The sequence below is a fragment of the Tursiops truncatus genome, chromosome 15, assembly GCF_011762595.2.
Source record: "Tursiops truncatus isolate mTurTru1 chromosome 15, mTurTru1.mat.Y, whole genome shotgun sequence".
In the NCBI taxonomy this organism is placed as follows: Eukaryota; Metazoa; Chordata; class Mammalia; order Artiodactyla; family Delphinidae; genus Tursiops; species Tursiops truncatus.
Genome location: NC_047048.1, coordinates 81587594 through 81731772, shown reverse-complemented (window position 1 = coordinate 81731772; position 144179 = coordinate 81587594). Strand labels below are relative to the sequence as shown.

General features: G+C 44.3%; 2 protein-coding genes across 4 annotated transcripts; both read right to left on the bottom strand.

Moving 5' to 3' along the window:
* Positions 1–7048: 7048 nt before the first annotated feature.
* On the bottom strand, positions 7049–52578 carry VAPB (VAMP associated protein B and C). 3 transcript variants are annotated; one of them, XM_019943984.3, is made up of 6 exons: positions 52286–52578; positions 29357–29446; positions 16499–16602; positions 12864–12944; positions 10738–10914; positions 7049–8509 (listed from the first exon to the last, which is right to left on the bottom strand). In XM_019943984.3, exons 1-6 carry the CDS (start codon positions 52341–52343, stop codon positions 8351–8353), a joined length of 669 nt encoding a protein of 222 aa, XP_019799543.1. In that variant the 5' UTR covers positions 52344–52578; the 3' UTR covers positions 7049–8350. The 3 variants fall into 3 exon arrangements, with proteins under 3 accessions (XP_019799543.1, XP_004319706.2, XP_019799542.1); XM_004319658.3 differs by having other exon boundaries at positions 29294–29446; positions 52286–52575; XM_019943983.2 differs by lacking the exon at positions 52286–52578 and adding an exon at positions 32986–33049 and having other exon boundaries at positions 29294–29446.
* A 21928-nt stretch (positions 52579–74506) lies between these two features.
* On the bottom strand, positions 74507–127262 carry RAB22A (RAB22A, member RAS oncogene family). The gene is made up of 7 exons (XM_033840417.2): positions 126991–127262; positions 125900–125979; positions 95860–95941; positions 87205–87276; positions 87007–87113; positions 86262–86371; positions 74507–81627 (listed from the first exon to the last, which is right to left on the bottom strand). Exons 1-7 carry the CDS (start codon positions 127024–127026, stop codon positions 81530–81532), a joined length of 585 nt encoding a protein of 194 aa, XP_033696308.1. The 5' UTR covers positions 127027–127262; the 3' UTR covers positions 74507–81529.
* Positions 127263–144179: the final 16917 nt, after the last annotated feature.

Genomic DNA, 144179 nt, shown 5'->3' with positions numbered 1-144179 from the left:
TTCATAAATGTGTGTCCTCAGAATCTTCATCTTTGCTCTCCGTCATCAGCCCTTTGTGTGGCCTTTTAATGTCCCTGCAGATCCTTTACCGTATGAAAAGCTTCTCAACCTCATGTAAAGGAACCCCAAATTAAAGCTGGGAAATCAAATGCGCTTTTCAGATGAGCAAAGATCAAAAAGGTGGACGATGCAACATGCTGGTGAAGGAACAGGGAAGGAGGCAGTGCTGGGACCATGTGCGGCCACGTCCTCTGGAAGACGATGTGGAGTCACATGACCAATTTTACATGCAGGCGCCCTTTCCTGTTTCTCTTCCAGGAACTGTCTCATTTACAGGGGAGTCTGCTGTGGCTGTGTTTGCAGCAGCGAGACCAGAAATGACTTAGGTGCACCTCACAGAGGGCTGGTTAAGGAAGTGATGGGCACATCACCCAGAGGAGAACTACAGAACCATTCAGATGTGTTGTGGCCATGAAACGATCTCCAAGATGCATCACAAAGTCCACACGCAGCACTCAGGATGGGGCAGGGCGTGTGGGCTGCCGCTTGTGCGCAAGGACACACGAGGGCTCTGCGTACACAGGTGCAGAGAGAGTCCAACAAGAATGGGGCACAGGAGCCCCTGGAGAGGGGAGCGGGCCTGGGCCTGGGGGGGCACTGACCTGGAGCTGTCTATCCTTTGGTCTTGTATGAAGTCTTACTGTTGGCATGTGTAACTTTCCCCAAAGAGGTTAAAATGTTTTCAGGAATGTTTTAAAAAGATAACATCAGAAGATGGAGCCTATCAGCCACCGCTTAAAGACCATCACCACCCCACCTTGCAGGCTTGGAGGCAACTGGACACCAGTGAGCAATCAGTAAATCAATGACAAACGCCTCCCCCAGTAGGAAAACACGGGGATGCAGGTCTGGCCCCCATGCTGAAGCTCTCTGGGCAAAAGGTTCCCCATCAGTAAAATGAGAAGGTTGACCTAAGTCATCCCATAAGTCTGTCTTGGGGCACAAAATATCTGATTGTTCTCTTAAACCAATTTCATGTTCCTAAGAAGTGGTGAGAGAGGGCTGCACCATCTTCTCTGAAGCACAGCTAAACTGCTCATAGGCCATCTGTTCAAAATAATCGTACACTGAAGCATCCTTTAAACACATTCAGAGCACAGAATTTATTGAACATAATATGGAGATGGCTAGTACAGAAGTTCATGCCTCAGCAGGGCAGGTTTCATCAGGCTGACACGGAACATGTGAGAACATGCTGTGAACGGCTCTCTCGAGCTGGCCGCTGCAGGAATACACCTCCTTCCCTCCGGAGAACAGAAAATCAGCCATAAAACCGTGAATTCATTACACATCAGATAACCAACACGTACGATGGTAAAGAGTCCTTTCCTACACCAGCTTTTTAAAGGAATTCCATGTCAAAACAGGGCATACAACTTAAAATATGTAAAAGAAAAATTATGAAAACGAAAGCATTCTAAGACATCTCTTAAAATACTCAATCGCAAAACGTTAACATATACTGAAGGCAGAATAAAAACCCTGACCACAAACCACAGAGATCTCTTTCCAGGACAGGGAGTGACAGGGGGTGAGACACAAAGCATGGAAAGAACAGCACGTGTGACTGAAACTACTTCTTTACTCAAAACTGTTGAGAGGAGGTGAAGGGAGCATTTAAATAAAAATAGATCGTTTTGAGTTTCCTAAAGAAGTTCCAAATGGCAGCAGTTTACAAACTGTCTTTAAAAAAAACACGAAACACTAGCAAGAGAAAGGAGAACCAAATGTATTTTGCGTTTTTCTAGGTAGGAGCGTGAGGCACCTTACTGAGGCTGCTTACGAATGAAAAACACAAAAACACACTCTTTCCCACTGAGTAATTTCCCAGCATCTCATTCGGGATCAGACACAGAGAAGGTAAATTGATCAACGTTTGCTGAATGAGGGAGTGGTGAAAAGCAAGCAGCAGTTCTTGTACATACACATGGTCTCAGTAGGACAGACAGTAAACTCTGACCTTTGAATCCAAAGAAAATTATCAAGGGGAAAAAAGTATTTTTAAATGAATGCTGCACTAGAGGTTAACAGCTGAATTTAAGTTACTTCTAAAATACAAAAGACAGGGCTTCCCTGGTGGCGCAGTGGTTGAGAGTCCGCCTGCCGATGCAGGGCACACGGGTTCGTGCCCCGGTCCGGGAAGATCCCACATGCCGCGGAGCGGCTGGGCCCGTGAGCCATGGCCGCTGAGCCTGCGCGTCCGGAGCCTGTGCTCCGCAACGGGAGCGGCCACAACAGTGAGAGGCCCGCGTACCGCAAAAAAAATAATAAAAATTAAAAAATAAATAAAATACAAAAGACAGATGGGAATGCAGGCAGCCAGTTCATAAAAAGAACCAGACCTCTTCGTATTACATGGAAAACCGTCGAGCTGATGTGAGAAACATGCATGCTAATTTATCATCCTAGATCACAAAAAGCTATGCATTCTTGTTAGCACTAAGCCTTAATGAAATCGGGTTAAGGTATCTGATTTGTCTCCCCTAGTTGGCAGTTGCTGAAGGAAACAAACAAACAAAAAGTAACCTGTTCTGTTTCGGCCAGACTCGGCGCTGGCTATCAGTGAGACGAAACCCTCCGGGGCCGCAGCTGCACCTGCGGGAGCCGGGCGGAGCTCCTGCCGTTCAGGATGCAGAGGTGAGCAGGACGGGGGAGCGAGCATCAGCCCTGCACCCACCCACCCCGAGCCAGATGATTAAATACACATCAACCCTGCGGTATAAGAAAGTAACTGTAATACGGTATTGTCACAGGATCAATGTTTCCTGGTTTAAAAACAAACATTAGCATTTACTTAGCAGCAGAAAACTATTATCCCACGGTACTGTTTTATTCAACTGACATCTTTCAATCAAAGCAATCCATATTGTGGCAACATTCCAAGGTATCATAATTGCAAATATATATGGCATGTTAGATAACAGCTGTATCCTTGTTGCTAGTTCTTTTTTCCTTCCCTACTGATTGGATGCAGGCATTTTCTGATGATTATTTGCACTAAGAAGAAAACCTGAAGTAATTATACTGAGACAACTTCTCATCCACCTCTACTGGTTTCACTTTTAACTCTTACACACAACTGTTTGTGTGTGCTCACGTCTTCTAAATGTTTCAGAATACCTCTGTGATGACAATGAGAAGGACACCTCGCTTTTCAGTGGCGGGGCCGTAGCTAACAAGAGTGGGGTCTGTGTCGTCGGCACGGGGGTGTAGGGCCTTGTGTACCCCAACTCCTGGTCCTGGAGGCCAAGCCTTGCGTGCTAAGTACGCGGCTGGTGAGATTCAGACGCAGGAGGAAAAGGGTCTGTGAATCTCGCTGGAGATCCACGTTCACAGCCTGTCCAGTCTGCCTGTCCGCCGATGTGCCTCATCGGGGTCTGCTATTACTGGCTCCCCCCGGTGATTTCCCGGAGAAGCACAGCGCTAACTCGGGGGAGAGGTCTGAGACCAGCGGCTCGGCTGCTGTGAACCTCAGCAGGCCACTTCTGTGACACCAATTTTAATGAACTGCCTTCGCTTCCCATTTAATTCACAAGTTTCGTAAAGCCTCCCTGGAAAGCCTTCTCATTATCACCTCGCTGAGACAAGCTAGTAATTTTCTTTCTCAAGCCCCCAAACTCATTCCCCAGGAGCATCATGCAGAGATCTTCAGGCAGTGAGAAAATGGAAAACACACATTTCTTCACTGCCTGAAGTGTGCTTAGTTTCAAAAAGCAAAATACAAAGCATCTGAAGGAGAGTCCTGATTCTGTCTACTTTATCTTTAAAATCACTGCAGAAGGGACGAAGGCAAACACCTGGAAGGTGGACGAAGATCAGTGCTGCTGAGATCAGCCCCTGTGAATTCACCGAGGCCTTTCTCGCCGCTCCTCTGACTGGTTTTTGTGGTTGAAACAGCGTCCTGGCGATTTAGGCCCTCGCAGCAGGCTTGCCAGAGACTGACTTCATTCCAAATGAGAGGTACTAACAAGCCGCCCCGTTTAACCTCCCGGAGGCTGCATTTCCTCACGTGCAAAACTAGAGCCCTCACGCCCCCATCCCCATCACAGTCGTCGTGAGCATTAAGCCAGTGAGTGAACCTATCGGATGCTCTGCACGGGGTGGGAGGGCGTCCTAACAACAGCGACTCTCTCTAAGAGGTTACTGTCAAAGCAGCTCTGGCTGAGGAAGGCTTTTAAAAAGACTAATAAGTTTTCTCCAAACCCAATCGGGCCAGGAACCCTGAGGGACCCCGCTTCTCGTGGGGCACACGTGGTCCCAAGCCGCCCTTTCGGGTCTTATCGGATCTGCGTGCCCTGAGCTGGAGTCTTCCGTCTACCGTGCAGGGGACTTTCTAAATACAACCCCATTCCCGCTCATCTCTCGGCAGCAGCAACCTCGGCCCAAGCTTCACTGAGCCAGGCCTCCTCAGAGTGGGAACTCTGATAATTCCATGTATTACTTAAAGCTCCTCCTGCTCTAGCCCGACTGTCTCAACAGGAAGAGGCCGCTCCCGCCCCAGGGCCCCAGCGAGACGCGAGTCAGTGAACGGCCATCACCAGCAGGGGGAGCAGCGGCCTCTCCACCTGCCAAGGTCTCGGAGGTTAAACGTTGCTCAAGTGTTCAAGGTGACTTCCGAGCCCAAGTCCCACCTTGCTCGTTTTTCTTTTCTTGTTTTCTTTTAATCAAGAATTTCACAAACAACCCACAACCAGAAACTTGTAATTGGGCCAGTTCTTTGAAGAAGGAGCTGAAGATGACAAAAGGCATTCTATTGTGGTGTGGATTCTGAGTTGGCAAATACAAAGATTTTTGTGTGCAAAAAATATAGGCACCGTTTGAAAAACGTTAAGCTACTTACATGTGGTACATATGCTACATATACACACACAGCTTGCTTTCAAATTAATCTGAACGGCCATTTAGCTCTGGGCTATCACCTCATTCAGTTGTATCTGACTCAACACAGCCTGCAAGTCCAGTACTGGTATCTTCCAATAGCAATTCTGTTCCTGGGGTTTCTTTGAAAGCTTTTAGGTTTTCACGGATCACTGGAGGTTCTTCATTTTTCCCCCTTCTGTGTTATGTAGGTATAAGCCGTCTCTCTAGACATAAACTGTCCACTGGTAAAAATCAATTTTGATTTTATCAGTATTTATTAGCACTGGTGCCAGCAGTTTAGAAGACTAGAGAAGGAAAACATGCAAACTAGGAGGAGAAAAAAAATGAAAGCCGGGTCCTCATACCTACAAATAACACAGCCTGCTGGTCTTTCAGGTATTTTGTAAGGTGCCGAGGGAGCTTAAATTACCAATTTTTAAATTCAATCAATAAAAATTTACAGGACTCTGTTACTGCTTGCATCTCTCCCGTATCTGCGAGCCCGGTGGCGGGTATTTCTAAAACAAGGGCACCACTCTCAGAGGTGCCGTGAGCCAGTAACCAGGGCAGCAGGCACCGGAGCAGGCACCTGACTGCACCCGCCCAGGCTCCCTTCCCGGCCAGCACCCTAACCAGCTTCAGCCTGGCTCGCTCTAAGCCAGTTTATTCCAGTGACTTGACTCTCACCCTCTCAGGACAGAACAGACCACGGGGCAGGACCGCACATCCAATCTACCTGCTTTACTCTCATTTTCCAGAAAAGACACCCAAAATGTGCATGCTTGGGACTTCCCTGGTGACGCAGTGATTAAGAATCCGCCTGCCAATGCAGGGGACACAGGTTCGAGCCCTGGTCCGGGAAGATCCCACATGCCACGGAGCAACTAAACCCCTGCGCCACAACTACGGAGCCCACGAGCCATTAACTACTGAAGCCCGCGTGCCTAAACCCATGCTCTGCAACTAGAGAAGCCACAGCAATGAGAAGCAGCACACACACCACAACGAAGAGTAGCCCCTGCTCGCCGCAACTAAAAACAGCCCGCGCGCAGCAACGAAAACCCAAAACGTTCAAAAATAAATAAAATTAAAAAAAAAAAAAGTGCGTGCTTCTCCAGGTTCGAGATCTTGAGTGTCTGTGGCTCTTAAAATGGTCCCTGAACCAGAGCAGTGCCTGCTCCACACACGTTCTCCTCCCTGACACACACTTCACTGACCAGGGTCACTGGCATGGTGTCCGCTCTGCCCATCACCACTCTCCTCCTCTCCCTGGGGCGGGGGGGAGATGTTCCCTTTTTCCACTCAGTCAAAAAGCTCAACAGGTGCTCACCAAGTCCTAGCCCCGAAAACAGAAAGAGGTTTCACAGGATGATTAGTTTTAAGAGACAACTTTGGATTTTAGATTTTGATTTTTAGCTACACACAAAATGCCACCATCCTCGGAGAAGCTGAATTCCTTCTAGATGCACACGAAACACTTAGTCACTTCCAAAGACCTAAGACACAAGTGTCCCAGGTACGCTTTTTGAGAACCTGGTCACTCGACCACGGGCGCCAGCAAACTCCAGCCTCACGGGCCAAATCCCAGCAGCTGTTCTTGTGAATAAAGTTTCAATGGTACACACGGCAACATCCTTTAAGAAAACGTCTACCAACTCCTGCTCTAGAGGAATGGGACTGTACTGCACCCCCAGGCACTATTTGAGGCACCCCCCCATCACTCTCCTTTCAAGGTCATGAGGTGTTAGAAGCCACATGAAGAGCAATTCGTTGCAACTCCTACACTCAGATAGGTTTCACTCCACTTGGAGAAAACAGCAGGAAGCACAGGCTTCCCAGCTCAGTCTTCTCACTCCTTTTCCTAAGTACCTGGGTCCACACGGAATACAGACTGGAGAGTAAGTTATAACCGGGCAGCCGGCCTTCCATAGCTTCACGCCATGGGTGTGTGGTCGAGAACGAGGTCTAGTCAACGTTTACCGCGAGTTCTCAGGATGTACAGTAAACATGTTATATTTCTCATCGATAGGGTTCATTTTTAAATCAACCTTCCAATGACAAAATAATAATGATAAAAATAATGTCTCCCTCCCCCCGCCATTTAGCACAAGTGACAAAATGACAAAAGAACTCTTAATTTGGGGGCTTTATTTTAATTTTTTTTTCTTTTAAAGATGCTACATAGTCGAACAGAATTGGATTGGTCTTTTATGGCATAAAATTAATTCACAAACTCTCGATCACTACTTGACGGATTATCTGACGTTTCTCTCCCACCCCCTCCCAACCCCACCGAGCCGGTTTCCTCTCTGCTCACGCCTCTGCTGCCTGACTCACATGCCCTGATCCCCAGCTAGGGCCACACGGGGAAGGTCAGGGCCACGCTGGGGCACGTGTGCTGAAGCGTGAGTGGTGGCTGAGGAGTGGAGAAAGAAAGAACAGCACAGAGATCGGCTGCCCTTCCCCAGAGAGCGTGGCCTAGAGCCGACCGCCACTGCTAAGCACTCCCCTCCCTACGAGAGTCGTTACTTATTTGCACAGAAAAGCACTTCCCGGCAGCCGTTTTCCAGCGTTCCAACGAGCCGCACCTCCATCTGTGTGTACAGCCCAGAACCTCCAGCAGCAATGCCAGCTTCACCCAGCAGAGTTAGGTAGCACAGGTGATTTTAGGCCACAGAGTTAATTATAATCTTGTGACAAGAAAACATGAGATGAAATACATTAAATAAGTTAAATATGCATTAAACATCTCTGAATAACAATTCAATCTCATGACATGAACCAATGGTTATCTAGCTTGGTCCCTTTAAGAGAACAAAGCCTTCACTGACTTCTATTTCCAGAGTATTGGGTCACTCGGGCAACATACACCTCCCAGCATAGCCGATGCTGCCACGCGCCGTTCTTCTCGGCCTCAGACTCTCTCCATCAGTCCCAGGGAACTGATGGCCGGGGCAGACATGGAGGAGCAGCCCGGAGGGAGCGAGCAGTGCGGGGAGGACGCCTTGGGGGGGATGCACTCTCCACCGCGCTGGGCTCCAGCTCCCCGAGGGCCAGCACCAACAGGCAAGGAAGAGTGTCGTGTTGGAAGAGAGGTGATTAGCAACATGGACCAAGGCTACAAGTGTTTAAAATGACATGTACAACATGCCAGTCTCGTTTACATGGTTTCCCTTGTCATTAATAAGGATCATTCTTTTCCCCCGATCATTTACTATACGTGTTAAACTTTCTAAAAGATTGTTATTTTATGTTCTATGTGTGTGTGCACGCGTGCGGCAGCACACACGCGCAGGGAGGGGTCATTTAAAGGCAAGACCTGTGAGATGTCATCATACGTTAACTTCTTTTTACACGCGGTTATGATACACTTAAATCCCATGACATGGCGGAGCCATCAATCCAATTTACCATCCTTTGCCTGCTGCCTCTACAAGGCGATCTTCCCTATGATTACACCGACGATAAAGAACAAAACCACCAGCGCGAGTAGCCGGGTGCTGAGGCCCTCCTCCTTCCCAGCCGCAGCTAACACGGGAACGGGGCTGTTGCTCTGCGCTGCCTTCCTCATCCGAAGTCCATCTTCTTCCTACGGGAGCAAACACACGTTTCAAAGACAGTCCAAGGCACCAGAGCAGCAGTCAACTGTACAGCTTGGGGGACGCGGCGGGGAGGTGGTGATGCCCAGACTCGATCACATGATGAGGTCCAACCTCCTCGTTTTGCAAATGGAGAAACAAGCCTACACAGAAGAAGAGACTGGCTTGAGGCCACCACAAAAATACTGCCGGGAGCCCCTCTTTTCTCCCATCCATCCTACACAGTGCTGCTGGGTACCTTTTTATACCACACATCTAAGCAGGGGACTCCCTGGTTCCCCATGATTTACAGAAAAAAACTCTTCAGAGAAAAGAATCACAAGAAACGACCAAGTGGGGGACCTGGAAGTTTTCAAAGGTAGAGCTCTGTATACAGTTGATATCTGATGAGTTACAGGTAGACTGCTGGATCAAAACTGTGATGTGTGTAATATTAAAATGAGCTTGATACATGCATCTCAAATATTTTCTACTTAACGCATGGAATTCCCACCAAGGAAATGACTCTCTTTCTCATACGCGTGAAGATAACTTGGCCATTTTCCCCCGCACACACAGACCTGTACGAACAGAAACTTTTGCTTTCTCCACGTCCCCAAACGGGGCGCACACCAAGGCTTTCCTACCCCGGCTAGTTACCCCTCGACTCATCCCTGACGCCCACACAGCAGCTGCACCTTCTCTTCTTCTGCTTCAGTCCATTCACATTCAGCAAGTGCCTAGCGGGTCTTGAAGACAAGAGGCATCAACCCACCGAGCAGACTTTCCGTGACACTCATGGCCACCTCGGTGGAACCGCTCATCACACTCGGTATCAGTATTCGTGTCGGGGCCTCCCCGGCTACCCTGGTTAACAAGGGAGCTTATCTTAAGGGCAGGGACTGCCCGTGTCTGTATCCACAGAGCGGGGTACAAGGTAGGGCCTTAGGAAATGTGCTGGCCAAGTGACAGGAGGAAACAACACAAAACAAGAAATCAGTGTTTGGCAAGATAAAGAATCTTCTAATGTCAAGATTCGCCCGATAATATTTTAAAAGACGCTCTGCTCACGGGGCACGGCCAATACGACTGCGCAGTGATAAATGACTGGTGCTATTCGATTAACTTTAAAAAAAAATGGGCACAGCAATACAGCATTTATTTTATTGGGTTTATACAGAAGCTATTTCTACCTATTTATCACTTTAAATGGCACAGAAGTCTGTTTCTGAAGAGCAATACATTCAAGGAGAACCTCTAGGCGTATCTTAGATTTTTAGCCAAAAGGTAGCGTGTCAGCTTCATAATTTACTCCTTACTAAAGGAAGTCAAATCAAGATTACTGCCAAGAAAGAAGATGATGCCATTTCCCAAACTCTGTCAGCCCTCCTGTATCTACTACCTTGCTAGAATAAGAGAAGGAAAGTCAACTGCCACGAATTTATGACGTGCACCTGGCGCTACGCAGTGAAAAAAGCCTATCATGTGGTTGGGGGACATGATCACGATGCAGAGAACAGATCGGCCTCGAGATTTAAGCTGCAACGAAAGACCCTACGATCAGACGTTCAGAAATGCTCTCTTTAATACTGCGTATGAAACAGACATACTTTTAACACTGGAGGGGGCCTTAAAGGGGTTTTGCGAACAGAGGCCTGGGAGCCGCCGTGACTAAAAAAGATTCACAGCGAGCCCAGGTTTGGCTGGTCATTTCCACAACACTGCAGGCCTCCAAGACCAAGCGAAATGCACCTGCTTCCCTCCAATGCCAACCGCCGGGTCAATGGCCACAAGCTGGAGACTCTGGTTCCCTGTAATTTCCACCCATGTACGGCGACAGCTTCCCACCTCCAGTCTCCTCACCGCGTTAACAGCAGGATGAGACCCTACTGCCTAGACCTATTTAGGATCCTCATGAAACAGAATTATGCTGTGTTAAAACAGAATACAGGTCAGTATTTACCCACTTAAAAAAGATTCTCATCCAGTGGGGATGGAGTGGGGTTTGAACACGTGAATTCAAGACAGCCATTGCTGTTTCATTTTTAGTCTCAGAACTGAATTTCAGTTTACGCTAATGGATTGTTTGTTTGTTGCTTTTATAGGAGGTGACAAGGGTTTATATTGTGCGAATATAAGACAACTCTACAGATGCTGGGGTCCATCAACCTCCCCACCCAAGATCACGGCGAAAAAGCCCCTGTTCCCTGCAGATGATCAGAAAATGAAACGCTGTTACCTTGAACTGCTTGTTCTCTTCCCGCAGCCTCTGAACTTCACTCTGCAGCCGCTTACATTCTTCCATCACCTTCTTAACTTCAGTGTCATCCAAAGAAGAACTCAGAGCTTTAGACACTGTTGGTGTTTCTGTCTTTGATGCAGTTGTGGATATAATTTTATTTATTTCTACATCATGCTGTTCAGAAATAAATGAAAGCCCAAGTGTCACCAACTATGTAGTAATGGACTTTTTAATGCAAAGTAAAAAGTAGTTCTCAGCAAACACCACACGTGGTAGCGTTTCATCCACACTGTAAAATGTCACATTTACTTTTAATATGGATTACTTTATCTAGTATCTTAATAATCTAAAGCAACTGCGCTCCAGAAATCATGGATAAGGGCAAATGATGAAGTTCGGCTGAGACTAACACGTCAAAGCAAGAGAGGAGGGGCCGTGCATACTGCACTATCAAAGTCCTGCCATGCAGAAATTAGCACACTGTAACTGCAAGCTCAGGAATTACCATCCACAAATTACTGTCACCACGAAGGTCTGAACACCCCCAGGGCTGGCTGAGTGGGGGTCTCGGAAGGCGGCCAGAGGGGACGTAACACAGAGGGCGATTTATTTCATGAAGATGGAAGGAAGGTGCAGTAAACTCAGTGTCTACAATATTTCAGTCTGGGGAAGCACCACATTCCTCCATTTCCTCGGCCAAGACTGTGCTGTGACACACTCTGGAGACCGGCGGGGGATGAATCAGTAAGTGGGGAGAGGGCATGGAAGCACTCAGGTGTGTCGGGAAAATAAAATAACTGGGGATCGTTGCCCTGGGGGTTCCATGCAGCAAACTGAAAACTAGGAGCTCTACCCTTCGTCTCTCCCAAGTGAGAAGAGTGAGGCCCTGAAAGGCAAGGCCCCACCTTACAGAGCTAATCACCTAGCACAGAGCTAGGGCCAGAACACAGATCTCACAGCGTCCACAACTGACCTTCCCAGGACTGGAATGGGAATGGGAAGGAAAAAAAGAAAAAAAGACCAGTGCCATTCAAACCAACAGGATAACGATAGTGGTCAATTACTGAGCAGAAAAAAAATGCTACGTGGTTTCGACACGAAGCATCAGCATTCCTGGAGACGGCTATGGACAATGTTGAGGAGGTGAGCATTTCTATCTCCCACCTCCAGCTGTTAACAGCCAGGGTGGCTGAATGTTCTACATGTGTTTTAAACTGTGTTTTTAATACAATTTATTATAAGTTTTTTGACTAGGTTGAAGGGAGGTCCACATTAGCATTACTGATACAATCTTCTCTCTCCAACTGTTCACGAGCCAGGGCCACGACAGGCTTATCCCTTGGGTTTCACACAGAGAAGAGAGAGCTGACAGCTTGGAGGAAGTCGCTCCTTGCCCTCACCCGCTCGAAAAGCAAAGGGGGTGATTCTCAACAGGGAATCATTCTGCCCCAGCAAGGGCACATTTGGCAATATCCGGAGACATTTTTGGTTGTCACAACTAGGGGGTGCTACCGGTATCTAGTGGGCAGAGGTCAAGGATACCGCTACACATCCTACAAGGCACAGGACTGCCCCCACGGCAAAGAATTATCCAGCCCAAGTGTTAATAGTGCTGAGGTTGAGAAATCCTAATCTAAAAGCATATTTTGACTGAAGAGGTGGGTGGGGTTCAAGGGGTAGAGAGGTGGTGCTGAGGGAAAGTGTAGACGGGGAAGCCTACAGGCGGCACTCTGTAGAACAACAGAACCTTAGAGCTCACCACCACCTGTCCACCAAGCACCACGATAAGCGGCAAATTATTCCGTTTTGGTCTTACCCACCGTTAAATAGCAACCTATAACTTTGCCAAGTCACAGAAGCTCTTTGGAATTTATGACATTTCAACAGCCAACAGGTTGCACTTTTCAAAGGGAAAAAATGTTTCAATTAGCTGTCTTTCTGCAAGTCTCTCAAAGGTAGATTTCATGAAGGCCCACTTACTTGTTAACTTCAGCTTATTTTTTTCTTCATACATCAGAAGAAGGAAAATAATTTGCCAACTTAAATCTTGGTTTTGCGGGAGACGGTATGCAAATAAGCATCAGCTTGCAACATCAATTACTGTTAACTAGAAACATACTTACTGGTTTATCATTTTCTGCTGGCAATTCAAACACACATCTAAGTTTTGAATCCATAAGGTCTTCCGGTTTTGCCTCCTTCCACTAAAACAATTTAAATTTAATAATCAGGATATTATAAAGCTGCTGGAAGAATAATTTTCTTCCTATAACTGACAATTTCAGAAAAATACTCTTAATGAGAAAGGCCTGATGTATATCAAATAAAGAACTTAAGTCTGCTGAGATTTCAATACTTTTAACATGACAAGATTAAACGCACTAGCTCTCCTGAATATATACTCTTCTTCACAGACCCCAGTCTTGCTGCCGGACCCCTCAGAGCCCACCAGCGCTCCTCCTGTCGCCAGTCTGCGGGAAGCACACGGGACAGAGAAGACCACCGCTGACCCAAGAGGAATCTTCTAAACTACAACTGGATGGCCTAAGGACATCTGGGCTCTCCTTAAGAAAACACAACTTACTTCACAGGGCACGTCCTTCTTAAGAGAGAGTAGCATGTGCTATCCGGGAGTGGTTTTAGAACACTGCCAACTACCAACAGGGCACAAGAACTGGCAGGCCACTCCCTGTGATCGCCACTGTCTGGGCTGCCCCCCACTGCCTCAGTGTGCTGGTAGTAATATCTCCCTGACTAAATCCATGTCCTGGGACGATGCACTTCTGGCTTACTCCTCCTCCTCTGGGCAGTGGAGGACAGGAATCCCAGGTGTTCTGATCATTACAGACCAGCATAGCAGGAAGGCTGCAATACAGAAAAAGGAACGAACTCCCCCACCCTCACCCCAGAACCATGCAGGAGGCAGCGAGAGCAACACAGTACCAAGAGCCAAAAATGGGAAATAATCTTTGTGTTGAACAATAGGGAACCACCAAATAAACCATGGCAGGTACAGTCAATGGAATAGCATGCCATTCAAGGGATACTGAGGAGTGTTTAATTGCATGGGGGAAATTCGCAGGATGTTAAGTGAAGAAACTACAAGCAATATCTTAAGTCTGTTCCTCTGCACGCGCGCGCGCACACACACACAGTGTACGTGTGCCTGCGTGCGTGTGTCAAAAGAACATCAGGCAAGGATCATCTCTGGGTGCCAAAAATCACCAAGTGAAAGACTGCTCGCCGGCAAGCAGGATGTTCATGTGGTCTCCAAGTATCTGATCACTCTGAGTATCACAGATTACCTATTAACCACAAGGGGAAAATGTGCTTTGACACTGGGGAGAGTTGGCATTCACCATCTTAACCAAGTAATCAAACTTAGTGTCACCAAAAGAGGGACAACACGGCATTAAACGCCTTCTAATATGGTGCATCATACATGACACCACCTAGGGAATATTCTTGCCAAAATAAAAAAAAAAGAAAGCAAAAACATTTAACCTGAATTTAATCATGAGGAAATAATTGGACAAATCCAGAATGTGGGACATTCTGCAAGTCAACTGGCCTGGACTGTAAAAAGGGTGAGGGTGCTCCAGGAGAAGAAAACCTAAAGGCCATTTCTGGACCAACTGGAAAATGGTGACCATGGGTATGGGTTTCTCTATCAAACATTACTGAATTAATGTTAAGCTTCTTAGCTGTGACAATGGGACTGTGGCTATGTACGAGGCTGTCCTTGTCTGAAGCAGTTACAGGTGGCGAAGGGTCATGAAGTCTGTGTCTTACAGCCAAGTAGTTCAGCAAAAAAGGAAGTTTATGACAGCAACGAAGCAAACGTGGCAAAATGTTAAACGGTGCATCTTAGTAAAGGTTAGATGAGTAGGCACTACTATTTTTTCAACTTTCTGTATATCACAATATAAAGAAAAATATTTTAAAGTAAAGAAAAAGCACAAGGCTCTCATTAACAGTGGTTGGGTTTAGTATAAACAAATTACAGGTCACTTAGTTTTATTTTTGCTCATTTGTATATTTCCAAAATTTCCAACAATGTACATTTCATATAAAAAATTTTTAACTGTTATAAAAGTTATCATGGAAGCAAAATTCACCTTTATTGTATATAGAGTGCCTGGCCTATAACAGTGCTCAGATAAAACAGCTGCCAGATGCCAGACACTACGCCAAGTTCTACATACACAGCACAGTTAATCCCACCACAGCCACGTGAACTAGGTGTTCATCCCCATTTTACACGTGACCAAACCCTCAAGAGAGTTAATGAACATCGCCCCAGGCCACAATGTTAGTAAGAGGCAGAACTCAGCTTCACACCCAAGGCACCCAAGCCCATGCTCTTCTCACCAAGCCATGCAGCAGAAGCCAAACAGATTATATTCCTGGATATTCCACATTCTGCATTTGCCATACATTTCCTTGGTCACACAAAGTAACATGAAGTGACACATCATGTTCCAGGAAATAAAAGTAGCGAATGTCTCAACAGTCATTCCTCTTCGAAGGAATCTTAAAGGAAGCCTACTCTCCCTGATCTCTCTGAAACCCCCAAATATCTAGCTTACCCTTCATTTCCTACCCAGAAGTTAAACATGCGTGAAGGTGGTCGGTTATGCTTTTCCGAGATGAAAAGCAGCAGCTGTGTGGTGGCACGGGGACACGAAGGTAGGCTGTGCATGAAAACAGCACCTAGTATACAACTGTGAAAGAGAAGCAGCGGTACAGTGTGCATCCCAGCTAACTCAAATTTGCAGCCATTCCTCGGATGACTTCAGTCTCTTAGTTTCAGCTGGCGAACTGCAAAGCAGTGAAAACCTTGCGGCAGTCCTGCCCTTCTTTCCCAAACTGTGAGGGCTACACAGTCTGTCCTCACTGGTGCTGTGGATTTTTTTAAGGTTTATCCGTATATTGTGATACACACTCACAGCACCAGGATGCCTGCTGATTTATTCAAGTGAAACCTTGGGGAAGAACTGCCATTATAATCTTCTTCTAGAAAAATCAATACGAGGGATTGATTGCAGGGCCCCGCCCCCACGGCTACCAAAATCTCAAGTCCCTCACATAAAATGCTAGGACCGCTGGCCCACATCCACAGATGCAGAACCCACAGAAATGAAGGGCCAACTGTAATATATCAATTATTTATTTTATGAAAATGAAGTCATCTTATTTTTACCAAAATTAAGAGACAGAGTTAAACATGTATTTAAGCAGGGGAAAAAAAAAATGAAGGAAACTTGGGGAAAACAACAACAACAACAAAAAACCCAGAATCATGCTTACCAGAACCAAGCATGAAAAAAAAAATGCCTAAAGGGTTGAAGGATATTTAGTATTCAACTCTCTCCCATCCCTCTGGGTTCTGGAAGATGGGGAAGATGTGGTAGGAAGGTTCTCTATAGTGAAAACTGTCCTTTTCTGTGGGGGGAATGGGAGGGGGGTGAAGGGAGAGAATCCTCAGACCATTCAAGACACAATCCACCAGAAGAAGGAACTGCTGAAGGCAACCAGATATAAAAGTCAGAAAAGAAGAGTGTTCTAAAAAGTTACATGAAACGTTAAAATCAAAGTTTTAGAAAAACCATGAAGGCAGTCAAAGCACAAACCTCCCTGAAGGCACCATTCCCCTTTAAAATCAATTTTGACACATTTTGAAATGCATGCACCCACAATTCTGCACCTAATCATTTCTTTTAATTACTGAAAAAAATAAGAAGCATTCAGTACTTACTACTGCTTCCATATCAGAAGTGTCAGTTGGAGCAAACATAGACTGAACCATAAACTTGTGTTTACTTTTCTCATTGGGATCATAATCGAAAGGCTGTAACATCACTGAGAAAGAAAATATTTCATTAGGAGGGTCAGAGCTCGGTTACCAGCAGCCATTTGTTACGTTAATTACTTGTAGTTTGGTTGTAAAGCAGTTTACCAGGACTCTGTCTGAGCCTTCAGAAGCCCCAGGCCTTCAGGATGACCAGGTCTCAAACCTGAGGTCCAGGAAACTGAAGGGACTTCCCCAAGGTCCACCTGCAGGTAGTGGCAGAGCCAGGACTGGGGCTCAGGACCCAGGTCTTCTGATTCCCAGCCCACTGATCTGCCGCTAGGGCACACCTGACCAAACATCTGCTACGGGCCTTACATCCAGGTCAACCAGGTAGAATCACCTGTGCCTGTTTTGCTCAAGAAGACACGTGCAAGTGATCTCTTCAGGAACTAAAACAGAGTAATCCAAGACATCTGAGGAACTGTTTTAGCTTCTCTCTGTCCTATTTCCCACGTCAAGGTCATCAAAGTAATGCTTCAAATGCAATTTTGCCAAGAATGTTAGGGAATTTTCAGAACCAGCACCCTCAGGGCATGGAGAAGACACCACCAGCTTACACCCTTTTTCTCCCTAAGCACCTAGGGGAGTCTCACATAAGGGCTCCCTGACTGAGCACAGCCACTGCGCTGAGCGAGGTGTCGTCCCGTTCTGACCGGCTGCCCTAGGACTTACCACCCTACCCCATTAAATGACAGCTGCTTTCAAATACAGGTTTTGCTACAAGCCTTTGACTAAACCACACATCTCACTAAGTTCCCTGAGAACTAACTTTTCCATACCCAGGAAAAGCCCGCTGTAGCCCTGACCTTGGTAAGAGCTCCCTGGGACTGAGCGTCTCCCTTGGGCCAGAAGCTCGGCTCTGCACTTCAGCTTTATCATTACCTCAAAGGCAGGTAATGTTGTGGAAGTTATTTTGATGGCTGTTTTCCGATGAAAAAACTGAAGCGCAGAAAGGTTGACTAACCTGCCCAAGGTCACACCGCGGAGGAGTGGACACTCCAACGCAGGGGGTCTGACTGGAAAGCCAATGCTCGTGGCCACCATGAGGGGCTGGCTCTCTGTCCTCTGACAGTGCAGGTCCTGTCCTTCTCCACCAGCACCTCTGCTGCTGGGCACTCGTCAGTGTTCTCTTGCCCTTGAACACCACTTAGAACTTCCCAGGTGCTTAAAGCCTCACAATCAACCACCCCCTGCAGCAGATGCAGGGCACCTACCCTAAGCCCTAGCTCATAAAGGAATCGTGAAGGGACTCGACAAAGTGAAGGGACCTGCTCAAGGTCACTGTGCTGGGAAGCAGCAAAACTTCGACCAGGAGCCACGTGCAGTCAGCACCCCTTCAGCCACAATGGACACTCCAATTCGCGACGGGGTCACATCCTGCACGCACCGCAGACCCACCATCACGTATCTTACAGAACCACCCATGATGAGGAAGAGAAATACAAACACCCCCCTCCGTCTTATCTGTAACGAGCCCAATGCCCAGGAGATGAGAGCAATCGGAAGACACGGTTAATTTTCAGAGAAGTTGGCTCTTCAGCTCCAGTGACACTGGATCACACACAGAGAATGGATGGGTCCAGAGACCCTAAGACAACCCCACATAAAGAGCCCCAGGAAGACCTGCTGTTCCCTTTCCACTCTTCTCCCCCTTCCTCCAGGGGGTGTGAGCCAGAAAGAAGGGCTTGGGTTGCAGGCACGTTCTAAAGCAAACTGACCCTTCCTTTTTCTCTCTACCTCGCCCCACACTCCCATCCCCAATGCCTTCGCAATGTCCCAAAAAAGGAAAGTAACTTTTACTAGGGCCTAGTACGGACTAGGCACCAAAGAAGGAATATTTTCCTTAGTTCTCCCATCAGTTCTCACAACAATCATAAAGATGGCCATGTCTTTATGTTCTAGATGAGAAGACAGGGCTTGGTAGCCTCCCTCGAGTCCCATGGACAGCGTATTAACTGACGGAACCAGAGCTCCACATGGGCTTTGTGTCCACAGTCCGACTTCCACACCACAGGTTCTCGAAGTGTTACTCCCAGACCCCGAGACCCACCCCTCAGGCGGTCCATAAAATCAAAACTGCTCATAATACCAAGACGTTACATGTTACATGCTTTTTCCACTGCACTGACATTCGAAGTGATGATCGGCACAAAAGCAAAGGTGGGTGAAACTGCTAGTGCCTGAGTGCAGACTTTACTAAATTCCAACCCCTGACAATGCATCTTAGCACTCTGTACAATGAAATGACAAGTACACATCAAGCATTTCTGCTGCCTTGGGAAAAGCACCTGTGCAACTGTTTGGGTTGTGAGCTCAACTGGACGCTTTCTCATGGAACCATGTACTTGAAAGAACAACCGACAGAAAAACTATGGTTATTCACACCTGGGTATACAGCAGATATTTTCCTGAAAAATGAATGAAGTGAGCCTGTCACTTTAAGGAAAACAACTTATAGTTGTTGCCGGTGACAAAAACCAGGCATTCAAACAAAAGTTAGAATATTGGAAAACCTCTTTCTGCCACCAAGAGCTTCACAGTTTCCTGAAGATTTAAGGACTTTTCCAATGAGATCAGTGGGAACAGTAACGAATGTACTTTTCTGATACTGTATAATGAGATGTCAACAGCTGGAAGATCTGTATAACTCAGCTAGCATAATATTACCAAAGCCATCAAGTGTAAGAGAAACCAATGCATTTTAGTGAAACAAAGTTCAAACGGTTCACTGACAGGGTGTCAGATTCTACACTGTATTAAACTTTAAGAAAGTGTCACTTGTCAAGTTTTGGTATAGTGTCAAAGAATAATGTCTATAATTATCTGAAAAGGCTATTAAAAATACCCTTTCCCTTTCCAATACATATCTGTGGTAAAGGTGGTTTTACTTCATATATATTCACCAAAACAACACATTATAACAGACTGAAATGCAAAAGCAATTGAGAGAATCCAGCCTGTCTTCTATTTAGCCAGAAATCAAGGAGATTTGCAAAACATATTGAATAAAGCCATAATTTTTTTGAAAAGTTATTTTCCACTACAAATGTTACTGTTTGCATATAACTGTATTTATTAAAGTTGTTATTAAAGGAATACTTTTTAAATTTCTCAGTTTAATTTGCAATACGATAAATATTGATACAACCCACAAATCAAAAAAAGCTCTTTTGGTCTTTGATTTCTAAGAGTGTAAAGGGGCCCCGAGACCAAAAGGTCTGACCACCGTTATTCTACATCAAGCTGCCTCGCAGGCCCCTCCAGGAGGAAAATGCTCGTGTTAATAATTCAAGTGAAGGCACTGGTGGCTCTGTGTGGTCCCCTTCGTGGGAGAATGTGCAGTGTGAAACAGAAAGCAACCTCACACAAACCAAGTCTTGAGTCCCGTATGTACCCAGGCCTCGGGTGGAGACAGAAGCACACGTGCACGCGCATGTGTCCCTTACAGGGAGGGGACTGGGGTTCCCTGTGCTCTGCTAACCAAACCACCCTGCAACCTCTTGCTCCACCTCTGGAGAAGGGCGCTGTCTGAGACCCCCTGCCACCCTTGGACCTTGAAGGTGGCATCAGTCCAACTCCAGGCCTAGAGCAGGCTGCCTGCCAAGTCGCCACAGTGCAGAGCTAGACGACCCTCAAGAGGATGTAACTGACATTTAGACCTCGAGGCTCAACAAGAATGTAAGCACACAAAGAAGTGGGTACTGGTGGTAACAAATCACCTTACAGGAGCACTGGAGACAGCAGAGGCGGCGGGTCAAATACCCCTCTGCAAAGGCTGGGACTCATGAAACAGAAACGCAGATGCCCGATGCACTGGTGAGACTGGCAAGGTGAAAACTTTAAGCTGAGTGAAAATGGTGGCCGCTGGTGAACTTCTGCAGCAACTCTCCTTCCACCTAGAGCAGTAGGTGGAAAAGAAGGCGTTTGCCTTCATGGGCCTTCATGGTCATAAAACACTGGATCAATAAGATCAGACTTTCTTCAGAAGAAATGCAGAATATATGCCGCTTAACACACACACACACACACACACACACACACACACACACACACACACCCCTCAGAGAAATGACTTGATTAAATGCAGCATAAAAGCTTCTTATGAGAACCTGAGCAGGTCACAGATCATGTTCATCTGCATCATAATAATGGCAACAGAGCAAATGAATAAAAGTCTAACAAGCACCTCGACACACGCTTTATTATTTTTTTAATCTCAGAATTTTATCTTTAAAATGTCCCTCTCCTTGTTCACATGACCACAATCTCAGCTCAGCTCCTTTCTTGTGGGCTCCCCAATCAGCGTGCGAGAGGGAGGATGTCAAGTGGCACCCAGGCTTTGTGAAATTTCATAAACCCTCGCTGGGCCTCAGCATCTGCACCCTGCTGAACTAACACAGCCCCCAACTCATGTCCAAAAGTTTGTATTTCTCAGCTACGATCATCTCATGTTGAATTCAATTTGTTATACTCTATTAGCTGGAACTTTACGAGAACATGACAGAATAAATGTTGTTAAACGTTTGTTCTTTCGGCTGCATACATGCAAATTGTGACAGAAATTATGTACTTTTTTCCATGACAGGCTATAAAAGAGCTTCCCATTAACTTATTTCACTTGAATACCAGAGACACTGATGATAAAATCCTCTTAAATGAACCATCTATCCTACTTTTAAAATGTATTGCTGATACTACACTAAAAAGAAGCCTGTTACCAGGAGACGGCCGGGAGACCAGGTCACCCACCACTCACCAGCATTAATGCTTTGTCATACAATTTCTGCTATACTGCAGACTGCGAAAGCGTGATCCTGTTAGGAAAGGGGCTTCATGGTCATAAAACACTGGATCAATAAGATCAGACTTTCTTCAGAAGAAATGCAGAATATATGCCGCTTAACACACACACACACACACACACACACACACACACACACACACACACCCCCTCAGAGAGATGACTTGATTAAATGCAGCATAAAAGCTTCTTATGAGAACCTGGTCACAGATCATTTTCATCTGCATCATAATAATGGCAACAGAGCACATGAATAAAAGTCTAACAAGCAACTCGACACACGCTTTATTATTTTTTTAATCTCAGAATTTTATCTTTAAAATGTCCCTCTCCTTGTTCACATGACCACAATCTCAGCTCACCCCACCCCCCAACACCTAAGCCTCTCCAGCTAGATCTCCCCGCCTCCTCCCGGCCTCTCTCTCAGACAAGCTGCCCTGCAGAGCCCTAAAACGCTACAAATTTAATCTCCCCCTAAACACCCTACTCACCATCACGATATTCCTCGGACCAAAAACCTGCTACAAAAAAAAAAGCCTATTTCCCAAGTAAAAAACAATCAATTCAAGTCCACAGCCTGGTTCTCTCAGTTTACTGATATGATCCAACAACAGGCTTCCCTGCTGGTCCAACAGGTGTGCACATGGTTCTGGCCACACCCCCGCACGCAGGTATTCTCCTGTCGTTACCCAAGTCTCCTCTTACCATGTTGGGCCTAGGAGGCTGCCACATCCCTCTCGGTCCCCCTGCCCTACTCACATCTCAGTATGTCACACCTCCCCGGGCTTCATCTGACTCTGAACCTGCCACTAGTCTGACTCTCATGAGGGGGTCTCCAGCTTCAGCGTGCATCAGACCCACCTGGAGTGCTTGTCAAAACACAGGTGGCAGGGTCCCACCTCCAGTTTCTGATTCAACAGGTGGGGCTGAGAACACGTATTTCTAACCTGTTCCCAGCTGCTGCCGCCGGTCCAGGCACCCTACCTGGAGAACACGTGCTGCACGACACCTCCTCACGCCGCAGCTCCTACTAGAATGCTATTTCACACTCTCATCTTACTGGGGATCTTATTCTATCAGCGGACACTACTGATACAGAGTTCTCCCCACATGTTCGCCTTTTCTACCCAATTAAGCTGAGACCAGGACTTCATGCTTTGCTACCTCACATTCTGGGAACTAATCTGCAGCTTTCCACTGGTTGAGGAGTATGCCCCCTCTTCCCTTCCAACATTCAAAGCCCTCTGGAATCATGCTCCCCCCAGAAATCTCCCTGGGCAGCACAGAGAGAGGAAACCCTCTTTAATCCTCAACCCGCTGTCTTCTCTTCTGCCCCACTTCCCAGAGCCACTCACTCTTCATCTCGTGGTTTAAGACAGTGGTTTCCAATCCTCTCATCACCACTGTGCTCTCGCATTCTCTGGCTTTGCTTTCATGCCTCTGTCAAAAGACTGTTCTCTACTAAACTGCATTTACAATGTCATAATGAAGTCACTGCTCCACTTTTTTGAAACTAATCAGAGACACACCAGCACTCTGTCATCAGCTTATGATAACCAGTATTCCACAATGAGGGGACAGAGTTCTAGCCTAAAGCAAAGCGGACATTTTAGTGAGACTGGGTGCCCTTATCGTGAGTAAATTTGTTACTTCCTTCAGGATGCTCAAAATGTTGGAAACATGACTACTTTCCTGGACGTCTGTCTATTCAGGGGCCCATGGATGGAACTAAGAGTCTAGAGGGTAAATAATTAATTTTATCTATTTATAAATTGGTTGACACTGAATTGTCTTTGTGCTCTCTACAGGAGTTTCCAGTTCAGTACAGCCCATCTTAGACAACAAATCCCTCAGAGTCTTACTGATTTATCTGTGCAGAGTTTACAGTGCAAACGTACCCCAGTATCACTGGAAAATGAGGTGTGCAATATACAATCGCTGGCCAAAGAGCATGGCTGACTCACTCTTTTTTACAAATATCTTTTCAAATGCACATCTTTTTTCAAAGCTCCGACACACTTTCCTATCTCCACTAACACTTCATACTGGAATACCACACAGCCTTTCCTGAGTACTCTGGTGTTCTGATTATCAACATCCATTACATGCCACCTTAATATGACCCACAAGCAAGGTCTCTCGGGACTGACCCACTGCACAGGGAGAACGGTGTGCCCTGAGGTTCGGGCAATCCCAGATCCCTGCTGTTACCTTCCCGTACTTGTTCTCTGCGGTGTTCCTGTCCAGGCCTTCACTGTGGCCACCGCTCGCAGCCCTTGCCCTTCACTCTGGCCTGTGATGGGCTGGACATCAGAACAGGGTTAACAGAGAGTCTAAGGTAAGAGTATAAACAGGACAGTCAAGACTAGGGAGCCTAAGTGTAGAATGTGCAAAAGGTGCTGTAACCAGTGAAAGGAACATGACTTTTGGCTGCTCCTCGGCCACGCTGTAGTGAGCTGTACTGAATGTACTTCAGCTAAGTGAGGTGTACTGAATGTACTTGGATAAAGTCCTCTTGATCATGATCTTTGAAAAATGTAAAAACTAAGGAAATTGTGTTACACTCATAAAAAGTGAAACCTAGGATTCTCCTTAAGAAACTTCAATATTACAGTAACCTTTTTTTTTAATAAATTTATTTACTTATTTAGTTTTGGCTGTGTTGGGTCTTCGTTGCTGCACGCGGGCCCCCTCAAGTTGTGGCGAGCGGGGGGTACCCCCCATTGTGGGGCGTGGGCCTCCCACCGCAGTGGCCTCCCCTGCCGCGGAGCATGGGCTCCAGGTGCGCGGGCCTCAGTAGTTACGGCACACGGGCTTCAGTAGCTGTGGTGCACGGGCCCAGCGGCTCCGCGGCATGTGGGATCCCCCCGGACCAGGGCTCGAAACCGGGTCCCCCGCACTGGCAGGCAGGCTCCCAACCACTGCGCCACCAAGGGAAGTCCCTACAGTAAACTTCAAAAAAATCTTTAGAAGCACGATTAAGCTTAATTACTGTTGGCACTTTCCCCCTTTTTTTAAAAACCAGAATCTCATCTGGTGAAAAAGATTAAAGACATCTTTTAAGTATGAATGTGAGTTGTTCTTATCTGAGAGTCATAAAGCTGGTTCGTGAAAACCACTTAGGAAAAGGTTCTGTTTATCAGAGACTTCCCAAGCAAACGATCAATCGAAGAAGAATGTGGCTGTTAAGATGCCCAAACCTCCAAATTTAGCTCCCACTATCAGCACTTGACGGATGAATCCCTGACTTCTTTCTCTAAGGGCAGGGCACTTATACTCCGGACGCTAATCACCTAAAAGCTGCAACCCAAGGTTGGCTGGTCCAGGGCAAGCAAGTACCTCCTTTAAACTGAGTCAGCAAAATCTTAAAAGGATTAATTATCAATTGTAGTACTACCCAATTACGTTACCTGACCGATGTTTCCATCCAAGAAGAGCTGCTGATATGCATTCTCTGTCCTCGGGATTTTATTGGAAGAACTTTACGCTTTAAATGTGACTGAAATAAGTGCTGAAAAGGGCTATATGTCAGGAATAAACACTGCTCCTTAATTCTCTGGATTTTAATTTAAAACACAGATTCAGACACTAGAAGATTTGTGTTGGTTTGTCTTTAATTCATTTTCAATTCCCAGGGTACACTTAGTAAAGTGTATCTGTACCTAAATATTGGTATCTTTAATGACTGTTTCCGATGCCCCCCCCACCAAACAGATATTTTGCATTTCTAATTTCCTTGGTACAAAGGCAACCAATATGCATAATTGAACTGCAAATGGAAGCGTGCTTGCTACTTTAGTGAAATTAGAATTCAGTGAAGGCTATAAAAATATTCAACTTAATATCATATTACAGGAAGCCTAAGCATTTTTGATGGGCCCATAATTTTACCACTTCACCTGCTGTATCCGCTGGCAAACATGGTTTGGAATATTAATGGAAAACCCCCTCATTATGAAACTGCAGTATTAAAACAAAAAAATCCACAACACTAACAGCTTACCACAGACATTTTCAGAAATTGTCTACCTTAAAAATATTTTCCCACCAGACAGTTCAGAAAACAGATTTAATTCTGTAAAGCTAGAACAAATGGAGAGACCCCCCACTGCTTCAAACAATTCATTAATTCAAAAAGTTCTATTTTCCTTGCATTTAAAATCTCTAGAGGAGAAAATCCAATCTCCTCTCCTCCAATCTCCATTTAAGTGTGCCTATTTTGCTGAGGTCCAGATTTGAATAATTCAAAACCGTCTCTAGCAGATGGTGCGTATCAAGGGGCAAGGGGCCAAAACCATGGCATTCTGGGCCAATTAATGCAAACACAAAGCACCCAGCACCCTCCCACCTACTGCCTGCCTCATCCAACAGGCACAGATCCCAGAAGGGGCTGTCAGAGGGAGATGCAAGGAGCACCTATCTAAAGGACAAAGAAAAGGAGTCAGAGACCCGAGTGACCGGATCCCCAAACACTCCTTTGCAAAGTCCACATGTTTTCACCTACCGACACAAGAAGTTTAGGTTATACCTGTTTCCAACTGTAACTTTACCACCTGAGTTTATACAAGAGTTGTTGTGTTTTTTTTAAGGGCCCAATGAGTGATGTGCCGTCTTCTGAAGAAGAGACATGACAGGTCAGCGTCTGGACTTTCGATGCATAATGTAAGGTCCTGCGAATATCAGATTAAGCTGACAGCTGAGAAGAGTTTCACAGGGTGTGTCTGAAAGACATCTGACAGCTGGAAAGTCTCAATCCCCCATCAAAACCCTGATCTGTGTGCCCTCAGACCTCAGTCTGTGTTGCCAGCTCCATGGGTGGATACCATCCCCCTCCTCCTCTTTCCCCTCCTCCTTGCCCCCCTCTCTCAAAGAATGATTTATAACCTTTCCTGTCAGCTAGCACATCCCAAGGGTTTTCAGAGATGGGAAAAAAATAATGTACTAGTCATGTCCTTTTCAGGTATGCTGTGACATTCTGTGTGGTAGGCAGGGCAATGCTGGTAGTATTTTCAGTTGATTTGATGACCTCCTTTTCATAGACTGTATTTGAAAATTTACTAGTGACTTTTCACTATAAAACAAATGCATATTATAGAAAGAAGAAAAACAAAAATTTCTTCTTAAATTAGAAAAATTTCATAAATTAGTAAAATGTATAGGATTGATTTATTTCTAAAAAGGCAATTCAAATATGTACGATCCACCTAGATCCAACAGAAACTAGCCAGTTTTTGTCAAAGCTAGTGGAAGAAAAATGCAATCCCACTCTCGTACCACGCTTCCCGTTAAAATCCTTCAGCACTGGTAAATACTCTGTGAGGCGGATACCACTCCCTCCACCTCACAAATGAGAAAACTGGAACCTAGGGTGGTTAAGAGTATTGGCACAGGTCAGCCGACAGGCTAAACAGCAGGGTTGGGCTTCCCGGTTCAGGTCTCCGAAGCCCAGCTCTAACGCCCTCTGAGTAGAGCGGGTGCAGCCCAGCTCAGCCCAGCTCAGCCGCGCGCTCGTGCGCGCGGGAAGGGAAGGCCGGCCTCCGAGCCCTCTGTGCTGCCCGGCCGCCGGGCGCCTCCTTCTCCTGAGGACAGTCTCTCTCACCCGCAGGAACCCGGGAACCCCACGTCCTCACCCAGATGCCATCACGTGGCTGCATTTTAACAAGACCCTTGGAAAAGTGCAGTGCTTTCACCCCAAGACATGAACGTCTAGTAAATGATACAGCGGCCCCTCAGCACGGAAAACTACAGCAAGTGGAGGCTGGTCTCCTCTGCCGACTGATGAGGCTGTCCCGAAAATGCAACAAAATCTGGCTTTACCCAGGTGCACCCCAAGCACTGAGACCGATACACACCAAATAAAAACAAAGGAGGCCTTTCTCATGTGTAAACATAATCTTGTCTCATTAGGAGGAAGGTCTGCAGACCCATGGACATTTTGTTATTCAGTGGCTTTTTCCCCCAAGTACATGACATTTTGAGAGCCAAGGTATTTTGCTTTACATTCATTTGTAAGTGGGGCCATCCCCTAACACTGTTGAGGCAGTTCAGTGTCACCAAAGAGCCACTAGATCAGGACAGACACCTGGCTTCAAATACTAGCTCGGCCACTAATCACCCATGTGCCTGTAGGTATTCACGCCCACTCTCTGAACCTTACCTTCTTATCTGCAAAAGGAAGGCCACAACCACAAAATCTTGGTCTTCCTTAAGGAGGCAGACATAAATCAAAACAAATGCCCAGGGTTCGTTATTACTTTAAAAAACACTCCTCTGATGGGGGAGGGGTGAATCTTTCTGAAAGAGATACACATATACTCACACACGTTTATACTTCATATTGGAAAGCACACCTACACTGTACAACTGCCCGTTGAGACTATTCAGAAAACGATGTTGCTGCCCCATGTCTACTGTGAAAACATCTAAGTCTCATCTACTGACAACCTTACTCAAATTTGACATGGGCAAGGAAATCAAGAGGTAAAGAAGAAGTCAATTTAAAAAGGGAATTAAAGATACCAGCTGCCCTTGATTTCAATGGAAAAACTGAAACCCTCTGGATCCAAGGAACACCGAAATGCCAACACCCTGGGCCCCTTCCTTTACCAGCATGCTGTAGTTCAGAGCGTCTGGGCATCAGAGTCAAACAGGATGGTCCACACCTTCGCTCTGTCACTGGCCCCCTTCTTAGTACAATGGGGGTAACAGTGCATTCTGCACAGGGCAGATAACAGAAATTACATGATGACATGTATGCAGGCCCAGCACAGAGGAGACCCTCAGTAAATGCTGGCTGCCACCCTCCTGATTCCTCCTGGATAATAACCCGATGCAAGAGTCCAAATCAGGTCTTGCAGCCTCAGGGACAAACACACAAGGGGACAGCTGGTGTGAGCGCACCATAATGAGAGAGACCAATGGATGTAGGGAACAAGAGTTTGCAGAAATGATCAGATAATGAAACACCTTGTATCTTTCCCAAGAGGTGAGTCATTTTCTTTTAGGTGTCAAATGAATAGCCCAATGTATCACAATCAAAATCTGTCATGAAAAAAGCCAGCCAGGTACCCATTTCAAATGAGTAGTAGTTTCTAATGATGCCGAACCTTCTGTGACAGTCTCCTGATACTTAAAGGATTAACACACACTCCCCCACAGCTCCTCCACAAATACAAAAAGCACTGTTGGATCCAGAAGTTCTAATGAGCTAAAAGTTTATTCCATTTCTAAAAATACATTTAAACTCAAACCCATCACTTACATCTCCTTAATTCTGAAATCCAATTCTCAATTTGGGTACTCTACCAGCATCTTTTCAAAATTTGGACTTTGGAAAATATATGCCCTCTCATACAGGAGGGGAAAAAACCCATCAGACATGCACAGAACTTGCCCCCTTGAGTATATTCCAATTTCCTCAGCCTTCATCTCCCTTACCCTTTCACAATCAGTAAAGTGCAGTTACCAATCACTGGAAATGACATGAGCTTAATGTCAGAAATCATTTAGCTTAAATAAGAAAATAACTCCATTTAGCTTTCTCCCACAAAGTAAAATTAAGTTTGTTTAGCCCTTTTTTATTTACTGCCAAAGGGCAGATTTAATTTCAAGGGAGCGAAAACCAAACTCATTCTGAAGCAAAGTCTGAAGTTACCACTTTAATTTTGCTCTAACTATTGAGGCACGAAGGCTGTAAGCATTAAACTAAAGAGACTTTAATTATGGAAGAACAACAGGTGAGTGGGACCCACAGAGCTTTTTAATCAGAGGGTGGGGGCTTGTGGGGGAGAAAACGACCATATTATTTTGCTATACTGCACACACAAGCTTTAAGAGATCCCACTACTTCTAGGGGGCCTTTTTAGCCCACCCTGTTGGCCTTCATTCTCAGAACTTACCAGATACATTAATAGAGGCCCCTGCATCAATGATCCCACTGTTGGGCCTCACGCAGTACCTACGTGGTGCCGTGGTCTTCACTTTAAAACACACATTTCGGTCTGTCGGGTTGCCAAGCTTTAGGTTGGTGGTGACAACGTCGGTGAAGGGACCTGTGGAATGAGACAGAGATTAATTGGGGATCTCAGGAGGATCGTTTAGAAGAAAGACTGATTTATGGTCTGGGGTCAGGAGGGATGTGCAAAGATGGTTAATCCAAAACCATCTCATTATGATGGATGGGAGAGACCAGCCGAGGCTGACGCACTAACAGTAACAGCTAACATTCACCAGGTTCTCACCACGCCACCAGGCACCTGGCCTAGTGAGTGTCCTAGCATACGGTGTCTCCGTGACACCTCACAAATCCATGGTTACTGCCGGAGGAGAAAACGGAGGCTCGGGATGACGCACCGCCTGTCTGAAGTTTTCATGCTAGTTAGCGGTAGTCAGGATCTGGAACCAGGCAGCCTGAATCCAAGGCCAGTTCTTAACCTATGCTGAACACTGATTTCCGCAATAACAAGATGAAATCTAACAGGGAGAATGTAAAGGACTGGACCTGGGTCCAAAATGATTATCAAAGGCAGAGTGTGCCCACAGTAGTAGAGAGGCAAGAATGACACTGAGGTGTTAATGGTCTATACACACAAACTGCCCCCACAGCAACACAGTGTCGCTGCAGAAAAGGCAACATCATCTCAGGCTGTGGCAAGTTCAGAGTCCTGCTGGGCAGCCCACCCCTGAAACATCACGTTCAGTTTTAACTACCCAGGGTACTGGGAAGATTGAAACAAAGTGCCCTGAGGGTATTTTTTATCATTATTATTTATTCATTTTCTACTTTATTAGATTTTTTAATTAAAAAAGTAAAACATGCTTCTTAAAACAAGCCAAATAATAAAGGATGTATAAAGAGGAAGTTAATCAGCTTTCCCTTGTCCCCTGAGGTAACTAATATTCACAATATGGGAGATGTTTCCACATCACGTATGCTTACACAAGCAGTACACACATACATGAGTGAGGAGGGGGGATTAACAAAAATGGGATCATACCATTTACATTACTCTGAGACTTCTCCAACACCTGACCACTAGGGTTCATCAAGAAATCGGGTGGGGGACGGGGTGGGGGGGGGGTGAACTACAAGGTCTCTTAGGACCTCTTCAACCTCTTTTCAAATTCACATCTTTTCACTATGTAAATCAATGATGTCTTTGTGTTTCCTCCAGGCAAGCTCTTTACCCCATCTTTACATTCACAGGAAGTAAGAGATGGGGTGGGGAGGTATGTGTGCTCCTGTGTTCACAAACTAAGAAACACATGAAGTTGGTTCATCTGCTCCCTACGGAGATCCACAACCAAGACGTTTAAATCTGCGCCTTGAAAATTTTTCAATGAGACTCTGAGCTCCTGAGGACAAGAATGATACCAGTTTCTGTATCTCCAGCACTGTGCCTGGCATGTGGTAAAGGGGTGTGTGTGGAGAGAGGGGGCAGGGAGAGAGACAGACAGAGACAGAGACTGACTGAGAGTCACTCACCAAGGAGGAAAAGTACCTCGTGGATTACCACTAGCAAAATTAAAATCTCAGGCTGCGTTCTCGCCTCTGGAGGTGCTCTGGGCATGAAAAATCAATCTGATATGGGCTTAACAAATATAAATTAAGAAATCAATAACGGTGAAAAGAAAGAAAGGAAAAGGGACTCAATTCCAATAAAATAAACTGCAGCCAGTTCCGCTAGAAAGCTTATTTTGAAAACGTGAATCTGTTTCAATGTGATTGATGTGCATATTATGGGGACAATCTGAGCATAAAATGGATTTCACATTTGCTTATGTGTGATTTTGTCTGCAAGAAACGCTAAGTGATCACAGAAAACTGCACCCAGCTGCACTGAGTGGCATAGAAATACACAAAATACACAACTACACACACCTCAATCACCCACCAGCACCTCCGTTCACCGTGTGGGACAGGGGCCACACCCATCCTCACCTGGTGTCACCTTCCCTGTGATTTCGGGTAACCCTCCTTCCTCCACTTCAGTACCTCACAAACTGCAACTCTCTTCCAACGCCCACTTCCACAGGCAAACTTCAGGTCTTTTTCAAGGTAAAATGCCATATTTATTGTAGTATGTATATATTTCCGAGCCATTTAATGTGCGCAAAACTGTGCTTCTGCTTGTATCAGGTTCCTGTCTTTGTGTGTGTGTGACCAGCAAAGGTTTTGAGTGCTGTGCACCTAACCTCGTTTCCTCCTCCTAAGTCCTATGGTTTTTACTGTGCTATTTTGTATAGGATGGCGATTTTTAGGAACGCATGTGCCGCGTTGTAGCAGGACTGATTATACTACTAGATTATCTATTGTTTTGTAGTTACTTATACTAAAAGCTATTCCCATTCTTTGAGCAACGACACCTTCAGGAACGAAATGCCTAGGGAATTCCCCAGTGGTCCAGCGGTTAGGACTCCACGCTTTCACTGCCAAGGGCAAGGGTTCAATCCCAGGTCGGGGAACTAAGACCCCACAAGCCACGTGGCAGGGCGCCCCCCCCCCAAAAAAAGAATGAAATGCCTAGACAGAATTTCTCCATTTGCTTACCTTTCCAATAAGCCCTGCCCTTGGCCCCGTGGCAGTCAAGCTGGACGCCACAAGAGGGAGGCACTTTGTAGGTCCGGCTGTGGCCAGGCATGGGGAAAGGCAAGGCCTCTGCTATCTGATCCCGCCTACTGACTCCATCACACATAACCCTCTCTTGACATGCTAAGTCATCTCCTTACTGAGAACTAAAAGCTGACACAGGAGGGTGGGTACCCTGTGGCCCAACAGGATTTTCAGCCACGGTGAGCGACAGCCAGACGCTGACCACGCTCCATCCTCGTATCAAATTCTTGGCCTCTCGGGAGAAAAAAGACACGTGGTGCTGAGGCAGTCTTTTCAGGATTATGGAGGCAGCAGCTCTCCACGACTCTACCCTTTTCCGCTCTCCAACACATGCAGTCTGGCTCAGAATGAAGATGGAGAAAGTCTGATCTCCCGTTAAGCCTCTTTGCTTGAAGTGGATATCACTTCAGCAATGGTAAAAGAAAAAAAGAACAACTAAACACAACTCAAGTTTTCTGGAGTCAAAGAAAGCAATTAAACAAACACACAAACACAAGCTCAGACAGACCTACACGGGCACAATCACGATGTACATATATTCCTTGGCCCTCATGTAAAAGGTGCCAATCACAAGGACTTACATGCCAATCATATAAGCAGAGCTCCAGCTCGAATGACCCCACAATGCTGGGGGGGAAAGGAGAAGAAAACAGACAAAAACTGTGAGACACCTGAAAAGGGGTGCGCTTTCAAATATAAGGCCTACGGGGGAAAACAGTACTCTCACCGACAACCTGAAGGTGCTTCATAAACTAACAGGCCTTAAAGCTTTCCAGATAGAAGCTTAAAGTTATTTGTTTCAACAAAATTCTGCCTCAAGAACATGGAAACATCTTCAGTTCAGAATGCCAAGAATTCATAAGGCCCCACAAACACATCCAAAAAAAATAGAGGATTTTCTAAGGTGGTTTGAAGTTTACTAAGCAGAAAATAGGGATGCTGGCAAGATTCCACGGTGATGAAATTAAGAGCACTTACTTGTTTCCAGCTCAGTTTCTCCCGTCTCTTCCTCCTCACCCTGCCTCATCAGAGGGGGGAGTTTAAGTGTCTTTATCCTTTACAATGACCTTTTCTTCTAGGTATTCCACAAAAATAAAGCAAATTTAACTGTAAACACTAATCTGCTTTTGGAAATTCCACCAGTTAACCCATTACATAGCAATCTAAATAATATTTCAGCCTGTAAGATTCACCTAAAAAGTAGTCTAAATTATTGAAAGACAAACGATATTTGTGTAATAAGCAGAATAAAATAAATATCCCAGATTTCTCCCTCAACACTCAATCCTGAGCCATTAAGTGTTAGAGATTTCGGGCTTCTCTGGTGGCGCAGTGGTTGAGAGTCCGCCTGCTGATGCAGGGGACACGGGTTCGTGCCCCGGTCTGGGAAGATCCCACATGCCGCGGAGCGACTGGGCCCGTGAGCCATGGCCGCTGAGCCTGCGCGTCCGGAGCCTGTGCTCCTCAACGGGAGAGGCCGCAGCGGTGAGAGGCCCGCGTACCGCAAAAAAAAAAAAAAAAAAAAAGTGTTAGAGATTTCTTGGGCTTACATAGGTTTTATTTTTAAAAATCTGGAATAAACTATACTAAAAATATATGCAAGTGAACAACATCATTGATAAAATAGCAAAGTCTCATGTGTAAAAATCATGACATTTTGTAGAAACAGGCCAACCCTTCTCTCCTCTCCCTGGGCAATTGACTCTAAGAATTTTATTGAAAACAAATTCTATTCGATTTGAGTAATTATAGGAAATAAATCATGTTACTGTTCTCCTTTTCCCCTCTATTAATGAATCAGAATACACAAAAACCTCAATAAAAATGATGTAATAAGGGCTTATGAGAATCATTCATATTTTTACTAGTCATTTTCATTTCATAGAACTGCCATTTCCATTAAAGCATTATGTAAAAAATGGGATTTTCCTATACCAACATGCATATTTATCACCAATGAACAGAGTCAATTTACAAATGAAATCTTCAAAAATTAGACTTTTTTATTTTAAAAGATGAAAAAAATGATTTGGTATCTCTAGCACTGCAGCACCTCCTTTTAAGCATTTTTCTTTCTAATCTTCCTTATTTCATATAGTTATACAGATATTTAAGAATTAACATCTAACATGTGAAAAAGGAGGTCCAAAAACATGAAGCAACATGAATCTGGGAGAAATTAGGAATATTCCTTAAAGTTTTAATTTTTCTCCTTTTTAACAATTTGAATAATGTTCTTCATGCCCTATATTATGCATATTCATCTGTGAAAATTCTTGTGAGTCTGATAGATGCTCATGAATAGCATTAACTAACGCGAATATGAATTCCATGACATGCTCTAAAACATACTAAGATAAAACTAAGCACAGTATAAACTATTTCTTCCACCAGGTTTGGCTTATTGTCATTTTAAAGTGTGTATTTTAAAACAGTAAGAAGATCTAGAATTGGCCTTAGAAAGTAAATAATACAATTTCAGCAGAAATATGCATAGCATTAAAAGTAAAAGCAGGAACAGTTAATTTTTCAGTCTTACTTACAAAAATGGAGTCTCAGCATTATAAAGCGCTGGTTTTAAAGGTCAAGGAAAGAAGGTCATAATCCAGCAAACGAGAGTCTCAACAGTAAGACATCAGGTTTCAGGTATTGACAATTTCATCAAAAATGGCTAGATAAACTTATCAATCAAGAAACACAAGAGCATTCTGTGGAAAAAGTATTCCATTAAATTTTTAAACATTTTAGCAATCTATGCACGGTTTAAGAGTACTTCCTTCCTGTAATCGTTCATTCCAAGATCCATGGAAGAAAAGACTATAACAAAACTCTTCCTTTCAGAAAATGCAAATAACCATTTTCACAAAAGAATAACTTAAGCATTCAGGTCCCAATGACTGTAAAAGGTGACAGTGAAACTCCAAGTGAACTCAAAACTCAATCTTGACCTTACTTATCTGTGTAACCTTAAGCATATCGTATCACCCCATATGTAAAGAGCAGGACAGAAATTAAGGGGTAATATTTTTCCTTAGCAATTCAACTAGAAAACAAAGATAGATATATACACACACACACACGAAACTATAAAACTCCCAGATGATAACATAAGAAAATCTAGATAACCTTGGGTTTGGCGATGACTTTTCAGATACAATACGGAAGGCACAAACCATGAAAGAAATAATTGATAAGCTAGACTTCATTAAAATTAAAAATGTTTGTTCTGCAGTGGATACTGTTAAGGAGAATGCGAAGACAAGCAAGCCACAGACTGGGAGAAAATATGTGCAAAATATTTAAAGTATTTAATAAAGGACTGTCACCCAAAATATATAAAGAACTCTTAAAACTCAACAATAAGAAAATGAACAACTGAACTTAAAAAAAATGGGCAAAAGATCTGAACAGACACCTCAGTAAAGAAGATATACAGGTGGAAAAAATATACAAGTGAAAAGATGTTCAACATATGTCATTAGGAAATTGCAAATTAAAACAACAAATGAGATACCAATACACACTTATTAGAATGGCCAAAATTTAAAACACTGACAGCATAAAAGGCTGGCAAGGATGTGGAGCAACAGTTCTCATTCCTCGCTGCTGCGAATTCAGAATGGTATGGAACTTTGGCAGACAGTGCGGCTGTTTCTTAAAAAACCCAACATACTCTCTTGCCACACAATCCAGCAATCGCACTCCCTGGTATTTACCCAAAGGAGCTGGAAACTCACGTCCACACAAAAATGTGCACACAGATGTTTACAGCAACTTTATTCATACTGCCAAAACTTGAAAGCAACCAAGATGTCCTTCAGTAGGTAAATAAACAGTGGTATATATAGACAATGGAATATCATTCCATACTAAGATGAGCCATCACACCATGAAAATTCAGACACAGACGAATCTTAAATGCATATTACTCAGTAAAAGAAGCCAATCTGAAAAGTCTATAACCTGTATAATTCCAACTATATAACATTAAGGAAAAGGCAAAACTATGAAGATAGTGGTTGCCAGGGGTTAAGATAGAAGGGAGGGATACAGAGACTGAGTACAGAGGGTTATTAGGACAGTGAAACTATTCTGTATGATACTATATTGGTGGATACATGTTATTATACATTTATCAAAACTCACAGGATGTACTACACCAAGACAGAACCCTGACGCAGACTACGGACTTTGGGTGACAATGACGTGTCAATGCAGCTTTATCAATTGTAACGCACGTACTACTCTAGTGCTGGACGTTGATGGTGGAGGAGACTGTGCATGTGTGCAGCCGGGGCAACTCTCTGTACTTTCTGCTCAATTTTGCTGTGAACCTAAAACTGCTCTAAAAAAAATAAAGCTTTTTCTTTTCCCCCCAAAAAAGAAGGAAAAAAAAAGTATTTGGTCTTCATATTAATCCACTTTTGGTGGCACCCCCGCAGTTTCAGATAGTAAATATGACTGATTTTAATATACTGTGTATGTATAATTGAATAAATAAATAAAGATGCTTTGTTTTGCTTTTCTTCCATTTTCTGGAGTTCATGAAATTCTGGTGTTGCAAATACATATCCTTCCTTTGTAATATGTGTCCTGAGGTAGCCACAATACTTTGAAACTCAAACTATGTGTTACCAAGTAAGTTATATGCCAATTTGATATATAATTTATCAGCTCTCAGCTTTCCAGATATAAATTTAAAGTTATTAGCTCCATAAGTTTTTTTCCACTCTGCATAAAAAGAGCTATATTATTTTATACTCTTTTATAAACACAATTTAGGTACAATATCTCTTGTTTCTTCAACACTTCCAAAAAACAAGTTACCATATGTCATTTCAACTCTGAAAAGATTACCTTCTGGAAAGGCAATAATCTGTCTCCAGAAGCCTAGGACTGATGATGGATTTTGTTAAGACAATGAAATTATGCTTGAGGTTTCAATACAATAGACCCTGATACACAGAGTCTATTGTAAAAGTATATTAAGATGGGGGAAATGGACACTGTCAAGTAAAAATCTGTTGGATATCTTATAGACGTCTTTAAAATTTATCCTTTGACAGTGTATTTTCATTAAAGGTATCCTATTGCTTCCTACTTTCCCTAACCATCTGCAATGCACCAATCCTCACATTATTTTTCTTGTTTATGTAAGGCTTCCACTTTCAGAATGTAAACTCCAAAAACAGAGACTTTTCTGTCCCTCTTGTGTTCACCGCTGATCATCAGTTTGCAGAACACTTCCAGACATAGCACAGATGCGCAATAAATATGCTGAACAAATGAGTAAAACGGCCGTGCCACACTTCTCTCTACTTTAAACAATGCTTCCAGTCTTCCTGCACCCTCCCTCCTGGATGCACCACCAGGCTCGGGGCGAACCGACACTGATCTGGCTGCTGACTGCTCCCTCCGCAGCACTATCCCCCTTTTCATCTTCTACCTAAGACTTACCACTGACTGATAGTTCATGTGTTCCTTTCCTGCCTGTTTCCCACCTAGAGTGAATCTCCACATGATTCAGCACTGGAAGGTCTGAGTCTAGAAGAGCGCAACACACTGTTGCACTAAAGGGCTCAGTAAGTGTGTGCAGCACAAATGAACACCAGACTTCCTCAGAGGCGATTCAACTCTGATTCTGACACGTTTCCTATAAACGAATGCCTAGTCCATAACTTTGATCCGAAATCATGATATATTTTTGTTCATACACAGGTTGAAGGTACTAAAAATGTTCACTTGTGTCAATGATGCCTTCGTCATTATTATTCTATGATAATTTTGTTTAACGTTGCCCCTTCAAAAAAAATGAAAAACAGATTTCATAGTAACAGCTATTCAAAGACGGTAAGTTCTTAAATAACCATGAATTCAAGAGTAAGGACACTGGGAGATAATTTTTTAAAATCTATTTTCTTGATTTAATTATTAGCTCACACGTTAATTCAAAGCTTCAGAAACAAAAATAAAGGTTTGCAACCAATGTGCCTTTAATGGCAGACAGTGGATTCCAATATTTCAGCAGAAAGCCTAATTATGTACCTCTTATTCTGAAAGAACCACACATAAAGAACCCTACACATACACATAACTTTCCCAAAGAAATCTTAGAATGCAAAGTGTTCTAAATTAATAAAGTAACCTACCTGATATCCTCGGAGAAGGCCAGCTACTGAGAAACATCACACCCATCATTATAGCAAGAGAAATCAAAAACCAAGAATACTCCCTAATGATGCCATCAAAAGCACACTAGACGCCAGCTTGACTGAGATAGACTATACCAACCTTTAAGGCTGCTTATTCAACTCACTAGTTTCCTAGCTCCTTTGGAGCAAAAAGAAGTAAAACTCAGTCTCCCATCAACTCCATGGGTGGGAAAAACTAGACCACAAGGCACCCTACTGTAGTGTAAGAATCCAATGGATAAAGTACTATGGAAGTGTAAGATCAAACTCAGGAAAGCTACCTGCAAAAGACATAAAGCTGGACAGCAAGGAACACCTTAGGAAACTGAAGGATATTTGGAGCTTATGTTAACAGATAAGCAATTACTATTAGAATATATAAAGAACTCTTATTAAGAATAAATGTGTTGGGACTTCCCCGGTGGCACAGTGGTTAAGAATCTGCCTACCAATGCAGGGGACACGAGTTCGAGCCCTGGTCCAGGAAGATCCCACATACTGCGGAGCAACTAAGCGCATGTGCCACAACTACTGAGCCTGTGCTCTAGAGCCCGTGTGCCACAACTACTGAAGCCCGTGGGCCTAGAGCCTACGTACCTCAACAAAGAGTAGCCCCCGCTCGTCGCAACTAGAGAAAGCCTGCACACAGCAACAAAGACCCAACGCAGACCGAAAAAAAAAAAAAAAAAATTCTTATGAAGGAATACTATACAGCAATTAAAAAGAATGAGCTACATCTGTATTTCAACAATAGATGGGTCTCAAAAAACATGTTACGTGATACATACACCACAATAGCACATTAGGTAATACAGAAAAAAATGGAAATAGTTCACACTAGATTCCTCTGGAAAGTGAAGAAGAGATCTGGAGCATGAACGGGCAGATGTGGAGGACAAACATGTCTTCAAATTCTTGGTGAAGGTTTATTTATTAAAGAAAAACTTTACAAGTCTAACAAATTATTAACATTTAGTTATTCTGTATTTGGGTGTTTATTAAATTATATGTATTTTTGTGTATTTACATTTTTTCCCACAGGAAAAAAGCAATAGTTTAAGATCCAGACAATGTTCTGAGAGAATTTTCTTCTTGTCCAGAATGCTTTGTATACATGAAAATACTAGAATCCTGAATTGTGGAGCTGTTGAAAACCAATATACACACATCAATAGCCATTCCTGTGTAATTTTTATAAAAATCAAGGTTATTATTTAAAACACGTTTAGAGTAGAAGTGGTCTCACTAATTCAAGACAAAGACCCAAACTCAAAATTTTGACAAAATCTATTACAAAAACTTTGAAGACTAGAAGCCTTTACCCATCTAGAGATAAATTCCTTTTTTTTTCCCCGAAATTTATTTATTTTATTTATTTATTTTTGGCTGTGTTGGGTCTTCGTTGCTGCGCCTGGGCTTTCTCTAGTTGCGGTGAGCGGGGCTACTCTTCATTGCAGTGTGCGGGCTTCTCATTGCAGTGGCTTCTCTCATTGCAGAGCACGGGCTCTTGGCGCGTGGGCTTCAGTAGTTGCGGCACACAGGCTCAGTAGTTGTGGCGCACGGGCTTAGCTGCTCCATGGCATGTGGGATCTTCCCGGACCAGGGCTCGAACCTGTGTCCCCTGCATTGGCAGGCGGATTCTCAACCACTGTGCCACCAGGGAAGCCCTAGAAATAAATTCTATGACTACTTTCGTTAATGCAACATTTCTTTTCTAAATAGAAAAATGGCTAAAAGTATTATATAAGAGCTGAAGTTTCGTACATTCTACCTATACCCAGCACTAAAACAGATTATTTTAAGGTAATGGCACACCTATCTAGTGTGAATTTTATATCAGTTCTAAAAGTATCTTAGACTCAGTTTTTTTTCAATGCATAATCTTTGACCCATTGACTAACAAACATCTAGTAATTTTTCTTTATTTAGGAGACCAAATTTGTGATTAGGGTGATCATGAAATTAAACAAAAAGATAAGCAATATTCTACTCCAATTAAAATTCTACCTGTAAAGGAGAGTGGCAAAACATGACATTTTTTTTCACACAAAGCAGGAAGAATCAAGACAGATATTATGCCCAAAGGAGTTATATGCATGATTAGAGAGCAAGGGGTCCCAATTTCTCATGGTCATTGTGGCTGGAACTTGACTGAGTTATAAATTAACAGGTCAAGTCAAGTGCCTAGAGTCAGTAACAGCAGAAGTAAAAACTTCCCCAAAATGTTCAACCTTCAGTGGAGATGACAACACATGAAAAACCTCCACACCAAAATCAACACGTCCCAATTCACAGCAAACACAGAGGAGTGAAGCAAAAACACACTTAGCATTCTGCACCTCTATGGTCCAAGTCGAATTTTCAATTTGTGAACAATGAGAAATAGCAGAATGTGGTTTATCAGTCAGTATGTAATCTGCTCTGGTTTCCTTTTCAATAGAGAACCTAAGTGGCTATACAAGTGAAAAGAGATTATCAACCAGGTCAGCAGCTTCTTAAACAAATTCAACAAGAGGCCAGGGAAAAAGGCTGTGAGACTTGGGTGAAAAATATTTTCCATTTTCCCCTTTCTTGACTTTGGAAATCATACTCATTCTTCAAAGTTTTGCTCAAATGTCCTCTCTTTTGGAAAGGCTTACGTCACCTCTCAGTTGGAAAAAATTATTCCTCCCTATACTGTGTTCTAACGATAAACTGAGAATTGCCAAATTTATATCCACAGCCTGACCCTCTCCCCTGATGTCCACTTACAGCTGTACTAAGCATCTCAAGTTTATCATGGCCAAAGAGCAGAGTACCATTCCCCTCCCCCAAACCCAGTGTTTCCCATCTCAGGAAAAGAAACCACCATTCACCAAAATGCTTGAGCCAAAAGCAGTTACCTTAGTTTCCTCTCTTCCTCTCCTGCTCCACATTTGACCTTTCAGCCAGCTCTACCTTCAAAAGAGATTTGGAATCTGAGCACTTCTCATCCCATTCTCTCCACTGCCACCGCCCTGGTCCAAGCCACAGTCTCTTGGCCTGGGTTACGGATAACTGTATGGATTACGGATGGATGGATGGATTATGGACAACTGTGTGCATGATGGATGGGTAGATGGATGATGGATAACTGTATGGATGACGGATGGGTGGACGAGTTAGGGGTAACTGTAGCAGCCTCATGGCTTCCACACATCTCCCACAGCCTACTTTCCCCACACCGACCATGGTCTTTTAAAAAGACTCCTGGTCAGAATCCTCCATGCCTTCCCACATCACAACAAAATCCAAAGTCCTTCCCGTGGCCTGTCTACCAAGAGCTCCTCCTTCCTCCCTGAGCCCATCTCCTACTGCACCACTCCATCGTTCAAGACTGTGCTGCTCCTTGAACACACCAAGCCCATCACCATCCGAGGGCCGTGCACTTGCCGTCCCCTCTCTCTCTAATGCTCTTCCCCCAGCTTGCACGCTCATTTTACACAGGTCTCAGTTCAAACATCACCTTCTCGGAAACTCAGCCTTCCCCAGTTACCCTCTTTAAAACAGAACCCACTCCCAACCAAACCCCTTTATCCTGCGTCCACCCCCACTCCCCATTCAGCACCTACCATTATCTGATACCATATTACACGTCTTTCCCATCCTTTTATATACTGCCCATCTTCCCCACTAGGAGGTTTTGTCAGTTTTTTCGTCTGGCGTCTCAAGTACCCGGGACAGTATTTAGCACACTGCAGGCATCCAGTAAGTAGCTGACGACTGCACAGCCCAGGTGCTGCACTAGGCTCTCAAGCTAGCCCCTGCCCAGAAGCCTGAAAAGACCCATCCAGAGCTAATGAGTAAGAGTCTCCAGGGCTGCCCTGGTGGCGCAGTGGTTGGGAGTCCGCCTGCCAATGCGGGGGACGCGGGTTCACGCCCCGGTCCGGGAAGATCCCACATGCCGTGGAGCAGCTGGGCCCGTGAACCATGGCCGCTAGGCCTGCGCGTCCGGAGCCTGTGCTCCGCAACGGGAGAGGCCACGGCAGTGCGAGGCCCACGTACAACAAAAAAAAAAAAAAGAAGGTGAAGGGAAGAGTGTCAAGTAGCACAATGGCAACAGGTGTCAAATGCTACAGAGGGTACACAGGTGATAAAGAATAAAAATACAACAACAGATGCAGTAATGAAGCAATAAGGTTCCCAGGCAATGACTTTAGGAGTGAATGGGTGGTGAGAGAATGGTGATTAAGACTATTTGCAGAGGCTTGCTAGGATAAGCTACTTCCAGAAGGGAATAGCTAGGGAGAGCAAACGAGACTGAGAAAGCAGTTACTCTTTTTTAAAGGTAGACAGGACAACACTCACACATTTACTGAAGAGGACTAACTGCCAAAGCACTGTGCTCAAAGTCAGGCATGTAGAGAAAAAAAAAGAAACAACCTTACTAGGAAGGGCAAAGGCAACGAAGGCATCCATTTAAAAATTTTTTGAAAGAATAAAATAAAGAGACCCAAATAAACTGACCAAGTTTTCTCTGGACTTCACCAGATGACCTCTCATGTTTCTTCCCCCTCTGCCACTCTCTGAACCAGAGGTCAACTAGGCACCCACAGTAAACTGTGGTCCTCCTGTCCCCAAATTACATGAGAAGTTTTGAATGAGGAGTGTATCTGCAGATTCTCCAAGGAGTGATTCATGGCTTTTCTTCATCCAATTAGTAAAGCAGTGTCTGACTTCGAAAAGGTCAAAAAGCACGGATTTAGATCTTCAGAGCAGTCCATCAGGACACACTTATACGCCAACAAATCAATTCAACCAACAGAATGAGAATCCAAATAAGTCTCCACAAGGACAAACCTTTGGTTTTTCAGCAAATCCCTCTTTTTATTCTTGTGTATATGCTTCTATTTCAAATGGTCAAACCACACACTGAAAAGATGACCAAGTCCAACTTCTTTGGGGTTACTAGCAGAAGAAAAGAATATATTCTATCAGTTACCACTGGGGAAAACAAAAGAAACAAAACCTATAGGAGCTTGCATTCTATAGCATGGAAGACAAAGCAATCAGTAAATAAAGCACAGGGAGAGGATAACATAAACAAAACATGCAGGGCTTCCCTGGTGGCGCAGTGGTTGAGAGTCCGCCTGCCGATGCAGGGGACGCGGGTTCGTGCCCCGGTCCGGGAAGATCCCACATGCCGCGGAGCGGCTGGGCCCGTGAGCCATGGCCGCTGAGCCTGCGCGTCCGGAGCCCGTGCTCCGCAACGGGAGAGGCCACAACAATGAGAGGCCCGTGTACCGCAAAAAAAAAAAAAAAAAAAGATAAAAAAAACAAAACATGCAGTGATACACAATTTGTACAGTTTGAGGTGATGCAGAAAACACTGGAACTGGATAAGAATATCCAAGAATACTCAAGAAAGGTTACTAGGATATAGTGAGCTTTGCAACAGGAACAAGAAGGCTCATTAACTAAAAATCTGAGAGCCCACTAGTGCAAAGCAATGGTAGGTTCTAAGAGAAACACAAACTCCACTTTCTGCCCTCATGGGCTTTCCATCTTTCTTCTTCAGCGAAAATAAATTTTCATCACATGTTTTCAAGACTAGAGCTGGAAGGAACACAAAGTGGCATTGAGTTCAAGCTTCCTCATCCAACAGAAGAGGAAATCAAAGCTGGGTGGGGAGGTGAGCTGAGTGTCTAAGTGACAGCAAGAGTAAGAACAGAAGCCTCCCTTTGTAATACAAAGCACACGAGCTCTAGAGGCTTGAAAGCCCGAGGTGCAAATTATGCATTCCACCAAGTGCTGGGCCCAGTTTCTCTGATTTTTAAAATAGAGATGATGATACTACTGGCTGTTTACCTAGATATGAACTGCTTGTGATGTGGCTTGGAACACTTAGTTCCTTGGGTTCTCTCAAGGCTGGAGGGTGCTCCGAGAATGGAGAGAAAGAGAAAACTGACCTAGGTACCATTCCTTTCCTTCCCTTTTTGCTACTACACTGTAAATGTTGCTGAGTGATGTAATTAAAAGGCAAAATAGGACCCAATCGACCTGCACTGTTTGTGATGACAGACACTGAGGTAATAAAGGCCTTGGAGTGGGGAGTGGGTGGCAGAAGGAAAGATGTGGTGATAACATTAGCACATAATTTTCAACATTCATACATGAATGACACAATCAGAAGTGATCAAGTTAGAACAAAAGTTCTTAGGGGAAAACAGAATTAGTACAAAGATTTTTTTAATCAGTCGCTTTAGCGTTCCAGAACAACTCTGCACTGCGTGGAAGCAGTGACAAAGAAGCCATTACTAGATCACAATGACAACTAAGCACCTTTCCTTCCTTTTTATATCTCGTTTCTCTTTCACTCCTTCTTCTCAATTCCCACTGTCCTATTTCCAGTCCTCCTTTCATCTTCCTAACAACATAATAAATAAGAAAATCCCGGGCCTTCCTAGTGAGCCACACTCCCACTCACTTTTTAAGGGGAGCAATACAGCCAATGTAATGATAAACAACATGGGCTTTGCGGTCAGACAGATCTTGGTTCAAATCCCAGTTCTACCTCTAATTCAGGTCATGAACCTGAGGATGGTAACCATCTACTTCCTAGACCTGTTTTAAGAATAAATGAGCACTTACAGAAAAATGCCTAGCACAAGTCACAGATCTCAAATCCCACCTTTCCTGTAAGGTTCAAACCCCAAAGCTGAATTAACAGTTTTTTCTAAGCTCCCAGTGAGGGACAGCCCGTAAGTGTCCCGTTTCCACATTCTCCTCCATCCTCCCACCACCTGGAGGCTGGAAACTCTAAGGACCGGGACTCCTCTCCAGTCCCCACTCCGGTGCCTGGCCCACAGGAAGCTTTCAGGATGCGGTGACCAAACCAACCCGGAGTCACAGTTACGCTATGCTCCGTCAGACAAGAGGGGGGTCATCTGTTCATGAAGTAAACCTCAAAGGATGAGCTGTGGAAAAGGAAGAAACCCCAAATGCTCTCAATCGGACAATCATCATACCCATGCATGTCTCCAAAGCCTCTCCAATCTGGTTCACATGCATGGCCGTCATCATCTGGGGGATGACGACTTCCCAGAGTATACCTCCTACAGAATAAAACAGCACTTTCTGATAGTCACCTTGAGTTTTTCTCTTTCAACATTCGAGAAATCTCTAGTTATATGTTAATTCACACTTATTTGTTTCTCTGCCTTTGTAGCCCCACCTGTGAGGTTTAAGGTAGCACCTATGAAGGTCACTTATTTCAGACCTTCGTATCTTAATAAGCACCCTTTTGAACTCTAAATTCCCACTTTACAAATGTGCAAACCTGTGAAAATCTCTACCTATAAGTTTCACCCTACCTTCCGAAGACTCCAGAGCAGATGTGCAAATTACTCGAAAGTTAAATGTGTTCTAAATATACAGAATCATGACACACCAATGATACCTGCTATAAGAACTGAATATTCACAAGGTGAATCAAAGAATGCTTTGGAGTCACCAGCATGAACTTTTTAAAAAGTATGCTGAGAAATCCCTCCTAAAAATTCCACAAATAATAATTCTTAATTAATTAATGTTCTTAAGAAATTATCCTGACAGCTCCTAACACTTCCTTAATGGTTAAAAATTCTCTGCCTCCCTCCCTCCAAAATGAAACCCTTTATGAGTTCATTCTAGAGTCGATGTGAAAGAAAAGGGCTTTGACGCCAGACAAACCTGTGTTGACTCCTTGCACCACTGTGTGCCACAGTGGCCTCCTCCAGGAGCAGGCTCCCTAACCACCGAGTAACTCCACCACAGGACTGTGCTGCAGATTAAATAGTAAGATGAAGAACATAAAGCATCTACCACAGTCCCTCGACTTTGTGGTCTACCTTCTGGAAATTAAGCATTTCTCTTCTAGAAACGTTCATTCTTCCCTCACCTTTTCTTTCCTCTCATGTTGCAAAACGAATGTCAGCTCCACTACGGCCACTGCTTTTAACTCCCACCCTACTGCGGGGTCTACTAAGTGGTGGACCTCTACCACTTAGCCCCTTACAAATATGCCCTCTGCTCCCAGCTCCCTTGGTGCGGGGTTCTGTTCCTCTCCAGTCTTTGAGCACCCTCCAGCCTTTAAAGACAGCCCAAGGAACTTAGAGTCATAAAGGTTACAAGCCACATCGCAAGCAATTCAAATCTAGGTAAACGGTCCAGGGGGCCATAACATTGTCTTCAAGTACAAGCCAAAAGACAAAAGTCTCCATCTCTTTCTCCCCGCAAATATCTATTTCCCTAACACCCCTCCCAAATAGGCTAAGGTTGTAAGACCCTACTGAAATGCCAACTGGATACTAACTCAAACACATCATGGGTACCTGTGAGAATGTGTGCACACCAGCAACACTTTAGGTGCCCACATGGGCGTGCACACACAAACACAGCCAAAAGCCTGATAGAAGACACTACTTGACACAGATGAAAAGAAAGAAGATGAAAAGAAAAGAAGACACAGATGAAAAGAAAAGAAGACACAGATGAAAAGAAGATGATGAAAAGAAGATGAAAAGAAAAGAAGACACAGATGAAAAGAAAAGAAGACAACACTTGACACAGATGAAAAGAAATAGTAACCTGCTAGTCAAAAACTGATAATAACCCCTCTGAAAGGATGAAGGAAAACTCTCGGAAGGTATTTCTGCACCTTTACCGTTTTGTGCCATTAATGCTAAATTATTAAATGAAAGCACTTCAAGATTCTTCCCTTGGGACTGTGGCATTTTCTCAACGATGTTTTTTCCATGCACGGGGGAAAATCCAAAAGCACATTAAGGCATGGTTTCTAGACATCAACAGCTTTTGTTAAAACAGCATATTTAACATTTTGAAAAACAGATATTCTAGAGATACTATTTTGCCACACTGGCATTTTTAAAAATCGTCTTAAAATGATTGTCAAGTTCAGTAATTTTGTTCCCATAATGAAGCTGTTTAAACAACTGTTGTTTTTGTAAAGCTAGCAGCCTAGGTCTGTCAGGTAAAAACTTCAAAGAATGTGCACATCCACCGAACAAGGGCCAAAGCAATCCTGGATATGCTACGCTGATGACAGCCTAGAGAGGGGGGCCTAGAATGATAGAAAAGGAGGAGGCAAGCCTGGAAGCCATAATGCAACTTTGTTTTTAACACAATCCCCAGTGCAAAATAACTGCTCAGAAGGCTTTTATTTTATTTTATTAAAGACACTCAATGGCAACCCTGTCTTGACTAATGGAACTCAGCGCTCTTTGTGTTGGTCTTTCTTGTCATCTTGCTGAAAGCTATGCTCATTTGTTCCAGACCATGGTCATCCTTCAGACGGCAAATTTTTCAGATACAAGTGGGAGATATATGAAGCAATCTTGGAGATAATTCCTTATGTAAAAGTTCAAGTTTCAGGTTCTAAAAATCAAGCCTAAGGGTAGTATATGAGTAGAACCAGTGTAGTTTACTCCCTGATTCCTCCCCTCATTTTCAGCAACTTAGTGGTAATATGACAGGGTCAAAGTTCTCAGTATTTTGCCTTCAGCACTGGAAGGAAAGATGCTATAGAATTTTAATAAATAAAAGACAGTGTTAGTAATGTTTAAGAGTTCACCTCTTTAATAAGCATCAATTCAGACGAATTATTTTAATAAATCCACACTTGGATGCAAAGCTACCAGGTTTATCATGAAGAAAACTGTGTTCATGTTACAACCACACACAAGGAACTATCACCATGTAAGCACATAGCCGAGAACTATCCATTTCTTCCTTAAGGAGTTAATTGTGAAGAAGAGAAGTAAATAAGTGGGTAGAAGTAAGTTAACTTCTACTTCACAATCTATGAAGATTTAAGTTTGACTAAAGGTTGGTAAGTTTAGTGCCACTTGCTTCTTATAAGCAAGCTGGTTAATAATTAAATAAATGAAGATGATCTATTCAGGATGGATTTAAACCACTACCATAAAGAATCTTAAGCACACTGCTGACATTTTGTTGTGCTGTAAAACACAGTCCGCTCTATGTGATCATGAAATGTTAAGGAAATCAGTGCTATGCTAAAACTAGAGAATTAATGCTGTAATTAGCATCTGAAAGATAATTACTGCATTGAACAGACTATATCTACAAGGTGTTATATTTTTTAGCTTCCTAAATACTAAACTACACGTTAACTTAAGAGGGTGAACTAATGATTCTAAGCACGCTTTCCTTATACAAAAGAGACTGTCCCTGACCTATCTACCCAAGTTCCTATTTCCACCCCAAAGTGGTGATCAACCACACCAATCCAGTGGCGCTACCCCACCTGTGACCCACACTGACCAACAGCAGGACTACCTGAGACTTCTAGAAGGCCACTGGTTTAGTCACACAATAAAGCAAAAGTAATGGGTCCACAGCAGGTTTAAATCTTAACTAATCAGCTCATGAGGACGGTTAACTGACCATTCTCAGGTGACAGTATCACGAGATGCGGGAGAATGCTAGAATGTGAAGAAGGATTAAGAGTCCTGGGCAATGACCAAGAAAATACAAGACATACTGCTCACCATGGATGGAATCAATGGAAGGGGGAGAGGAGGAGAAAAGAAAAGAGATACAAAATGCCCTGAAGTGACTCATTGAAAAAGTTCTCATTGAGCTGGGCAACAAGTGGGACCTCAGAGTGAAAAAGAAAATGATCTGGCCTCGGAAGAGGTAAGAGCAACAGAAAGAGCAACGATGCAAAGCACACACCTCACAGGTTCTAGAAGCGCTTAACTCGTTCAGAAAGGTGTCCCCAATCCAAACAGATCCTACTGTGTCACCAAGGCAAATGTCACAGCGTCATGCTTCTTTCAGGAGGCCAGGAATCCTTCTCCTTTTGACACTTAACACAGTGCAGCGGGGCACTTTCTATAAGACTGAACGAGGGCTTCCCTGGTGGCGCAGTGGTTGAGAGTCCGCCTGCCGATGCAGGGGACGCGGGTTTGTGCCCCGGTCCGGGAAGATCCCACATGCCGCGGAGCGGCTGGGCCCGTGAGCCATGGTCGCTGAGCCTGCGCGTCCGGAGCCTGTGCTCCGCAACGGGAGAGGCCACAACAGTGGGAGGCCCGCGTACCGGAAAAAAAAAAAAAAGTAAGACTGAACGAGGTCCTGTAACTCTGTGTCCTCTTTTCTTCTGCAACATGCTTAACTTCAAAAGAATCACACAAAATGCCCAAGACGAAAATATATCCAACATATACAACCCCATATCATTTTAGGCTGCACTTAAAAGATGACTAATTTTTTTCCTCTGGATGACAAGCATTTTAATTATTATCTTCTTACGCAAAGTTAGCTTACGAGTTTGATTCATCTAAGTGAACCGTATGAAGTCAGCATCATCACCCCAAGCCATCTGGAAGACACCAGTGAAATGTGCCAGTTCGCATCCTGAAACGAATGCTGTCTATACAGCAAAACAGGGTACTGAGCCTCTTCTGATTTCACAATCTTAGTCCTCAGTTTAACACTAACCAACAAACAAATCATAAGGTGGTTTCCATACATATGCCTGCAGATGCCTCTTCTGAAGCCACAAGCCAACAGCCTTCAACAATCTGACACCGTAACTTTCCTGGATCACTTCCCTAGCAAAAATATCCAGTGACTTTGGCCATCATTACTTTGGCCAACCCTGGGCCAGAGACAGATCACTCTTCTTTGCCGTACCTTTCAGGCAGAGAAGCTGAAATGATGAAGCCAGTAGCGTAAATACAACCTATCTCTGCATAATGCTGCACATCTGCAAAGCAGCTGAACAGCCACAACACCAACAAAACCTTCTGCACGAGGCAAGGGAGATATGAGCGCCATTCCCACGGAGTAAAGAGTAATCCCAGGCTTCGGGGAGCAAAGCGGCCAGCCCAAGGTCAAACATCACTAAGCAAAAGAACTGGGACAAAAACTTTAATTTTCTCCAATTAGTGCCTCTTTCTATGACATCACATTAGAGGAGTGTATGTACTAGGGGTGGGGTTAAGGTTGCAGGGGATCAATCAAGGAAGAACTAGCCGAGGAGACACAACACAATATGAACTTGGACACTGGCTGTGCCTGTGCACGGAGGCCTTAGACGAACTGGCTCCTGTCTACTAGACAGCCTCATCTCCTCCTTTGCCTCGTGACCCCAACAAATGCTCTGTCACTGTCATTCCGAAACACTACTGGCATCCCAAAGGAGCCCAATCATCTCAGTCTTCGTGCCTCTGTACATGCAATTTCCTCCACCCGACAGGCTCCCCAACCATTTCTCCTTTTCACCTGCTTCCATTCGACCTTTAAACTCTGCTCAAATGACACCTCCTTCCGGAGCTGACCTCCTCAGTGCTCTCAAGAGTACTCTGGACTACCTTGTATCACTGCACTGCTCTGGCTGATTCTGTCATCTGCTCTCTTCCCTACACCTAAGTTCTGGGGTGGGGGGTTGAGGGACAGCAGGGGCCTACATGTGATGTGCCTCATCTTCTCCTGGTACCTGACACATGGAGCAGGCACTGAAATGTCTGTGGACTAAATGAATGAACGCGCCAATTCCCCGGAGTAGCTAAGCCACGCTTCCAGGGTTGAGAACTTCAGACAACTCAAGTGGAAACCATCACCCTCCATGTTCAATTGAGTTACCTGGATTCCTTTCTCCGGCGGGTGATGAGAACATCACATAAGCTATAGCACGGTTGTGGAATTATAATCCACGTTAGGTTTTTGGGGTGTTTGTTTGTTTTAACTGGAAAGCCTTCAGTTGTTTGTACATTTGGAGTCACTTCCAAATGTGACAATCTGGAGACTGTTCACCTGGGAGGCTGAGTGACAGCCACAGCACTGGAGTATTTCCCAGGGGTCGGATAGCATGACCGTTCAAGTGTGAACTCTGAAATCTGGGTTCAAGTGTGCCATCTGCCAACTGAGTAACTTTGGGTCAGTTACCGGACACTACCTCCTGCCGGTACATTTAAAGTGGGGTGCCTTGTGGCCAGCAGGCATTCCAATGCCACAAACATCTATCGAGCAGCTACCCTAGGCCAAGTGCTGGCGACACAGCGGTGACCTGGCCGTCCAATGCAAGCATACTCTCATCATGCCAGCCTGTCTTACTTCCTTCACAGCACTTACCACTACCTGAAACACTCTCATGTGCTGGCTTGTCGCCCCTCCCTACAAGGTAAGCTTCATGAGAGCAGAGGTCCTGTCTGTCTGGTCCATTCATATCTCTCAAGGGCCAAGCAACGTCTGCTACACAGTTACTCAGTCCCTTTGGAAAGAAGGAATGACCAAGTCAGAAGAAATCCCCCGGCTCTAATATTTTGCTGGAGAAGGTAGGGGAAAAAGATTAAAAATAAAGGTACACATTTCAAGGGGCTCTGGCTCACCACAAACGCATGTGGCCCCCTGGGCTTCCTCGGGCTCCAGTCCCAGGCGCCTCCGGGGACAAAAAAGATCTCGCCGTCCTGACAGCCCCGCACGGCTGCAGAGACACGAGCAACGGGCACGAGAAAGGCAGGAGAAGGAAAGCTGGGCCACGCACCCCGCGGGAACTTCTGCGGACGTCCCTTTCGTTCATTTGCTCAACAGGTACTTATTAGGCTCCTAAGGCATGCGGGGCGTAAAGCAGAGACGTGACAAAGTCCTGTCCTCATGGAGCTTCCCTCCTAACATACAGACATGGTACACAAGTGCGTAAAGTGGTCCTTTCAGGGAGTGGTAAGTGCCGAGCTGCCACGAGCAGTTCGCGACAGGGGACGGCCGCAGGGGTCCACGGCGGGGTGGCCGGCCAGCGAGAGGCGACCTCTGACCCAGGACCTGAGCCTTCTCGGCACAGGCGGCCGCCGGGGCCCACACTCAGTGAGGAGGCCGCATTCGGGACAGGAACGGCCACAGCGGCAACGAGGCGACTGTCCTGAGGGCGAGGCGCGGGAGGCTGCGGAGGAGCAGGCCCTGGACTCCCGCGCCGGACGCCCGGCCCTCGGGGCCCGGGAAGCGCGGGCGGGCGCCGCGGCCGGGGGGCCGACGTCACCACCGCGCCGCCGGGCCCTCCGGAGCGCGGGCCGGAGCGGGGGCGCGGGGCGGCGGGCCTCCGGGCTTACCTCGGAATTTGAGCTCGTGTTGCGGCTCGAGGCTCAGGACCTGCTCCACCTTCGCCATGTTCCTCGGCGGCGGAACACCTCGGGCGGGGAGACCCCTGAGAGGTCACCTGGGCCGGAAGGCGTGAATGCTGCGCCCCCTTTAAATTTGGAATGGGGGGGCCAGCCGGGGCGCGGGCGGGGGTCGCCTAAGGGGTGCGCGCCGGGGGACGGCCTACGCGGTGCAGGCGCAGGGGCGGAGGGCGAGGGCGAGGCCGCGGTGCCCAGCGAGCGCACGGCACGCACGCACGCACGCAGAGACGCACGCACGCACGCAGCAAGCCGGCCGCCACGGCCCGGCGCGCGCTCGGGCGGTGGAGAGCTGAGCGCGCCGAGCCCCTATCGGGCAATGCGCAGGCGCGGCGCTTGCCGCGGGGGCGGGGCTGCCGGACGGCAGGGGGTGGGGCGTTGCGCAGGCCCGGGGGAGGGGCGGGTGGGGGACGCCCAGAATTGAGGACCGTCCCCCTGAAGATTATTTTTTCAGGGCCCGTGGGGGCCAGGCTTTGTGTTAAGTGCTTTACTCAATAATAATAATTAATAAGAATGAACTTCCACTTTCCCCTGCTAATGTGGTGCCAGGCACTTAGAGATTTTGAATAATGAAAGTACTATTTATTCTTATTATAAACATGATGTTTATGGGTGAATGATATGTGCTAGGCACGATGACGTATGGTAAACAATAAATATAAATTTAGTAAGCTACCAATTATTGCTTGCTTATTTTGTGCCACTTTGCTGAACGCTTTGGATAACAACAGCATCAATTATAATAAATAAAAGCTACTCTACATTAAATGTTTACTATGTAAACAAGCACTGTGCTGAATCCTGTGCTACTAAATGCAACAAATATTTAGAAATACAATGATCAGAAATACTGACTGGTTCCCACCCTCTCACTAGAGCCCATAGGAGAGGCAGCCTTTGAATAAATAACTGCACAAAAAAAGTACATGATTAAAAATTACTGAGACCCCTGGACTTCCCTGATGGTACAGTGGTTAAGAATTCGCCCACCGGGCTTCCCTAGTGGCGCAGTGGTTGAGAATCTGCCTGCCAATGCAGGGGACACGGGTTCGAGCCCTGGTCTAGGAAGATCCCACATGCCGCAGAGCAGCTAGGCCCGTGAGCCACAACTACTGAGCCTGCGTGTCTGGAGCTTGTGCTCCGCAACAAGACAGGCTGCAATAGTGAGAGGCCCGCGCGCCGCGATGAAGAGTGGCCCCCGCTTGCCACAACTAGAGAAAGCCCTCGTACAGAAACGAAGACCCAACACAGCCATAAATACATAAATAAATAAATAAATAAATAAATAATAAAAATAAAGGAATTCCCTTTAAAAAAAAAAACTCTAAGTCCAATGGTGTCATGCCCCTGCTTAAACCCCCAATGTCACTCATCTCACTTAGAATAAATTCCAAAGCCTTCCATGGCCTTGAGGCTCTGTGAGACCTGGTTTCTGCCAGTTTCTCTGACCTCATCCCCCCGCCCCACCTCTAAAAAAGAGAGAAAAAAAAAAAAAAGAATCCGCCTGCCAATGCAGGGTACACGGGTTGGAGCCCTGGGCCGGGAAGATCCCACATGCCACAGAGCAACTAAGCCGGTGAGCCACAGCTACTGAGCCAGTGCTCTAGAGCCCACGAGCCAGAACTACTGATCCTGTGTGCCTAGAGACCATGCTCTGCAACAAGAGAAGCCACTGCGATGAGAAGCCCACGCACTGCAATGAAGAGTAGCCCCTGCTCGCCGCAAGCAACAAAGACCTGACAGCCAAAAATAATAAATAATTAATTTAAAAAAAAAAGTTACTGAGATCCCATATCTGCTTGGCCTCAAAAGTGAACACTTCACCTCATTATTGACATTTAAATTTTACTTCGTTATGTAATGTTTACTACATAAAATATGTATTAATATTCTCCTTTTCACATATAGATGAAACACAGCAAATAGCTAACACGGACCCTACATGGCAGGCATATGGGGATTCTTTGTACTATTTTTCCCACTTTTCAGTATGCTTGGAATTCTTCATAAGAAAAAGGGTTTTTTAAAGAAAATCTTTGTCTTTTAACTACAGCATTTGGTCGATTTATACTTATTATATTTATGATATATATGGATTTATTTCTACAGTCTTATTTTGCGCCTTCTATTTGTCATGACTGTTTTTTCTTTCCTTTTTGCTTCTTTAGGGCTTTTTTTTTCCTCATTCCACTCTTCTTCCTCTTATACACTCTATTTATGTTGTTTTAGTGATCACTCTTTACTTTGCTCCCTGAAAATAAAAGCACTTAGGCATACTTTAATCACCCATCCCATAAATTATATGCCTTAATTATAGTATATTTTAATCTTTTCCTTTTTCACCAGTGAGTCATTACTAAATTGTTTATATAGTCAATGTTGGTTTACACTCAACCACACAGTTACCAGTTTCTTTACTCATCTTTTCTTCTTGCGTCTCAGAACTTACAACCAGGATCACTTTCCTCGTACCTGAAATAGAGCCTCTAAACTCTATTTCAGTGAGTTCATTGCAGCAAATGCTATCGGTTTTTGTTCATCTGAAAATTACTTTATTTTTCCCTTGTTCTTGCAAGGTATTTTGGCTGGTTCACTAGAGGGATAATTGTTCTCTCTCAGGGCTGTGAGGATGCCGCCACTGACTTCCAGCTTTCGTTGTTACTGCTGAGGTTTCAGATGACAATCTCCTCATTATTCCTTCAAAAATAATCCGTTTTGGGCTTCCCTGGTGGCTCAGTGGTTAAGAATCCACCTGCCAATGCAGGGGACACGGGTTCAAGCCCCAGTCTGGGAAGGTTCCACGTGCCGTGGAGCAACTAAGCCCATGCGCCACAACTACTGAGCCTGTGCTCTAGAGCCCATGAGCCACAACTACTGAAGCCTGAGCGCCTAGAGAGCCCATGCTCCGCAACAAGAGAAGCCATGACAATGAGAAGCCCGTGTACCGCAACTAAGAGTAGCCCTCACTCGCCACAACTAGAGAAAGCCCGCGTGCAGCAACGAAGACCCAATGCAGCCAATAAATAAATTAATTAAATAAATAATTTTTTTAAAATATAAAAAATAAAAAGTTTTTTCCTGTTGTTCTGGGATTCTGCAGTTTTATCACGATGTATCTTTTAATTTATTGTCTTAGCCCATTCAGGCTGCTTTAACAAAATACCATATAGACTGGATGGCTTAAATAACAACATTTATTTCTCACAGTTCTGGAGCCTGGGAAATTCAAGATCAAATCACCAGCAAATTCTGTGCCAGGTAAGAGCCCACTTTCGGTTCATAGTCAGCTATTTTCTTGCTCTCTGGGGTCTCTTTTATAAGGGCACAAATCCTATTCATGAGGTCTCCCCGGTCATGACCTTATCACCCCAAAGACCACAGGTCCTTAATACCATCATTCAGGAATTGGGTTTCAGCATATGAATTTTGGGGAGGATACAAATGTTCGGTCTATAGCATTTATCCTGCTTGAATTCCCGAGGGTTTCTGAATTTGTTGACTTGTATCTTTCATCGTTCTGGAAAATTCTCAAACAATATTTTTTAAAATTTTTTAAATTGTTGTAAATACACATAGCATATAATTTACTATCTTAGTCATTTTAACTGTACAGTTCAATGATATTGAATACATTCGCATTATCGTGCAACCATGACTGCCATCCACCTCCAGAACTCTTTTCATCTTGCAGCTAGAACTCCATACCCAGAAAACAACAGGTCCCTATTCCCCCTCCCCACAGCCCCTGGTAATCACCATTCTACTTTCAGTCTCTATGAATGTGACTACTCTAAGTAAGTGGAATTGTACAGTATTTGTCCTTTTGTGTCTGGCTTATTTCACTTAGCATAATGTCTTCAAGATTCACCCATGTTGGAGCATGTGTGACAATATCTCTTTTAAATGTTACTTTAGTCCATCCTCTCACTCTTTTCTCCCAAAAGTCTGACTAGTAGTTTATTCAACCAGTATTCTTCAAACTGCAGGTTGTTTCCCAAAGGCGACATAAAATCACTGTTCTCCGTGTCTCTTTGCCTCTCTGTCACAGCTTCATCTCTCATCTCTGTGTCCCGTATTGTGGATATTTCTTCAGATGTCTCTTCCACTCAGTAATTTTCCCTTAGACTGCCGATAAACCTATTTCAGGAGTTTTTCATTTCAGTTATTTTTTTTTAAGCCTCTAAGTTCTATTTTGCGCAGACCTCCTAGAGAACAGACTTGAGGTTATGGGGAGGGGGAAGGGTGAGCTGTGACAGGGCGAGAGAGAGTCATGGGCATATACACACTAACAAACGTAGTAAGGTAGATAGCTAGTGGGAAGCAGCCGCATGGCACAGGGATATTGGCTCGGTGCTTTGTGACAGCCTGGAGGGGTGGGATAGGGAGGGTGGGAGGGAGGGAGACGTAAGAGGGAAGACATATGGGAACATATGTTTATGTATGACTGATTCACTTTGTTATAAAGCAGAAACTAACATACCATTGTAAAGCAATTATACCCCAATAAAGATGTTAAAAAAATAAAATAAAATAAAATAAAAATAAGTTCTATTTTGTGCCTTTATACAACTAAGGATCCCATCGGCAGGTCTCTAACATTGGTTCCAGGCCCCCCTCCACACAGGGAATGGTGCCGTATTGGGGTTTTAGTGTTGGTCTCCACTGTTGTCACTTTAGGCAGTGGCAGTGGCCAGATCAGCTTGATGAGGGGAAGTCCATGTTCTTGGGCCCATGCAGAGCTTCCACACCTGCTGCCATGAACACTTTGAAGTAAACTCAGTGTACAAGCAATGGCAGGGCTGGCCCAGAATTTGTCACCCTGTCCAGTGGATTATTACTGAGTCACTGATGCCCTTGGGTGGGCATTCACATGGAACACTGGAAATATCTTCACACTGAGCTTATCCTGGGAGTCATCCACATCACCCCTCCCCACACCTCCTTCTCACGAAATCCGGTTCTGCTGTATCTGTTCCTGGCCACCCACTCCTCAGGGGTCAGTGTACATCTGTGCTTCTGGTCATCTCTCAGCCAGACAAAGTAAACATCTAAATGTACTGCCTGAGATTCTGGAAAATCTATGGATTCCATTTATGTTGTAATTCTGCAACCTGACCAATTAAATCTGGGCTATGATTTTCAGCAAGGTCGAAAACATATAGCTGCAAGAAATAAAGGATTATTTTAGGGCTCTGTAGAATCTCTCTGGCTTTCCAACCGTGACTTAAGCTGAGAGGTTAAAGAGCTTATCATTTACTTTCCATAACAGTTCCAGGAGGGAGTTCCCTGGCCACAGTGGTTAGGACTCCTCACCCTCACTGCCAAGGGCCCAGGTTCAATCCCTGGCCAGGGAACTAAGATCCCACAAGTCATGTGGCCAAAAAAAAAAAAAGAAAAGCTCCAGGAACTCAAATGCAGCCACCCACCCCCACACACACAGTCCCGTGGTCATCACTGCCATGTCAGGGGTAGCAGTCACTCGGCTCTCCCGGGCCCTTGCTGCTGTGGGCACCACATCACAGTCAGATGCAGATGTGAAGGCAAGTAGTAGTGATGCCACTGCATATTACTTGTAACCCACGCTGGATGCTAAACTGACTCTCTGGGATAATAATAACTGATTTGTAGTTTGGGCAGATTTCCGTGGTGCAAACACTCCCATCAGGACCGATTTTAAGCCACCTATGGAACATCGCGGAACACGGAGTTAAAAGAGATGCACCATTGGCTTCTGCAAGCTGGTCTGAGCCTAGCACACCCTTGCCTCTGTTCCACACCCCATGGGCACCACAGTCAAGCATGAGGATGTGGCTAAGTCAGCCCCAGAATCCCCTCTTCGAGGGTCTGTTTCCTGGGACCACTCTTGGTACAAAGTACTGTATCAGTCAAGGTCCAGCCAGGAAAGAAGAAACTACACCAGTTATTTTGACAAAGATAATTTAGTATGAGGAAATGGTTAATCAGGTAAGGGGGAACCGTAAAAACCAGAAGAGGAAGACGCCGAGGTATCGCGAGGGTAGTGGGGCTGGGGGCAGGGGAACATAGGCAAGGTGTTGGGTCATTAGACCCCAGGAGCTCAGAGGAGAGGCTTGTGCAAGTGGGAGCAGACTGGCCAGTGCCGGGGCCTCTGAGGGGATGCAGTGAGGATGCTTCTGGGATCACCCCCCAGAAAGGAGCAGGCTGCTGCCAGGTGGAGGGTGGCTGCTGAGGTGACAGTGACAGGAGCACGCAGCAGACAGGAGGAGCAAGACCCCCTTCTCAGCCCTCCTGCCTTTGGGTCTTCCTCAAGCGCCTGTACTGAGGGAACCTGTCAGGAAAGCAGCTGCCTGAGGAGAAATGAGTGGACAGGGCTCCAGCTCCAGCACCTCAGAGCAGAGAGCAGAGGGTTGGTTTAGAGCCGAGGGGAAATGGCTTCCTAATCCCCACACCCTCTTTGATTTCTTTAAACACTGAAGACTGTTTACAACTTTCTCAGTAGCTGAAGTGTGTGCAGTTTCAACGCTGTTGTTAACTGCTGGCTTAGGGCATCCTGTTCCCTTGTGTGTTTTATGATCTTTCACCTTATTTATGGGAATCTTTTGAGGTCTGGTGTTGCCATCACCCATCACCACGTAGCTAATCACTCCAAAGCCCAGTGGCTTCAGACGTCACACACTGTCAGTCTCCCTCGCACGCATGGGGGCGGGGGGGTGCCTGGCCTCTCATGGGGCGACAGCAAGAGAAGGGCTGAGGCTGTGCAGGGAGTTTAGAACCAGCTGCATAGTTAGAGGGCATGGCCCCTGAGACGGCCCTCATTTCAGACACCAATGGCCAGTGTCAGGGGAGGCGGTGCTCCTAAAATCACCCTCAGGTGTGACAATTCAATAGCGGGACTCACAGAACTCATGAAAGCTGGTGTGCTCATGGTTATGGTTTATTACAGGAAAAGGACTCATGGTTATGGTTGATTACAGGAAAAGGACACAGATTCGCATCGGCCAAGTGAGGAAGCGCATGTGGCAGAGGATTCTAAACGTGGAGCTCCCGTTGCCCTCTCCCTGCAGGGTTGGGAAGTGTTACTCTTCAGGGTCCATGTGTGACAATGTGTACAGAGCATCAGCAGCCAGGGAAGCTCACCTGAGCTTCTGTGTCCAGAGTTCCAGAGTTTTTATTGGGGCTCCATTACATAGGCACAATTGGTCCACCAATTGCCCATAGGGCTGTTTCAGTCTCCAGGTTCAACTGATATCATGTGACCCTAAGTCACACTGTTGCTCTTTCTGGCATGGCCAGTCCCCTTTCTCAGGCTATCTGCATATGCACCTCCCCACTCCGGTGCCCTATATCACATTGTGAAGACTATCCAGTATGACCCTCAGGCAAACAGATACTCCTATCAGTCACAAAATCCCAAGGGTCCAGAGATCACCCCCCAGAAGGCTGGACAAAGGCCAGACCTTGATTTGGCCAAGTCCAAATTCCCCATTCTACAGGCTGGAATCACAGGAAGGCTCACATGCTCACACGTCTGGCACCTGGCCAGGAGGTCTCAGCAGCTGGAACACCTGGGGCTCCATGGCCACTGCCCTCTGACTTCACATTTGCCCACATAGTCCCTCCACATGGAGGCTGCAGGGGACAGGACTTTCTACATGGCAGCTCAGGGCTTGAAAGCCAGTGTCCTGATGTTACTGAGCCCAATTTGGGTCCACTTGCCTGCACGCAGTAAAGCCCACCTACTGACACTGGGTCGTGGTGAAGGAAAGTGCGACATTTAATACAGGGCGCCAACAAGGAGTCCAGGCAGACAGCGCTTAGAAGACCCAAACTCCCCAAGGGCTTTCAGGGAAAGGTTTTAAAGACGGGGTGAGGGAGAGGGGTTGTGGGGTGTGTGATCAGCTCGTGGACTTTCTTCTGATTGGCTGGTGGTGAGGTAATCGGGAGTCAACATCATCAACCTTCTGGGTCTAACTGGTCTGGGGTCTCCATGCTTGTGGGCAGCATACAGTTAACTTCTTCCGCCTGGTGGGGGTTTCAGAATCTACAAAACAGCTCACAGGACGTGGCTCAGAATATTACCTCTAGCCCTTGAGGAGGAACCAAAGGTCCTTGACTTTGTTTAACAGCTAAACGTTATTATTTTGTCTTGATTGACTGTTTTCCTTTCTTTCTGCATTTCCTCACTTCTCTGATTAAATTTATTCTTTTTCTAAAGTTTTTCTACAGACAAAAGGCAGGTGGAGGGCATGGCAGGGAGCAGAGGGTCAGGTCCTGGTCTGGGAAGGCCCCATAGGGTCCTGCTCAGTTACACTGAGAGAGGGAGAGAGAAACAGAGAACAGGTGAGCCAGGTAGAGGCTGTGTCACCTTTTGTAAACTGGTGTCAGAAGTCACCCAGGGCCACTTATGCACTGCATTCTATCCTTCGAGGCAGTCAAGAGGCCTGTCCAGGTTCAAAGGGAGGGGACAGAGACTCTACTTCCGGATGGGAGTGTGGCAAGGTCCTAGTAGAGCACATGGGGCAGGAAACATCGTTGTGCCGTTTGTGGAATATCCAGGCTTCTGCCAGGTAGGAGGCAGGGATGGGCACCAGCCAGGGTAACCTCAAACCTTTGGAAAGTTGCCCTGTTTTCACGAATCTCGGAGGAAATGGCCTTTTCCCTTCCCTTTGGAGCTGGGGGCAGTATTTTCAGCTGACTGTACATTGAAGGCCCCTGCTAGACTCCCTACCTGGGGTGGGCCCTGAACTTTGTCTTTCATCCTATGATACCCAAAAGACTGAGAAAATCACGCTCACAACTTCAGTTTTCCAGGACAGAACCCAGCTCCAGGACTCGGCTTCTCAACGAGGGTTTCATTCTCCCTTTCTTTTTTGGCATCAGAGCACCCCTGGTTCCAGCTGCTCGTTGCTCTTAGAACGCGAGTTGTTTTGATTGGGAGGGTCACGCAGAATATCCGATCCCCCTCCATACTGCCAGAAATAGGAGTCTCATGAAGAGAGTTTTCATGTTAAAATACTTTCTTATCTTGTTTTTCCAAAACAAACAACTTTTTGTTGAAGTATAGTTGATTTACAGTGTTGTGTTAGTTTCTGGTGTATGGCAAAGTGATTCAGTTTTATATATATAATATATATATAAATATATATATTATATATATATAAATATATATTATATATATACATATATATATACACACACACACATATATATTTACCTGTGCCATACAGTAGGTCCTTGTCGTTTATCTATTTTATCATGTTAAAATATTTTCATTGCACCCAGCTCTCAGATCTCAGTTTCTAATATCATTCCCAATAAATGGAACCAGGATGCCACAGAAAAATGGCTGATTCTAAGAAGGGAGCATGGAACATATGAAATGGACCTGGAGCATCTTAGAGTGCCTGGAAATAAGGAAGTGCTCAAAAGACAAAACTAGGTGGTATGTCAAAGGGACACAGGAGCCAGTGAAAGAGTTCCCAATGGAACAGTTTAAGCAACAGCGATCAATAGCATAGTATTGGATTATAACCTGAAGAGTAAAATAAATATCCATGAGTCCATACTGATATGAATCATTCATTGAGTAAATAGAGTAGAAAAGACAGAAGAATTCCAAATAATCTATGTTAGCTATTCCTCCCTCAGAGAGGTGGGAAATAACCCCCCACCCCCTGAGTGACAGCTATGTTTAGTGACTTCTTTCCAAAGAGTACAAGATGGAAAGTAGGGAAATAGTAGCTCTATGAAGAGAGACCTGGCGAATGGTACCCCAGCCAGGTGATCAATGATGAGTCATGGTGGGAGCATGGACCCTTGATACGATGTGATGAGAAGGGCAATTCACCTCTGTGGTATTCCCCCCCCGCAGAAGCCCACAGTTCCAGTCTAATCACAAGGAAAACATTGGAAAAACCCAAACTGAGGGACGTCCTACAAAATACCTGAGCAGCACTCCTGAAACTGTCAAGGTCATCAAAAACAAGGAAAGTCTTAGAAACTGTCACAGCCCAGAGAAGCCTCAGGAGATGTGATGATTAAATGTCACGTGGTGTCTTAGGTGGGGTCTTGGAACAGAAAAGGGGCATCAGGGAAAGCCAAGGAAATCTGTATAAAATATGGACTTCAGTTAACAGTAACATGGTCATCACATGAATAGTGGTTCATTAGTTGTGACAAACCGTATCACATGGAAGACGTTAGAGATAGAGGAGACTGGGTGCTGGGCACATAGACACTCTCTTTACTATCCTTGCAACTTTTCTTTTTAAAAGAATTTTTATTGAAATATAGTTGATTTACAATGTTGTGTTAGTTTCAGGTATATGGCAAAGTGATTCAGTTATACATATACATATTCTTTTTTAGATTCTTTTCCCTTATAGGTTATTTTAAGATATTGAGTATAGTTCCCTGTGCTCTACAGCAGGTCCTTGTTGTTTATCTATTTTATATACAGAAGTGTGTATATGTTAATCCCAAATCCCTATTTTATCCCTCCCCCCGGGCTTTGCAAATTTTTTGTAACTCCAAATCTATTCTAAATTTAAAAGTTTATTTAAAATATTATTATTGGATTTTCAAACACCTAAATTGGCATTCTCTATAGTGCAATCAGTTACTGTTGCTCTCTGACCCTCAAATTCTTTGATAACCAGAATGCATAAGGTTGAAGCACATTGAAGAAATGGGTGGCTTTGTTGAACTGGTATCTCACCCCCTTTCCTGCTTCGGAAATGCCGCCACCCATGGCTGTCCAAATCCCACCCATCCTTCCTGGCTTCAGTCAGTCACTCACTCGTTCTCTCTTTCATTCATTCACTCATCCAAGCAGCATTTCCCAGGATCCACTGCATCAGCATCCTGCAGTGGATAGATTTAACCTTGGCTACAAAGGACCTTACTGTCTAGTGAGGGGAGTCAAGAAGAAAGAGACCAAGAGACAATGAACTTTACTCTGAGGACTGGGAGAAAACTTAAAAGCTCATAGGGTATTAGAGAATAATCTTGGGAAAACAGTAGGAAAGATCTTGCCAGACAGAAAAGAGAAGGAAGAGTTCTCCAAGTAGAGGAATAGCAAATGCAAAGGCCCTGGGGTACACGGCCTGCCAGGGCCTCTCTGGGGAAAGGCAAGGAGTAATAAAACTTTCTCAAATTTATTTAGCTCCTGCTCTGTGTCAGGCAGTAGGTTAGCATACGTATTTGTTTCCTATCGTGCTGTAACAAATGACCACAAAAGTGTGGCTTAAAACAGCACATGGGACTTCCCTGGTTGTCCAGTGGGTAAGACTCTGTGCTTCCAATGAAGGGGGCCTGGGTTCGATCCCTGGTTGGGGAACTAGATCCCACATGCATGCCGCAACTAAGAGTCTGCCTGCCGCAACTAAGAAGTCTGCATGCCACAACTAAAGATCCCACATGCCACAACTAAACATGCTACAGTGAAGACCTGGCGCAGCCAAAATAGATAGATAGATAGATAGATAAAAAAAAAAAATTTTTAAAAAGCACACATTTATTATCTTACAGTTCTGGAGGTCAGCAGTTTGAAATGGGTCTTGCAAGGCTAAAATCCATCTGTGCTCCATTTGCAGGCTCCTTGCCTTTTCCAGCTCCTGGAGGTTGGCCACAGACCTTGGCTTCTTGCCCCTTCCTCCATCTTCAAAGCCAGCAACATAGCACCTTTGACCTTCATCTCCCATGGACCTCTACTTCCCATGTATTGAGTGTGTATGTGTGGGCCAGATACTGCCCCAAGTGCTTTGTTTATATTAACTTGTTTAATCATCACCATGTCAAGAGGGTGATCTAGCCCCACTTTACAGACGAGGAGACCAAAGCACTGAGAAGCGTACCAGCAAGGGCCAGGGTGATGGGCCTTCCGTTGTGCTATAGAGTCTAGGTGTCACCCTTGGCTATCCTAGAGGATGTCCTATCCAGATGAGTAACATGACCAAATGCATTGGTTCTTTGTTTTGTTGGTTTGTTTCATTTTGTTAAATTTTTTTTCATTTTTGTTTTTTAAATGTATTGTTTTACTTATTTATTTTTAATTGAAATATAGTGGATTTACAGTGCTTCAGGTGTACAGCAAAGTGATTCAGTTATACATATAAAATGCATTGTTTTTCAGAAAGAGACCCACAGACATAGAAAACAAACTTATGGTTACCAAAGGAGAAGAGGGGGAGGGATAACTTAGGAGTTTGGGATTAACATATACACACTACTATACCTAAAATAGATAACAACAAGGACCTACTGTATAGCACAACTATACTTTAATAAAATACATAAATAAAACCATTCCAATAGTTAGAAAGCCTTAAAAATAAATAAAATGCTCAAAGCAAAAACAAAAAGGAAAATGTATTGTTTTTAAGTACACTTTTAACTTTGCAACAATTTTAGACTTACTGAGAAGTTGCAAAAAGTGGTACAAAGAGATTTACCTACTCCTTACCCAGTTTTCCCAATGTTATCATTTTACATCATTTTACACAACTGTGGTGGCAACATTGGGACGTTTATCATGGTAAACTCCAGGCTGTTTTTGGACATCACCAGTGTTTCCACAAATGTCCTTTTACCGGATCCAGTCCAGGATACCACACTGCATTTAGCCAGTTTATTTTTCACAGAGATGCTCTGGAAGCTGACTGGGGGTTGGAGTGATGTCACCATCAACTGTAGCCTCCGAGGACCAAGTGCCACATGACTGGCACCATCCTGAGAGGCACGGGTTTCTCCTACATTCTCAAAACGATGAGTGATAACATCACTTTCTCCAGTTTGAAGCTGAGGGAACCAAGGCACAGGGAGGTTTAAACACTCTCCCAAGAGGAGTGAGAAACTGGAGCTGGAGGACGCGGACGTGGATGAAAGGAACCACCGGGGTGAGGGTGGGGTGCGTTTCTCAGAAGTGGAGACCACAGTGAGGGACTGGGGGACGACCACAGAATCCCGTGGCCCTGCCCGAGGCCCTTCCCACTGGCTGTTCCCTCTCCTGCGGGGGCCTTCCCAGGGCCACCTGACACTGTCACCGTCATTCGACCACTTCCTGACCGCCTGCTGCGCATGGAGCACCGGGCTAGGTCCCGGTCACATGTGGAGACACGTGCGCACAGGCGAAAACGAACCTCGGGAGGGGAGTGGTGGGCGCCGGAGGTCCAAAGGCGGGTGGGTGTGAGCTGGACGGGACACCCGCCTGAGAAGCCTGCTCTGTGAGGCTTCCCTGACACCAGCTTCTAAGCCAGGCTGTTCCTTCCCAGCGCTTGTCAACGTGGAATTACTGATCTATTTATATGCGGCCCCTCTCCCCACTAGGACACAAGCTTCATAAGGATCCCGCTGGATGTGAGCTCCTAGCGAAGCCTCCAAGCACAGCAATCAGTAGAGGAGGGAGGGAGGGAGGGAAGAGGATCCAGGGTCACCAGGTATTGAAATTTCAGGACCAGTTCACACATACGCTGTGTTAAAACCCACGTGGACTCCGCAGCTCCAAACCGGCCCAGATGGAGGTGGAGGGTCATGGACTCAGAGCCACCCCACTTCTTTGCAAACAGGGGTGCACTCGTGTGGCCCGAGGTGGCCTAACCCTTGTCCAAAGAGGGGGGCCCTCCAGGCTCAGGCAGGAGGGCTTGGGAAGGGCTCCCTGCTCAGGGGAAGGAGACGGATGCTTTCTCCCTTCCCTGCCCAGGAGCAAGCTCTCCCTGCTGCCCTGAGCTCCCTTGGTTCGTCATTCCTGACTGGGAGCGACCTGCGGGGGGATGGATTTGTGGTCCCCATCTCTGCGCTCAATACATGTCTGATGAATGAACGAAATAATGTAATTAAGAATTTGAAGGTAGGGTGGGGAGAGTCTTTTCCATCCTTAGGCCTCGTCCCCAAGCACCCAGAAGGCCACATTTGCATACAAATAATTGATATTCTAATTACAAATCATTGGTATTGATTTATTAAGCAGATCCCCAAAGGATCTCTAGAAGATAATTAGATTCCAAGCTCCTTAGGGGTTAGGAAGGCATATTTACCTCCCTGTTCCCCCCCTCCGCCGGCGGTGTGAGGAGAGGCGCTACGTGATGCGTGTTTGATGAGACGGGGTAAGCCTGCTCTCCTTGTGGGGAGAGCTGATAGCGGTCCCATAGATCATTTCCAGTTTGTCGGGGGGTGTTCAGGGGACAGGGGACACCTCCATTTGTGCATTTGCGTGTGTGTGTGTGTGTGTGTGTGTGTGTGTGTGTGTGTGTGTGTGTGTGTGTGTGTGTGTGTGTAATTTGCAAACCTCGCTTTTCCCCAAGCCCGAGTGATTTTCCAGCATGTGAGTGGCCTTCCCTCACGGAGGGGGCACACCACCCGAGCGTGGGGACCGAGGGACAAAAGACACGCAGACCCCTCGTCCAGGCCCAGCCGGAGACAAAGCCAAGCAAGACAGAGCCTCCAGTGGCCCCGCCACGGGGTGGCAGGGGCTGGAGGTGTTGGACCCTCCAGGTCATCTCTATGGGCCTCTTTCCCAAGCCACCCCAAATAGATGACATTAGTACATTAAAAAAAAGAAAAAAAAGCCACCAGTGAAGGAAGCTGTCAATAGAAAACGGCAGTTTTTACTGATCTGATTAAAAACTCTGCTTGCTCTGAGAATGCAGCTTCGAGTCCCCCCACGTCCGCTGTCTTTCTGACCCACTGGCCACCCCCAGGGCCCTGTGAGAATAGACACCTTGCTGCAGCCCCAGACACCAGGCTCAGAAGAAGAGGAGTCCCCTGCGACACGACCCCCCAGAACTGGGTGGCAGAGCCCGCCCAGCAGGGCCCGGGAGGGCCCAGGGTTGGAGGGCGGGAGGGGTTGGCAGGAGAGAGCCCTGGTGAGAGGGAGGGAGGGACAGGTGTTGCGGCGGAGGTGTTTTAAGGTTTGCTTTCTCCACTTCCGTGTTCCTGTGCCCTGCTCCCAGGAATGCTTAGGGCCACAGATTTTCAAGTGACTGTCACGACTTTGCATTTCTGTCTGGGCGCGGGGAAACAAAAACAAGTGATCACACTATGTAAAGCAAATGCAGCGTTCTCAGGAAATCCAGACAGCTGCAGCAGATCCCATCATCTCACGCTGGGAAAGGCCTTGCTGACCCTATCTGGGTGGTGGAGGCTGCTGCCTGGGCCACAGACCAGTTTAGCAGCTCTGAGATGTACTAGGTGTGTGACCCCCCCAACCCCCCCCCCCCCCGCCCCGGCAGGTTCCTAAGCTGTGGGCAATGCCCTCCAGCCAATGCCCCGGGACACAGCTGCAGCGGACTGAGGGGGCGTCATTGCTCACTGCAGTGCAGAGGAGGTAGCTCAGAACACCCGAAGGGAGCGAGATGAGGGAGGGTTTCCTCTGGGTTAGATGCAAGGGAGGGCAGACCAGAGGCAGCTTACAGCTGTAACCAACTGGCAGCGCAGTAGCCTACCCATCACTCAGATTAGCTGGGAGAGGTCAGTTTGGGGGGTTTGGACAACGTCCTTGTTTTGTCTGGGCTCAGAAGGATGACAGAGGGGTCTTGTTATTGTCTCGACCCACCCTGGTCACGGAGTGGCCCTGTGGGATGCTGGTGCCCTGTGGAATTCCGTTCAACAGGAGAGAGGACATCAGGACGAGCTGTGAGTGCCAGGCCAGCTCCCGGCTGCCAGGAGCTGCTTTTCCTTCCCTGCCCACGCCTCATCTGTAACGTGGGGAATAATCAAAGTTTCCCTCTCTAAGGTTTGGGGAGGATGCAATGAATGAATGCAAGTAAAGTTCTTAGTGCCCTGTGCCTGGCACATAGTAATTCCTCAATAAAATATTAGCTATGACCACGAGGGTGGCATTGCAGACAGCTCTCCCGGTCTCTTGTGTTGCGTCTGGGAGGCTTGTATGCTGTGTGGGCTTGGGAGCTGTTCTGTTCCTGGAGATTTTACTCATTGCAGGGAGAGATTTTTGGCACATTGTGAAGGAAATGAGTTCATCGCATAGGTAAATCCCTCTCACCCCAAATACGGCACACCCAGGAAACAGGGCATTAAAAACTGGCCCTTCATCATCAGTTTGTAACTTGGTGAAGGCATCCCCCATCCCCCCATCTTTTGTTCAATAAAAGCAAACGATTCTTCATTCGTAGCGATTAGAAAAAGGGGCATGTAGTAGATACCCGCAGTTATTTCCTCCCATGGGAAAGGTATCACAAAGAACCAGCTTTATCTCTCGGAAGATTAATTCCCTCGTGAGGTCCTAACGTATTTGTGTTGTGATAACGCATGCTGTGTGACAGGGGTCATAAAACCCTGTCGTGATCTTTCATCTATTTATTTCTCCGTGTCTGAGACGTAGGTCTTTGCGGTGGCAGGAGTGTTTTAACATTTGACGATACAAGTGATAAATGATGATGGATCAGCCTCTGAAAGCTGGTACCTGGGAGGGGAAGGGGTGGCATTTGTCTCGCCACGGCTGTAGGCAGCAGTGCCCATGGGCACAGGCACTCTGCCCCTTCAGCTGTTCTTGTCCATCCCCTAGCGCCCCACCCCAAGCCTCAGAGTTCTCCGGTGCAAACCCTTCTCATCCCGTGCTATTCTGCTGCTGCGGCTGCAAGACATCTTTTGTCTTTTTCTCATGGTACTTTGCAATTTAAGTCATTGCCTTTGCTTCATTTTGTGTTTGTGTGTGTACTCACAGGCATGTGTGGGTGTATTTTTATTTAAACTACAGCATTATGAAAAACAAAGACAAACTCTTATATTTTTTAGCCTGTAATACAGAAATAAGAAAGAAGTCCCCAGAGGAACCCTGGTGAAGAAAAGCAGGTACTCAATGTGTGTGGTTTTGTAACAGGCTGTCGGATGCTAGGGCTAATAATGGAATTTGTATGTTTATTATTGGTGCGATTAATAATATTGATTTATAGAGTTTGACGGCTTGCCATCATTAGCTGTTCACAGTTGCCCCATGAAGTCGGCATCATTATCATTTAGCAAATAAAATCACACGTTGACTTGCAGAGGAGGCAGCCGAAGTTCAGGCAGTCACTGAGTCAGCAAAATACTAAATGTCTTCTGGTTGCCCTTAGAGCCCCCTTCGAAAAATGAGCCCCGAGTCATTCAGTTTAGAGAAGAGCCCAAGTAAATGTCATTTTACCACATCTCTTCAAGATTACTGGATCCCTTACGCCTGTACATCATTTTAATTCAGCTCATGCCAAGGAGCCTTTCCAGGCTGGTCTTCCACTCAAGGTGGCTGAGGTTTTTTTTTTTTGGGGTGGTGGTGGTGGTGATTTGTTTCACACAATAATCATCTCCATATTTGTACCGTAAGAGGCTGTCCTTTCGGCACTGCGAGGTTGCTAACGGCCCACTTATAAAATCTGCCGCTTATCTACCCATGTTCCCATCTCCTATTACATTCAGAAGGAGATGCGTGTGGGGAGAAGTAACTTAAAACCAGGGAAAGAAAACCCACGGAGATCCTACTTCTCTAACGTGAGGTTATCACATTGGACATAAAAAGCATAAAGATAAAATTTAAAACATTCTCAGCGGGATCTTTTACGATTGGGTGGCCCCGTGTATTCATAACCGGTGATTCAGACCTCCTATCACCCTGGTGGTAAAGATTTCCTGTCATTGCTGTAGCATCTGTTTTTTTCCTTGTTTTTTTTTCCACTTTTTTCAAAAACTATGATGTGTTCCATTTATATGCAAAGAAGATGTGACCTGACCCCATCGCTGGGGCAGCTGATTGAAATTCTAATGTTGATGATAGTATACCCTGGGTATGGACTCTGTGCCCTAATACTGTACATTAACCTCACACTTACATTCACAAGCCTACCGTTTTCTTCTTAAAAGTGACCTTTCTCTAATGGAGTGGAGCCTTGGTAGCTTTCCCATTATGTTTTCCATATATTTTATTTAACAGAGGCCTGAAGGTGATAATATTCTACACTGTGTATTAATAAAGGGAATTCTGACCCTCTTGTCCTGTTTCCCACCCCTTTAACGGTGATACCTGTGGTTATATAAATCAGCTTTATGAACACATCTTAAAAGGTGATCTCTGCGTTCTTACATTGTTTCCTGCAAGATGCTGAAAGGTTACGCTGAAAAAAAAAAATCTAAGTGACCAGAGGTCTGATTAAAATCATTACTAACACAGTGATTCATTTTGACAAGGTGTTAGCTGTGAAGTCTTTTCTTCCTTTCTTCTCCCTTACAATCTCCAGCAGTCTCTCAGAAAGGGTATAAAGAGAACTGATAATTTAATACTCTTGGTAAATCCTAGGAGGCTGACGATGCTTGACTTCCCAACCAACACTGACATTTTCAGTGGAGAATCATGTTTTTGGCTAGTGTTATTATAAGCCAAACAACTGGAAAATTTTAAAGGCTTTGCAGTTTATTTTTATAATATGCCATCTTAATGGAAATCTTGTTCTTAAGTTCTAAAGGGGAAAAAAAATCTGCAATAAACATTAAGGTTGCTTAGAAACCTGGGTCCATGATTTAGTTCTTATACGCTGTAAGGCAACAGCCAGTTGCTTGTGGAAAAATAAAGCCCAGTTGTTTTGTGTCTGCATTTAGAACATCTCTGTTTGTTTCGGGTGTGTGCTAATTTGTTTCTTCCCTTTTGACAGTCTTCTCTTTTTCTTGGCATCTATAAATGAGACTGGCTTCTGTAATGGTACTATTTTGACAGGTGACAGTCAGTCTAATATTCTTTTTCTTAACATATTTATTTATACTCTCCCCACCACCCTTTCTTCTAGGTGGATTTAGGGCAACTTGAAAAGATATCAGAATAATTGTGGACTGTAAACTTCTAAACACTTGCCCCAATCCGGCTCTAAGCTTTTTACTAACCAAATTGAAGGAGTGTGTGTGTGTGTGTTTTATTTTATTTTTTTACAATTTATTTTAATTAATTTATTTTTGACTGCATTGGGTCTTCGTTGCTGCACACGGGCTTTCTCTAGTTGCAGCGAGTGGGGGCTACTCTTTGTTGCGGTGCATGGGCTTCTCATTGCGTGGCTTCTCTTGTTGTGGAGCACGGGCTCCAGCCGCACGGGCTTCAGTAGTTGCGTCACATGGGCTCCGTAGTTGTGGCTCGCAGACTCTAGAGCGCAGGCTCAGTAGTTGTGGCACACGGGCTTAGTAGCTTCACGGCATGTGGGATCTTCCCGGACCAGGGCTTGAACCCATGTCCCCTGCATTGGCAGGTGGATTCTTAACCACTGCGCCATCAGGTAAGTCCCTGTGTGTGTGTTTTAAAAAGGAAAAATAAGACCAATGCAACTTCAGTGTATGTATTGAGCCAGTTTTCATGAAGAATCTGAAGAGTGAATTAGGGTGCAGGAGTTCATGACTTTTCAAAAAGAATATTTATTTATTTATTTATTTGGTTGTGTCGGGCCTTAGTTGCGGCAGGCGGGCTCCTTAGTTGTGGCATGCGAACTCTTAGTTGTGGCATGCATGTGGGATCTAGCTCCTGGACCAGGGATCGAACCTTGGCCCCCTGCATTGGGAGCATGGAATCTTCACCACTGCACCACCAGGGAAGTCCCCATGATTTTTTTTTTAATAAGAAAAAATCCACACCTAACACGCAGTAAAAAAGTTTTAAAACTATAGAAGTACAGATAAAGCAGAAAGTGAAAAAAGTTAACAGCTCTGTAACCAAGCCTCTCTCCTCAGGGAGGAGATTTTGCAAGCATGCACACATATAAATGTGTGTACGTGCATAATTTGTTTTATACAAATAGACTCATACTCTACACACACCCTGATCTTCTTTTTCACTCAACAATATAACGGGCACACCTTTCCATGTTAATTTGTATGTGACAGTTTTGTTTCCTTTATGCTCCTTTTCCAGAAGTTATAAGCAAGGCTGCAAAGACTATTCTTTGTGTGAATCCTTCTACAGTATCTTCAGGCGGTGATGCCTTTAGATGGGGACCAAGGGAGGGGTCCCCCCCACAGAGGGCTTGGTGTGCTTCCCTCTCACCAACAGGCCAAAGAGTAGCTCACTGGTTTGGATGTGCATTAGTGTAGTTTATCCTCTTTAACCTGTTCATTTGCTAGGTGTCTTTTCTTTCTTGTGAGTTGTCTTTTCATGTAATGGGTCCTTTTATTTCCTTTTTTGAGGGTGGTTCTGGACACTCTTAGCAGACTCAGATAGTAATCCATTCCATCATATATGCGGCAAAAATTCCCCCGCCCCCCCCCCCCCCCCCCCCCCACGTTTTGGTTCACCTTTCAACTTCATCTATGGCCTTTTCTGGTCTATCTTCCCCAGTAGCCAGATAAAGGACCTGGGAGTTGACGCTGGGTTTGGGGGTCCCCGCCATACCTCGCATCATCCTCCTTCATCTCCCCACACACGCAGCTCTAGCTGTGGGTGTATGTACTGTAACACTGGGGGATATGGACTAAAAAACACATTGAATAGGAAAATGCAAATTCCACCGCATGATACCACTACACCCTGCAAGAACAGCTAAAATGGAGAAGAATATATCACGTGCTGGCAAGGATGCTGTGCAACTGCAATTCTTATACGCTGTGGGTGGGAGTTCTAGTGATATGCCACGTTAGGAAAGCTGCACCTACTGAAGCAAAAATGAATCAACCAATCTACAAATATAGCTCTCTTCCATGACTCAGTAACTCCACTCCCTGGTATATGTCCAGCAGAACTCTGTATACGGGCACCAAAGACACGTGTAAGAATGTTTGTTGTGGTACATTCGTAATGGCAAAAATCTGGAGACAGCCCGACGCTTATCAATGCAGGATGGATAAACAGTAGTTTATTCACACAGTCGAATACGATAGAGCAGTGAGAATGAATGTGAATACTGCAGCCCATGTTGAATGAAAGAAGCCAGACCCAGGAGTACATACACTACGGTTCCAAATGCTATGTATGGTAAAGTTCAAAATTAATCTCCTCCAGAGAGGCGCAAGGTGGAGCTTCCGGGACGTGATGATGTCCTGCTGTTTGAGCTGAGGGGTAGTTACGTGGGTATGTCTCCTTTGTGAAAATGTATTGAGGTGTATACAAGATTTATGGAACTTCCTGTATGTTACGTTTCAAAAAAAAAAATGGCAACAAACAAAAGACCAAACTAATGACAAATAGTTACTTTAACTGAAACAGATAAAGATTATCAGGGAGATGCTTTAAAAACAAATTATATGCGAGCACTTACTCTTTGTCAATGTTGTGCTGAATGCCAGGTATGTAGGTATCTCCCCTGAACAGCCACATGTGGTTGGTGCTCTATTATCTTCCCATTTTACAGATGAAGGCCCTGAACCTCAGAGAGGTTAACAACTCTGTCTAAGGCCACCCGGCCTAGAAAGGCGCTAAGCTGAAGCTCAAACCCAAGTCTGTCCATCTCCTGGCTTTGCTGCTCTCTCTGGTTCCCTCGTTAGAACACATCTGTCCTGTCAACACAACCATGGCATATAGACAACTGTGCTCCTCTCGTAGAGGGATATCAAAGAGAAAACGAGTGTGTGAAGCTGTGCTTCTGTGGGCAATGCACGGACTGAGGGTGTCCAGGGCTGAAGTCCACACTCAACGGAAATGCTGGCATCGCTGACGAAATCCAGCAGATAACAGAAGATGGTGTGAAACTTTTTGCTCACGAGGTTGGGAAGCAGCATTCCCTCCAAACGCTCGCTGGAGGCTTTGCAGGCCTGCCTCCATCATCGTTCCCCATCTGAGCTCTGCAAGGACACGGACAGGAAGGAGCTGTCTAAGAGAGAGATGCTGGGAGCTGGACTGATGGATACAAATACCGCGCTGCTCACCAGACACTACAGCTATCAAAGTTCTGGCATTCCAGTTTTCAAAAATCATTTTAAAATGACTCCGGGAGATTTGGTTAAGACAAACGTGTGATGAAGACTATCACAGGGCTTCCCTGGTGGCGCAGTGGTTGAGAGTCCACCTGCCGATGCAGGGGACACGGATTCGTGCCCCGGTCCGGGAAAATCCCACATGCCGCAGAGTGGCTGGGCCCGTGAGCCATGGCCACTGAGCCCGCGCGTCCGGAGCCTGTGCTCCACAAGGGGAGAGGCCACAACAGTGAGAGGCCCGGGTACCGCAAAAAAAAAAAAAAAAAAAAAAAGATTATCACAAAGAAAAACCACTTGAAAGGCAAATACGTATATCTGGAAACATAGCATTTTTATTAACAAAATGTTTACACTCTCCTTACAATACAACAAATTTTGTAGTGACTTAGCATGTTATACTCTATAAAAGTTTAGTATAGAATATTCAAGCTAAAACAATATAGTTTAAAAGTATGCCAAATCAACCACCACTGCAACTATCTACTACCAGCCTAAATGTAAAAAGAAAAATCTTACAACAAAAATCAAAAGATCAAGTTTTCTTTCGTCAGCATCTACAAACAGTACAGACATCATACAGTTTATATATAGACTTAGGTCCAGCCCAAGGTTAAGACTGCAAAAATAAAGTCTTCAAACATCCATATAAGCTTGGCAAACCATCATTACAATATTTCATCACAGGTAATCAAGCGATGCGTCATGCAGAGAAGCCACGGCTACAAATTTGGGCTGTTTGTAGTGCAACAAGGCGGCCTAAACTGTAAGCAACTTGATTTTTTTCATAATAGACGCTATTATAGAAAGGCACAAATATCTTACTCCTTGCATCAGGTCTTGAAAAGGCATGACATTCTTAGGAGAAATAAGAATTGCTGGTACAACGGCTTAGCTTTTTTTTTTTTTTTTTTTTTTAAATGTCTAGGCTCATCTCCACAGCCGTTTCTCTCCAAGACTTTAGACTTGGGGTTTTACATACTTTAACAAATGTTCTATTACAAACTAAGCGAGGTGCTGACACTTAAACTGCCTCATCGCCCGCGGTAAGAAACATTTTGTTCCGCAGCCATGTTGCCACTGTAAGCTAGTACTGCCCTTTTCCTCGCTGGAAATATTGGACTTCTTCCCCTAAAATTAGCCTTTGTGTGATCTGACAGTACAGGTTGCCTACTGCTTCCCCTGTTGGATGTGGTGGGCAAACTTTACCGCTGCGACCAGGTAAGGCGGCATGGGAAGGCATGTCACATGCGCTGAGGAGGCGGCTGGCGCCCTGCGTCTTTAAGGGAGAGCCCGCAGCAAAATGAGAAGAAGAGAAATAAGGCCAAGAAGTCGGCTTCGATCGCAGAGAAGGCAAGTCGTCCGTTCTTAAGACGGTCAGAGGCATGATCGACAATCATGTGAGTGACTCATAAAGGGAGATGACGGAAAGACTGAGAGGCTGGATGAGAGTAAAAAAAAAAAAAAAAAAAAATCTTTTCCAGGGCAATAAAGCTCCGTCTACACAGTACAACAAATGGTTTGAAGAACAGCCACCCGTCAGTCGCTCTGACTAGCCAGCTGCTGCTAATTGTCCCCACGCTGAATCGACCAGTCGCTTGGACAGCACGTGCATGACCCCCATTAAGAAAGTTTCCTAAACTAGGTAATAACCGCAGAGGCAGAGTCAGCGGAGGTACACAAGTTCAAGCCCCACTTTCAACATTTTCCAGTGGGTGAAACTGATGATTCAAGTATAAATTTCATGAAAAAATTAATAACGATGAATTAAGGGTTAAGCTCCAATTGATGTCACACGCTGCTGGGTGCTGACGATTCCTGAAGTGGGAGGGGGCGTGCTCCACCTCGCCCCCGGGCCTGTCCCACTCTAGCTGGTGCTCACTGGGTGCTGGGTTTGCCCAGGCGAAGAAGGGGTGCTCGGCTTTTCTCCGTGACATAAGACGGGGAGTTTCTTGGATAAGTGCAATTCTGAGTAAAGATTGTCAGCCCTGTGTGTGAAATGCTGTTTTAAAGATGATTTCCTCTGAAGCACCGCTTTAAACAATTTGCTTCTGGAAACACGAAAAAGTTCCTGAATCGAGAAGCTGCATCGAAACCGGAGCATTCTGTTCCTTTTGCAGGATTGCAAAGGGGATGATTAAGGTCTACAGTTTAAAACTGCCAATTAGAGAAGGCTCGTCCAAAAAATCATTCCTGTCTGAGGATTTCCCATTAACTGGCTGACTTCCTGGCACTTGAATTCCTGTTCGTGGAAAGCTACCCAGAAGTTTGTTTGTTTCAATTATGAAGCATTTTGATGAGGCACCGGACGCCAGGACCATGCACACCGATCTGAAAATGAACTGGCCATGAGTTTTTTTAAAATTTCTGTTTAATTTTTTAAGACTCCATGGTTTTAATTCTAGTATCTACTGATGACACATCCTAATCTTACTATCTATCTAAAATGTTCAAGATAATGAAAGGAAAAGATGGAAGATTTCAGATTTTTCTTTTTATTAAACTTCTGAATCTTTTGTTTGAAAGCTACGAACAGTTCTAGCCTATCTGGAACTGATTATACTCTAAGAGGAAAGAACACAGATATTAGTTATTTCTGATGGTACAGACCAAAAATCAAAGTTGATCTATGCCCCTGGAAGTCCTTCTCGATTTGGGAAGTAAATCATTTTCCTTACATGCTAGGAGAATCCTGAAGGACACACTGAGAAAGATGGAGATTCTCGGTTCTATTTATTCTCTTTCTTCATTATGCCTAATGAAACTTCATCAGTAACAGGTTGCTCACTTATCATTCTCTTAGACTGAAAAAGTGGGGGCTCCTGAAAAATGTAATACCCTCCTAATTTTTTTTAGACTTTCATTTGCACATAAAACAGGACAAATGCCCCAGCATTCTATTAATATTTCATGAAAACCGGATAACCACATTGCCTGGATTTCTATTACTGGAAGTCAAGACAAGCAAGAGAAATGGGCAGAGGTCACTTCTTTCAGTCCAAGGCTAAATTCACCTCCGCCTCCCTTTGCTAAAACTATACAGTATCATGTTTATCTCCTGGATAAATTTGTTGCTTGGACTGTTTGCTTGTTTGTTTGAATCATAGTACCACAGGTGTTAAAACACATCTCCTAAACATTACCTTGAATCATTTAAAAATTTTTGATGGACCAAGCTAACTGAGGGCAGGTATATATATAGTCACAGCCTGACCCTTGAAGGTACATTTAGCTTCTTCTTTTAAAAAATATTAACTGTTAAGAGGTAGACGATCTCTTGTAGTCAAACAAGTCATGCTGCTATAGCCCCTTTAAAACAAATTTAAATAATGAAGAATTTTTACAGGTTTCCACTCTCTAGCTTATCACTGTTGTTGAACTTTCATTACAGAGACAGGAGGAACACTTGCAGCCTAATGAGTTGGGAGAGAAGAGCCAGCCTGAGTCTGTGGGCTGTCATTTCTCCCCCAGATGTTCTACAGCAGGTACCTAGTACAGATCAGAGTTAAGGGGATTCTAATAACTTTTCCCCAGAAGGAAAGGATTTTCTCATTACTTATACAGGTTCTTGCAAAGACATCCAAATGTGTAGGGGGCTCATCTGTCATATACATAACACACTGTGCGTGTATTTTCTTATACACTAAGGGGCCATGAATCACTTTCTCAGCGTGTTCTGAAAAAAACAAGTGAAAAAATGCTTGTAAGAATTTATACAACCTCTTTTGCAACTTACTCCCAGCCTGTAAAAAGATGCATGTAACAGTGAACAAATGCCTTTTCAAGCTCTGAGGCTGACATGCCAATTAGCGCAGTGTAGATTGAATTAAATCTGCCCATTTTAACACAACGCCATAACAGTACAGATACGCTGGTTTGACGCCTCCAGGAAAGCCATGGAATAGTCGTCTGAAGATATTTTCATTATTCTATCTCCCAGAGTTTAATTTAGAAGGTCTCCTAGACCTATTTTCCTTCTTGAGAACAGAAAAGAAATAAACACAAAACGTAAAGAGAAGTTCTGAAATTAAATGTGGTTTTCTTTCCCTTTTTATATATTTAGAAATAATAAAACCCGACAACCTCAAGAAGGACACCAGCCCACTTAGAGGAGGTCGGGCCTCCAACAGAGGAGGGTCAATCCTTTCAGACGTGGGGAGGAATCCAGGAAGCCTGTGTACAACGGGAGGCAGGCACCTCAAACAAAATCACACACAGGCGACCAGGAAGTGTGTTATTCTAAAGGAATCAAACCTTTCCTTTGCTATGTGTAGAACGTGGCCTGTGGTTGAAAAGCAGGTGATGGAGGTTTCATTTGGAACCAGAAGGGCCTGTGATAGGCACTTCTCCCTAATCACTTCTTAAAGAGAGTTTAAAATGAAGGACACTTAATCATACCCATACTTTATGTTCTTTTAATCACCAAATGACAGTTAATGAGTTATCACAGAATCAGAAAAACACTTGTGTGAAAGGAGAGTTCTTAAGACCAATGGTTACTAAGATTGGACACCTGCGAAGAGCTGATTTCCATTTCTCTGAGAAGAATCAATATACACTTGCAGCTAATTAATGCTTTTTCTCTTTTCAGTCCCCAAAGTTTTTAAAGATGGCCCTGCGTCATAAGAGAACCAAAAGAAGAGTTTTATAGATGGGCTATGTCTCAATTCTTATACAATCTAGAATTTTCTCATAATAAGAAATAAGAATAAAGAATATATAAAACGTGTACTAGATCACTCTTTAGGTGAATAATCCAAAGTGGGATCAAAATAAAACACTGTTTCTGACTTTAATATTCATCTCTGCATTTGAGAAGCAAACAAGATAACTGAAAACATTTTTCCCCTGTTCTCATCGAGTATGAATTACGAATTCTGAGAAAGCACTGTGTAGTTGTTACTGTTAAGCATTAAAAAGACACCACATGAGAAACAGCCATGGCAATTTCTGAGACAGACCGAGGAAAATGAGAGCAAGAGAGGCCCTGAAACGCATGAGGAACACATGGGAAGGAGAACGAGAAATCAGGATGAGAAGGCGGCTGCGGAGGGCTGAAGGAGGGACCCGTTCTGGGCTCCGTGCAGTAAATGTCACAATAGGATGAGAGGCATTCGGAGGGCTTACCAATAAGAGAGGCACCGAGGCACTTTGCCTTTCCCTGTGCACCCAGACATCATGAAATCATCCACGCTGACTGACAGCTTTGGTTGAAAACATGTGAAGGTCACAGATTTGTGTGATCTTTTGGTGAAAAAAGAGGGAAAGGGCCACACACGCGTCGCCTCTCCGTGAATCCAGCAACCTTTGTTTTATGTTGTTGTCATGGAGATAGAGGCCCAGCAGTGGGAATGTTAGGGACAAACCAGGGCGGTGGCCTGATGGCCGGATCCATTTCGAAGTATATGAAACAAAGCCAAACCACCTTCAGGTGTGAAGAGCCCAGCCTTTGGAATCAGGCATTCTCTCTGAAAGCTTGCTAATTTCACGCTGGGAAGGAAGCTAGATGCCGCAGGGGCACAGAGTCCACACGTATTTTAAACAAAACATTAGAATTTTCACTACCAACGTTCCTTCTATATGATTTCGATAAGAGAATAAGCAATTCCAAATGCTTAAGACATACACCAGGGGAAAGGGAATCGTTTTTTACTTAATCTGAGTTATAATTTTCCCATTACAATCTAACCGTATCAAGTGGGGGGCACAAAGAAATAACCATTAGTTTTAAAAGTTTCAACTGTTCAGTTTAAGGATAGCTCTGAAAGCACAATTTAGTTTGAAATTCAAACTGTTTCATTTCCTATTTAATCTTGTACATTTCCTTCTCTTACAATACTCAGGTTGGAAGGGTGCCAAATTAGACCAGGAACAAATTTTCACCAACTTCACTTTAGTGCTTTATTTTTAGATTACATTAAAACCCCAGTAGGCTCCCTGAGGGAAAAGAGCTTTAACCACTAACAGAGGCAGGGGAAAACAAGGGAGACGGAAAGACAGGCTAAATTGTTAACAAGGAGAGCTCTCTCAAAACAGCTGGCCCGAGGTCGCTGTAACAGCTAAAAGAAACTTACCCCCAAGACCAGGTAGGTAAATGTGGGGAGCTCGGGACCTTAACCTTTTGCCCCGAAGCTAGGAAGGGCTAGTCAGGCTTGTCAAAGTGGCATACTTCTTCACAATGATTTCCAGATGGGACTGGAGGGGCAGGGGTGGCGGGAGGGAAGGGGGGAAGAGAAGGTGGCGGGAAGGTGGCGGGAAGGTGGCGGGAAGAGAAATCCTGACGGATCACAAGCCACGCGCTCTAAGCTTTTGCACCATGTCAACGTGCTTCAAGGAGCCTCCTGTGCACAGGCTGCGAAATGGGCGGGCACAGTGCGAGAGTAAATGGAGTGTTGAATGAAACACAGAATTTGTTAATGTATTTACATAATTTATAATCTGTAAGCAATGGTCTCGTAAATATAGACTACAACTTTACATATGCTAAGCAACAGATCATTGTCTCCCCCACCAAAATATCTCGGTTAAATAAAAAATTGACAGCATTTACACCACTTTCTTTACTTTCTCTCTTCTTCTCTTTGTAAACCACTGCTAGTCAGTTTGATCGTCTGCAATTCAATTTATTCCAGGCAGCTTCTCTACCACCACCACCTTGATCGCGACAGCTTCCTTACAAAGGTGCCAATAATGTGGCTGGTGACACATGCAAACCCAGGGTGAGGCATGCACCTGCTGCTGTGAGTTTACTGTGCATGTCCTGGGCTGATGTACCCAATGCAAAGTGCTTTAGAGACGGCAGGGGTGAAACCATCTCCGTCAGCCCTTATAAATAACCCATTTTAGCTTCAAATAATAAGAGCTGCCATCCCTCCATTCATGACAACCGACCACATTCTAAATGCCACCAAGGAAATGGTATCATGGGTACCAATGGGAAACCAAGGAAATGATCATCTCCACAAGGTCTTTTTCTTCCCTTAAGAACCACAAAAGTGCTAATTTTCCCTTTACAAATGTTACATAAACTCTTGATTACAAAACTACTCAACAATTTAATCCTACCATCTATACAATTATACACTCCTTCTCAGCGAGGTCAAAAGCCTATGATGTAGTCCCTTTGTACACCAGAGATTCTTTACAGAAGAGAAGTCCACAGACTGAAATATTATTGCTGCAGTCTCCAGAGAGGAAACAGAACCGGTCAATTCCTGTGAATCCTTGTTGCCCGAAGATACAAGACCGGCGAGGCGACCCCTGGCGACAGGGCTCCAGCCCTCCCGCTAACTTTCAGGACCACCTACTTCACCGTTGAGCCTGGAGGCCGAGGCTCAGTCAGCAGCAGCTCCGTTTCGGCTCCGAAGGCTGTCTTCGGAGTTTGAAGCCCTTTCCACCGGAAGGCGGGTTGGAGTCAGTGGATGGAATTCTTCGACCTGAACCAAGAGGACAGGAGGGAAGGGAATGAGCTTTCACATTCTCAACCTGTTCATTCTCAGACACAACCATTTTGCAGATGCAATTTGACAGGTTTCATTAAAATTTAAAAAGTTGAAAAAACTTCTAAGTTTGGAAGACTTTCAGATTTACAGAAAAGCTGCAAAGATAACACAGCACTGCTGTATCCCCCTCACCCAGCTTCCCCTGATTTTGGTATCTTATAGTATTACCATGGGATCTGGCAAAATGAAGAACTCGACACTGGAACATCACAACCCCAGACTTTGGTCAGATGCCATCAGTTTTCCCACTAATGTCCTGTTTCTGTTCCAGGGTCCAAAGAAGCGTATCACATGGCATTTAGTACAAATTTTTTTTAACTAAAATATTACATGTTAAAAAAATTGCATCAGAATGTGCCTGTCCCTCTGTCTCGTGGCAGAGGCCACCTTCCAGAGACAGGTGTGTGCAGACATGCACAGTACACACACGCTCTTAAAACCAGGGCAGGAGCAAATACTGTTTCACGTAATATAACCTGGGGATTGCTCCACCAGCGCGTTCTTTTAAATAGCTCTGTGATACCGCATTGTATGGATGTACCGTTCTTTATCCCCTATTGATAGATCTTTAAGTCTCTTTCCAATATTTTGATGTTTTTAAAAACAATGCAAAGACTGTGTTTGTAAACCCATGAGTGCATGCGTGGGATAAATGAACAGGCGTGGAAGAGCCGGGTCATGCGATTCTACTCCTGGGTATTTATCTGACACCGACACTGTATTCGCCGTGTCTGTCTAGCACAAATGCAAGAAGGACGTGCAATTTCAACTCTGACAGATGCTGCCAAATTGCTCTGAAGAGGCTGCGCCACTGTGTCCTCCTGCCAGCAATGCATGAGAATGAACAGCTTTCACCTTACTGCTCTGTGAATCATAACGTCAATTTCGAGAGAAGCCTTAAATCACCCATCCACCTGCCTCCCTGACAACTCAAGGGCTGCTTCCTGTACAAAGGCGTTCCTGAAACCCTCCCACTTCCTAACTCTGTCCAACATCTCAGATGCTAAAATCGTCAGGAGCCAGAAGCACGTTACTAGACATTTGTTTACGCAACCATCTCCATTATCTCCCTCTAACGAGGCCCAAAGCTCTTCAAGGGAAGAGATCTCCAGCTTTATGTTTCCAGTATCTATTTAGCATAGCACCTGGCACTGAGGTATTTTGAAAACATGGAACGAACTGACACCTGCATCTTTGGCATTAATGAGGCTGAGCGGGAATCTGCCGACTCTCAGGTCCTCGGGTGCTCAACCTGAAGCCTCTGGCACATCCAGCAGCCTGCAAATCAGGGGTTGGCGAGGGAGAGGGCAGAACACAGCATGGTGCCCGCATGGCTAGGAAGCATCCTCCAGTATGTCCTACAAGCACTTTCAAACGCCTATATGCACTGCTGTGAATACAATGCAAATTTATTTAAAAGCTTCACTGACTCTTCTTGTCATTCCTTATTTCTCAATAAATGGATACTGAAAACACAGCTGGTATTACAGAGCCATCTCTGAAATATTTTTAGAAGAATGCAGAGAACACCTTCGTGACCTGAGAATAGGCAAGGATTTCTTAAACAGGAGCCCCAAAATGCTAACCATAAGGGAAAATAAGGATAAATTGGATGACATTAAGATTAAAAGCTCCAATTTACTAAAGGAGTTGATTCAAAAATGAAAGTCAATGGACTTTCCTGGTGGCGCAGTGGTTAAGAATCCGCCTGCCAATGCAGGGGACACGGGTTTGAGCCCTGGTCTGGGAAGATCCCACATGCCGCGGAGCAACAAAGCCCATGTGCCACAACTACTGAGCCTGCGCTCTAGAGCCCACGAGCCACAACTACTGAGCCCGCGTGCCTAGAGCCCGTGCTCCGCAACAAGAGAAGCCACTGCAATGAGAAGCCCGCACACCGCAACGAATAGTAGCCCCCGTTCGCTGCAACTAGAGAAAGCCTGTGCGCAGCAATAAAGACCCAACACAGCCATAAATAAATGAATAAATAAACAAACAAATTAATTAATTAATTTAAAAAAATGAAAGCCAAGGCACACAGTGCATCTCTCTAATAGACATAATCAACAACGGACTCATAGTCAAAATAAACTATAAACACTAAGATAAAGGCAGATAAACCCAACAGGAAAATAGGCAAAACTACACAAAAGAGGATATCTAGATATCATAAAAATGTAAACAGACATCGGAAAGGTGCTCGACTTCATTCACTGCCATAGGCGCAGGTCACTACCCTGCCCCTCCGCGTCGGAGTGACTGGGGTTCGCAGACCCCACTGGTGTCCGTGCCAATATACCCACCCTGAAGACCGTTTGGCAGTAAACTTGTGCTCAACGCACGCATACCTGAAGGCTCAGCCGTCCTTCTCCTGGGTATAAACAGACCCAAGGAACATGTGTACCTGTCGTGTACATGTTGGACGTGAAGCAGAATGTTCACAGAGGTTCTACTTGTCATAGCTCGAAACTGGACATAACTACCCAAACGCCTATCCACACTGTGGGTATTCCTCGCCGCGCCCACCCTAGCACACACACTCCATGTCGATGAGGGTGAATCGCGCACGAATCTACCAAATGTGACGTGGAGCTAAAGACGCCAGACACAAGAGAGTAAACCCAGCATGTTTTAAAAAGCATAAAATATAAAAACAGGCAAAACAAGAAGAGTTAGTGGTCAGGATGGTGCCTCCCTGGGTGGGGAGTGGGGGAGGAAGGCTGCTGGGACGCTGCTGGGTCTTGGAGTGAGCGCCGATTACAGGAGTCTACACAGTCCGTGAACATGCCTGGAGCTTTATACTTCTGATATGAGCACTTCTCAGCATGTATATTAGATTTTAATAAAAAGCTAGCAAACCAGGCACTGTGCTAATGCAATTTTACAACAGCCCAGTAAATAATAAACTCAATTTACATCTCCTTAAATTTTCCTAATCTTTTTGAACATATATTTTTTATTTTTCACAGTTAAAATGAGTATGTACAGGCTAGTTTTTATACAGGAATTTTCATTATTGGTATAGTTCACCACCTTCCTGTTTTTTAATACTGCTGGAGTAAAGAACACTTTATAAAGAAATAGTGATAATTTTAGCACTCATGACACCACACACTTAGATATTTCAGCTTGAGCTGTGAAAAATTCCCGCCTGGCTTCACGCTGCCTTTCAAGAATGCATCTGGGTAACTGCTGTTTACAATCTAGGAAAACGATAACTATCGTGACGCTTCAACGCTGGAAGGCAAGGGCTGGGCTAGAGCTTGCACACCAGCCTCTACCAGCCGTCCCGGGGAGCAGGTGGGCCTGGCAGGCCTGCACAGGGTTCTGAAAATATTTGAATAAGTGGCCAGATTTAAAGAGTGTGACATGTTACATAAAATTCAGATCTCTGGTTCTCGGAACAAACTAAAAACATCAAAAAATAATAACACCGAAAATAACCCCAACAATTGAGCAGCCAAGGGCCTAAATCCCAGTGCGGTTCACCTGCTGGAGCTGGGCCTGCCCTTGCAAGCTGTCAGGGTCACCAGGGCTTTCTGCAGCCCGCCAGGTCTCAGCCTGCTCCTCTGTTGGGCCGTCCCTGCCTGGCCCCGGTGGCCCCTCCTCTACATGTTGGCCAAGGGCCCTTCCACTTCTCGCAGACCTCTCCCAAAGGACGGATCTTAATGAGTAAGTTCACTGTGCTTTGCTGGCTTTCTCCTGTCTTCCAAAGGGAAGTCTGACCTGTTCAGTTAACATGAACCCCAGGGCTCTGCACACCTGCTCTGTCAGGTCTCAGCTTCAGTATCACCTCCTCAGAGAAGCCTTCCCCGACCACTTGCAGAAAACTCTTTCACTTCATCCTATGTTATTTTCTTCCTATCACTGCTCATCATCTGAAAGGACCTCACTTATTTGTGTGTTCACTGTCTCTCCCACAGTGGAACGTGCACCCCAGGACAGCAGACCCCATCTTGTTCGCTGCTGCCTCCCCCGAGCCTGGAACAGTTCTCAATGAATATACTGATGAATTTGAATGAAATGAATAAACAGATACAATCTGTAGAGGATCCCAAAGGTATGCAGCAGCCTCTCTCCTATCTAGTGTCATCCTATTAACACTACTGGGAAGGGAAAGAGGAGGGGTGGGAAAAAGTGGTCTTACGTTTCACTAGCGAGTGCCTAGTATTAATTTTTGAGGGCTTTCTTATAGTGGAATTACACACGCATTTCATTTCCCTTTATTTATTTTGTTCATTTTCAATGACTCTGGACAACTAACTGAAACACATTTAAAGAGAGCAAGAGGGAGAGATGACAGCTTCTAGGACCTCTAGGCCCTGCACATTCTTTATTCAGTAGCAACATTCTTTCTAGAAGGGCTACAGTCATCAGGCAGCAGCTCTCCAGCACTTACAGCATGATATGAAAACCCACCGTCACTCTTAAATTCTCAAATCTCATTCCACTGAGAACAGTATCAGAGACTAGACCACTCTACGTAAGGAGAAAATTCTACTTGGCAAGATAATTCTGTTTTAAGTTGCTCTGCACAGAGGAAACCCATAAGGCACAGAGATACTCACTAATTTCTATAAAGAGTTCGTTTATGTTTATCGCGTTTTTTGCGCTGGTCTCTACAAAAATTGCATGGATGGAGTCGGCGTAGTCCTTAGCATCTCTCTCCATGACCTCTCTGGAAGGCAACGAATTGCAAATCAGAAATTCTGCCCATCAAGAGCTTAATGTGATCCCCACCTACCCAGTAATTAACCAGATTTACGATGATAAAGGATGTCAGGAATGGCTGGTGAATGAGCCCTGGCACCGTGGTCCTCCCAATTACACCACTTCTACGGTTAAAGAAAACAGAACAGAACAGAATAGAACTTGGGACTACTAGCAATGCATCCAATGGAATGGCCAGAGAATCACCGGGGTTTCTTTTCCCCTCAAAGTAGAGCCCTTGCTTGGGGAATCGTGGAAGTGGTCCAGAGAAATTTCCAATAAACGTGCTTTCCTTAAAATATCCTTCCCCATTCAGGTATCCTATGTTATGAGAGCTGAGGGCTACACTAATCTCAGATAATGTCAAGTATGACGCAAATGACGTTTAAATATATTACACACCTGTCTCGATGTATACTCTAATTAGCTCCAAATGTCTGAACTCTTAAATTTTAGTTTGAAACTTCAGGACTCCAACCAAACAACAAAAAGGAATTTTTCAATGTCAGAGATAAAATAAAAGCAAGATTCTTACATTGGCTATTGCTCTGTAAGAAAAGGAACACATAATCAGCACTGTAATCTCCTGTTCTAATAACTTACCTTACGTCGATAAGATCACACTTATTTCCTGCAATGGCAACTACAATATTGGGTGGGCCGTGCTGTCGAAGCTCTTTTACCCAATTCTTTAATGTTGAAAATGTCTCCTGTAACACAGAGGAGGAAAGCAACTGGAGATATAAGCAACCAAAACAGAGTTTTCAAAATAGTCTAAAGAAAACGGTATGTAAGTCTTACTTCTTTTGTGATATCATAAACAATTATAGCTGCAGCCGAGCCGCGATAGTACATTGGCGCTAAGGCACGAAACTGCAGAGAAGAGGGAAAAATAAAAAACAAAATTGGGAAAACTGGTTAAATATGTTTTTTACTAGACTTTTAACCCCATTATCCCTGCACAAAAGGTAATCCTTCTCTTAATCCAAAGAAGATGACATGATGTTTTAAAGCAAATGAACCAGTAATTACCAAAGGCAAAACCTTTTAATGTAATACTGAAATGCCTCTCAGAAGGTAGTTTAGAATACATTTTTATAGGAATTAAATATGGTGCTATAAACAATTGTTTCAGCTAAAAAGGCTTTTTAATTGAACTCAATGTTATAATTCCCAAATTCATTTGTTCAATAGTCCTTTAAACGTTGGCTTCCCAAACTATCAAAGAGATAAAAACAATGCTGTAAATAGCTCTCCGGAAGTGGCTGCACTGGGTGTTGCAAAGGCAACGCTGTAATCTAAACGCTGACTGTGCCACGGAGATGAGCGCACATTTACATTCGCCACTTGCATGAGCCTGTAACTCGCGTTTTTGGTAACTTCCACACACGTGGCAGTTCCCAAATGCAGGTACATATCTCATTTCATTTACATGAATTTAACTCTGTGTGCAGGGCTCCTTCCCACCAATCACCTCCCTGCCCCAATGCAACAGGGAGGGAAGAGAAGGAAAGGGAGAACAACAACAATTCGAGCAGCGAGGCTGATCTAGTGGGCCATTTCTCGTGATAGAGTGTGAGATGGAAAATGGGAAGCTCTCTCTCCAGTCAACCCTGGTTCCTGGGCATCTGTGTGAGAACCTTGCTCAGTGAATGTGATGCCAGTGTTGAAAGACAAGACTCTTATCTACGCTTGACCTTTGTCTTACACCCTGACTTTGAAACCTGATCCCTACATATGATGTGAGAGATACCACTGGACTCCCCTCTGGGTCTCTGTTCTGTGGCTTCCCCGCAAAACACAGGTAGGAACTGTCATCAGAAGCGAGCATCTGAATACATTCCATATACAGAATTACAGACTCCACAACTTCTTAACCAATGACTTAAACTTTGGCTTTTAAACTTTCATGCTAATTTGAGTTTTATAAATGAAAGTAAAATTATGACTGTAGACTCCATGAGGAAGAGAGCATGTCTGTTTAGTACCCCATTTTATCTCTGGGCCAGGTGCCTGGCACACTGTAGTAAGGCAGAAAGAAGTGGGGAATAAGGGAATAAGAACTGTTTAGGTGCAGGAGGAGGTCAAACTAAATGCCAAACCCAGATGACCATCCATGTGAAGTTTTACTAGTCTCAGTGCGAAAGATCCCTGCTGCTGGGGTCAAAGCCGGATAACTTCCAATATAATATGTTAAGTTTTAGAGAAGAAAAAGAACCACTAATAATAAAACCTGTAAGCAACTTTAAGGAAACCAGATTATTAGGTAGAAAAGATTCTGGACTGTCTTTCATGCGGTGAGAGTCACAGGAGCAAAGGCAATGATATTAGCTTTCATTTTTGATGCGTTATTCTGGCAACATGCTTTACAAGATGGTTGGTTTTGTGGCTTTGTTTTCTTTGTTTGTTTTTTGCATTTAAATTTGTAAGGTAAAATTCATTTAGAGAAGTGCAAAGATCTTAAGTTTGCTAAAAGGTCTTAAGTTTTGGTAAAACAACAAATGTGTATGTGTACAACCACGTAAACACCATCCCACTGAGATATAAAACGTTTGTATCAACATGGAAAGTTCCCTAATGCTCTTCTTTTCACGCCCCTTCTTTATCCTTGAATATCCAAGTCTATTTTATTGATATTGATATAACCACAATGGTTTTCTCTTGCTTAAGATCCGCATAGAATACCCTCTTCCATTCTCTTATTTTCAAGCAATCTCTGGGTTTACATTTAAGGGAATCCTTTTATAACCAGCACATTGTTAGATCCTGACTTTTGATCCAATCTGACAACCTCTGCCTTTTAAGTGGAATGTTTAGTTCCTTTACATTTAATGTACTTACCGATATATTTGGTTTTTACTAATATTAGGTCTACCATTTGCTGTTTGCTTTATATTTGTTCCATTAAAAAAAAGAAAACCCTGTTCTTCCTTTCTTCCCTTCTTTTGCATTAACTATTTTTTAGTATTCAATTTTAACTTATTAATTTGTCCATTGACTTTTCAGTTATACCTTCCTGTATTACTTTTTAAGTGGCTGCTCTTGTAACTACAATATACATTCCTCACAGTTGACGTAGAGTTTAAAATGCACCACCTCGGGCTTCCCTGGTGGCGCAGTGGTTGAGAGTCCGCCTGCCGACGCAGGGGACGCAGGTTCGTGCCCCGGTCCGGGAAGATGCCACATGCCGCAGAGCGGCTGGGCTCGTGAGCCATGGCCGCTGAGCCTGCGCGTCCGGAGCCTGTGCTCCGCAACGGGAGAGGCCACAGTGGTGAGAGGCCCGCGTACCGCAAAAAAAAAAAAAAAAAGCACCACCTCATGTAAAAGATCAGAACCTTGCAAGATTTGTTTTATCCCACTGTCCTTTGTGCTACTGTCAAATATTTTAAAGCTATGTGATGACCCACACAATCCAATATTATAATTTTTGCATTAAATAGCCAGTCGTCTCTTAAATAAGAAAAAAGACAGATTTTTATATTTACTGTTTGTAGTGGTTATTATTTCTTCCTATGGATCTGAGTTACCATCTAGTGTCATTTCCTCTACCCCGAGAACCGTTCTGGGACCGCTGCTGCTAAATCCTCTCTGTTTTTCTTCTTCTAACAGTGTCATGACTTTGACTTCATATTTTAAAGATAATTTTGGCACTTTAAAGATACACTGCTCCACTGTCTCCTGGCCTCCACTGACTCCGTGGGAAGCTGGCCCTCATTCATACTGTTGTGTCCCGCACATAATGTGTCTATACTATTATCTCTGGCTGCTTTCAAGATTTGTCTCTTTAACTTTGGTTTTCAGCAGTTTGATTATGATGGAACTAGATGTGGTTTTCTTTGTACCTATGAGTCTGCTAAACTTTTGGATTTGTGAGTTGATATATTCCACAAAATTTGGGAAATTTTCAGCCATTATTTCTCAAAATATCTTTTCTTTCTGTCTCCTTCCCCTCTTTTTACAACTTCTGGGTCTCAAGTTACACATATGTTAGATTGTTTGAATTTGTCCCTATGGTACTAAGACTATGTTCCTATTCTTCCACTCTTTGTTCTTTTGTTTTGTCACTTACCCAGTGGACTTTTCATCTTAAATACTACAGTTTTCAGTTTTAGCATTTCCGTCTGATTATTAGTTGCCATTCTGTGTAAGATTCCCCATCTGCAGTTAAGTAGATTATGACTACTTTTCCTAAAAAAAAAAAAAAAAAAAGACTACTTTTCCTTTAAATCTCTGAACATTTCCAAACCATCTGGTTTCCATTATCTTCTCTGAAGAGTGTTAAAACACTGGCTGATCACCCTGAGATTGGTTTTACACATGGTTAGGGTGGGTCTACTTGGGTCTCTACTCTTAAGACATGGCCCTTCAGAAGTTTCAAGGGAAGCCCAACGTGTTTATCAATCCCCTCGAACAGGGCAGGACTGGACTTTCCTGTGATGAGCAGCAGCTGAATCTCTGCTCTGTCTTGTCACTCCTCCAGCTGTTGGCTTCTGTTGGGTCTCTTAGTGTCGCCCCTGTGCAGTCACAATCTGGGGGTTAAGCAAAGCCTTGAAGGGAATTTACAAGCAGATTTTGGGGGCTTCCCTCCTTGTTGGATCCATCTTTTCTGGGATTTGCCTCCTTCTTTCCCAGCTGCTCTAGCAACCTTAAACTCTGTCCTCAAATACTGCAAGCTAAAAAGACAGCCTTTCTGCGGGAGTCCTAGCTACCCTGTGCTGCATGGTCTGGGGAGCGCCCTCTGGGGAAAAGCCATGAAAATGTGAGTCTCACTCAATGTCGTTCCCTTTTCAGTCCCCAGACTGCATCTGGTTGCTTGGCAGTACCTTCAGAGAGTTGTTTAATGTTCTGTCCAGAGTTTATACATAATAGTTCTCTGTGGGAGGGTTAGTCTGTTACAAGCCACTCTACCATCACTGACACTGAAACTCTTTCCATGTCCTTTTGGTGTAAAGAAAGAAGGCGGCAGCTTAAAAAGAGACTAAAGGGACGTCCGCACAGCTCTGCTCCCAATCTGGCTCTAGATCAGGGGTTGGCAAACTTTTTCTGGAAGGGGCTAGGCAGTAAACATTTGGGCCTTGTGGGTCATATGATCTCTGTCGCAACTCCTCAGCTCCATTACGGAAGCGTGGAAGTAGCCATAGACAATACGTAAACAAATAAGCACGGCTGTGCTCTGATAAAGCGGGAAGCGAGCTGCATTTGGCCTGTGGGCCACAGTGTGGACCCTGGCTCTAGGTATTACGCCACTACACGTTTTCCTGATTTCAGACACGAGAACAACTCTTATGTGGCTCCTGTGACAGTGGATGAGTCCCTGTCTTCCTGGTGCTCTGCCCTCTAGAAACAGCCATTAGGAGAAACCACAGTAAGATTCAGGGACATAAACCTTCAAGGACTGGATGCAGTGTCTATTAGACTTTGGTTAGAAGCTTTCTTTTACATGATCACAGACAGATGGCAAGTAATTGAAATGCTGCTGCTACAGTTACGGTGCATTTCTGATATGGACTTGAGGTGCATGTCTGAGCAGGGGCTGGGTCTGTCTCCATGCTTCTGCAGGAGTCCCTGTTAGTGAAGGGTGATTGGTGGGAAAAGATCACTTAAAACGAATTCATTTAGGATAGCAAATAGGAATGAAAAGGTTTGACAAAGGCTCTATCTTGAGAAAAAAAATTATGAAAACGAGTTTCATTTTATCTGATATTAGAAAAAACTTAGGTTTATTATTGCAACCAGGAGCTAGTTTCCTGAATGAACACTGAGTCAGAGTTGATCGTAACTTGACTGTGATTCTTTTGATAAAACCATATGCTGGCACAATATGATATCTATCTTTCATTTCATGTTTGCCCTTCCTAGTCCTATCATAAAAAAGGAATTTTTACAAGATATTTGAGGACTCCAACAGTTTTCCCCAGGCCTCTCAACCTTCTGATACACAAATCATTACCTTCTGAAGCACTTATGTCATCATTCTGATCAGCAGTGCTCTCCTCACTTAATGTAACAAACCCCTCACCGTCCATGGCTTTGCATGACATCTGCGAAGTGCTCCAAAATCACTTTCATTGACTTAATGAAATTACTTTGCAACCAACTGTCACTGGACCATCAGAAAGATGACCCATCTGTGAAAACGCGAGGGTTAAGTGGGGAGGATGTTTGAATGGTCAGTTCATCATAAAGGGGTGCCATTTTACGATGACTTTTGGTTCCATAATAAATGTCATTACTACAGAGAGCTGAATAATAAATATGCAAATATCGGAAGTGTATAATTTGAGGCATGCAATACTCACATGGTGAAACTAGGCAGAGGATCTGTTCCTCCTTACCTGTGCCAAAGCAGGGCTGACAATCAACTGATCTAAATCCACTGGCATCAATACTGTGTGCCAGGGGCTGAGCGCACAGACATGAGGACGGTCCCTGCCCCCAAGGAGCTCACAGTCTAACAGAAGATAAACAAGTAAGGAACCGGGGGACAATCCCACGGATGTGGGCAATCGCAAAGACTGTTCAGGATCCGAAGAGATACACTAAAGAGTTCAGCTGCTAACTGGTCCTCCCAATATCTGAGCGTCAACCCCAGGTCAGGCTCTGTGCTGGGCCCTGGGAATACGACCCCGTGGTCCCGGCTCTCACAGTTTACAGTCTGTGGGGACAGCCTGTCAGGAAGAGTGTGTAGACAGATATCTAATTACAACTTGGAATGAGGGTCCTGAGGGAAATGAATAAAGGACAGTGACGGAGAATGAGCTGGGGTCATGCTTAGGTGCAGAGGGGTTAGGGAAAACTGTGACGGTGTGACACTGAACTTGAGACGAAAAGGCTGGTAAGGAGCCAGCTGGCCAGGCTCCGAGTAGAGGGAAGAGAGAGTTCCAGTACGAGAAACAGCGTGTGTGAAGGCCTGGTTCTGGAGAGTCTGAGGAACTGAGCGGAGGCAGTGGGCTGGAGCTCAGCGGGTGAGAGCGTGGACGGACCGGGAGGGCCCTGGAGAACAGGTGGAACAGGCCATGCAGGGCTGTGCAGGCCAGTGGGCAGGGCGTGGCTCCCAGGAGAGGGGCAGTGGGCAGTCACTGAAGGGCAGTAAGTGGGAGGATAAGGTACTAAGTGGGGCTGGGAAGGGGGTAGGCAGGAAGACCAGTTCAAAGGTGAAAGGAATTCTCAGGTGAGAGTTAAAGGTGGTGGAGAGCAGAGAGCTGGCAGTGGAGACAGGGAGAACCGAGCGGCTCTGAGGTGCATTGAGAAGCCGGAGCTGTCGGGACATGCGGTCTCGCCGACGTGGCAGGCTGACGGGGAGGGGGTCAAGGAGAGCCTCCGCGTTCACGCCTGAGCACAGCGGGCACGTGGCCACCTGAGGACTGCAGGGGTGGTGAGGAAAGCTCCCTGGGCGACATGAGACGCGAGCTCTGAAGGCTGAGCATGGCGCTCTCTAGGCTAACGGTGGGAGGGAGGGTATTCTGAGCAGAGGGAACGGCAAGCCATGGGTATGAGGGTGTGGACTGGCCTGGCGCACTGCAGAAGCCTATGCAGTTTGGTCTTGGAGGATGAACTGGTGGAAGGAGGTGAAGGTGGAGAGTCAGGCCGAGGTTGGCACGGTCCGGGCCCTAAAGGCCGTGCCCAGGACAAGCGGGAAGGACAAGCTCACACATGCGCCCTGGAGGATCCTCACAGCATTTCAAACAGTCTGTGATTAGCTGTCAGATGCTTCGCTCTTCTTAAACCCTGTGATCCGGCAACAACCAGCTGGCGCGAGGGCTCACTGCAGGCACCCCTCTCCTGAGGGTCTCCTCGGCGCGGGGCTCTGATGGGCGGGCCTTCCGGGCCCACTGGGCTCATCTACATTCCCTGCGCGAGCCCCTGGATGGTTCAGTGATCTAGCTCCAGGTAGGGGTGAGGCAGATTTGCATCTCAGGGCAACTACTCTTGGTGCAGAATCAATTAGAAATGGGGAAACGAGAGGCATGCAGACCAGCTAATTACAAAACTTCACAGAATCCTGCTTTTATGGTAGCAGTAAGAGAGAGGCATAAACCCTTGTGTTGTTCTTTTTTTATGTTCTGGAAAGATGTTACATATCACCATGTCTACCAGGACGGGCTCTGATTCAAAGCATAATGGAATCTATATCATAGCATGTGCTTTATAATGAGGGTTTCGCTGTGTCATCAAATATATGGGAGGGGGTAACTGAAACTTGGGATTCAGTGAAAGGGCACATATATTACTTGTACGAAGAGCCACGAGTTCGTGGCTAATAGGCTAGATGCCAGGGCTGTGGCAATGGATATATTCAGGAACACTGTGTGGCAAGCAGTCCTTCTGAAGGACAGCAGAGTGACGGTTAGCAAAAGCCTATCCCCACTGGAGACGCACAGCCCAAACAACATAGGAGCAGCGGGGACCGGAGACTTAGCAGATGCATCTAAGGTGAGGAAATGGACACAAGGTGTGATATCCAGCATTAAAAAAACAGAAGAAACCAAACAGAGCAAACTTTAGACATTAAATCTGTACAAAATGTATGCTGTCTACTTCTAGGACAACAGTAATGGTTTGTTGGGTTTTCCTCCACGTGTCTGTGATGATTCTTGTCAGGTTTTATACCATTTGCGGTATCTATGACGTCTCAGATAAGACTGTGAGGACAGACTATGTCTCCTGATTACTTCTTCTATAAGAGCTTAAGGTAGCACTGTGTATCCATCACATGTTCTTGTTTTGATAATACTGTTTGAAAACAAAAGTAAACAGCAGCTGAATAATGGGGTAGCTGCCAGACACACCTCAACAGGGAAATGAAACTCCGGGCCCAGAGGGAAAATGAGGTGGCAGCAGCGTCTGGTCCCCTCCCCGCCTTCCCACCCCGTCCGATTTGGGCGGGCTTTGCCAAATGCCATTCTGCACGGTGATGCCGCGCTCCCGGCCCCAGCTCTGGTCCAGGCCCTTCCTGAGGCAGACGACCACCCTGGACAGCTTCATCATCAGGCGTTTATTAAGCACCTATCGCACGGCACCGTGTTAGCTCATGCATTTCACTTAAATCTCAAACTTTATATGCTGTGAAGTTCCCTCCTTAGCTTTTAAAAGGCGACTATAAATGAGATGTGCTTAACTCTCCCTTTCTACCATTAATTCCTTTATATCTTTGCTAGAGGATGGAGCCCAAATTACACACAATACTCTGAGCAGGGTTTTATCAGACCTGTTACTCAGCGTTTAATTGAAGACACTAAAAAGTATAAAAATGTCCTCAGTGCCCATATCACTTTCTCCATCGGTGGACTCTGTGGTTCTAATTGAAAAGAAAAAGGCTGGCCCACGCAAATGGAAAGACGTGTCTCCAGCGCAGAGAAGCGAGGTGAGCGACGTGAAATGACAGGAACCGGCGGTTTTGTTGGAGCTTTAATTTGGGCCTCAGAAAAACACACAGCGAATTAAAGAGTGACTTACTCGTTCTTGTCCAGCCGTATCCCAGATTAGGAATTTATGCAGCTCATTCTGGTACTGGACGGTCTTGGTCATAAAAGATGCCCTGTAAAGAGAGACCTAAATGATCAGAACACAATTATTTAGAGCGCGTCGCCAGCCCCAGCGGGAACCACCACCTAGACTTCACGTTCAAACTCCCGCTCCACACTACATGCTAATCGGGGTCCTCTCTGGAGTATTTACGAGCTGCTCAGATGCTGGCTGCACATTCTGTGTCAAAATAAAGTGTCAGGCATATCTGCCCAACACAAAGGAAGGGTTCTTTGGCTTGTGGCTGCCTGAGCTCCATATCAAAAGAACCAAGAGATAATTTGATAATCCAGATATTAGCCTCCCTTGTAATATACAGAAGCTGTTCTTTAAAAAGATGGCACCATGGGAAAACTTTTGTAAAAAAAACTGTGTCCAGGAAATCAGTGTGCTTATAAGCATTAGGCCATTTAGGTCTGTCCTCACCCATTCCTAAACCACATGACCACATACAGAGCTAGTGTAATACTAGAGTTAATAAAACTAAGATGCCAAACAAGAAGCAGGAAGACAGCTGGTACCTCTGTGTTTCAGCAACAAAGCAGCCCCTGGGTGGTCCTGATGGGCCACATCAGGCCTCAGGGGCCGCCCCAGCCCTCCATGGGGAAAGGAATGCTGATGTGCTCTCTGTGAGGTGCCACTCTGCCCAGAGGCCCGTGAAGGCAGGGGCTGGGGGTGTCTCATGCTTTCTGGAGAATCTGTGAGGGGCTGTGGTGGCCCAGAACACACGCCTGGACCCTCTAGGGGCTCCTGGCTAAAGGTTCAGAAATCCTGCCCTGGGCCTGTGCTCGGCCCCAATGCTACCCTCTCCTCCCCATCTCACCCAGGAAGCTCCCTCCTGGGAAGCCCTTTCTCTCCCAGTCTCCTCAGTGCATCCGAGTCTGGCTCAAGAACCCAGAGATGACTATGTCTTCCTTCCCACTGAATAAGCCTTCTGGGGCCGAGGGTCAAGTTGTACTCTTGGAGTCATGGCCTAATCATCCTAATCAGACAACCAACTCGATGGCTAGACATTTTCAAATGTGCTGGATCTGAAATACCCTTGAGATTCAAGTAACAGATACATAATTTTCAAGAAAGTTCAAGCTGAAATCGATAGAATGACTTTCTGAAGTATTACTGAGCTTAGATAAGTATCAGAATCCTAGGTTTAAAAACTTAAACTCTGATACAATGAATTCCTGGTAATATTTATATAAATTTATGGTTTAGCAAGCAGCCACCAAAACAGTGACTGTGATGAGGAAGGGGGAGTGAGCCGGGAAGCAAGATCACATTTATTGGGCCGCGGCTACTTGGTATCTCCTTAAGGGAAGTTTACCCCGTGCTGTCCTTAGTAAAGTGCTTTAGGCACAGAAGGTGCTCAATAAATGCTTATCATGTCAAGAACTTCTGGCAACTCAGCATGATTAAATCAAGATATGCACCATGATTTCTCACTTTAGGAAAGATCTAAGCATTCAAAAAGCCTTATTTATTGTGAAGATTAAATGATATGATGTATGTGAAAGCGCTTTGCAAATTGTAAAGTATTATCCCTATACAAAATATTATTACTATTGTTATTATTGTTATTTAAAGGCAGCTGCAGGAAATGTTTTAGTTTAGACTCTGCAATTAGTCCTAAGAGCATGCAACTCAACTCTCCATCAATTATGGCTGTGGTGTTAGCTGTAAGAGTGACAACAGACACCTGTTAACAGAGCCACTGCATCCAACACATCCAACAAGAGAAGAACAAGAGAAGAACAAGAGAGAAATATGCTTTAAGTAGAGAAAGAGCTGAGAAAGATATATACAACAATTAAAAGGAAATGTTTCATTATCAAATCTGAATTCACTGAAATCCAACCAACCTGCCAACCGTTTTCCTTGTAATGAAAGCACAGATTCATTACTCAGACAGGAGGAGAAAAGACAAAATGGCAGCTGCAATGTAATGCAGGGATCTAAAAGGATTAACCCTAACTTCCTGTCTGCGACCATGGCCATCCTTCCACCTCTCCCCCATGGTCGCTCTCTAGACAACTCCTCCCCGTCTGCACTGAGGTCCTGTCGTGTCCAAAGCTCTCTACTTGGGTCTCCTTGGATCTACACATCTGTTGGCCTCTTGTCCTTTTATCGCCAGCAGCACTCGCCATACTGTGCCAGTTCTTTAGGAATCTTGCCTGTCCTTCTGTCTCAACTACCTGGAAAAGCCTCTCTCCCTGATTCCTCTGCAGAGAGGTGGGGTGGCTGCCTTGCTGGAAGAAAGTCACAGAGCTGTGAGGACCGGTGTGAAGACTGTCCTACTTCAGCTGAACCCGCCCAGGCCTCTCATTCCACACAGCAACGATCCCACACTCCTACGACTTTTTTCCAGCTCCCAACCACTGCCCGAGACCCCTCTTTCCTGGGCAACAGCTTGTTTCGGCCTTCTCAGAGAAGACAGAGGTTATAAGCCCAAAGTTTCCCCACATGTTCCCCCATCAACCATCCCAACTTGAGAATAAACACACTTCCATTCACACCAGCTATGATTTCCACTTTTCTGCCTCTGCTGAGTCAGAGATGTCTTGTCTTTGATTCACCCATCATCACTGCTCTCATCATGATCCCAGCACACCCTGCCTGGGCCACTGCAGTCATCGAACTGGTCTCCTCCTCCCAGACTCAAATCCTCCCAATCGCTCTGTTTCTGCCTTCATGATGACTGTTCCTTTTCCTTGAATGCTTTCCTCCCTGGCCAAATGCTCCTCAGGTTTTAGGTCTTAGCTCAGCTGCCAACAATCACAAAAATCTGTGTGGTCCACCCAAGCCAGGCAGCTTTGCACCCCAACTTCACCCTGCAACACACACATCATCCCATTTGTCTTCAGGGCATCTGCTACAAGGTCTGTATGATATCTGCCTGGCTTATTTATTTATCTATTTTTAAATTTACCTGTTCAATGCCTAACTCACCCATGAGAAATGTAAGCGCCACGAAGGTAGGGACCTTGTTGTACGTCTTTCCCTGTAATAGGCGTATCTTCCTCATCTCCCTCCTTGCTATCCTGGAATTCTGACAAAGCATTTACCATGTGCCATAAGCCACTTCGCCTTCCATGACGCCCACAGCTCCAGGGAGTCTCGGCCAAGCACTCCCCAAAGCATAAAGTGAGAAGTGCTTCTGGAGCACAGAGAGCTGAGATCAGAGGAGCCTTGGGGGCTCTTGAGCCAGGGGGGTGGCCTCTGGGGGTGGGGGTGGGTGCCACCAGCAGGGCTGACCATGCCCAGGGAAGTCCTCACGACCTGCTGCTGCTTGGCCGCCAGCTCTCACCTCCAGGCCAGCCAACAGGCACTGGGAGACAGCCAGGCGTCTTGAGCAGTGACCAACTCCCGTGTCCCTCCGTCGCCCAGACTTCCAGAGCCATGCTAAGGAAGAGGCTGTGGCACTCACGGCTGAAGCAGGAGTGCCTCCCCAACCGCCGGGTCTCAGCTCAGGTGGCTGTGGCGTGACCACCACGCCTCCCTGTCCTCTCCTCCCCGAGCCCCGTGACGCCTCTTTACTGCAACAGGTATCTCTGTTGATCTTTGAGAACCTGAGATCTTGGCCTCTCACACCTGTAAGGACATTTCCTCCCCTACACAGTGACAACACCCTGACTCGGGCCAAACACGGCAGGGGGTGATGCCCACTGTCTCTCCCGGGTGGTCCCTGCGTGCTGGCTGGCCCTGGGCAGGAGGCCTCCCGCACGGCTCACCAGAGTGAATCCTGTCCCACAGCTTTAGGCTTTCATCCGTGGGGGACAGCGCTTTTCTAAATCTGACCGCCTTCAGCTCAGCTCCACAATCTAGACACTTCATTCCCATCTCACACATGATGCGGTGAAGACGGGGCTTATTTCCACTCCACTCCCACAACAGTCCCCAATTCCAAGTTCTCAATCAGAACATGGTGTCTGCCTTCCACGGAACAGACACTGGTCTGCAACTCTTCTTTGTCCTTTGTTACTTCCATCCACTCTGAGAGAACTGTCTGGTTCTTCATTTTACATTTAATCTGCATTTGAACCTCAACCCCTGAAATAAATTCATAAATTGGACCCTACTCTTCGAGCGGGACCACTACAATTTCTCCCTCCCACCATGACTCCACCTCCAGGATCACTCCTTTAACGTTCAAGTTAAGTGATGCGGCCGGTATGATAACTTCAGTAGCTTGCTTTTTGAAAAGCAGGCGATGGCTTCCTGCATCCAAACGATACGTTCTTATTTTCCAGCCTGCCACTTACTTGTCTGATAACCTTATTCTTCACTGCTAAACCATCTCTCCTCACTCTGCCTACGCAGATCTTATTACCTTTTAAATCTAAGATCCCTACTAGCATTATTTCCTAAAGCTAGAATGCCTTTCATATACCTCTCCATTTTTCATGACATTCTAAAAATATGACTTTCATGGGCACCAAGTAGTCATGATCTTTGGTAGGAGCACGTGTTCCCAATGAAAGTACCTGCTACAAGGTGTTTTAAAAATGCCTTTCCTCTAACTGCAGTAGGCTTGTTCGGCTCTCTCAGAACACAGGTGTGCTCTGCATCACACTCCAGTACCTCCAAGCCCTTTCCTTGGAATGACACTGCCATCCCCATAATGGTCTGTGGTGCCTTGTAAGGAAGGCTTTGAGTGTCCAGAACCTCAGCTCGTCATGTAGGTTCCACAGTCACATGCATCTTTAAACTCTACCATCTCTCAGAGATCTAAGGTCTGACATGCCATTTCGTACCACTCTGCACAGGGCTGTTGTCTAGGCAGCCCTGCCCACCTGAACCAGAGCGGTGGGTGCACACGAGACGGCTAGGCCACAGGTTCACGATCACCCTAAGCAAGTTCTCTGGTACTTTCTACATTTTTGTCATTCTAAAAACTTTTGCAAAAATATTTAAAATCAAGGAAAACATTACTTTAAACCTAAAGACAATTAGACTTAATAACAAAGAGTGTAGCCTAAGTTCGTCAAGAATAACTTACACAACGGAAAAACTTTTCACAACATAAACAATAAAATCAACAACAATAGGGATGCAGCTAGCTGCCCTGAGTGGCCATGATGGTCAGGTGCTCTTCTCGTCCTTCACGCATGTGACCCCATTTAGTCCTTGCTGTTAGCCTCTGGGTTGGGTTCGATTCGTCAGCACCATTTTGCAGACAAGGCATGGAGGGGCGGAGCAAGTGAGTGGCACAGCTGGGAACCTCACCAGGCGGCCGGGCCCTGAGCCTGGCCTGGGAACCGCAGCACCGCAGGGCCGTCGTGCACTGGGTGGTCGACTCCCTCAAACACATGCCTTCTTCTGTCCGGCAGGAAGTCTGGGCAGGCAGGAAGGCTGCAACCCCACCCCTGCCCCCAGGAGGCTCACAGGGAGAGGACTGGTCAGATGACAAATAATTATAAGGCAGATACTCAACGAGATACTGAAGGATGGACAGAGAGCTGCGGGAGCACAGAGGTAAAGCCACATCTGAGTTCCCAGGGGAAGGGTGACTCCAGGTGCAGGAGGATGGATAACACCCCTCAAGAGGATGTCCACACCCCAACCCTAGAACCTGTGAATAAGTTACTTTCCATGGCAAAAGGGGCCTTACAGACGCAATTAGGTTAAGAATCTTGCAATGGGGTGAGGATGCTGGATTATCAGATGGGCCCAATGTAATCACAAGGGTCCTTAGAAGGAGACGAGGAGAAGCTGGAGGCAGAGAAGGTTATGTAAGATGCAAGTGGAGACCAGGATAATGTGCCCTGAAGATGGGTGAAAGGCATCTTCCGGGGCGCTGCTCCCTTCCCCTGTGTTGTGAGGCGCTCTCCTGCACGGGAGCTTGTTTTCCAGAGGGTGCTGGGCTCGAAGTGGCCAAGACCCCACCCCACTGGCCTGGTTTCCCAGGGTCCTCACGTAGGGGAGGAGAGCCATGCCCTGCTTCCTTTCCCATCCTTCTGGATTTGTTACTATTTTGCGTTCTTAACACCTGCTAATAAAGACTGTCTACAATGAAAAAAAAAGAAAGCACCCGAGAGAGCAGCGGTGCCAGGTATGGGAGGCTGGAAGAAAGGCAGCCCCGAGAAGCTGCAAAAGGCAAGGAAGCCAATTCCCTCCTCAGAGCCTCTGGGGGAGGGAACCAGCTCTGCCAATACCCTGACTTTAAGCCAGTACAACTGATTTCAGACTTCTGACTTCCAGAACTATAAGACAATAAACTTGCGCTCTTGCAAGTGACATTTGCTATATTTTGTTACAGCAGCAATAGGAAACTAATACACTAGGGAGGACTTCACGAGAAGAGCTGAAGTTGGAGCTGAACCCCACTGAACCCTCCTTCAGGAGAGTTTGCCCAGCAGAGGCCCAGCAACAGGACCTAAGGTGGGGAGATCACATTCTATAAAGAGAAACAGCAGAACAAAAGCACAGAATGGTGAACGTGCAAGACGAATCCAAGTGGTTCTGCAGAGTGAGCCTGGGTGGGGTGGGGTGGCCAGCACATTCAGGTAACCACAGAAAAGGCTCCAGGCAGGGCGCGGACAGACAGGTGGTGAAGGTCAACGAGACGCTGCATCTTCAAACCAATGAGTGTCTGCTCTGCGTGAGGCCCTGTTTCCTGTATGTCAGCATCTCCCGAAGGCCAGGGCCTCACTGTCACCATTTCTGCCATATCCATGTTCCATCTGTATTACTTACTACTGAATATTGTAAAAAATCATTCTATTTTTTAACTTAAACTTCTCTGAGCAATAATATTGGTAAAATTAAAATCCAGCAGGATTCATGGACTAGTTTATTTTTTCTAACAGACCATAAAATACTTAACAATATAAATTTAAAACGACCACCTGTGCACCATGTGAAGTCATTTGGAGGATGGTGTTTGGGGAAAGACGGCTGAAAGTGGGAGGAGCCCCTGAGGGGGGAGGAAGGCATAGTGTTATCAGACCTGTTTGAAAGCTGAATTCTGGAAGTAACAGGCCTTTGGGGTCCTTCTGCCAGATACCAAGCCCTTAATAACCCGTGGATGAGTGAGACGGATGGCTATTTTTAAGGACCTTACAGGGCAGAAGTGGAAATGGATTTCTAGGCAAAACCTGGGGAATACTAAGCACCGTGAGAGCTTGGACCAGATGGAGGGAACGGGACACAAAAGGGAAACAGGGAAGGAAACGAGCTAGGAGGCCCTGAAACAATCCTGGAGAAAGGTGGCAACTATGTGTGTGATGAGCTATTTCAGTCATTTCCAAATTGTTACTATATCATTAATTTTTGGAATAGGTAATACACTCGTACGCTTCATGACCCAGAATGTCCAGAACAGGTATACTGGCCTGAAATGTCTCCCTCGCACCCCTCTCTCCCAGCCATTCAATTCCTCTCCCTGGAAACTATCTCGTCCGTTTCTTAGGTTTCCTTTCAGATATACCTGCGGTTTATACAAGCATATGTGCATACAGTTTTCCCTGCATCCTCTTTTATTTATTAACCCAGATGGTAGAATATAGTACATATCTTTGATTTTTTTCACTCTACACTACACCTAGGAGGTCATCCAATATAAGTATATAAAGTTTTCTCAAGCTGGCCTTTTCCCCTTCATCATATTATATCAAGTGATTACACTATAAACAATAGAATCAGCCCCCTGCTAATCCACAACGCTGCAAGGACTAATCTTGTGTAGTTACTAACCTTGTTGTTTGGAACTTCTGTGAGTTTCTCTGAAGGATAAAGCCCTAGAAGTAGAATTTCTGGGCAAGGATCTGAGACAACAGCATTCTCACTAGGAGTGCAGGCTTTTTGGCCAGACTACCCGGCTCTGTTTATTAGTTTTGCCACCAACTGGGCAAGTCAATTAACCTTTCTTTGCCTCAGTTCTCTCATCTGAAAACTAGGAATACCTTCAGTACCTATGACACAGGGCTTTAAAGCGTTTTGTATATATAAATATATAGGTACATTTTACCGAAGTATAACTAACGAACAATGAAATGAAGCATATGGTTTGACATTTCATATTCTCGTGTAACTACTGCCCCAAACAAGATAAAGAACATTTCTATAACCCCCAAAGTTTCCTTAGTTAAGGAAAGTTTGCCCATTTCTAGTTAAGTCTTGTACCTACCCCAGGCAAAACCTTTTGACTCCTACTTCATAGATGAGTTTTGACTGTCCTTGGATTTCATAGAAAGTATATACTCTTGTGTCTGGCATCTTTCATTTAATGACGTTTTTGAAAGGAATCTATATTATTTGACAGCTAATTCTTCTTTTATTACTGTATGGTATTCCATTGTATGAATATATCAGACTTTGCCCATCATTATGTCAAGGGATATTTGGGTTGTTTCAAGCTTTTGGCTATTATGAATAAGGCATTTTTTTTTACAAGTCTTTCTCTAAACATATATTTTAATTTCTCTTGGGTGAATACCTAAGGGTAGAAGTGCTGAGTCATAAGTTAGATATACGTTTAACTTAATACGAAAATAGAGCACAGTCCTCCGAAGCAGTCACACTATTTCCTACTCCCCTCAGAAATGTATCCCGTTCTAGCTGCTCCACATTCTCACCAGCATTTTGGCTGTTATGCTTTAATGTCAGCCATGCCTTATGACAAGGCAAGGATGTCCACTCTCACCACTTGTATTCAACACTGTATTGGAGGATTGAGTCGATAATATAAGGGAAAAAAAGCACCAAGACTGTAAAAACAGTAAAACTGTCACAGAGACCATATTTATAGACCTCAATATAGTGTATGTAGAAATGCACAATGTCCTGTGGAGTCTATAAAATATGTGAATGCTAGAAATAAGAAAATTGACATTCAATGTAATTATTTCCATGACTGGTTTTAAGTTTCTCGTTTTGGCATTTGTTTGTTTCTCTGCTCCTCCTTTTCTGACTTCTTTTGGATAAATCACACTTTTTTCTGTATTCTATTTTTTCTCTTGTATTGACTTTTTAGCGATACCCCTTTGTGTGTGCCTATTTTTTCCAATGTTTCTCTAGAGTTTACAATATGAATCTTTAAATTTCAGTCTATTTCCACATAATATGGTGCTACTTCATGAACAATGGAAGATATACAACAATCTAATTTCATGTATTCCTCTCCCACCCATTGTGCTCGTTGCCTTATATTTAGCTTCTTCAAATGTTATAAACACAGTAATACAATTGTTATTTTTGTTTTAAAAGCCAACAGTCTTCTTAGAATTTCATTTAGTATCTTTCATGATATGGGTCTGCTGTAGGCAAATTCTCTCAGCTTTTGCCTGCAAATATCTTTAATTTACCTTCACTTTTGAAGAAAATTTTTGCTAGATATAGAATTCATGCTTGGCAGGTCCCTGCCCCACCTTTACTTACTGTGTTGAAGATGCCATGTCATTATCTTCTGACCTCCAGTGTTTGTTTAGAAGTCGGTGACAATTCTTATCACTGTTCTTCAGTATATAATGTGTTTTTTAATGCCCTTCTGATTGCTTTTAAGATCAACTCTTTTGTATTTATTCTGATTGGCGTTTGGAGATATTCTTGGATTTGTGTATTGATCACTTTCATCAGTTTTGGAAAGTTCTTGTCCTTTATGTCTTGAATTATATTTTTGTGCCATTCTTCTTCTCCTTTCTTTCTGGGATGCCAGTGATGTGTATGTGAGCGTGGCATAATAAGAAATATATATTTGGTCTTTGTTCCCAGGCTCTGACACAGGGCTCTTAAATCTCTTGGAATATCCTGAGTGAGTGTCTTTTGTTCAGATGAGGTGAATCCTGGCAGGTCTCTAGATAGCTCCAGATTGTGGGGTGGGAGGGCGGGTTGCCAGAAAGACCAGATCTTGATAAGGGGGTTGGAACTTTCGGCCCTACCCTCCATCCTCTGGGGAGGGAGGAGGAGCTGGAGACTGAGTTAATCTCAATGGCCAATGATTTAGTCAGTCATGCCTAGCAATCGAGCCTCCATAAAAAGTCCTTAACAAAGGGGTTTGAAGAGTTTGTGGATTGGTGGCATCCCCCCAACTCCACAGGACAGAAGCTCCTGTGCTTGGGATGCTTCCAGCACTACAGACCTCTCTGTCTCACTCTTCATTTGTATACTTTATAATAAACCAGTAAATGTAAGTAAAGTATGTTCCCGAGTTCTGTGAGCTATTCTAGCAAATTATCAAACCTCAAAGGGGTGGAGGGGTATGTGTGTGTGTGCATGGGAGTCTCAACTTTGTAGCCACGTCAGACAGAAGTGTGGGTGCCCTGGGCACGTGACACTGGACTGGCACCAGGAGAGCCAGCAGTCTCGTGGGACTGAGGTGTGAACCTGTGGAGTCTGACACAACTCTGGGGAGGTAGTGTCAGAAACGAACTGGACTGAAGGATGTCCAGTGGTTGTCTGGAGAGTTGGAGAGTTGATTGTTGGTGTGGAAAAAACCACACATTTGGTGGAAGAGGTGTCATGAGTAAAAAGTTACAGTGAAACTGCCTTGATATTGTCCTACAGATTCCAGACGTCCTTTTGTTGTTGTTGTTAACTCTTTTCTTCCCCTTGTGGTTCAGTCTACTGACCTGACTTTAAATACAACTTTTATTAGATCAGCTGAATGGCTGACCGGCCACAGCAGAGGAAGGATCCGCAAACATGATCAGGATTTTGAGTTCTCTTGGCCTTCCAGCTCCCTGCCTGGATCCCTGTGCCCTGGCTGCTGTCACCCTACGTCCAGTGAAGGTGGGGACTCCCTCAGAGATGTTTCTCTGGGCTCACCAGCTGCCTCAAGTCTCCGCAGTTGACAGCCTGAGGGCCCCGTCTACGGCAGCTTCTCCCTGTCCCTGTCTCTGCAGGGAAGGAGGGCAGCCATGGATCACTTCTCTCTTGTGAGTGGCTTGTCACTTTCTGAAGTTTAGTTCATTTAGGTTACTTTGTGAGCTGAGATGTCTAATGGGCTTTTAAAAATTTATCTTGCTGGTTTTGTTTATTTTTGGATGAGAATTTTGTGACTTTTTATATCTGGATGGTAAGCACACAGGGTTGTTTTAAGGATTAAGTTACCGTATTTGAAGTATAAAGTATGAGCAACATTATCACTACAGCTTGGAGCTTGGAGTGGTTGTATCAATTCACACTCAGTGGTGGACGCACTGACAAGGAGGATGAGGTCTTTGGGACGAAAGGTGGAGAGAGGAGTTCAGGGGCAGATATGTGATGTCCCAGGCGTGTCTGCAGTGACATAGCAGTCATCTGCAGTCGCTGGAGAAAGGTGGCTCTCAAGGTTGTGAGGGTGAATGAAATCACCTGGGCCAAGACCCAGGGCCATGGCAGAAATCTTCCCTGCTTCCACATTTTAGGGGTGGACACAAAGGCCAAGAAACAGAAAAAGGAGGACTATCCCAAGAGGTAGGAAGGAGGAGAATCAGAACTGTATCCCAGGGACTTCCTTGGTGGCGTGGTGGTTAAGAATCCGCCTGCCAATGCAGGGGACATAGGTTCGAGCCCTGGTCCAGGAAGATCCCACGTACCATGGAGCAACTAAGCCCATGCGCCACAACTACCGAGCCTGAGCCCTACAGTCCACGAGCCACGACTACTGAGCCCGTGTGCCTCAACTACTAAAGCCCGCGCGCCTAGAGCCTGTGCTCCACAACAAGAGAAGCCACTGCAATGAGAAACCAGCACACTGCAATGAAGAGTAGCCCCCACTTGCCACAACTAGAGAAAGCCCGTGCATAGCAACAAAGACCCAATGCAGCCAAAATAAATAAATAAACAAACAAATAAATAAACTGAACCCTGGCCTCAGAACCTTTGCACTTTCTTAAAAAAAAAAAAAAAAAGAACTGTATCCCAGGTAACAAGAGGCTTTGCAGAAAAAAATAAAGAATGCTAGGTACTTCTAGAGAGGAGAAATACAATAAAATTATACTTGGCCATTCACGAGCTGATGTTAAACTCTGCAACAGTGGTTTCAGTGCACTAATAGGGCAGATGTCGATAAGAGGAGGATCTAAAATGAATCAGAGATTGGTAAATAGAGATGATGACTGTATACAATTGTAAAAGTCTTATAATTAAAGAACAATCTTTTTTTTTTTACTGAGCACATAACTAAGGGCTAGGCACTAGGGATACGTCTGTAGTCACGCTGGATAAGGTTCCTTTTCTCATAGAACTATGGAGTGGTGGGGTCAGACAGTAAGTAAATAAATAGATAAATGATAATAGATTTTAATATTTACTATGAAAATAACAAAACATTATGTGGTAATAGCGATTAGAGTGGTTATTTCAGCAAGGAAAAGAGCACTAAAAGAAACAAACAAACCAGATATTCCAGAACTTTAGAAAAATAATAACTGAAATAAAGAATAAAGATAGGTTTAAAATTAGATTAGAATTAGTTGAAAAATTTTAAAAGATTAAAAACTGGATTAAGGGCTAGGAGAAAATACCTAGTTTAAGGCGTGGAGGAAAAAAATAATGGAAAGTGTAGAAAAGAGTGTAAAAGCCACACACACAAATTCTAAACTATATGTAATAGTAGTCTGAGAATGTGAAGAGAGAAAATGGAGCAAAAGCCATATTGAAGAGATAATGGTTGAGAATTTTCCAACTTGAAAGACATCAAACCACAGGTTCAAGAAATACTATGAACCCAAGCAGGATAAATACAACAAAAGTCTCACCTAAGCACATCAAAGTAAAACTGGTGAAACCTTAAGATGAAAAGGACATCTCAAAGGCACTCAGAAGAAAAAATGACGCATTAATATTCGGAGAGCAACAAGACTGACACCTGACTTCAATAAAAACAGATGAAGTTGTAAGAAAATGGGATACATATTTTCAAAGACCTAAGACAATAACTGAAAACCAAGAATTCTATATCCAATGAAAATAGACTTTAAAAAATGATTGTGACGTGCCAAAATAGCTTAAATTAAAAACAACTGTTGAAGATGTGGAACAAATGGACCTGTCATGTATTGCTGGTAGGAATGGAAAAGTGCATGCAACCACTTTGGAAAACAGTAAGTTCTTATAAACATGCCTTAAAACCTATTGTGGCAGTCAGCATCTAAGACGGCCCTAAGGATCCTCACTCCTGGTATTTATGTCCTCGTGTAGTCCCCTCCCACAGTGAATGGAGCTGACCCGTGTAACCAAGAGGTTATTACTGAAATGAAGGTGAGGTCACAAAGACACTGTGGCTTCCATCCTGGGCTCCCATGTTGTGAGGACACTCAAGTAACCCTATGGAGAGGTCAGTATGGCAAGAGCCAGAATCGCCCAGCTAAGCTGCTCCTGAATTCCTGACCTACAAAAACTGTGAGACAATAGGTGTTCATTGTTGTTTTCAGCTGCTAAGGTTTAGGGTACTCTGTTACACATAGTAGATAAGAAACATGCCTTTGAACCAGAAATTCCATCTTCAGGTATATACTCAAGAGTGACACGTGTACCTATCTACACACAAAAACTGTACACAAATATTCACAGCAGCTTTATTCATAATAGCTTAAAACTGGACTCCATTTAAATGTCCATCAATAGGAGACTACAGAAACAAATTGTGGTATATTCATACAATACAACACTACTCAGCAATAAAAAGGAACACACTACTGATTTGTGCAAAAACATGGATGAATCTCAAAAACAGTATTTTCAGCAAAGGAAGGCAGCACACATGAGTAGATATAATAAGCCTGCGTTTATATGGAGCTTAAAACACACATTTACTCTATTGTTATAGGTTAGGTTGACGATGGTCAGGCTGATGAGGCAGGGGTGGGTACACCAGGAAGGGAACTTTCTGGGGTAATGGAAATGTTCTATAGCTTGATGGCACTTAAACAAGTACAAGGCAAAAATGCACTGAACCGCACATTTTATTGTATGTAAATAAAAGCTCTATTTAAAAAAGATGAAATTAAAGACATTTTCAGACCCAAAAAACCCCCAGCACCAGAAGAGTACTGTAAAGGAGATATGAAACAGTGTTCTTCAGAATGAAATAAATAATCCCAGATGGAAGGTCTGAAACGCAGGCAGGGATGTAAAGCAACAGGAAGAGTAAACATGTGGAGAAAACTGACAGGAATGTTGACTGTATAACAATAATAAAGGTCCTATAAGGTCTAGAATTAAAATGCACTGTAAAAGCATAAAAGGCAGGAAACAGGGAAATTGGATTTGAGATCCTTGCATTGTGGGAATGTGGTGAAGGTAATTTATATTAGACTCAAAAGAGTCAAGGATGCGTAAGGTAATTGCTAGAGTAACAATTAAAGAACAATCAAAGAATGTATTTCCAAGGTAACAAAGGGGGAAATATGGCATTAAAAGCAAAACAAAACAAAATTCAACCCACAAGAGCACAGGACAGGGTAAATAAAAAGCAAAGTGTAAAATTGTAGTGTTTAAACATAAATACATCAGTAATTATATTAAAAGTAAAATAATTAAATACTCAAATTAAAAGTCAAAGCCAGGAGCTCTGAGCCCAGGCACGGTGGTGGTAGCCCGCACTGGGAGAATCCTCACCAGCCTGTCAAGCAGAAAACCAGTGCCGCTGGCTGCAGGATGGGGTTTGGGGCTCCCAGTGTGGCTGGAAATGCAGATGGGATGCCCTGGGAAGGAAGATGCTGCAGAGGGAGCCTCAAATCTATGCATCAAGTCCCCTCAGACCCACGGTGACTTTGAACCGCACATGTGCGGGGGAGACTCCAAAGACAGCGTGATGGAAGGCTGAGCAGGATTTCAGCTGCTGCCAACCGCGCGACAAAGAGTTGGAAGTCTGAATCCTGCCGACTTACAGGGGCCCAGTGAGCACCCTGAGTGAAAAGCCAGGTAGGCCATCCTTCAGAAGTAAAGACTGTGTCCCAGGAATAAGGATTTGCCATGAGGCTGAAGGCAACAATCCAACAGAACCATCCTAATAACAGAGTGTAAAAGCACGTTTCTCCAAGTTCAAGGTGATTAGGCCACAGTTCAACCTTCTGCCAAAACAAAACTCAGCACTGCGCAGAAGATAAGAGAATAGAAAATCCCTACAACATACCTCTGCAGCATTCAGTATACAATAGTAATTAAAGAAAAGCTACTACATATGCAAAGACATGTGACCCAAGGTCAAGAGAAAAAAGAGTAAACAGCAACAGATCCTGAGCTGATCCAGATGTTGGCACTAGCAGACATGTGCTTTAAAAGCTATTAGAAATATAATCAGGACTTAAAGACAAAGAGTCATATTGAGTGAACAGATAAGCTTACAAATATAAAAAACAAAGACTCTAGAATTAGACAGTATTTGAAGTGAAAAAAATATACTAGATGTGCTTAAAAGACAGAAGAAAGGATCAATCGAACTTAAAGACAGATCAACAGAAATAACGTGATCCTTAAAGAGAAAAAGATGGAAAACAAAGCAAAACAAAACCCAGGCCGCAGTCACCTGCGAGATAATATCCAACAGTTTAATACATGAGTGACTGGAATCCTGTAGGTGGAGCAAGAGAATGGGGTAGACAAAATATTTTAAAAAATACTGGTTGAAAATGTCCCAAACAATCATATTTCTAATCCAAGCAACTCAGTTACCCCAGAGTATATCAAGCACCTAGCACACAACAGTAAACTGCTGAAGACAAAAGATAAAGAGACCCTAGATAACTAATAAGAACGTGCTGTATAGCATAGGGATCTCTACTTAATACTCTGTAATGACCTATATGGGAAAAGAATCTAAAAAAGAGTGGGTATATGTATATGAATAATTGATTCACTTTGCTGTATAGCAGAAACGAATACAACATTGTAAAGCAATTATACTCCAATAAATATTAATTAAAAAAAAAGATAAAGAGATCTTAAAGCAGCCAGATGATAAAAACATATGCTACATACAGGGGAACAGTGCTACAGATGGCGCCAGGCCGCTCAGCAGAAACCACGAAGGCCAGAATACAGTAGAATACTATACTCAAAATGCTGAAAGAAAACTATCTGTAATTACACCTCCAAGTGTGTACCTCTGACATCTTCACTCATCTCACCCATGGAACGTACAGCTTGGTGACTATAGTTAATAATATTGTACTGTATATTTGAAAGTTGTTGAGTAAATCCTAAATGTTCTCATAGCGAGAAAAAAAATTTTCTAACTATGTGTGGTGACTGGATGTTAACCACACTTATTGTGTAATCACTTCACAATATGGTCCCATATCAAATCATTATGCTGTACAAACAAAATACAAAAAGGGGGAAAAAAACCCCCAGAAATCCTTATCTAGCAAAAATATCCTTTAAAAGTGAGGATGTAATACAGACCTTTTCAGAGAAACAAAAACTGAGGGACTCTGTCACTAGTAGCCCTGAGATCCATGAGATGCTAAAACAGTTCTTTAGGCTGAAGGGAAATAACAACAGATGAAAACTCAATTCTACAGGAAGGAATGAAGAGCAATGGAAATGGTAATATGGGTGTAAAATAAAAAGAAATGAGTTTTGCATTTCCTCTTTTTTTCTACCCTGAATAATTACTCAAATCTCAGAATCACTTAAATTAGGTGGGCCAAGCAGGAAGGTACATGCAGCGGAGGGGTGGGGTGACCCAGGCTCACAGAGCCAGCGTGTAAGGTGAAGAGTGCATCAACAGCTCAATGTTATACTGTTTTATACCAAGCAGCCAGCTGTCTTTTAATGACATTCGGGGGATAAAAGTTGGTTGTCTTTTAATGTCTATTTACAGTAAAATAGCCATCATTAAAAACACACAAACAAACTTGAAACAGTCTCTAATTTAGAGAAAAGTTACCGGTACAGAAGTTATTTATCCTGAGCCATTTCAGAGTAAGTTGCCTCATTACCTCTGAACATTGGTGGACATTTCCTACAAACAAGACTATCTTCCTGCGCAAGCAGAATAAGATAATCAAAACTTGAAATTAACACCGACACATTACTACCATCTATTCTTCAGAGCCCATTTGAGTTCTGCCAATTGTCCTAATAACACCCTTTTTGGTACAACATCCACTTCAAAACACATGCTGTACTCAGCTGCCACGACTCTTCAGTCTCCTTCAGTCTGGGTTAGCTTCTCGGTCTTTCCTTGACTTTTTAAACTTTGAGACTTTTGAAGATTATATACCTGTCATTTTGTAAAGCGTTCCTCAATCCGAGTTTATCTGATGTTTACTCACAACATGATTAGATACAGTAAGGGTGATTAAACTTTTGAAATTCAATTAATGTAATTGTGGTAGTTACAACATGTGTTCATTTTTTGCCTTTTGATACTCCTTCCTTCAAGAGTGGAGCTTAATTCCATACCCTGCGAGTCTGGGATGGGCTTAGTAACTCCCTTCTAAGGCGTCATAAAAATACTACAGATTCTTCCTTGCTCTCCCTTGGGTCACCTGCCCTGGGGAAAGTTAGCTGTCCTTTTGTGAGGACACTCACGCAGCCCCATGGAGAGGCCCACATGGTGAAGATCTGAGGAACTGAGGCCTCCAGTCAACAGCCATGTGAGTGTGCCATCTTGGAAGCAGATCCTTCAACCCCAGCCAAGCTTTCAAATGACTGCAGCCCTGACTTGACTGGGACATCTTGACTGCAACACCACAGAAGACTGAGCCAAAACGGTATCAGCTAAGCCACTCTGATTTCTGATCCACAGAAAATGTGGATAATAAATGTTTGTTGTTTCAAGCCGCTAAGTGTTGGGATAATTTGTTACTTAGCAATTGATAATGAACACAGTTATCCACCACATTAACAGAAAAAAGGAGGTAACAAACCATACTGTCATCTAAATAGATGCAGAAAAGTATTAAGACAGAATTCAAGACCCATTCTTGATTTAAAAGAACTTTCAGCAAACTAGAAAAAGAAGGAAGCTTCCTTATCTTAATAATGGGCACCCTACAACTAACATCATATTTAATAGTATAATGTTGAATGTTTTTCCACTAAGATTGGGAAAAGGCAAGGATGTTGGTCACCACTTTTATTCAATATGGTACCGGAGGTCCTAGCCAATGCAGCAAGATATGGAAAAAATTAAAAGGAAGAAACTGACTTTATTCTCAGACAACATAATCATGCATGTAAAAAAACCCTAAGGACTCTACAAGATAGCTATCAGAATAAATGAATTTAACAGGATTAAAGTATATAAGGTCAATATAAGAAAATCAATGGTATTTCTATATACAGGTACAAACAATTGTAAATAAAATAAAAAATTACAATTCCATTTACAATAGTTTAAAAAACATTAATATTTAGGAAAAATTTTTAACAAAAATACTCTTAAGACTCCTGAACTAAAAACTACAAAACAACGCAGAGACAAATTAAAGAAGACCTAAGTAAATGGAGAAAGGCACCATGTTCATGGATCAGAAGACTCAGTATTATAATTTATTAAGATGCCAATGCTACTCAATGGAGAAAAGAAAGTCTTTCAACAAATGATGCTGGGACAACTGGATAATCACATGGCAAAATAATGACTCTTACCTCTACCTCACAGAATACAGAAAAATTAATTTGAGATGGATCAAAGAACTAAAAGTAAGGCTAAAACTATGATGAAAACATAGGAGAACATCTCTGAGAACTTGGGGGCAAGCAGCGCTTGTTTAGAGAGGACCAAAAAAGCATGAACCCAAGAAGACAAAACTGATAACATGGCCTTCATTGAAATTAAAACTCCTCATTAAGAAAATGAAAAGGCAAGCCACAGAATGGAAGAAAATATTCACAATAAATATACCTGACAAGAGAGTTCTATTTGTAATATGTAAAGAATTTCTACAAGTCTGTAAGAAATAAGGCAAAAACTCCCAGTAAAAATGGGCAAAAGACCTGAGTACTGACTTCATAAGAGATATATGAATGACAAATACACACAAGAAAAATGCTTAACATTATTAGTCACCTGGGAAATGCAGACTAAAAGCACAATGAGATACCACTTTATATCCACTAGAATAACTGAAGTTAAAAAGACAAAGGCTGGTGAGGATGTAGGGCAACTGGACTTCTATACCTTGCGGGTGGGAGGGTAAAATGATACAACCACTTTGGACAACTCTTTGGCAACTTCGTACTAAGTTATACATGCACCTATCCTATGAACTACAAGTTCTATTCCTAGTTATTTACCCAAAGGAAATGAAAACCTATGTGTACAAAAAGAGTTTTAAAAGAATCTTCACAGAACCTATATTCATAGTAGCCCAAAACTAATGGGTAAACAAACTGTGATCTATTCATATAAGAGAATATTAGTCACCAATTAAAAAAAGGGACTATGATACATGCAACAACATGGTTGAATCTCCAAAACATCGTTTTATGGGGAAGAAACAGGACACCAAAGAGTGTCTTCTGTATTATTTCATTTACATGAAATGCAAGAACAGGCAAATTAATCCATAGTGATTGAGGTCAGCACAGTGGTCACTTGCGAGGAGTGGGACTCACAGAAACAACCTTCTGAGGTGATGAGAATTTCTGGATCTTGATTAAGTGGTGGTTATATGGAATGTATTTTATCAAATTCAAATCATAAGCTGCTTACAAGAAACCCACTTTAAACAGAAAGATACAGAAAGGTTAGAAACAAAAGGATGAGACAAAGTTGCACCATGCAAATACTGACCAAAGGAAATAGTCTTGTTATATTAAGACACAATTTGACCTCAAGGCAAAATGCATTCCCAGAGCTAAAGAGTACATTTCAGAATGTTAGAAGGTTTGTATTATCAGTAAGATACAAAATTCCAGATTTGTAAGTACTTACTGTAGCTGCAAAACAGATAAAGTGAAACTGACAGAACAAAAAGGATAATCAGACAAATACACAAGCATAGTGGGAGATTTTTAACCCACTAAGTCTCTTAGTAACTGATGGATTTGGGTAGACCAAGAAACCAGAAGAAATGAACACGATTAATAAACCTGACCTAATTCCAAAGAACATGGCAAATAACAGTTGCAAAGTATACAATCTTTTCAAACACATATGAAACATTTACCAAAATCAACATATACTGGGTAAATTGCAAATTGCATCAGAAATTAAAGGATTTAAATATGTTCTCTGACCTCAATACAATTATGCCAGTAATCACTAAAAAAAGTTAACTAGAAAATTTCCCTATATTTGGAAATCAACAAACACATATCTAAATGACACTTGGATCAAAGGTGAAATCATAATAAAAATCAGAAAATATTTTGAAATGGATGACAATAAAATGATGATATACACAAACTTGGATCCAGCAAAAGCCATGGCTAAGGTATTAAAACATAAGGAATACAAGTGAAAATAAGGACTGAAAATCAGTTATATAATCATCTCTTTCAAGGAGTTAGAAAAAGAACTGCACATTGAACAGAACAGAAACTATAAAGATAGGAGCAGGAATTAATGAAAAAAGAGAAATACTGCAGAGTTGACCAAAGGTAAAACTAATATCAGAAATGTAAAAGAAATATATGTAAAATGTAAAAAGTATAAAATCTTAACACCTTTATGCCAATAAATTGGGAAAAGTATATGAAAATAGTGAAAATCCTTAAAAAAACCCCCAAACAAACCACAATCTATCAAAATCAATACAAGAAGAAATAGAAAATCTGAAAATGAATAATCTTACAACTGTGAAAGAAATTGAGGGACTTCCCTGGTGGCACAGTGGTTAAGGACTCCACGTTCCCAATGCAGGGGGCTTGGGTTCGATCCCTGGTCAGGGAACTAGACCCTACATGCATGCTGCAACTAAGAGTTCGCATGCTGCAACTAAGAGTTCGCATGCCACAACTAAGGAGCTGGTGAGCTGCAACTAAGGAGCCCTCCTGCCACAACTGAGGAGTCCATGTGCCGCAACTAAGGATTTGGCAAGCTGCAACTAAGGAGCCCACTGGCTGCAACTAAGGAGCTCACTGGTCACAACTAAGGAGCACACATGCCACAACTAAGGAGGCAGCAAGCTGCAACTGAGACCTGGTACAACCAAATAAAAAAAAAAATAAAAAGTATTTTTAAAAAAAAGAAAGAAATTGACTCATTAAACTATATTATACAAGGACAACTTGAAGCCCACATACATTTTACTAATCATTTAAAGAAGAAATAAGAGCAATTTTACACAAACTCTTCCATAGAAGAGCTTCTCAACTAGCTTTATAAGGGAAGCAAAACCTTCATACCAAATCTGACGTGTACATTATAGAAAGTAATATTACATGACAATCTTACTCAAAGGTCCTAAAACATACAAAAAGGTCCTAAAAAAACACAGTAAACTAAAGCCAGTGATATGTAAAAAGAAAAATATATTAGAATCTAAGTGGATTTACTCCATGAAAATTCAACGTTATTTACCACATTAACATCATAAAAGAATAATTACAGGATCAAGCCAATAAATGTAGAAAAATCTTTTGGTAAATTCCACACTTATTCATGTTAAAAAAAAACAAAACTCCAGCATATGATAAAAAGAAGGACACTCTGTAATGTGATAAGGTGTATGTACAAAAACCTTATAGCAAACATATTTAATGGTATGATAGAGAAAGCTTTCCTGCTAAGATTAAAATAAGATAAGAATACCCAGTATGACCATTTCTATTCAACACAGTACTGCAGATCCGTACTCAACTCAATAAAAGATACAAAAAGTTTAAGTTTTAGAAATAAAGCTATTTCAAAGCAATACCATTTAGCACATTGACAGCAGAAAACTGCACTGAAACATCAAACCCCTTGGATTAAATCTAACGAAAGATATGCAAGTCCACTACACAGAAAAGCAGAAAAAAATGCTCAGAAAAAATAAAGAAGCCTAACAAATGGAAGAATGATCTATGTGCATATATTGAAGATGCAGTATCATACAGATGTCATTTCTCTCCAAACCAATCTATAAATTCAATGGAATGTCAATCAAAAACACAGTGGGGATTAGTGTGTTGATGTGTGTGAAAACAGATAACACTAATGTTTACATGGAAATGTAACAGGCCAAGAACAGCCAAGAAATTACCGAAGAATAAAATAGAACTACTCATACTACTGGACATTAAGACTTATTACAAAGATACTGGATTTAACACAAGGACCCAGAAAAAAGACTAACAGTCTCTTTAAAAGATCACTGACTAAGGCAAAAAATAAGTTTATTGTGGACTTTATAAGATGCAGAAATAAAATATATGACAATAATAACACAAAGGATGAGCGAGGGGAAATGAAAGTATACTCTTGTAAGGAGGTTCTCATACTATACGTGAAACCGTATATTATTTGAAGGTAGGCTGACAAATTAAAGAAGTATATTGCAAATCCTAGCACAACCACTAAAATAATAGAAGAGGTACAGCTAACAAGCCACTAGTGGAGATAAAATGGAACCATTAATATGGACAGTAGAAAAATACAGCAAGATGGTAGATTTAAACCAAACCATATTGATAGTTACAAAAAATAAAAAGGGTCTAAACCAGTACTATACAACAGAGCCTTCTACAATGAGAACTTGAAAGGTAGCTAGTGTGACTGAGGAACTGAATTTTAAATTTTAACTTAAGTTCAGATAGCCACATGCAGCTACTGTATTAGACAGTACAAGTGTAAACACTCCAAATAAAAGGCAGGACCCATAATGCTGGTTGCAAGAAACTCACTTTATTTATTTTATTTTATTTTTTTGCGGTACGCGGGCCTCTCACTGTTGTGGCCTCTCCCGTCGCGGAGCACAGGCTCCGGACGTGCAGGCTCAGCGGCCATGGCCCACGGGCCCAGCCGCTTCGCGGCATGTGGGATCTTCCCGGACCAGAGCACGAACCCACGTCCCCTGCATCGGCAGGCGGACTCTCAACCGCTGCGCCACCAGGGAAGCCCGAAACTGCGCCACCAGGGAAGCCCGAAACTCACTTTAAATACATATAGGTTAAATGTAAATGGATGGGAAAAGATATGCAAACACTAACCAACAGAGAGCTGAAGAGCCTGTATTCATATGAGACCAAGTAGAATTCAGAATCAGGACGTTACCAGGGAAAAAGAGGGACATTTCATGATAGTGAAGGGGTCAAGTGATCAAGAAAAATAACAATGCTACATGTAGGTAAACTCAATAATAGCTTCAAAACATCAACAAAAACTGATCAAACTAAAAACAGAACTAGACAAATCTTCAATTAGGGTTGGATTTCAGACACTCCTTTCACTTCAAATAAGGGGAAAAAAATATCAGTAAGGATACAAAGGAGAGGAACAGTGCCGTTAGCCAAGCTGATAATTTAACATTTACAGAACACACCACACAACAGTAGCAGAATACATTCTTTTCTGGTACACATGGAACATTCATGAAGGCCACATTCTAGGCCATAAAACAAATGTCAAATGTAAAAGGTTTGAAATAATAATGAGTATGTTCTCTGACTACAACGGATTTAAACTACAATTCAGTACTAATTTAAAATATCTGGAAAAATTCCCAAATAACTGTAAGTTAGAAAACATACTTCCAACAACTAACAGGTCAAACAAGTCACAAGGGAAAGAAATACTTTGAACTAAATGAAAATGAAAACATAACATATCAAAATCTGTGGGATTCACTCAAACAAGTACTTACAGGGAAATTTATAGTTCTAACTGTATAAATTGCATATATAAAAAAAGCCTTAAAAAATCAATATTATAAACTTCCACCTTAAAAAACTAAAAAGGAAGAAGTTAGGCCAAAATAAGCAAAGGAAGGAAAAAATGAAGATAAAAGCAAAAATCAATGACAAGGAAAAGAGTGAAATATTAATGAAATAAACTGATTCTTTGAGAAGACCATTAAAACCGCTAAACTTATAGCTGGACAGATCCTAATGACATTAAAAAGATAATAGAGGAATATCATGAACAACTTCATGCCAATAAATTAAAAAACAGATACAATGGACAAATTCTTTGAAAGACACAAACTACGAAAGCTTACTCAGGAAGAAATGAATAGGCCCATATCTATTAAAGAAGCTGAATTGGTAGCTAAATTTTTCTAACAAAGAAAACTCCTTGCTCAGATGGCTTCATCCATTGATCAAATGGATATAATTTATGAATTATACCAAACTTTTAAGGAAGAAATACCAATTCTACATCAACTCTTCCAAAAAAGTAGAAGAGGAAAAAAACACTTCCCAACTTAATTTTATGAGGCCGTGATACGAAAACTAGAGAAACATATTACACAAAACTACAGATCAATATCCATCATGAACATGGAGGCAAAAATGCTTAGCAAAATCTTAGTAAATCAAATTCAGTAATGTATTAAAAAATTCATATTAACCAAGTGAAATGTATCCGAGGAATGCAATGTTGGCTTAATATTTTAGTATCAATCGTTGTAATTGACTATTTTAAGACTGAAAAAGAAAAAGCACAAGAACAGTTCAAAAGATGAAAAAAACCACCTGGCAAAATTCAACACAATTCTTGATAAAAAAGATCTCATTGATTTAGGGGTAGACGATAACATTCTCAACATGATAGTGGGCACCTATAAAAAGAACCTAGAGCCTAGATGTCTAACTTAATGGAAAAGACCGAATGCTTCCCCCACCAAGATTAGGAATAAGGAAAGGATGTCTGTTCTTACCACTTCTCACAGTACTGGAGGCCCTGGCTCATGTGCTAAGGCAGGTAAGAGAAATAAAAGGCATACAGATTGGAAAGAAAGAAATAAAATTGCCTATTACAGATGGCATGATCGTGCACCTAAGAAAATCCCAAGGAATCTATTAAAAAGGTGCCTGAACTAACTGAATTTAGCCAAGTCACACAACACAAGGTCCATATGTAAAAATCCATTTTATGTATATATTAGTAACAAACAATTGAAATTTAAAAATTCCATATAATCTCTGTGACAGAAAGCTTATCCGTGGTTGCCTGGAGCCAGTGGTAGGGGTGGGGGTGAGTACAGGACAGGACGGGACAGAAAGGGACAGTTTGGAGTGAGGAAGTCTGGAGCCAGTGGTAGGGGTGGGGATGAATACAGGACGGGGCAGAAAGGGACAGTTTGGAGTGAGGAAGTGTTCTACATCTTGATTGCAGTGGTGATCTCACAGATGTATAAATCTGTCAGAATTCATCAACATATTCACTAAAAATGGGTGCATTTTATTGCATGTAAACTATACTTCAGTAAAGTCAATTAAAAACACAGATCAATGGGATATAATAAAAAATCCAGGGGCTTCCCTGGTGGCGCAGTGGTTGAGAGTCTGCCTGCCGATGCAGGGGACAGGGATTCGTGCCCCGGTCCGGGAAGATCCCACATGCCGTGGAGCGGCTGGGCCCGTGAGCCGTGGCCGCTGAGCCTGCGCGTCCGGAGCCTCTGCTCCCCCACAACAGTGAGAGGCCCACGTACTGCAAAAAAAAAAAAAAAAAAAAAAAACCATAAAAAGTGCACTATAAATACAGATGCTCAATTTATGACAATCACAGCTCAGCATAGAACCCTGAATTATGGTCTAAAAAAACAAAAAAGGGATGAGGATTACTGGATAACCCTGTTGGAATTAAAAAAAAAAAAAGTCAAAACGCCCCAAAACTTAACGTTTATTTTACATCTCATCCAGAAATTAATTCCAGGTAAAATTTAAATCTAAATCTGAAAAGTGAAACAAAATTTCTATAGGATAACAGGAGAGTATTTTCATGACCTTGGTAAATCGAAGTTTATTAAAAGGACATAAAAAGCACTAACCATAAAGAGAAAGATTGATCAAATGGATATATTAAAAGTAACAACTCTTCATTAAAAGATCCTTTCAGAGAGTGAAAACCTTAGTCACAGAGTGCAAGAAAATATCTGCAATGCTCAGAACCAACGAATGACTAGTATCCGGAATACGTATGCAACACCTACAAATCAATAAGGATATGACTGACGACCCAATAGAAAAATGAACAAGATTCTCAAACAGGCAACATATCCAAATGACCAATAAACATATGAAAATGTGTTCAATAGTTTTAGTCATATGGGAAACAGAAATTAAAACCAGAATGAGGTACTACCGCCCACCCTCCAACACAGCTAAAATTTGAGACTGATAATACCAAATGTTGTAGCTGATATGGAGCAACCGGAACTCCCAAACACTGCTGGTAGGAATGTAAATTGGCGCAATACTTTACAAGGTAGCTACTAGAGTTAAGATATATATTTCTTCTGACTCAGGAATTCCACTGCCAATTGCCAAAGAAATTCCATACATATGGGCACAAAAGACATGTACGAAAACGTTCATAGCAAAATTATTTGTAATAGCCTCAGACTAGAAACAACCACAATCTCCAACAGCAGAATAAACTGTGGTATATTTATCCAATGAGTTACTTACTATACAGAGATGAAAAAGAAAAAACTATTATTACATGAAATGACATAGATGAATCTCACAAGGTTTGAATAAAATAAGCAGATACAAAACAATACCTACTGGTCTAGTTCCATTTAAATAAAGTCTAAAAAAACACTATAGTGTTAGAGGCTTATTAAAAAATAACAGTTGCTAAGAAATAACAAATGCTTACCATATGCCAAGTACCATTCTAACTAATTTTTATGTGTTTAACTCAATTTTCACAACTCTATAATGAGATGCAACTTATTCTCCCAAATGTGCAAATTTAGTCACAAAGAGGTTAAATAATTTGCTCAAGGACACACAGCGACTACGTGTTAGACCTGGAATGTGAAGGCAGCTAGCCTGGCTTGAGAGCCCGCATTCTAAACGCTACATTGACGCTCAGTGGTAGTGCTTTACTGGAAAGATGGAGGGAGGGCAAATGAGCAGAGGGAGGTGGGAGAAGTAGGATGACTAATTCCCATCTCTCCAGAAAACAATCAGTAGATAATGCCTAAAGTTGGGTGATGGGGTGGGGGAGAAGAGAGAAGGGATCAAGAATTAGCAGTATATGCATGTTATGAAAAAATCTGGAGGAAAGATCAGAAAAAACCAGCTAAACAACATCACAACAGTAGTTGCCTCTAGGGAGTGAGTCAGAGTGGACCAGGGGACTGTTATACTTAACCTATAAGCCTTACTGTTACAGAAAAAAAACACATGCACATTGCTTTGATAAAAATAATTTTTAAAGCTTTAAAAAGATGTAAATATTTTTAAAAACAACAATGCTATCATGTATTGAGCCCCAGTGTCCCTGGCATTTAGCTAAACATTTTACATAATTTCACAGAATTCCCCTAACAATACGGAATTGGTGCCAGTATTACTATTATTTTGCGATGGGGAAACGGATTCAGGGTTAACTAGCTGGCAGGTGGCAGAGTCCATGCTGGAACCACCACGAGGGAAGATGAAGGTCTAGAAGTCAACAAAGAACAGGTATGGAAGGATATTCAGGAGGAGCCCTGGACAGGAGCTGGTGACTCATGCTGGCTTCAGGGAGGGGAGGGGACATTAGGAGGGGGATCTGAGAAGGATGCCCAGGTTGCTGGCTTGGGTACCTGAGGACATGTTGGTCCTTTTCTCTTCCGCAAGGTCCACGGAAAGAGGAGCAGAGGGCCAAGCCTCTGATGGGGAGTTTATGAGCTCAGTCACAAATACGTAGAGCCCTTACTGTCTGGGAAAGGCACTGCTCGGAGGAGGACGCAGTGTGGGGAAGACCAAACATGTATGAACTCAGCGTGGGGGTGGGGAGAAGACTGAGGGGGATGGTCACGGACCCAGGGAGAGAAAGAACGTCTGGGGCCTGGCCCTGCTGCCTGCCCAGCCTCCGGGCCACCCATCCAATGTGCCCTGTCCCCCACCCTCACAGCTCCTGCTGTCCCCCGTGCTACTCACTGCCCTCAACACCACCGATCATTACCTTCCACTCTTCAAAAACTGTTTTTCGAAATACAGTCCACTCATCTTTCAATACTGAAATGTCAGGGCTTCCAAGCGCCTCACGCCCTCACTGTTCCCCTCAGGAACCAGTCACGCCCTTGGGCCTGGGTGAGGCTCCTGCTACAGGCTCTCACAGGTGCTCCACACTCCTCCTTTGGAGCACAGAAAATGGTCAAAGAAATCACTTCCTGTACTTTAGTTACAGAATATGTCTCTGTCCTTCTAGGAGAGGTTCATGAGGGCAGGAGGGGCTGGCAGACTTTTTCTGAAAAGGTCCAAATAGTAAATATTTTCAGCTTTGCAGGCCACAGGGTCTTAGTCACAACTATTCAACTCTGCCATTGTAGCCCGAAAGCGGTGCAGACAACATATGAATGAAGGGGTGTGATGTGTCATGGCATCATTTGATCTATAAAGTCAAGAGGTGGCCACATGGCCACGGTTTGCTGAGCCCTGGTCTAAATCGCCAGCCCCCAGCCTAGCATCCGGCACACAGCAGGCACTCAGTGAATGAAGAAAGAAAGCAAAAAGCCGTTGCGTTGGCAATGAGATGGAAACAGGTGCTGAGGGGAGGTGGTTTCAGTGGGACGGTGGGGTGGGATGGAGACAGCAGGGGGCTGAGGAGAAGCAGCAGCTGAGGAAGCAGGAAGTCCTCTTTCCGGAGCCCCCCGTTTGCCCGGCAGGTTTGGGGGACGGCCCTGTCTTCGGGGAGCGTGTCTGCAGGCTCCGACAGGAAGGCAGGGCTGGGGAAGGAAGGGGAGAAGGCAGGGCTCCAGAGCTCAGGTGTGTGTGGGGTTGGTCCTGAAGGAGGAGGACACCTGCTGAGGACAGAGGAACAAGGACGGTGGAAGGGACGAGGGGGAAGCCTCGGATCATCTTCCCCGCGAGACGTGCGCCTGGACCACCTGGTGAAGAGAGTGGGGCTCGGGGAGGTGAAGAACCCCAGCGCCTGTGGGGCTGCGAGGGCTGGCCACCCAGGACAGGGCCACAGGCCTCCACCTTCCCTCTCCTCTGGTGGGACAGCACTGCTAACTAGGCTGGCGTTTGGGTTTTTAGTGCTGCCTAGTGTGAGGTGTGTCACTCACTGAGTCACCAGCACGACCTGCTATCACTTCCTGTCCCTTCACTTTCCCATGCGGGCAGTGACAGGCAGGCCCAGAGGAGGATGAGTTCACACTTCAAACATGTAGACGTACCCAGTTCTTTCTTGAAGGGTATTGAAAGGCATTTTCATTCCAGAGGATTAGTGGCTGTTTCATCTTGGTGCGTTCAAGTGTGTCTGTGTATGCTGTAAGGTATCTCCCGATTAGGCAGAACGGAATTTTTCTTTAATGGAAGAAACCCCTCGACTGGGGCTTCGCATAGTCGCTATCTAGTCTTACAAGCACGACAAAGTATTAACACCCACGAAACACAACTTCTCACAGAGAAAGTATTAATATTATGATATTTAAACAGCCTGAAAAGTTTTCTCACAGAGTCGAAAACCGACAGCCAGTCAATTTCACTTATTCTAAGACCCAGATACCCGGAAAAAAGCTTCCATTTTGACATTAATTTGTTAATTCTTTACTGCTACTGGAACGTGTAGGTAGCAGTGCTGGAACGTGTGAGAAAGGTTTGGACCCCAAACTATTTTTTACGAAGAACTAAAGCCACCTAAAATATCTTTTAGGTGACATGCCGGGGGAAATAAAAGTATTAGGGCCTGTTTTCTTCTGCCTTATTTCAAGGTGTAATTGCTGTTACTATTCATAGATTGAAGGCTCTTTGTATATTCTAACAAGTAAAACTTTAATTCATACTTTCATTTGGAGGTTTTCATTCCTCACAAATCAAAAGACAATTTTCCTAAAACACATCAATCCTCACTCCACCATTTCAAGTTCTTCTAGAGATGATGGGAACCACTGTCTCCAAATTCACTAGAGTTTAAAATGGGGATGCCTAACCCCTGTAATACAGCCTTTATTTGAATGGACTTTCCAATACACCTTTAGATGCACATTCAATAAACTTGATCTCTTACCCTATTGTTGGGTTGATATTCGGATCAAAACTGTCCTCCACGAACCGCCACACAATACTTGATTTACCTACACCTGTATCCTGAAAGAGAATGAGAGGTGAAGAAGAAAAAGTTTTACCTGCTTGCATACACCAAAAACTACCTTGTGCCCTACGTTCAGGATTTTGGGAAAATCATTCCAGATAGGTAAATTTTACAAGTTAAGAAACACAAAAAGGTTTTCATAAAAATTCAGTGGAGTAACTAGGAGATTTCAAAATGTATTGTCGGAGAGGGGTTCCAAGTTTTTAAGAGACAGGATCTTCTGAAAGATCCAAAGTTTCTGCTTACTGTGCAAAGTGACAAACTCACTTGCTTTATAATAAGTCTACGTGAACTATGAACTCTTGAACTACTTCTGAGTAATCCCTGATAAATCCTAGCCCCACCCTATCTAGGAAGGGCGAAGACTAGTTACTGAAACCTTTTTCAGTCTTTAAGGCAGCAACTCAGGCAAGAGAGCATCAATTTCAGAAAGTATGCTCTGAAATAGCAAGGTTGCCTCGACAAGTCAGGAAGCTGAAGCTTCAAACTAGTCTTTGGGGCTTCCTGATTTGAATGTCCCCCGCCCGCCCCAAGGAAAGTAACTCTGTGAGAAGTGTCAGAGGTATCCCACAAGTTCAAAAACACCAAGCAGATGGCAAAGGAGACTACTGCTGCTCGTAAAACCTAAAGACCTGTTACTGGCTGTACTTCGCAAGACTTGGCCAACTCCTAACTAGTACCTGGAGAAGCTATTTAAGAGCTGCTCTTAACCCAGATGCAACGGAGAGGCAGGGAAGGCTCTTCACCCTTTGAGGGGCGGGAAGAGACCCTGGGCTCCAGGGAGGGACGAGGGGAAAGGTCCCTCCCGCCAGCAAAACCTTCAGGACTGTGCGGCCAGGTGGGCGGGACAGCCTGGGGGGGGAGGGGGGCTGGAAGGAGGGTCCCGGGGCAGGTAGGCGGCGTCCCGCACTGAGACTGAGAGAAGGGGCAAACGGGACATGGGCACGCCCGGGTCCCCGGCCCACCCGGCCTCCCGCGGCCCTCCCAGCCGGCCCGCCGCCACTCACCCCCAGCAGACACACTTTGAGCTCCCTCAGCGCCATGGCCTGGGAGCCAGGGGAGCGGGCCCGCCGCCGCCCTAAGTTGAGAAGGGAGAGGCCCGGCCCAGCACGAGCATCCCCCAGCGCCGCCGCGGCACGGCCTAGCCCCGGCCGCGGGGCGCGTATAGGCGGCGGCCGCCCGTTCGCCGGTCCTCGGCCTGGCCCGTCCGTCACCAGCCGTGCGGGACCCGCCTCAGCAGCCGGGACGGTGCCGCGGGTTCCCGAGCGCCACCGCTGCCGCCATCTTGGGACGCCAGCCGGGTCACCTGACCTCCCCGCCCACCTCGGCAGCCACCTTCGCCGCGAGGGCGGGGCCGGCTAGCGCCGCGAGGCTCGAGGCGGGGGGCGGGGCCGCAGACGAGGGGCGGGATCCGAAGCCAGATACCCCCGCCTCTCTCCCTCTGGCCCCGCCCCTCGCGCGCCGGCCCCGCCTCCAGGCCCATTCCAAGATGGCGGGTGAGTGGGGCTGGACTCCCGGGGCGCCCCCCCTCCCCCCAAGCCGGGACCACCCCTCGAGGCCCGGGGACCACCCCCGCCCGCCCCTGAGGCCGCCTGCCGCAGCCCCCTTGTAACTCCTTATGTGTCTCTTGGTTTTCAGGGATCCCCCTGTACTTTGTGGACTTGCAGGATGACTTAGACGATTGTAAGTAACAGTTCGGGCGTCCCGTCCCTCCCTGGGAACCTCTCATAGAGTTCGGGGTGCACGAAAGGCGGGGTGGGACCTACGGGCTGGGCTCTCCGTGTTGGGCCAAGAATAGCGGGACCCCCAACTGCCTTAATTACTTGCGGCGGTCCCTCCTCACTGGGCGGGGCGGCCGAGGATGGGGAGGATTTTTGTTGCTGGGAAACTTCTGACTTCCTGTCACTTTCTTTCTCTTCCTCCTCCTCCTTCTCCTGCGGCGGCCCGGGAGGGGCGGGAGGGCTAAGCCCTCCTCCTAGTGATTCCGGGAGGGAGGAGGCGTGGCCACCTTGGGGGTCGGGGTCTTCCACCCAGGGTCTCCACTTTTTTCCCTGGGACTTTACAGAGTGCTGGGGAGTTTGGGAGGTCCGGCTCCCCGTGTGGCCGGCCACAGACTCGCACAGATTTCTTCAGTGTCCTGGCCACAAGCCCAGCTCCGTTCTCATCCCTGGGAGCCCCTTGGGTGGGTATCCTTCACCTGTCCCTTCCTGCTCTTTCCTTTAGAATCACGTTAAGGACTGATGGCTGGGGAAGGTGTTCCTGGAAATGCAAGTTCGCATTTGTGGTGACTGAAGCATTTCCTTTCCATTCAACAAACATTTCTTGAGCACCTGCTGGTTCTGGGCCAGCCATGCGCGGAGCCTGGGACCTACAGACTCGAACCTGAAACGGTGACGACTCTCAGGGAGCTCACAGTCCAGGGAGAGAGCCGACTTGTAAACAGATAATTACCAAACGCCGGGTTGCCTGCTCGTGAAGGAGGCCTGTACAAACCATCACAATAGCCAACATTAATGGGGGCTTACTGTGCGCTTCCCTTCCCCATCTACAAGTTTCCTATTAACAAGAACTGGTGTTTACAGAAAACACCATAGGTCAGGCGCAGTTTAAACCCTTTATACACATTATTTCTTTTAGAAGGAGGCAACTTTATTAAAGTAGAATGACACTCGAAGGGGCCAGTGTTTAGGAGCTTGGGTCCTGAAGTCAGATGGCCAGAGGGTGAAGTCCTGAGCCACTGTTTACTGGCTGTGTGATCCTGGCCAAGTCACTGTACCACTTGGAGCCTCATTGCCTCATCTGTAGAATGGGCATAATAGAAGTCCACCTCAAAAGGCTTCCGCGCAGGTTAAATAATAAAAGGTTTAGCGTGAAGCCTTGCACATAGGACACGCTGGGTAAATATTATCTGCCGTTATTATTGTTGTGATCATTATTCATAATTATGTCACACTGTGGGGCAAAGTACAGTGTTGGCCCCAGGTTTACAGAGCTGACTGTTTCGGCCAGCGGGCATCTTCGAATGGAAGGAATGTAGCCGCTGTTAAGGCACCTCTCATTCGCAGATTCGATATTTGGCCCGGCTGGAAAAGCCGATTTCTGGCTATATCGGTTATCTAACAAACCACCCCAAAACTCAGTGGCTTAAATCAACAGCATTTTGTTATTTCTAACAATTCTGTGCCTTGACTGGGTGACACAGAAGCTTCATGTGTTCTCTGTGAACCCTGGGAAGATAAGAAGGTCCAAAATGGCTTTCTTCACGTGGCTCTTGGCCAGGAAATCTTCTGGGACTGCAGGTCAGGGCCTCAGTTCTCTTCCAGGAGCTTCTTCCACTTGGCTGGCTTGGGCTTCTCACAGCGTGGTGACGGCAGGCATTTGGACCTCTTTGCTGGCAGCTAGCTTGCTTTTGTCTTTTTTGTATATGTGTTCAAAAAGGAAGCGATTACATAGGAAAAAATAGTTCTGATTTTCCTTTGGCCCTGTTTGTGCAGATATTGGGTGTTTGAGACTTGTGATAATGCCATAAACACTCTTCAGCAGACGGCTGGAGACTCGTCCCGGTAAAGAAGAAAGCCAGCATCGTGGCTCTGAACACACCCATGCCATGGGTAGGGCAACGCTGGGAGCCTCCTGGGGCTTCTTTTTTTGAGCAGGGGTGGGGGCTTCAGGGTGCTGTTCCTATGAAATTACAATATAGTTGGTTAGATTAATAGCCGTAATAGGAGGGCCTGTCCCCCCAGTAATTTATGCAGCCCTGGGTCCCACCTTTGCACTTTACTGGGGTGGTATTTGGGAGGCATTATCATGCTGTGATTGATAGCAAGAACCCTGAGGTCCTGTAGCCCACTTCCTGCCTTTAGCTGAGTCAGTGTGAGCAGATCACTCACTCTGTTCACATTCTTCATCTGGAAAATGACATAAGAATTGGAGATGCTTCACAGGACTGATATGAGGATTAGATGAAACAATACACATAGAACATTTCAGCCCGGTGCCTGGCATAGAGTATTATATTCAATGATTTTATTACTGTTATTATTTTAACCATCATCATTATTGCTAGGCACTCGTATACGATTTTCTGATTCTGTGTTAAGGGCTGCTACTCTATGAAGTAGGTGGGATTATTCCTGTTTTACAAATGATGAAACTGAGAATCAGAGGGGTTAACTAACTTATCCAGTATGGCACAGGTCATAAGTGATAGAACTAGCAACCAACTCTGTTCCTCTGAGTCTTGCTTTTTTTATTCCGTCACACAGATTGACCTCACGAATATTCTTAAGCTAATGGCAAGAGCATGGATGTTGGTTGTGGTGGTTCTCCATCTGTCGTGCTTTTTGGGCATTTTTTGTCTGAACGATGGGATAACCGCTCCATTTAGGCTCTAAGTCACTTTGGGCAGGAACATAGGTCGTCCTTTTTTATCACCCAGTGTCCTCCATAATCTAGGTGTTCAATTAATGTCATTACTGGTAGTGATAATGGATGACGAGTCTTGTCCGATTTACTTTGTGATCTCTTGATTAAATTGGCTAACTTCAAAACGAAGCCATAATGAAAGGCTGCCTTGTCTTTTAAAATCATTCAGAGTCTTCGGGTCATTGCAGCACAGAAAAGATTGAATTTTAGTGAATTAGCTTGCTGAAGCAATCTAAATTCCTTCTCTTGAGAGCAGAAAGCATGTGGGATGGTCTGGCACAGTGGTCCTGGTGGACTGCACGTAGAAGGTGGAGCTGGACGCGTCTGTGCCTCGGGCTTAAAGTCCTGTGACCGTCTGGGTTGCTTAAAGCAGGTGGAGGCTGAAGAGGTATTACTCCTGGTAAGGTTGGCTTGGCCAATTGGAATTTAAGTGTGTGCCAGTGGTGGGTGGAAAAAAAGTGAGGGGAATCTGTTGCAGATATAAAGAGACCTAAGAGACCTATCAACAAAATACAATATGTGGTCATATTTGGATCCTTAGTTGAACAAATCAGCTGTAAAAAGACATTAATGAGACAGTTGGGGGAAATTAAACTTGGGCTGGGTATTAGGTTATATTAAGAATCATTATTAATTTTGTCAGATGCGATAGTGGTGTCACAGTTTTATTCAAAGGAGAAGGACCTTATCTAACAGAAACAAATAAGCATTTATGGGTGAAATGATTTAATGTGTGAGGTCTGCTTTGAAAATGCTGCAACAAACAATAAATCATCAAAAAGTTGGGAAGAAGGATGAGTGGGAAAAATTGGCAGAATGTTTATACTTGTTGAAACTGGTTGCTAGGGGTGTGGGGTTTATTATACTATTCTGTTTTTGCATGTGTTTGAAAATTTCCTTAATAGAAAGTTTTTAAAAATGAGATGAAAGTTTCATATATGATCAAACATCTACATGAAGAGTTTAAAGCTGGATTTCAATTCTGAAGTCAGCTGCCATGTTATTGTAAGATGCGTTTAGCTTCAAAAGACAGACTTGGAGAATCTATTCGTATTTGAGGGACTGTGTATTTCTTTTCAAATGTTTAGTTTTTGAGGTATCTATGAAAGAAGTTGGAAGAAGGTGTACTTCTGTTGATGAGAAAAGCTAGGTGCCAACAAATAATATCTGGACCTTTGTTGAAAATGGGATTAGCTAAATCAGGGGGATACAGATAGACTCTTTGAATCTTAATGCTAGAAGGAGTGGTGTATGTTCAAGCTTGAATAAAAGACATCCTCCAGAGCAGAATGCGTTCCATGTCACCTGCCCACTTTAGTCCAGGTTTGTAAAAATGTTCTGCTTGAGGACCACAGCCAAGCAGAGAAAATAGATTAATTTTAGCCCCAAACCAAACCATTGAACCTTCTCTCTGAACTATTATATAAACTCAAATCAAAGATTGTCAATTTTTTTTTTTAAAGTAAAGACCTCCCTGTTGAGTGAAATAGTTTGAACAGGAACTTGAATGTGCTAATAGTTGGGAAATAGAACAAAATCCAGACATCAGACTATTCTCCAAGTCAGAGATGGGCAAATTTTTTTTTTCTGTAAAGGATCAGATAGTAAACATTTTAGACTTTGTTGGGCAGAAGCCCTGCTATAACCACTCAAGTTTGCCACTATAGCCTGGTAGCACTCACAGATACACATAAATGAATGAACATGGCTGTTTGCTAATAAAACTTTATTTATAAACACAGGGCTGCATTTGGCCCTCGGTTCTAAATCAAACTTGATTTCATTTTTTTCCTTGTTTTGCGGGGGGGTGGGATTTTTTTTTTTTCAATTGAATTGTAGTTGATTTACAATGTCGTGTTAGGCTCAGGTGTACAGCAAACTGATTCAGTTGTATATACATATATTTATATTCTTTTTATTATATATTTATTATATATATATTCTTTTTTCAGATTCTTTTTCCATTATAGGTTATTACAAGATATCGAGTATAGTTCCCTGTGCTCTACAGTAGGTCATTGTTGGTTGGTTATCTCTTTTATATTTAGTAGTGTATATATGTTAATCCCAAGCTCTTAATTTCTCTCTCCCCACTTTCCACTTTGGTGTAACCATACGTTTGTTTTTTATGCCTGTGAGTCTGTGAGTCTGTTACGTAAATAAGTTCATTTGTATCATTTTTTTAGATTCCACAGATAAGTGGTATCATATATTTGTCTTTCTCTGAAACTTGATTTCATTCTGTTCACACCCAGAAGTCTTGTTGATTAGCTGAGCCAACCTGAAAGGCTGCCTTTCCCACTGGGCTCAGTTTGAAGAGCTGACTTTTGCCGGCACAGACCCTGCTTTGTTGAGGAGCCCTTGACAAGTTGTTCAGCCTTCACCTCTCCTTTTTCCTGTTCGTGTGTTGGGGATTAAAAGCATGTACCTGTCTCCTCCCAACAGGATGAGGGTGAGCAAGGAACAAAAGAGTCAGCATGGTGTGGGCCCAGTCAACTGTGCTTCCCGGCTGATAACTGTTAATGCATTTTACTTTTGTTGTTCTGTATTTTCCATTTCCTATGAGACAAACAGATGAACATTAGAGATTCCCTGAAATTGTCTCTGTTTAAAAAGAGAGTTTTATATGGCTTTCTACCTCACAAATGAAGATTTTTTTTTAAGCAGAAATTTTGCAACAAAACCTAGCTAATGAAGGAGAAAGTGGTTTTGAGCTTCAAAACATCACTTAGCCTAATGAGGAAAAAAATAAGAGATGAGGGCAAGTGCTTGCTTTCCCTGTTTGGAAAGTCATTCATCCATGTAACAGATGTTTCTCCAGCTCCTCCCAGGCACCAGCCTGTGGGAGGCACTGGGGATAGAGGGATGAAGAACCCTGGGCTCCATCCCAGAGCTGCTCCCACCTAGAGGGAAGGTGTGCGTAGAGATGGCACAGATGGGAGGTGCCGGTTGAGTTGGGTCAGGCCAAGGAGGGCAATGGGTGAGTGACCTCAGTGAGAACTTTTCCAGTGCAGCCAGGGGCCAGAAGCCGGGCCAGAATGAGTGGCATCGGGAAGTTGAGGATATGTTGTCTGTAGTCCATGCATCGAGCGCCCACTGTATTCCAGACACTGGCTGGCCATTGGGCATTTTGGGGAATGGTCACTGTTCTTGGGAGCTCCCAGTGTAGCCAGGAAAACAGACCCTTTTGAGAAGAAGCAGCTGGAGGGGTTGCTTTCCTTCCTGGATAAGAGAGCCCAGAACATCTTTGCATTATTTGTATCTACTCTGACAACCTTAAAAAAAAAAGAAAAAGGATTTGGATGGCCCAACCGTTCCACTCTTGGTTACTTGCCCACAAAACGTGAACACATATTTTCACAAAGACAGGGTCATAGTTGCACTATTCTTAATAGTCGAAAACTGGAACCCACCCAAATGTCCATCGTGAGTAAAATGGATTATAAATGGTGGTTATGTTCACACGATGGAAAACTATGCAGTTATAAGACTGAATTATCTACAGCGTCACACACATATGGATGAGCTTCACAAACATAGTGGTTGGTGAAAGAAGCCAGACACAAAAGGGTAGAGATTGGATGATTCTGTTTGCACAGAGTATGGAAACAAGCACAGCCATCTAGCTGATCTGATGTAGAAGGCAGGAGAGTGGTCCCCTTTGGGTAAGGCAGTAAGTGGGAGGGAGCATGGGGGGCTTTTGGAGATGCCAGTTAAATTGTCTTTCTTGAGCTGAGGACTGGTTTCACAGGCATGTTCAGTTAAAAAATTAGTCAAGTGGAACACTTACTTTTTGTGTACTTTTCTGTGTGAATGGCATACTTCAGTTAAAAAAATAAGAATTGCTTTTTAAGATCAAGGCACAGGGGAGAGCATAACCGTGGATGGGGGGAAGGAGTCTGTGCAAAGGGGAAGATGGCAGAGAGCGGGAGGGGAGGGTGATGGCGGGGTTGGACCGTGTAAGACAGGCATGGAACTCGGTGCATCCGCGGAGGAGTTTCCTTCTTTCCAGAAGGAGGAAGGCGACCTTCCTGGCAGTTTGGCCAAGGCGGTCATTAGAAAAGTGGTATAATGTTGGCCAGTATTGCTTGATTGTCTCAAATATTTTGAACAGTAGGAAAGTAGAGCCTCCCATGCGCGTACACTCACCCCAGGGGCTGTGGGTTTTGTTTTGCAACCTTTTTTTCCTTTTCAAATCTGCCTCAAGTCTGAGTGGAGAAGTTGCTGCATTTTTCAGTAGCGCTCTTCCATCCATCAGACTGTGTATAGTCTGGCCCCCTCACCCACAGCTCCTCCAGCTCTGTCCCCAGCTGGGTGGGTTGGCAGGAAAATTGAGATGTATAATATCACAGTGGAGCCCACGAGCGGCTTGGAGCTGCAGAGTGCTCGCCTGTCAGGTGACCCGAGTCAGTGTTTCCCGTTGACCGTCAGTGTAAAAGTCAGAGTCATAAATAATGACGGGTTTTGGAAGCCGTGATTAAAGCCACAAATCAAAGAGGAATTTCCATGTATGCATGGTATAGAAAGGACGGCTGCTCGTGAGCTGGGCCGGTCTTTTCAGCCAGCCCACTGCGTAGTGCTAGTAATAACCATCAGTAGCCGTCAAAGGTTTGTGATACAAAACGTTATGCACTGGACGGCTCCGCTCATACGGGAGCTAATAAATCAGTGTGGGTCTTGTTAGAGAATGGCATTTATACAGAGAAAGTTTGCCTGCGCAGCTTGCCACTGAAATTTAGTTAAGTCAACAAAGACCTGCCGTGTGCAGGGGTCAGTTCCACCTTCCGCGCCCCCCCCCCCACCCCAAGTCAGTGAAGAAGCAAGAACGTTCTTTATCTTTCTCATGGGTTGGGTTTGTCTGGTGTAGCTTTTAGAAATAGTCCCAGTTTAAGAATCTGCATTAGTATTTATAAGCCTGTTAGCAAGAAGGATGGAGCCGCTTTAAAAAATACATTCATGGATGGTTTACTCTAGTTTCCCCCCAAATCATATAAGGCCTTGCAGAGACTTAGTTATTGTTCATCGAAGAGTGGCTAATGAGAAGCGCTAAGAATTATCAATTACATAAGTTCTCCATTAATACAGTTTTCTCTCTCTCTCTTTTTTTTTAAGTACGCATTTTGCAAATAAGGCTGGACTCCTTCTCAGCCACCATCAACCAATCTTCTAACATATTGAAGTGGACACAGACAGTGGGTCACATCTGTCATGTTTTCTCCCAACCATCGTCCCCCAGTGCTGTGTTAGAGACAGAATATTGGATCGTATGGATAATTGGGCTGGCCCAGGGTGGCGTATCTCACACAGAGTTATAGTGACAGGATGACATGTTGAATGGAGAATCGTAAATATTGGGAATGCCTGGAGAACGGATTCTTAATGAAAATGCTTGCCGGGATAGACGTGTCTAACATTCTGCCTCCGTCTCTACCTCTGTTCATGTCTGGGCCAATAAAGTTATCTCACTGGACATGTTTTATTGTGTTTATTTTTTCTCATCTTTCCACTTCAGACCAGTTCTGGGGTGGCTGCTCAGCTAGGGCTTGGTGCCTTCGTGAGAAATCTCTGGCTTCCCGAACCCCCCAAAGGCAGCAGACAGCCAGTGCACTTTCCTTTGCTGCGTTCTTCCCTTCCTCTGGAATGTTCTTTTTCCCTTTCCCAGATCCTCTCTCTCTTCCTGTGTGGTAAACTCCTACTCGATCTTCAAGGCCCAGCTCAAATATCACTGCTGTTGTAGGGAAGCATCTCCCACCCCCTCCTTCCTCCTCCAAGCAGAGCTGGTCTCCTCCCTGTCTTGTTTATACCTGTACCCTATGGCTCTTGCCACCGGGGTATTGTGGGTTGTTATGTGTGGGAAAATCTTTGTTCCCTTGGGAGCTTTTGGAGTCTGGGGACCATGCCTTTGTCATCTCTGAACCGCCAGTACTCTGTCGAATGTTGAGTTATGGTTTACTGTTGTCACCTGAAATTAACCCTGGTGGGTGGGGAGAGGACGTTTGAGATGCGCTTGCTGTTAACACGCCTTCTGTTTTTTGTACTAGATCTTCTGATCTTTTTTGTGATGCAAAATGACCTGGAAAATTTCTTTTCTTTCTCTCTTTTTATTAGATCGTATCTATTGTACTTTGAACCTGTAAAGCACATTCACCTAACATTATACTTAAAGCGTTAATTCCTACTTAGGCTGGTTTAAGACATATTGGTGTCTTGTGAAGAGCACTGACACACAGGCGCGTGCTCAGGGTCTCCTGTGTGTTTCTGCCAGAGCAACCTCACCCAACTTGTTTTGCGCCCCAGCCTGTTTTATTTATTTTTTATTTTTTTATGTATTTTTTGGCTGTGTTGTGTCTTTGTTTCTGTGCGCGGGCTTTCTCTAGTTGCGGTGAGTGGGCTTCTCATTGTGGTGGCTTCTCTTGTTGCAGAGCACAGGTTCTAGGCGCGCGGGCTTCAGTAGTTGTGGCTTGCAGGCTCAGTAGTTGTGGCTCGAGGGCTCTAGAGCGCAGGCTCAGTAGTTGTGGTGCACAGGCTTCGTTGCTCCGCAGATGTGGGATCTTCCCGGACCAGGGCTCGAACCCATGTCCCCTGCATTGGCAGGTGGATTCTTAACCACTGTGCCACCAGGGAAGCCCCCCCCCCCCAAGGCCTGTTTTAAATGATGACTCTACTGACAGTGTGCATGATGTTTGGTAGATAACCCCTGAGTAACCAGTTAGTGTTGAGGAGGATCTGGGAAAGGGAAAAACGTTTATTCCCCCACGGTTGTAGCTTCCAGAAACACATTTAATGAGGGAGGAGGTTTTTGTTTGTTCGCCTGTTTTTTACTTAGTCACCTAGCATCAGAGTCAAAGGATAATAATTCTGTTGTACTTTGTAAACTGATCAGTATCTCATTGAAGTAGAGCCAGCCTCATCTTCGGTTGGGTGAGCTTAAGGCTCCTGCTTCGGGACCCTCTGGTTTGGGTTGGATGGAGGTGAGCTTTATATCTCTTAGCTGGTTAGCTGGCTTTTTTAACTTGGACCATCCCCCTGGAGGGTAGGCAGCAGCCATAGCTGCTGCCTGAGATGCACCAGGGCCATGGGGACGTGGACCCTACGGTTCAGGGAACACGTGGACACGTGGGTGTGCAGCTGGGGACAGGGTGCTGAGCAGAAGGTGTGGCAGGAGGGGCCCCTACCCCTGCAAGTCAAATCGCACTTCTCAGCCTTTCCCTTGCTGGTCTTTGTTAGGTTTAAATTATTAGTCATTTTTGGTAAAGGGTCAGTGATGTCCTGTGCAAACTTGCCAGTGAAGCTCACACGTGGCAGAAACATAGAAAACAGCTGCCGCCAAAAGTCCGTCATCGCGGAGGCAGCAAGTGAAGCCGATCAGGATCAGTGTTGTTTTTAAAGTATTTTAAGTGAGCCAAGAAGGCTTGACGGTATTAGAGATTATTTTCTTAAGAAGGCTTTGCTTTTCTGTATTATATTAAGCCTTCTTGAGTGGAGTAGGTAACTTTTTTTTTCAAATGTAGGAAAATATAATGAAAAAATTTGAACAAGGCATTATTCATACCCTACTTCATGTTTCATTTCTAGCTTGAATGCTTAAGATTCCTGATGTGTGTGGATGACCTGGACTTGTGGATAATCGACTGCTCCTGATATCACCGTGTCCACAGACCGTGGTTCCTTATTCCGTGAATAGTTGCCTGTTCGCCCTCTTAGCAGTGGCTAGAAATGTAAATTCTAGATAATTCTTTCTGAGAGCAGGAGTTATTTTATGTGTTGCTGCCACTGCCAGGAGGCGCAGCAAGCTAGCCTGACAGATCTTTTTTTGTGTGTGTGTGGTACGCGGGCCTCTCACCGCTGTGGCCTCCCCCGCTGCGGAGCACAGGCTCCGGACTCGCAGGCCCAGCGGCCATGGCTCACGGGCCTAGCCGCTCCGCGGCATGTGGGATCCTCCCAGACCGGGGCACGAACTCGTGTCCCCTGCATCAGCAGGCGGACTCTCAACCACTGCGCCACCAGGGAAGCCCCTAGCCTGACAGATCTTTACCATTCATTCATTCATTCATTCAGCAGCTCTTACTGATAGCCTGCTGTGCACCAGGCATATCAAGGAGTCAGTAAAAGATTTTTGCCCTGGGTGCGATGGTGGAGGATTGGGGGGTGGACCCAGCTGATAAACAGTAGACGTGGGAAGAAAACGTTCTGTGTGTCAGAAGCTGATACATTCTCCGGAAAAATAGAAAAGTAGATCAGGGTACGGTGGAGTGTAGATGGGAGGCATGCAATTTCAAAATCAGGTGGTCAGGGTGGACCTCACTGAGAGGATGAGTGAGCAAAGCTTTTACTAAGAAGAAGGAAGTTATCAAAGAGGACATCTTGGGGAGCAGAGTTCTCGGCAGAGGGAAGTGCTGGGCTGTGTGACAGCCCTCAGCCAGGGAAGTGACTGGGGTCATGGGGAAACAGCAAGGAGCTGCGTGGCTGGAGGAGAGGGCAGGGGTGGGAGATGAGGTCAGAGAGGCCAAAGGGGGCCAGGTCATTCCTGCTGACATGAAGCCCCTTCCCTTATGGGACCATCCACTCACCAGGGGCTGCTCAGGTAACACCTAGCTTTTATCTTCACAGTGGTTCTCAACTGGGGACCTGTGGCAGTGTCTGGAGACGTTTTTGATTTTCACAAAGTGGGGAGAGGATGCTCCTGGCATCTAGTGAGTTGAGGCCAGGAAGGCTGCGGAATGTCCTGTAATGCACAGAACAAGCCCTGCATCGGGCCGTTAGAATGTGGTTCAAGGGCCAATCATGCTGAGGCTGAGTAACCCTGCTCTGTTATTATATAGTTCATCAGCTGCTGATTGATTTAGTTTGTCTTTGAAGACTTAATAAAAAAAAAAACCAACGTTAAAATGTCAGGGGAAGAGGTTATTAATCACGGTATCCAGTTAGAATACTGTCAGAGTTGACGTTGAAGAGTTGACGTTGATGCTGGCTGTCTTCATTCGCTTTGTGGCAAGGGATTCCAAATCTGCCTTGCATGTACATTTTAGTAAACGCTGGTGCTTTTATGGAGTAGTTCAAAAAACTTAATACGTCATTTACAAGTAAATAGTAATAGTCTGACTGATAATCTCATCAATTTGGATTCAAGTAGGATTTTGAAAGGGGCCAGGATGTTGATCCACACAAAGGACAGCGTTTACCTGTATTTGGAACTTGGAGTAAAAGACACTATTATTCACATAAGAATGTGATGCTCTTAGTGGGGAATATTGTCCTTGGATTATACCAATCCAGTATTTTTCAGAAGTCTGTCATTCGTGTCCCGCTTTTCCTATTTGTGCTGTATCTATATACCACCTGTATTTTTCTTTGTATCAAATAATTTCTTTTATTGAAACACATTTTGGGGAACTTGTATGAATTGCTCAACATGAAACTCAACCAAAATATCATAAGACAAAAGTAAAACCACATGATAAAATTCTAGGTAGACACGGTTGTCTGCTAAGGATTCTGAGTGTGAGCCCTGCTCTGTGTTCGAAGGAGGATGAACCAGTTTTAGGGAAGTGTTGGAAGACACACTAGTCGAAATGAAACTTTCTTTGATTAATCAGAGAATTGAGAAGAGAATAACTTTCCCACTGTGTGGTTTAGTGATATTTAATGTCCCTTCCCTGTGCCACGCTGGGGGACGTGCCGTCCTGAGCCGTCCATCGTGAGGCCAGGCGACGGCTATGCATTTGCAGACTCGCTGGTGAGGTCAGAGCTGCAGCTGGAGAGTGTGTGACCAACCAGGGATGTAAAGGAGGCCGGTCCTCTTTGGCTCTGATTGGCCACCAGCGGTCTATTAATGCAGAACTCTCCCAGGGAGGTAGCCGTGTGATAACCTGGTTCTTTGTTCTGTACAGGACGAAAACTGTAATTCCACTTCTTAAAACAAAAATCCCTGTAATTCAGATTTCTTACTATTTCCAGTGAATTTTACACGTCTTTCTTCCCTCTGTCCCTCTTTACCTACTTAATATGAATTACCACAATTTAATTCCACTATATTCATCGTTAGGATGGTGGAATACTTCTGAGAAACTCATGTGCTTTGTATTGGATGTTGCAATGTATTCATTTTATCGTAGCAGTTATGTGACAGTTTTGACCTGCGTTCTGTCCTGAAACTAAGACCTCTCATTTTTGCAAGCAGAGACGAATGAGTTAATGTCTTGGTTTCTTGATAACTCGCTGTGCGTGCGGCTCCAGGTGGCTTTAGGCTAGGTGCTGCACCTCATGTTTCTTTTGGTGGAAGCTAGATTTTCCCAGCTTCTCAGGGGCTGTTAGACTCTCACGAATTGAATCCAGGTAGTCAAAGTCTTGGGAGACTGACTTCTATAGAAACTGCTATGTATTAAGTGTAGGCTATGTACCAGGCATTATGTGACGTGGTCCCAGGGCATAAGGGCCTCCAAGTCTAGCCGTGGAGACAGAAGCAGTCTACTTAGAGTTAATAATGCACCACTTTACGTAAGATGTTGAAAACTGACAACTGTATAGTTCCATTTCTTACCCTCCTACTTCATGTTGCCATTTTTATTGCATAGTACATCTACGTGTTATAAATTCTCCAATACGAAGTTATAAGTTTTGATTTGTATTGCTTTAAACCATTGTGTGTATTTTGAAGAAATCAGGAGGAAAAATAGTTTTTAAAACATTTACCCACATATTTACTGTTTCCAATGCTTTTGATTCCTTTTGAAGGTAAAGTTTCCAGGTGGTACCACTTCTCTTCAGCCTGTAGGACTTCACCGAGCATTTCTTTCAGTCCACATTTGCTGGCAATGTTTAAAAGGGTGTGTTAAAAAATAAATTCTTAGTGTGTGTGCTTTTTTGGTTCCTTTTTAGTCTGACAGTGTCTTTCATTCATCTTTCTTCCTGAAAGATATTTCACTGGATGTCAAGTTCTGGATTGACATTATTTCTTTCAGTCCTTTAAAGGTGTGCTTCCACGGTCTTCTGCTTCCACTATTTCTGGTGAGGAGTCAGGGGACATTCAAATCATTACTCCTTGTACGTAATTTTTGTTTTTCTTTGCTGCTTTCAAGATTCTCTTTGGTTATCGGCGGTTTGACTGTGATGTGTCTAAGTGTGGTTTTCTGTGTACCGTTGACTCTTGAAGAACTTGGACTTGAACTGTGCAGGCCCACTTATATACAGGTCTTTTTTCAGTAAGAAATGCTTCAGTGCCACATGGTCTGTGGCTGGTTGAATCTGTGGCTGCAAAGGAACCACGCATTTGGAGGACAGACTATAAGTTATACTTGGATTAACCCCGGTGTGGTTCAAGGGCCAATTGTATTTATCTCCTTGAGGTTTGCTGAGACCCTTGATTTTATATATTTGTTTCTTTCACCGAGTTTGGGGAATTTTTGGCCATTGTTGTGTCATCTCCATTCTGTTAAGTCCGCTCAGTGAATTTTTAAATTTCAGGTATTATTTCAATTTTAGAATTTTTATTTCGTGTCTTTTTATAGTTAACATTTCTTTGCTGAGATTTCTTATCTTTTCACTCATTATAGGCATATTTTCTTTTATATCCGTAGGCATTTTATAATAGTTGTTTTAAAATCCTTGTCTGTAATTCTAAAACTTTGATCCTTTCTATATGCTTTGACGTTTTCTCTTTTAGCTAGTTCAAGTTTTCTGTTTCTATGTTTACTGAGTAATTTTGGAGTGTAACCTGGATATAGTGAATATTATGTGCTGTAAAAATCTCTGAATTCTGGGACTTCCCTGGTGGTCCAGTGGTAAAGAATCTGCCTTACAATGCAGGGGACGTGGGTTCGATCCCTGGTCAGGGAACTAAGATCCCACGTGTCGCAGGCAAATATAAATAAATAAAAATAATAAATCTTAAAAAAAAAAAAAAAAGAAAAATCTCTGAATTCTGCTATATGCCTCCAAAGAGTGTTGATTTCTTTGTTCTGTTTTGTTTTATTTCAGTAGGCATTTAGATTGAAGTCCAGCTGTTCCCACTGTCTCTCCTGTAGTGGGTAGCACCCCAAATCTCATTTCAGTTCTCCTAGCCTCAGCTATGCTGGAGTTTACCACACAGGGGCATGGTTTAGGGGTCAAGCCAGAGTTTGGGCTGAGTTTAATAAAAGGGCTTCCCCTCATATCCCCCCCCCCCACCCAACAACACACTTTCTAGTTGCTGTGGTTACCCTGAACTCTGGGGGGTAGAAGCATAAACAATACGAGTGACGTAATGCGCTCAGTGGCTTAGCCATAAGAACGGCAGCAGCTGACATTTCTGAAGCGCCCACGTGTGTCGCATGCTGCATAACTATATCTGTGTGTCCATCTACTGTCATGTAACCTACCCTGCAACAGTCACCTGAGGTAGGCATCCATTTTACTAGAGTGGGAAACTGAGAATCAGAGAGGTGAGATATTTACCTGGAGTGTACCTTCTAAGAGGCAGAGCTGGATTTCAGAACCAGCTATTTCAACTCATGCATTATGCCTCTGACGTCTTTTAAGTGCGAGGTCTGGGATTTAATCTTTAATTTTTCTTCATTTTCTTTAGATGCTTTCCTTTGCCATTGGTGTTCTACAGTGCTTCTAAGTATGGATTTGTTATTAATCATACAGTTCAGGATTTGTACTTCTTCAAATTGAATATTCATCTTTTATATTCTGGAAAATTGTTAGCCGTTATCTCAGGGTACATATTGATGTACACATACAGTGTACATATTGATATTTTTCCTGGTTTTCTAGTTGTGTAAACCTTGCAGGTCTTTTACCTTCTCGGCTGGAAACGGAAGTCCCTCTCGCCTTCCTTCAGTTGCCTCGGAGGCCACAACCCTTGCCTTTGGCTTTGTTGTGCTTTCAGCCTTCATCTCAGTAGGTCTTTCTGCACATCTCTTGAAAGAGCGCTGGGCCGGAATGCAGAACATTTAGGTTCTAAGAATTGCAGTTTTTGCTGCTGGCTTTGGGGGCTCTGAATAGAAAGTGAGGGAATTTATCAAGGAATGTGCTAAGGTTCCTTCTTGCTTCTTTATGATTTTATATTACAACATTCTTTTTTTAAAAAAAAATTCAGTATTTTCATTCATTTAGGTTTCTTTTGGTGTTCCTTCACGGCACTACTTTTTATTGAGCACCTGTTACTTCTCAGGTATTATACTGGGTGCTGGGGTTACAGCCCCTCCGTGGAGCGGGCAGAGCTGCTGGGAGACAGACACGAGCAGCCACAAAAGCTGGTGCCAGCACCTCTGTGGCGGCATCAGGACGGGAGAGCCACAGCTCCAGGAGAGGCTGTAGCCAGGGACTGGCCTTTCTGCAAAGGTCAGGGAAAGGCTCTTTTGGACAGTGACACCCAGGCTGGGCTAGGGCTTAGCGATTAAGGAGTGATAGTGTCCCAGGCAGTGGGAACAGCACGAACAAAATCATCGAGATGAAGGCTTTTGGTGTGTTTGAAGAACTAAGGGAACGCCACTGTGGCTGAATCCCGGGCAGGGAGGAGGGAGAGATTTCTTTGAAAATTCATATTAAAATTTCGGTTTCCTTTCTGGCAGGACAGCATAGTGCAACATCTAGAGTCCGACTGTTTGCGTTCAGGTTCTGACTCTGCCACTCTGTAGCTGCGTGACCTTCGGCAACCTTCTTAACCTCTCTGAGCTTCAATTCCCTTAACGGAAACATGGGCTAATATGGTTATTGTCAGGGTTTGGTGAACTACTGCTATACAGAAAGCTCTTAGCACAGTTCCTGGCCTATAGGAAGTAACCAA

Coding starts and splice junctions, on each gene's coding strand:
- VAPB (XM_004319658.3), bottom strand. CDS start 52,343: ATGGCGAAGGTGGAGCAGGTCCTGAGCCTCGAGCCGCAACACGAGCTC. Junction 29,447..52,285: donor ACACGAGCTCAAATTCCGAG/GTAAGCCCGGAG, acceptor CTCATTCCACAG/GTCCCTTCACCGACGTTGTC. Junction 8,510..10,737: donor AAGAGAACAAGCAGTTCAAG/GTAACAGCGTTT, acceptor TTGCTCCCGTAG/GAAGAAGATGGACTTCGGAT.
- RAB22A (XM_033840417.2), bottom strand. CDS start 127,026: ATGGCGCTGAGGGAGCTCAAAGTGTGTCTGCTGGGG. Junction 125,980..126,990: donor TCAAAGTGTGTCTGCTGGGG/GTGAGTGGCGGC, acceptor ATTCTCTTTCAG/GATACAGGTGTAGGTAAATC. Junction 87,114..87,204: donor TTTATGATATCACAAAAGAA/GTAAGACTTACA, acceptor TCTGTGTTACAG/GAGACATTTTCAACATTAAA.